General features: G+C 38.1%; 9 protein-coding genes, 1 long non-coding RNA gene, 1 other non-coding gene and 1 pseudogene across 21 annotated transcripts; 5 read left to right on the top strand and 7 right to left on the bottom strand.

Moving 5' to 3' along the window:
• Positions 1–2424: 2424 nt before the first annotated feature.
• On the top strand, positions 2425–27535 carry LOC103707035 (protein RRP6-like 2). The gene is made up of 14 exons (XM_008791365.4): positions 2425–3364; positions 4819–4974; positions 11387–11545; positions 11632–11715; positions 22957–23036; positions 23194–23244; positions 23398–23497; positions 23876–23958; positions 24116–24161; positions 24881–24968; positions 25074–25243; positions 25349–25684; positions 25763–25879; positions 26516–27535. Exons 1-14 carry the CDS (start codon positions 2675–2677, stop codon positions 27191–27193), a joined length of 2838 nt encoding a protein of 945 aa, XP_008789587.2. The 5' UTR covers positions 2425–2674; the 3' UTR covers positions 27194–27535.
• A 1706-nt stretch (positions 27536–29241) lies between these two features.
• On the bottom strand, positions 29242–37909 carry LOC103708224. 3 transcript variants are annotated; one of them, XR_003385813.2, is made up of 3 exons: positions 34315–37909; positions 29948–30165; positions 29242–29465 (listed from the first exon to the last, which is right to left on the bottom strand). XR_003385813.2 is itself a non-coding variant. In XM_008793049.3 (2 exons), the coding sequence occupies exons 1-2, from the start codon at positions 37080–37082 to the stop codon at positions 30144–30146; spliced, it is 2790 nt and encodes a 929-aa protein (XP_008791271.3). In that variant the 5' UTR covers positions 37083–37909; the 3' UTR covers positions 29242–30143. The 3 variants fall into 3 exon arrangements, 1 of the variants encoding a protein (XP_008791271.3); XR_003385812.2 differs by having other exon boundaries at positions 29242–29415; XM_008793049.3 differs by having other exon boundaries at positions 29242–30165.
• A 3426-nt stretch (positions 37910–41335) lies between these two features.
• On the bottom strand, positions 41336–45392 carry LOC103707028 (putative disease resistance protein RGA1). The gene is made up of 2 exons (XM_039129553.1): positions 41776–45392; positions 41336–41698 (listed from the first exon to the last, which is right to left on the bottom strand). Exon 1 carries the CDS (start codon positions 45051–45053, stop codon positions 42387–42389), a length of 2667 nt encoding a protein of 888 aa, XP_038985481.1. The 5' UTR covers positions 45054–45392; the 3' UTR covers positions 41336–41698; positions 41776–42386.
• Positions 45393–58287: 12895 nt separating this feature from the next.
• LOC103699076 lies at positions 58288–60400 on the bottom strand (annotated as a pseudogene).
• Positions 60401–61017: 617 nt separating this feature from the next.
• On the top strand, positions 61018–65650 carry LOC103706964 (putative disease resistance protein RGA4). Of its 7 annotated transcripts, XR_005513161.1 has the most exons (5): positions 61018–62774; positions 62860–62911; positions 63362–63532; positions 64425–64779; positions 65336–65650. XR_005513161.1 is itself a non-coding variant. In XM_026804826.2 (2 exons), the coding sequence occupies exon 1, from the start codon at positions 61478–61480 to the stop codon at positions 62732–62734; it is 1257 nt and encodes a 418-aa protein (XP_026660627.2). In that variant the 5' UTR covers positions 61018–61477; the 3' UTR covers position 62735; positions 63362–65650. The 7 variants fall into 7 exon arrangements, 1 of the variants encoding a protein (XP_026660627.2); XR_005513160.1 differs by having other exon boundaries at positions 64425–65650; XR_005513159.1 differs by having other exon boundaries at positions 63362–64549; positions 64663–65650.
• Positions 65651–69397: 3747 nt separating this feature from the next.
• Positions 69398–78019, bottom strand: LOC103706956 (coenzyme Q-binding protein COQ10 homolog, mitochondrial). The gene is made up of 4 exons (XM_008791246.4): positions 77202–78019; positions 76299–76494; positions 72761–72892; positions 69398–69868 (listed from the first exon to the last, which is right to left on the bottom strand). Exons 1-4 carry the CDS (start codon positions 77531–77533, stop codon positions 69746–69748), a joined length of 783 nt encoding a protein of 260 aa, XP_008789468.2. The 5' UTR covers positions 77534–78019; the 3' UTR covers positions 69398–69745.
• Positions 78020–83178: 5159 nt separating this feature from the next.
• LOC103706933 (BTB/POZ and MATH domain-containing protein 4-like) lies at positions 83179–94785 on the top strand. The gene is given in 6 exon segments (XM_039129552.1): positions 83179–83835; positions 85650–85995; positions 86104–86380; positions 93122–93206; positions 93208–93289; positions 94259–94785. Coding segments are annotated over 6 exon segments (1200 nt in total). The 5' UTR covers positions 83179–83434; the 3' UTR covers positions 94268–94785.
• A 1818-nt stretch (positions 94786–96603) lies between these two features.
• Positions 96604–100753, bottom strand: LOC120111702. Its single transcript, XR_005513157.1, has 3 exons — positions 100617–100753; positions 97089–97173; positions 96604–96986 (listed from the first exon to the last, which is right to left on the bottom strand). It is a non-coding gene; the product is annotated as an uncharacterized LOC120111702 (long non-coding RNA).
• A 69-nt stretch (positions 100754–100822) lies between these two features.
• LOC103706949 (DEAD-box ATP-dependent RNA helicase 38) lies at positions 100823–107860 on the bottom strand. Its single transcript, XM_039129654.1, is given in 9 exon segments — positions 100823–100883; positions 100885–101140; positions 101143–101194; positions 105274–105339; positions 106023–106250; positions 106331–106437; positions 106440–106623; positions 106989–107425; positions 107830–107860. Coding segments are annotated over 9 exon segments (1422 nt in total).
• Positions 107861–113742: 5882 nt separating this feature from the next.
• On the top strand, positions 113743–116422 carry LOC103708179 (cation/calcium exchanger 1-like). The gene has a single exon (XM_008792996.3). The coding sequence runs from the start codon at positions 114585–114587 to the stop codon at positions 116259–116261; it is 1677 nt and encodes a 558-aa protein (XP_008791218.2). The 5' UTR covers positions 113743–114584; the 3' UTR covers positions 116262–116422.
• Positions 116423–127516: 11094 nt separating this feature from the next.
• Positions 127517–127587, top strand: TRNAG-GCC. The gene has a single exon. It is a non-coding gene; the product is annotated as a tRNA-Gly (tRNA).
• Positions 127588–131816: 4229 nt separating this feature from the next.
• Positions 131817–141830, bottom strand: LOC103706914 (protein EMSY-LIKE 4-like). Of its 3 annotated transcripts, none has more exons than XM_008791190.4 (9): positions 141566–141830; positions 137195–137397; positions 136883–136992; positions 136589–136763; positions 133072–133308; positions 132742–132810; positions 132572–132626; positions 132361–132486; positions 131817–132233 (listed from the first exon to the last, which is right to left on the bottom strand). In XM_008791190.4, the coding sequence occupies exons 1-8, from the start codon at positions 141591–141593 to the stop codon at positions 132362–132364; spliced, it is 1002 nt and encodes a 333-aa protein (XP_008789412.1). In that variant the 5' UTR covers positions 141594–141830; the 3' UTR covers positions 131817–132233; position 132361. The 3 variants fall into 3 exon arrangements, with proteins under 3 accessions (XP_008789412.1, XP_008789421.1, XP_008789403.1); XM_008791199.4 differs by adding an exon at positions 137495–137605 and having other exon boundaries at positions 131817–132486; positions 141566–141816; XM_008791181.4 differs by having other exon boundaries at positions 131817–132486.
• Between the last annotated feature and the right edge of the window lie 2349 nt (positions 141831–144179).

Raw genomic sequence — 144179 nt, 5'->3', positions numbered from 1 at the left:
TGTAAAGCTTATAAGCTATTTACAAATTCATATATTTTGAGGTTAACAATGCAGTCAAGATTGCATTGGTTGGTAGGGGGTTCTAAAACTATACATAAATTGAAGTGGAATGGCAAGATTTGGCTCGATAGAATGGGGAGATCTAACTATTAGAGTAAGCCTACAATTCAGATCTAATAATTTTTGTAGGTAAGGCTCTTCAAATATCTATGTTGCAAAAATAATTGAGAAGAAAATGATTTGCTTTATCCTTTTGAAGGAAAGTATTTTCTTCATTTTTGTTAGAATGTTTAACCACTATTTACACCACATTCAGATCGATGATTGTGACTCGAAGATTGATACATCAAGGAAAATATAGACCGATACAATAAGGGTGTAGGCTGGTACACCAAAGGTATAGGTAGATATAGCAAAAGTGCAACCGAGTGACTCTAGTATAGACCGGAAGAGGCGAGAGCTATCATTCCAGGACAACATCTTTTTATGTAGTGGAACCTGAGGGGTAATTAATCGGCATTATTACTATTTAGTACATGGAGGAATGGTAGTATTGTTTAGAAAATAGAAGTAGCGGAAGAGAGGTGACTCTCATGCACAACAATAGTAGTTCACATAGCGCAAACCAATAAAATCAAGTGCCAAAACCAACAAGAACATGAGAGAAGTGGTGGCATTACTCAAAATATAATAGTGGAGGGAAGATCACTACCATGCATAACAATAGTAATACAAACCTGCAAAGACAAGTATCAAAAGTTATGTAGTGACACTTAACCCAGCTATTCATATGAGCCACTTAAAAATATCAAACTATAATACCAAGAAGGAAGACCCCATGACCAACCAAACACTTATCTTTGTCCTTATCATTACCTTTAATTTATCGTTGCATTTATCTTTAATTTTCTTACTTAAGTTACCCGGCTTATTCTAGTCTATTTGTGGCTGTAGTGTAGAATTGTAGTACAGGCTGTATCCCACTTTCTCTTTTTTCAGGTAGATGGTATCATGGTAGTGAAAATTTTTGAAGATCTAGGCACTAGGATCCGCACTACCAATCCTTCACCCTATATTCTTTTCAGTTAGCTACACTGATGGCATGCCTGTGCACTCGCATTATGAACCTGCCAAGAGATGGGCAAGCCGTTAATCCCTTAGTAGAGGATTTCACAACAAATATTTACAAAATTTGGATATTGATTATATAAGGGTAAATTATAGAATATATTCGATAAACATATGTTAGTTGGTTGCATTATATTAATATGATATATATATGTCTTCCTTATTGTATATCTTACATATAACATGTTCATATATAATGTATATTTTAAAGATATTTCTAGTTTTCCATTTGTTACTCTTTAATAGAGTATACAATGCTATTGATTTTGGAGAATTTTAAAAATTATGGATGTGAAAAAAGAGCTTATGCCTAAATAGATTTACTTTATTCTTGTCTTGGATGTCTAAAACATGATCAAGCAAACAATAATTTCATGATTTCATCCATACAGCATGGCAATTTCACTAAAGTCACACAACAAATCTTTATTATAATTTTTTGGATTACTAGTGTGTCTGTATATATATATATATATATCCAAAATAAGATTTATTATATATTTATTTTTTATTGATGTATACCTCCTACCATGTTTTTGGCTTGGACGTCCATCTAATTAAATAAACCATTTTGAATATTATTTGACTCTATCATCATTTTAGGTTAGTATTCTATAAAAAAAAAAACATTTGGTGAGCTATATTTTCAATTTTTTTTAAAATTATTAGTCTACAACGGTAATAAAGTTATTTTAAAACGGTCATTTATTAACATATCCAGCCAAAACTCTTTTTTTTTTTTTGGTAAATAAAAAGGGGTAGGGGGGAGGAAGGAACAAGCCCATCTCCGCGTAGCAGCCCCCACTGGGCCCCCGCCCCGCCAGGAGAATGTTCGATGCGGGCAGAAATGGCCGTGTGTTGGGCACCCCGACCGGTTTTACTCATACCCTCCCCACCCGTGGGCCCGGCTCAGCTACTCCTCTAAGCTCTGGCTCGAGTCCCACGTGTGAGTACGTCACACCCGGCACCACCCCGGCTACTAGCGGTTCAAGAACGGTCCTACACCACAAGTCCAAGCAGTGGCCAAAGTAGTGAGCTCCGGTCCACAATTTAATCGTCGCCGCAGCGATTCGAACTTGGGACCTTATAGTTAGAATTGCTGCCCAGTACCACTAGGCTACCACCTTGGTGGCGGCCAGCCAAAACTCTAATAATATCATATTTATACAAAAACAAAATAATTTAGTATATATATATATATATATATATATATATATGTATATATATTTATATAAATATAATATATATTTTTTTAAAGAAAGAAAACTTAGAAGCCAACAAAAGTTCATGCATACCAAACCATCCAAGGCAACACTTTCTCCCACCGCTTGAAAGGAAACCTCTCTCCGAGCTCTTCTCGCCCATAGCGGACTCAAAACCCTAACCCTAAACTCCCCAAGAAACCCAAGAATAAGAAAAGAGGAGGAAAGCCCTAGCTCTCCAAAATCCTCTCTTTTCTTCTCGTGTCGCTCCATTTCCAGGTTCTGAAATCCCTTCTCCAACCCTGGAAACTGGAGCCGAGGAGAACCGCCCGCCCCTCCTATCGATGGAAGAGGACTCCGCTCCCCCGGAATCGTCTCGGAAGCACAAGGCGGACGCCCTCCAGGCTCTCGTCTCCGGTCCCCTCGCCGCCGCCGCCGGCCGCCTCGCCGGCCGCTCCCGCGGCATTCCCTCTGGCAAGGACTTCCACTTTTACAACAACTTCGACGAGTTCAAGGCCCCGGCCAGGGAGATCGCGGCCAAATCCGAGTCCTCCCTGAAGGGCGTTGCCGCCTCGGGTCCTCTCTGGGGGAGCAAGAAGCCGCCACCATTCCCCGACGATCTTGACGACGCCTTCGACTCGCTCGTCAACCTGAACGACGAGTTTCTTGAGCGGTTCGGCATCTCGATGGATGAATTCAAGAGCTTGAGGGAGAAGGAGGAGGAGAAGGGCAGGAAGATTAGCTCAATGGACTTGGACGGTGGGTTTCAGATGGTTTATGGGAAGAAGAAAAAGGGGAGCAAGCAGGAATCGGAGAAAGATGTTGAGGATCTGGCTTTGAGGTCGGCGGCCGGGGTTAAGGCAGTGTCGAGAGACAAGAAGACTACAGCACCGCGCTCGAGGGTGCCTTTTCATATACCGTCCATTCCCAGGCCGCAAGCTAAGTACAATATCCTGGTAAACAACAAAAATCAGCCATTTGAGCATGTTTGGTTGGAGAAGAGCGAGGATGGGAGTCGGCTCATCCATCCACTGGTTAGTCCTGCAATTGCTTTCCTTCGTCTTCTGTTGGTTCATTTGTTTTTTTTATCACAGTAGTTTAGTCGTTGTATTTGATTTGCTGTGTTAAGAAAGAATCCTCTTGCTGATAACTTGGATGGAAACGTAATTATAAAGAAACCAAATCTTTAAGAACAGATTCCTTTTTGCAGACAAGATTTGTGGATTGTTTTCCTTTTACTCTTCTTTCTTGTTTGTGTGGATAGAGTCTTTCTTGTTTTTTGCGGATAGAGGTGGGTTTGATGAGGTTAACCTTGATCAACAGCAAGGGTCTCCTTCTGCAGATTGTGGGTGCTTGGGGGAGGGTAGGGGTGTCTTAGGGCATGTAAGAGATGAAAGGGTAATGAAAAGACTGAAAATATAGATTTGATTTATCGTGTTAAGAAAGAATCCTCTTGCTGATAACTTGGATGGAAATGTAATTATATAGAAACCAAATCTTTAAGAACAGATTCCTTTTTGCAGACAAGATTTGTGGATTCTTTTCCTCTTACTCTTCTTTCTTGTTTTTTGTGGATAGAGATCGGTTTGATGTGGTTAACCTTGATTGACAGCAAGCTACATGTCTAAAATCTTGGAATGACTTAAGTCAGTAAGATTTTATATCAATACATTGGTTCCATGTAATTGGGGATTATTTGGCAAAAAAACTTAATCGAAACACCAACCTGGTAGCTTCATATAATTGTTGAATCTTGGTTGTTGTGGTAATTTTAGAAGACATATGGTGTTAATTGTTAGCCTGTATCTGATGCAATCATGGTTATGATATTAGTATTCAGACTATGTGACTCAAAGTTGACCCCAATTTGACTCCCAACTTGGGCAAATGATATAAAATATATTGAAGGCAGTTTAAAGCATCATAATTAGTGGGAAAATGAAGTTAGAGGTCATCAGTCTTTTGGTTGATGGAGATCACACACTCTTTGGAATAAAGAGAGAAATCAGTCTTGACAGGGTTCAATGCAACCAAAATGCTCATCATCACCAATGTTACAGTAGGCAGATGTGCCACAGTTAATTTTCCCTTTAACAAAGCCATCTAAATTATGCTGGTATTGAAATAATTGAAGTAATGGTCCATGGACAAATACATTCTAGGTTATGCTGTTTATGGGGCAGTGGCTTCATAAACTTTGATAATTACTCTTAACAGGTTGCAAAATTATAGGTTATCCTCAACTCTTGCAATGATGATAGTTACTAATTTCTGCTTTTGTGGTTTGTATCTCTCAATAGTTTGACTATTTGTAGCTTATGAAAATATTGTCAATTATAGGGATTATTTATCTTCTAGATGTTTACTTGCGACTGCATTTCTGGACTCAAAACAAATAATCTCTAATATTCCTAGCCTTTTTTCCATCTCTCAGCCATCATTCATTGTTGTAGTTTTAAACTTATCAATAGAAATCTTGTATACACAGGAGAAGCTGTCCGTGTTGGACTTTCTTGATAGAAATGTTGGGGAAGGTGAGCCAGTTAAACCCCTCCCTGTAGAGGGTACCCCATTTAAGCTTGTGGAGGGGGTGAACGAGTTAAAGGAACTAGCTGCCAAGTTGTGGGATTTAAATGAATTTGCGGTTAGTTCTCAGCGAAATTATTTTGCTATTCTATCTGGTTACATTTACTGGCTCTAAGTATTACTCTATCTGCATACCTTGTTGGGGCTTCCTGCCAGTAACAGATAGTGGACATTATTGTGGATCTCATGCGATTTTATTATTTTATCCATTGTTGTTGTATCTATTATTCTCGTTGTGGCTTAAAGTTGTTTAGTTACATCATCTGCATACCTTTTTTTTTTAATTTATATGCCTTCATGCTTTTGATTTATTCTTTGCAGCATGTAATAAAGTGATTCCCTTATTTGTTTTTTCATGCACATAGTGCAAACAATATCAAACATGTGATGTGTCAGGCAAGATCAACAAACTTTGTTCTATTATGTGTATTAAATAATGCAGCTGTCGACTTATTTTGTTAGTTGTAGAACCTTGGATCATATACTTAACTGCATTCTGGTGCCTTGTTGATTAAAATATTTCATGTGACAGTTTATGGTTGTCATTAAATGGTCGTTATTGCTTAAGAATGAATTGCTGTGTAGCATACGGTCGTCTTAGGTGTGTTCATAGTCTTTGAAACCTTCTAATTCTTCTTCAGCCTGAAAGTATGCCTATAGTTGACCTGTAAACCGTTTGTACGCTTTCTTTCCTCTTGTGATATTGCTCGACTAAACAAGAACATTAATGATTACAGCAAAATTTTTTGTTGATATTCCATGATATGTATCCGTTCTTATTAGTGAGGATTTCTTGTTGGGAATTTTTGTATTAATGTTAACTTATTCTGATGTTTCGAGATGATATTTTTACTTGTTAATATTTGTGTTCAGATCTCTAACAGACTTAATTGTTGTCTGCAGAAAATTGTATTCTGAATGAATATTCATTATGTATTTTGAGAGATTGTGCCTTGATCTCTCTCTCTCTCTCTCATTTGTTTGTTTGTTTTTTGCCTGATGTTCATTTTGCAATTGTCCTGATCCTTTTAAAAAAAGGGGAATGTTCAGAATCCCAATGAATTTGGTATTCATGACATCGTTGATTATGTCCTTGAATGTCACATGTTGTTGTATAACATGAGGTGTGTTTTGAGTATTATGTGATCAATCCATATGTTGTCAAATGGAGAATATGGTATGCAGGATTCATTTGGTTCGCAGGAAGAATTTCCCTGCACTGGAATGTTTTTCCTAGGAAGTTCATGCTTGGGAAAGTAGCTTTGCATGTTTGGTTGGCCATGAGAAAGTGGTACATTCTAGAGTGGCTTATGTTTGGTTGAGCATCTACTTTCATGAGAAAGTTATGTAAAATACCTGTTATGCCCTTAATAAAGGGAAAGACCTGACGCCACTCTATCTAAAAGTTTAAGGACCTTTTTGGAAAAAAATTACCCCAAGTTCTAGCCCCTGCGAAAGTGACTTTCTCATGTCCTACTTGAATTTTTCTTTTCCATGAAATGTGGAATCTTGTTCGCATGGGAAATCCAATCTCTCTCCTTTGAAAACTCCAACCAAATATGAGGTCTTTCTCCATTTCTATTGACCACACTTCCGCCCCTCCTCTTCCTGCGAAACAAACAAGTCCGTGGTGTTTTATGTCTTGGAATGTTGGTTACGAGATGTGCCAAGAAAACAAGTTGAGTGCAGTGGAAATGAGAATATTAAAATGGATGTGTGGATGAGCAAGGAAGATTGAATGAGTTGTGAGTACATTAGAGGAGTTATAGGAGTTGCATAAATCCAAAATAGCCTGATGTAGAATTACTTGAGATGGTTTGTGTAGGTAAAATGATATGAGGGGTGTCCAACGAGCAATATTTTAATCATTGTTGAAAGATCTAGGAGAAAGAGGGGAAGTCCCAATGTGATATTGATTGAGGTTATTAGAAAGGATTTATTAAAACATTTATAAACATCAAAGGTAGCCCAAATAGGAATGCTTGGTCCATGATGATCCACAAAGTTGACCTCAAGTAACTGGGAGAAGGCAAGATATTCATCTTTATGGTAATATAGAGCAAGGTTTTAAATTCCATGGGATGGGGGCATCCTGGTCTTTAGATGGAGTGGGATGCCTGCATCCCGCCCCAACCGGCGGTTGTTTCGTTCGAGCATCTTGTTACTTGCTTGAGAGGCCTTTTTTTATATTTTTATTTTTTATTTATCTTAGAAGTTTTGTTCTTTTATTTATTTTTTAAGTATATTTGGACTTCAAAAGTATTGGTTTTTTGGGGTTCATAGGCCCTATTTAGTTTACTCTACGGTCATAAGCTACGTAGATACACGTGTATCTTTTTTTGTCTTTATTGATTTTTGTTAAATTTCAATAATAATCTTCAATAAACCTTATTAACTGTGGTAGCTATTAAGTTATATGCTAAATTAGAATGGTGCCTACATGATTGCTAGCCTTGTTCCTCCCTTTTTACATTTAATATATTTTTTAATAAGTTCTAAATAATTTTTGAGAATTAATTTCAAAATCGCAGAAATTCTGAATATAATTTCCTTAAGGTTTTTTTTAGTCACCCCCATGGGTAATTCATATGTTTTTCCTACCTGAACAATAGCATTTTGTTTAGGATAATTTAAAATAATTTTGATTTTGCATGTAGGTTTGGGTGTTATCCAACGGGCCTGAAATTTGTCCAAATCATACAAAAACTAAATAGCATGTGTATAATAATAATCTAAATTATAAAACATGCTACATTTTTTTCTTGCAGATTTTTTTATTATTCTAATAATTTTTTTTTAAACTATTACTATCTTATATAAAATAGTATATACATTGAAAAAATATCATTCTCGTAACTTGATCCTTACCTTGTAACATATTACAATTTCATGCTAGAAATAAATTAGGCATGATTTCCCCACTTTTTGTTACTTTGGCCAAATTAATGGCAAAAAAGAAGAGCTCACCTTTACTAAGAGTTGTCTGGGGTTGATCAATTGACCATGATCAATTGACCACAATTTTTGAGATCTCAAATCATGTGACCCTCCTTCCTTTCCTCCCTCTTTTCCTTTTCCTCATTCTCTCTTTCTTGGTCTACAATTGATGGGCATCATGGCTTGTGATGGCTCACAAGAGGTAGTGGGAGACAATGAATACCTCGGTGGGACCTAGTCCCACTTTTAATTTGAAAAGAAAAAATCGTATATGGATTTGGTTATTGATGGGCATCAATGAGCCTTAGTCATGCTTAAAAACCTAAAATGGGCTTAGACTGAGACATGCCTTGGGGCTTTGGCCCCGCTTAACTCTAATGGAAAATAAGAAATTCATGAGGGCAGAGGGGACACCCTCTTGGAAACAAGTAGACCTTGGACCAGACTTTGAATGGAAGCTGGGTGCCTTTGTCCTCAATTGACTCAATAAAATTGGATTTGCACTTCGGCAAGTTGCTTGTCCCTTTCCAAGCCTCTTCTGATCTTCCCCCCTTCTTTCATTTCTCTAGGATAGGTTTTCTTTGGACTTATAGAGGATGCAGCAAAGTCCCCTCCCAAAGAAACTTCCTCCATGGGATGGATGGGCAAATCAGCTAGTTTAGGCACCATCCGGTGTAGGTCCACCATGGGACAAGTGGGATGCCCCCTGTGTGAGTGTTTTGAGGTCTCGCCCCTGTTTAGATCCCGTTATCCCACAATTATAGGACAGGAATGGGACGGTACGATTGGGTCACCCTTCGTCCAGGCAGGATTTGAATCACTGATTTAGTGAGCTACAATGGTTTAACATTTTGCTTTCAGATTGTGCACATAAGTAATTAGTTATTAGGTTTTCAGAAGACCTATTGATACTTTGTGAAGTCATCCATGGTAACATGTTTAAATACATTAAGTAGGTTAGTTCATTATGTTGTCCAATCATGCCTGTTAGTGTTGAAAGGCATTACCTCAGCACACTAAACTCAACTCAACTCAAACTCAACTAAGCCTTAATCCCAAACTAGTTGGAGGTGGCTACGCGAATCCTTTTCCTCCATTTTGCTCGATTTAAGGCCATATCTTCCAAGAGATGTTGAGATATCTAGTCTTTTCTTACTGCTTCATTCTATGTGATTTTTTTGGTTTAAACCCTCTTTCCTTCTACATGTATCAAATCACTCTTTCGAATTGGTGCATCTTTTGGCCTACGTTGTACATGTCCAAGCCATCTAAGTTGTCCATGGTTGGTTAATCCTTGGCACACTAAACGTGGGTGAATTATAACTGTATATTAGGTTAAAAGATTTAGAACTTTTTTGAATCTATAATTTTGTTAGAAACTAAGATAGCCATCATGCTATGACATTGATTTTGAATATATGCCTATTAGATTGCCATTCTATCAATAAAACCACATGCCAGGGCATATTAACTCCAAAGTGCCAGATGCAAGAATTCACGGTGCTTAAAAGAATAATGCTAAAATCTCGAAATGTCTATTCATTGTTTCTGATATTTATACAGCATTTTTGTAACTTCAATTAGATGTTTACCACCTTTTTTAAACATTCAAACAATCAACTTACTATAACAGTAAGAAGATTTTCCTGCAGCTACAAGAATGTGGAAATAACCTTTTGGTTCTAGATCATCGGATGGTATTGTTTAATTGAAAAATGAAATTCTGCATGTTATTTGGGCAAGCTTGTTCGAAAATGATTAGCACTTTCCTATTGATATTTACCTTTATTCCCATCAGGAATCTGAAAATTGTACTTTTGTGTGCTTTCTAGGGATTTTTCTTTTCCTAGTTATGCAAAAGAAGCTTGCCTGTATGATTTCGTGCTTGAATTATGCTTTTCTAGAAATTTTGAGCTTCTTGCAACAAAACCGGGTTTTTATTTTGTAAGATTAGGAACTTGGCTCTAAATAAAGGAAATAAGCACCACAAGGACAAAAATCCACTGATTTTATGACCTTGTGTTGATAAGGAATTAACTGAAACCATTCCTTATACTTTTATAGATTGGAATGATCTCCAGGGAAAATTAGACCGGGCTTGTGAGAAAGCTGAAAAGGACACTTTTGTAGGTTTGAGGTGGCCCAAACTTGGAAGAGGAACAACCTTATTTTTCATGTTAGAAAACACCAAATTATTATTTTTAAAATTAATTTATACGAGGAAATTCTGAAAGCCTCTGTTTTTTTTTCATGGATCATGTAGCAACAATCTAAAATTGTTTAGATATTGAGAGTAGATGAAGAAGGCTAGGTTTGATATTACTGGGAGACATATCCTTTTGTGGAATGAACTACAAGGTAAACATTTAAGTCAGAATACAGTTCCAGTGTCAAACAATCAAGTAGTAAAAACAAAAAACTTATTTGCCCAGCTTGAAGGTTTTTTATGAACTAGTTTGCATCAGATTTCAAATCTCATTCTAAAAAATTCTTGTGAAAATGTCTTCTCCTAGTTGGGGAACAAATTAGTAATGAATATGCACTATAGAGAAAATTCTTCCATTTTCTGATTTTGTTTTTAGATGATAATGCACCTGTTACATTTTGATGCTGCAACATTTCCCCATTGTTCAAGTCTTTGATTATTGGGTCGTCTTTAGGGAGAAATAGTCCTTGAGTTTTTCATCACAAGTTTGATTCAAACAATGCTCATAGGTCATTGAAATCTCCATGCAACTAAGCAGAAAATTGTCCATTTGTAATCACTTATTTTTGTTAAAAATGTCTAAAGCCGAGTCTTCTTGTTAATCTCTTTATGCATTTACAACATAGTTTGCTCCTGTAGGTGCACCTTGACTATCTCCTCTCTAAATGATTGATTGAATCCATGCTTGTGCACTCTTTGTACTTAATGTTAGCATAGACTATCTTCACCATTCTCCTTGTAGAAATTTAATATTGATATTGCCTTCCTTTCGGCATTGGTAAAGCCCCCTCCAACCCCCTGACCGCTCTTGGACACAAATGATAGAGAAGAAATTCTTTTGTTCAAGAGCCACTCTGCTTGCACTTAAATATTAGGGCTGGAGAGCACAGAATTGTCTAGGAGCAATTTTAACTTCCACAACTCAGGAATTAACGCAAACAACATCTCAAAGAGTTAGGACTTCACAAGCAATGTATTTTCTTCATTACTTTGTGCATGACAAAAGATAAAGTAGTGAAGTATACCACTATTTCAAGAGAATTTTTGAGGTCTTATTAAATTTATCTAGTCCTTGTGGGAATGAATTTGAAGCAAGTGGTAGAATCACTGCATTTGCTTCCCATGTCTCTTTACTAGATATACTGCATGCCATTTCTATGCTTGCTTCATTCTTGAATTATGGTTGCGTTATACTTCTTTTGCTTTGTTGTTGGTAAGATGATTCAGGGTGCATTTTTTTACAAGTTAGCTCATGTGGATTTTGTTGCTAATCACTTTCGATGTTTATATATATGTATTCTCGTACTAATTATGAATCTTTTGCCAGGTTGATTTGGAGCACAACCAGTATAGGTCATTTCAAGGACTGACTTGCTTGATGCAAATTTCTACAAGAACGGAGGATTTTATAATAGACACCTTGAAATTGCGCATTCATGTTGGTCCATACCTAAAAGAAATCTTCAAAGACCCCTCAAAGAGAAAGGTGTGATTTTCTTTTTATTCTGTTATGCAGATCTTATTTGATAGCTTATCCATTTTGTTGTTTGTTCTCACATTTTCCTTCAATAGGTCATGCATGGGGCAGACCGTGACATATTATGGCTTCAACGGGACTTTGGCATATACTTGTGCAACCTCTTTGATACAGGGCAGGTACTACCTTGATCTTACTATTCAATACCTCCCCGTTCGTATGTGCCGTTAAGTGAATGCATGGTAGGCTATTAATCGCATCCTTTGTAACCTATTAGCGTTCTTACCACAAACTTTTTCTGTGAATGTTTCTATGTCAATTGATTTTCATTTTCTGGACCAAAAAACTTATTTTAGTGTTTTTTTGGGCTTTAAGAAGGATGTACATAAATGGTGCATTGAAATAATTAAGGACACACACACATACTGGGGCAGTCAAAAGTGTTAGGAGTTGTTGCGGTACGGCAAGTGTTTTTCCATGCACAATAGTTTTACATCAAGGATCAACACTAAGATGTACCATTATGGCTGAAATTCATAGCTAATATTCAAGAAGATGTACCATTATGCTATTAGTAGACGATATAGTATTGACTGATGAAAAAGAAACTAGATTAACTAGTAATCTAGACTTGCGGAGGATAAAGGCTAAAAATTAGGAGAACAAAGATAGAGTATGTTAACTGTTAATCCCATAAGAATAAAATGAAGATGAAATATCAATTAAGATTGATGGACAAGCGATACCATAGTGTGACCAATTTCATTATTTAGGATTTATTATACAAATAATGTTGAGATAGATCAAGATATATCGGATAGAATTAGAGTTGGTTGGATGAGGTGGAGAGGTGCATTTAAAATATTATGTAATAGACACATACCTTGGAAATTCAAAGAAATATTATGTGATAGGTGTATACCTTGGAAACTTGAAGGAAAATATTATGGTAGCAACCATAAGGCTTGGAATGTTCTATGGCACATAGTGTTAATAGAAAAAGGAAGTACAAGAAAATAAATCGAGTGTGATAGGAATGAGAATGTCAAGATGATGTATGGTAAAACTATGAAGGATAGATTGACATGTTAGAGAAGCTGTAGAAGTTGCAAAAATTAAGGACAAAATGATAGAAAATTGATTATGATGGTATGGACATGTACAACAAATATCTGAGGTGGTGAAAGGTACTTTAGCTTGTGTTGAAAGTTATAAGAAAAGAAGAGGAAGGCCTAAATTAACATGGATAGAGATTGTGAGAAATGATATAGAGAAACTTGGAATAACATCAAAGTTGTTCCTTGATAGGAATACCTAGCGAGAGAGGACCGATGAAGCCAAACCTAAATAGTTGAAAAAGGTTAGATGATTGTGATTGTGGTTTCTTTGTTACCCTTTCTTTTCATTCTAATGTTCTATATATTGGCGTTTGCAAATTCTCATCACCCAGGATGACCATGATTGCTGCTATACGATGGTCGATGTATGAGCTTATTTATCTATTACAACAGCAACTATGATTATCTATTTACATATTAATAGTTTAGGTTGTACCTTCAGTTGTTATATCTGTATTATTTTCTTTTGTTTGTCTTTTGTGATGTGTATATGATAAAACATGTTGCTGCAGTTACTTTCTTTATCTCCTTCCCTTCTCTTTGGCAACTGAAGGTGGAGTAGGTACCAAGTCTTTTCCATGAGAAAGACTAACCTGAAGGCTAGGATAATAATAGTTCTATGTCAGTTGTACTATTTGATCTATATTACTGTTTATCATAGGTTTATTTGGAATTGCTTCTTGCAAAGTCCAAACTTCTGGAAAGTGAATTTCTTCCCATTTAATCAACCTATTAGTTGCAACATTTGATGTTCTTAGATTTGTTTTAACTATTGTTGTATAATTATTTTTAGGTATTAATTTAACCCTAGGGGCCATTGTATTAAGCACCTTATACTGGATCCTATAGCTTACTGCTATTATCTTTGATCCTGGCATAAATTCATAACCACTTGTGCTTATTTTAAGCTGTAATGCCTCTAATAAGTTTTCATCTGTTAATGATGAACTTAGGTTTGGAGTACAATTAAAGTACACTTGTCCTCGGCATAAGTTGGTTTCTGCTACATCTGCCAAAGATGATTTGAAATCATTATTTCTTCCATCTCTTATTATGGACATAAGACTTGCATTAATTCCTAACAAAGTTAAAGGTTTAAATGCAACTTGAATCATACCTATATGTATAAATTTATACTTTCCACGGTATGGTTTTATGTCTTTTTCACTTAATAATTTAAGTGTCTGAGGTGATCCAGAGATCTGAATAGTCTATTCAATGGTTTTTATTGCTATTATTGAACTAAAATCAAGCCATCCTTTCTTATATATTTGGCTTGGAGGAACTATTGGAATTGTCCAGTCATTTAACTCATCCAAATATTTTGGATACACTACTAATTGAGCATTTTTAATTAAATTACTATCATTAGTATTAGGTTTCTGGCTTTTTATGGATATTTCCATAATGGGCTAAAACTGATGATGTTCTGTACATGATTTTATAATGTTATGGATGTTACTCTTTTCATTTTGATGACCATGCATATAGTCTAATTAAACTCAAAATTTTGAAGCTTCTGTCCTGTAGATATTTATATTGTCATCGGTGCTTTTCAAACAGCAACCAAGGCGTCGTATACAGCGGAGTCTGTTCTGTCCATTGCGAAGTCTAACTATGTTGGCGCTTTTGCGAAAGACGAAGAATTTTACCTTAATCCTTAAACTCTAGACACTAATTCCATCACGGATAAAGTCTTCAACCTATCAATCTTATTGATTACTACATCATTTATGAGTCAATCGTTAAGTCCCTCATGGATGCGGCCAAAATGCCCTAACTCGCCATCCTAGCATCTACGGGCCACTTGGCACTTTAGACTTTTCTTAGTCTTATCTGGTTTGCCACTTGGCAAAGCCATCCAGACGGACTCCACAATGAATTCGAATCCGATTTTAGTTCTTTGTCTATAAAAGGGAAGGCCCTCACCCTTATTGAGGCAGAATTCGAAAAACCTTAGAAGAAATAAACTAATTGTTTCTTCAACCTCCTCTCACTCCGCTCCCTCTCTTTCTTGATCTACTCCCTTATTGGTATCAAAGCCAAGTTAGTTCATTCAGCTTTGCTCAGTTCATCTAGGGCTCTTAGAAGGGGAGGCTATTAGTAGTACCCTCTGACAGTTTGGACCCAACTATACCATTGTGGGTTCATAGGCCAAGAAGACGTAAATCCTTCGGATATCCCTCGTTGAGCCAACCACAGTGGTATAGGGAACTGGCATAGCCAGAATAGTTGGCTAAGTCTCTGATGATGCTGTGCATGAAGGTATAATGTTCCGATCATACTCTTTTTATTCTATGTTTTTTACATAATCCATAGACTAAGGACATTAACTAAGGTCTTGTATACCGTCTCATATTGATATTATGTCATTCATGAGTGTAAATCATTGGAAAGGCTGTGTTTCCCCATAGATGCTAGGATGGCGAGTTAGGGCATTTTGGCTGCATCCGTGAGGGACTTAATGATTGACTCATAAATTATGTAGTAATCAATAAGATTGATAGGTTGAAGACTGTATCCGTGATGGAATTAGTGTCTAGAGCTTAAGGATTAAGGTAAATGGTCATCAGAATGAAAAGAGTAACATTCATAACATTATAAAATCATGTACAGAATATCATCAGTTTTAGCCTATTATGGAAATATCGATAGAAAGCCAGAACCCCAATACTAATGTTAGTAATTTAATTAGAAATGCTCAATTAGTAGTGTATCCAAAATATTTGGATGAGTTAAATGACTGGACAATTCCAATAGTTCCTCCAAGCCAAATATATGAGAAAGGATGGCTTGATTTTAGTTCAAAAATGGCAATAAAAACCATTGAACAGACTATTCAGATCTTTGGATCACCTCAGACACTTAAATTATTAAGTAAAAAAACATAAAACCAGACCGTGGAAAGTATAAATTTATACATATAGGTATGATTCATGTAGCATTTAAACCTAACTTTGTTAGGAATTAATGCAAGTCTTATGTCCATAATAAGAGATGGAAGAAATAATGATTTCAAATCATCTCTGGCAGCTGTAGTAGAAACCAGCTTATGCCGAGGACCAGTGTACTTTAATTGTACTCCAAACCTAAGTTTATCATTAATAGATGAAAACTTATTAGAGGCATTACAACTTAAAATAAGCACAAGTGGTTATGACTTTATGCCAGGATCAGAGATAATAGCAGTAAGCTACAGGATCCAATATAAGGTGGTTAATACAATGGCCCCTAGGGTTAAATTGAAACCTAAAAATAATTATACAATGATAGTTGAAACAAATCTAAACACATCAAATGTTGCAACTAATAGGTTGATTAAATGGGAAGAAATTCACTTTCCAGAAGTTTGGACTTTGCAAGAAGCAATTCCAAATAAACCTATGATAAACAGGAATATAGATCAAATAGTACAACTGACAAATGGTTCAGTTGAAATTATGTTCAATACTTCAAATAGAAAAATAAAAATACCAAATATTGCAAGATCTGTATCAAGTAGATCTTATGAACAGTATGAAACCCTTCCTCTTACTAGAGCTTCAACTTCTCGAATGAGAAATGAAGAAATAGAACGGTAGAAGGAATAAGAATTAGCAAAAATGATATTCCTTATGGAATATATTCAAAAGAAAAGGGTAAGGAATCACCTACCCCATCTGAAATGAGTTTTCATATTTATTGGTTGTTAAACCAAATAGTATAATCCGAAGAGCTCTTCATCAAGAGTTCCAGTTAGAAGAATATAGAGAATTTAGAAAATGGTATGCTAAAACATTCTCTGCAGCTGAGTTGGAATATTATAAAACTCAGTATTATACGGAATTAGAAGCCAAACAGGACATCAAAATGAAAAGAGTAACATCCATAACATTATAAAATCACGTACAGAACATCATCAGTTTTAGCCCATTATGGAAATATCCATAGAAAGCCAGAACCCCAATACTAATGATAGTAATTTAATTAAAAATGCTCAATTAGTAGCGTATCCAAAATATTTGGATGAGTTAAATGACTGGACAATTCCAATAGTTCCTCCAAGCCAAATATATAAGAAAGGATGGCTTGATTTTAGTTCAAAAATGGCAATAAAAACCATTGAACAGACTATTCAGATCTCTGGATCACCTAAGACACTTAAATTATTAAGTAAAAAGACGTAAAACCAGACCGTGGAAATTATAAATTTATACATATAGGTATGATTCGGGTTGCATTTAAACCTTTAACTTTGTTAGGAATTAATGCAAGTCTTATGTCCATAATAAGAGATGGAAAAAATAATGATTTCAAATCATCTCTGGCAGCTGTAGTAGAAACTAGCTTATGCCGAGGACCAATGTACTTAAATTGTACTCCAAACCTAAGTTTATCATTAACAGATGAAAACTTATTAGAGACATTACAACTTAAAATAAGCACAAGTGGTTACGACTTTATGCCTGGATCGGAGATAATAGCAGTAAGCTATAGGATCCAATATAAGGTGCTTAATACAATGCCCCTAGGTTTAAATTGAAACCTAAAAATAATTATACAATGATAGTTGAAACAAATCTAAGCACATCAAATGTTGCAACTAATAGGTTGATTAAATGGGAAGAAATTCACTTTCCAGAAGTTTGGACTTTGCAAGAAGCAATTCCAAATAAATCTATGATAAACAGCAATATAGATCAAATAGTACAACTGACAAATGGTTCAGTTGAAATTATGTTCAATACTTCAAGTAGAAAAATAAAAATACCAAGTATTGCAAGATCTGTATCAAGTAGATCTTATGAACAGTATGAAACCCTTCCTCTTACTAGAGCTTTAACTTCTCGAATGAGAAATGAAGAAATAGAAACGGTAGAAGGAATAAGAATTAGCAAAAATGATATTCCTTATGGAATATATTCAAAAGAAAAGGTTTAGGAATCACCTACCCCATCTCAAATGAGTTTTCATATTTATTGGATGTTAAACCAAATAGTATAATCCGAAGAGATCTTAATCAAGAGTTCCAGTTAGAAGAATATAGAGAATTTAGAAAAGGGTATGCTAAAACATTCTCTGCAGCTGAGTTGGAATATTACAAAACTCAGTATTATACGGAATTGGAAGCCAAACAGGACAGAGAATATTTTGTCCCATGGTTTGCCAAGTTCTATATAAAAGAACAAGAGAAAAAAATAGAAGTTATACAGAAAAATTGGATAACAATACAAGATGAAACAATAAATTCACCCTTTCCTCCACGACAGTCAATTAAAATACAATCAACCGAGGCAACAGCCTATTTAAATCTAAACAAAATAGAAAGTGCTCATGTAACAATAAGAGAACGTAATGCCTTAATAAAAGCACAAAATTATGCAAATGCATATTTAGTTTGTGTAGGAAACCATTTAATACAATTGGAAGAAAAAATCAGTCAAATGCATAGCTCTTTAAAGAAAGAAATCCAAAGTTTAACAAAACTTAAGGAAAAAACAAGAAGAAAAGCAGGAGATTAAAACTCCAATAATAAAACCTCCAATAGAAGTACAAAGTTTTATATTAGAAAAACGAAACTCTGAATTCATGGAGTTATTGGAAGAAAAACTGAGAAAATTACATCTCAGAGTAGTAGATAAACTTACAGAAAACTTTAATCAAAAGTTAAATTTAAATCCTAAGAATCAGGAACATAATCCTGAAGAAGAGTCAGACTTAGAAAAATTAGAGTCTGAATTAAATCAATATAAGTTTGAATTAAATAAATATGATTCTGATAAACTATCATAAATAAAGGAAACAAAATTTAATATAAACCAGGTTAGGTATGAACCCAAACCGTTGAAAAAATATTATTATAAAGACCAACTCGTCAAGATCTTTTATTTGAGGAAAAAGAACCATTCCAGAACTCTTATTCAGAAAAATACATCTATAAATGGAACATAGATGGAATGAATGATAAACAAATAGTAGATGTCATACATAGAATGATGATGTATGCTACTGTTTGTAAGCAAAATGGTAATTTAGACCATGATATTGCTAAGTTTATTACAACTGGATTTATAGGTCAATTAAAAGGCTGGTGGGAATTCTATCTCAATCCAAGCCAAAGAGAAGAAATTCTAAATCATATTAAAGTAGTAAAAATCGAACCTAATCATCCTAGTAGCAGTATGCTAGGACGAGAAGTTGCTGAACAAGATGCAGTTTATACACTGCCTTGCAATAGCACAAAATTTCATAGCATATGAAATTTCAGTAACAGAAAGAATTAAAGCACTTTTACAAAATTTAAAGTGTCCAACGTTAACACAATTCAGATGGTATAAAGATACCTTTCTGACAAGAGTAATGCAACTCACAAAACAAAATACTGAAATATGGAAATCTAAATTTATAGATGGATTACCATATTTATTTGCTGAAAAAATTAAAAATTTTAAGAGAAAAGAATGATGGAGTCACAATTGACTATCATAATTATACATATGGACAAATAATAAGTATATGTCAAGGAAGGATTAGCGTTATGTAATGATTTAAAGCTAAAAAGACAACTTAAAAAACAAAGAATTACAGAAAAACACCAATTAGGGGAATTCTGTGATCAATTTGCTTATGATATGGGAAAAATACCTATTGAATTACGGAAGAAGAAAAAATATAAAAAATATATTCATAAAACACCGTGTAAAAAGAAGCATAATGATAAATATTATGCTAAGAAGAGGCAACGAAAACAAGAAAAATATGCCCTTAAAAAATATAAGAGAACCTCCACCAGGAGAACCTAAATGTTTTAAGTGTGGAAGATTTGGCCATTATGCCAATAAATGTTCGGTAAGAAGAAAAATCAATGAATTAGAAATTGATGAAACATTAAAAAATCAATTAGCAAAATTAATGCTAAATTCTTCTTCTAAAGAAGAAACTGAGTGTGATGATATATCAGAAGAAGGAATTAATGAAATCATCCCTTCTAGTGATTCTTCGTCAGATTCTGACCAATGTCAATGCAATGAAATTCATTGTAAAAAAGACTATTGGAAATCCATAGTAAATATTCTGACAAATAGTCAGGAAGAAATATTTCAAGTATTAGAAAATAGTACTAATACTGATACAAAAAGACAATTATTAGAGTTCTTAATAGAAAGGAACCCTAATAAGCCAGAAATATCTAGACCAGTATTACCGAGTCAAGGATATCAGCTAAGTGAAGTCTTAAACAGATTTCATGCTGCCCAAAGAAAAGAAAAATCTGTTTCAATAAATGATTTAAAACAAAAAGTGGACCAGTTAGAAATAGAAATTATTCTATTAAAAAGAGAAAATAATCAGAATTGGTCTAGAATATTAGATCTAGAAAATCAAAAGATTAATTCAGAAATAGCACAATTAGAGGATCTAAGGAAGAATAAATCTGTTATTCTCTAAGAAACCGACAGTTTACCGGAATATTTAAACATATTAAATCAGGTAACAAAACATATAAACAAAACATATAAACAAAACATCATTATAAACAAAACATATGTTTTGAAGAACATAATTGCACTAACTGATAGTGGTGCAGATTTCAATTGTACCAAGGAAGGAATAATTCCAAAAATCTATCTGAAAAAGACTGCACAAATGGTAACAATTGCAGGAGGTAGCAAATTACCTATTTCAAATAGAATATCTGATGCATATATCAGTACAAAAGATGTTTATATCCAAGCATCCTTTGTAATAATTAAAAACTTAAACACAAAGTATTATTCTAGGAACTCCATTCTTAGATAATATAATGCCTATCAATAAGACAGACAAAGCAGGAATTTATATTGAAAAACAAGGAAAATGAATTGTATTTCCCTTTATCATTGATCCTCATACAAAAGTTATTAATGAAGTTAGAAATATTCTAATTAGAAAAGAAAGAGAAGAAAAACTCAATGGTATCAGAGCCAGGTGAGTGGGCTGCCGGTGGCCTCCATGTGCCCCACATAGTGCATGGTTGAGCCCTCCTCTGGCCTCGGGTAGGGTTCCTTGCGTCAGTTACCCTGGTTAGGGGATTGCGGTGGGAGGGATGGGGAGTTTAGTCCCACATCGGCTAGCCAAGGATGCCTACTCAGGCTTATAGGTGTCTTGGGCCCTTCTCTTCACAAAGTCTTTTGGAGGGAAGGAAAACTCAATGGGCCTGTTGGGGGAAGGATAACTATGGTATCAGAGCCAGCGGTGCCAAGGCCCATGGCTTTTGATGAGTGGGACCCAGGCCTTTCTCTTGCTCGTGGGGGGAATAGTACTCGTTAGCCGAGAGGGCGTGAGGGCAATAGTACCCATAGTGGGAGGAGCGGAGGTTTGGTCCCACATCGACTGGCTCAAGGATCGTGCACAAGCTTATATGGTGTCCTATATATATATATATATATATATATATATATATATATATATATATATATATATATATATATATATGAAGTGTTTTGTGAGGACTTCGAGATCAAATAGAGAATGTTTCTTTCCATTCCTCTTGAGCCACTTATTCCTCCGAAACAAGAGATCAAAGTGATCTTCCTCCTTTTCTCCAAATAGTCGATGGTCTTACACCATTGGAATACTTTGAATAAACTGGATTACATATAGGAAACACCAGTGCGAAAACCTTTTCTCGAGATATCTTCCAATGTTTTAGGATCGTTGCTCCTGATCTTATTCCCTCGGTGCAATATATCTATATATATATATATATACACATGCATACGAGAGGTGGACTGTACACTTTATATTAACTTCTTGAAAAAGGAGTTAATGATTCAAGATCAATGATGAACTATCCAAATTCAAGATTCAGACAGTTGAACATGAGCTACATTACAAAAAAAAAGTCTAGAATCAAAAATTCATGTATTTTAATGGTCTCTAACCTATCATATAGGTATTAAAATGAACAATTCTAATAGCATGTTGCTATATTTTACTATGATCTAATGATCAAAATCTATTGAATTTAAATATACTCATGTTTTAAGAAATGTAGATCATGATCTATAAGTTGGATTTTGAATCTATATGCCTGGTCGTGTATTTGGCTACACTAATGCAATTGGTACCGCTCATTTTTTATACCCATTTGATGCATAGGTTTCAGACTGCCAAAATATATGAGTTTTTGTTTCTAGGCATTTTTTGTAGCGCAGATCATATGCAATGATTTTGATCTTTAGTTTAGATGCTCTATCATTGATTTTAAAATTGTTAATCCCTTTTTCAAGAAGTTAACATAAAGTGTGTAGTCTATATATATAACATAAAATGGATATGATGATTTTTTGACAATAAGCAGTTTAGAGATAGTCGATCATATCCAATGGCTTGGATTATCAGTGTCGGGTCCTTGGTCATTCGGTCAAGATCAGCCTTATTAGGGCTATTGTGTGGGCATCCACATTTTGCTCTACTATATGTAATATATATATCTATGTATGTATATGTATATGTAGATGGACTATGCTTCACTCGAGAGGAATGTGTAATTACTCTTCTCAAGTCCAAAATCAATAATGAGACACCAAAATCGAAGATCAACACCATTTATCATGATCTATACCTCTAGAAATGGATAGAAACCAAAAATCTCATGTTTTCATGGTCTCTAATCTATGCATCAAGTAGGTGCAAAAATGTATGGTTAAAATGATAATTTGCTATGATCTAAGCATGAAAAGCTATTGATTTTCAATCTATGTTTTAACATAGATCATGGTCAATAAGGTATGATAATTTGCTTAGATGATGGTCAATAAGGTAGATTGTCAATTTAAATGCTTTATTATATATTTTAAACAAGGTTCGCCGTTTCGGTACCGGACTCTGTATTGGTGCCACACTACCATAGTGTTGGTATAGTACGGTATCGAACTGGTACGGTACGGTACGTTCGGTATCGAATCGGTACGGTATGGTACGTTATACCATGATTTTAGCACACTAGTACAATGGAAACCATCTATTTTTGTATTAGTTTGATGCAAGAAGGTTAGAGATTACTAAATACATGATTTTTGATTTATTGGCATTTTCAATGGTGTAGATCATTTTTAATGCATAGGTTAGAGATTACTACATTCATTCCTTCATTCATTCTTTTATTAGATTTTGTCTGCGTTTCTTGTTTAGCCTTTGAAAGGTTTAAATATTTGCACAATTTTTTCTTGGGTGATTGATTTTCTTTTTCTTTTTCCCCCTGTACAGGCATTAAGAATTTTGCTTTTGCACAATTTTTTTTTCTTGGGTGATTGATTTTTTTTTTCTTTCCCCTCTGTACAGGCATCAAGAATTTTGCGGTTGGAGAGAAATAGTCTGGAGTATCTCCTGCATTACTTTTGTGGAGTTAATGCAAATAAAGAGTAGTGTCTTTAACCTTGGATGCATTCTTTACAATTATATGTAATATATGTATCTTTTTATTAAGAGATGCGCTTATAGTTTTCTGGTAGTTGTTTCTTTAATTTCAAATTCAATACATTCAGTCAGAGGTTGATAAATTTACCTTGTTTCTTGCAGATATCAGAATGCAGATTGGAGATTGCGCCCACTTCCTGATGAAATGCTCAAGTAATATTGCATTGAAAAGAGAGGCCTATCTATTATAATGAAACTCAGCTGATCATTTTCATTATTTGTACTTTTTATCTGAAAAATGAATGTAATGCTAGCCCATGGAATGTGAACCAATGAGAAGTTCTATGTATGCTTTACCTTTTGCAGGTATGCCAGAGAAGACACACACTATCTCCTGCATATATATGATTTAATGAAAAGTAGGTTGATATCAGCATCTACAAATGAAAATGATCTTCTTTTAGAGGTAAAGCTCTTGGGGTTGATAGATTTTGTTTTATCCTTTTGGATATGTTAAAAGAAGCCTATGCAAGGTGGATGAAAAAATGGGTTACTTTTAAAACTGTGGAGAAGAAACTAGACACCGTCTTTTGTTGTCCACAACCTTTCTTTTAGGTCTTTTATTTAATACTATGAAATCCATAATCTTCCAATTTTTTGGTACTGCTGTTTTATGGACTGACTGCTTGAACAATATTAAATAGTTTGCATTTATTTGTATAATCTGATGTATGTTGTGTAACCATGTGGTCAAAACCTTACTTGATCATCTTCATAATCATTGGTAATTTGTTCTTTGATTTACCTGTACAAAAAACCAGTCATTTTTTCCTATTACTTGCAGGTCTACAAACGTAGCAGTGAAATTTGCATGCAGCTTTATGAAAAAGAACTCTTGACCGGCACATCATATCTCCATATATACGGGTTCGCAGTTTTGCATGCTTATTAGTTTTGTGTAGGGAATCATTTTTCTCAATATGACATTTTGTTGTGCTATTTTTCTTATTAAAATATTGCTTATACCATACTTTGCCATTTGATGCTTCTCTCCTGACCACATTTCTAACTGCATCATTGATAGGTTACAGGAAGCTGATTTCAACTCGAAGCAACTTGCTGTCGCTGCTGTAAGTACATCACAATCTACTTTGAATTGTATCTCACTTTCATTATTGTTTGATTTAGATTTATGATCACTTCTTTTTAGACATTGAGAACTGGAATTGTACTTATCTTCTTATGTTACTAATGATGTGAGGGTTGTGGATTTGGTATGATCAAGTCGATATTTCTTTGTCCAATCAAAATTTTCTTCCCCACTTTTCAGCTTCTCGGTGCCCTCTTTTTGATATCATTGAAAATGAAAAGTTCATACGGTTTTCTATCTGAGTTAGGCTTGTTTCTAGAACATATTTGAAGCTCATGGACTCACTATTGCCAGCTGTCCTGAAAGTTTGTATTCTCGAGAAGATTGCTTGCTGATTATGCTTAAAAGTCTTTTTGGCTGTCCACTGTTGTAACATAAAATTTCATTCATTTGATTTGCAACCCTTTTCAGAAAGAACATATCTAAAATTTTTGGTAGGAACAAGGTACGTTGTATTGGTCTGAATTGGGCGGTACGGGGTATACCATACCATACCGGTTCGATACTGGTATTCGATACGGGTGGCATACCGACGCTCGGTATGCGAAAAAAATTCGTACCGTACCATACCGATATTGTGCTAGTGTGGCACCGGTACGGGATCTGGTACCGAGACGGCGAACCTTGGGTAGAAACTTCTGAAATTTGTAAAACTATCTCTTGTGTATTCATTTGATTGTTCCCCTGCATTCGTAACAGGGGCTATTTCAATGGAGAGATAGTATTGCCCGTGCAGAGGATGAGAGCACTGGCTACATATTGCCAAACAAAACTCTACTTGAGATTGGTAATTTGAATTTTCAGCAGGAACTGCCATCTATTAATATTAATATTTAGGTGTTAGATATGGATTTATTTATTTTGACTCCTTTGATATTCTCCTATCTAAAAGCAAGGCAGATGCCCGTCACTTCTGTAAAAGTACGCCGCTTGGTGAAATCAAAGCACCCATTTGTCGAGCGCTATATTGACACTGTTATAAGCATTATTAGGAGTTCAATTGCAAATGCTGCTGCTTTTGAGAGAATTGCTGTGCAGCTGAAGAAAGGGCGACTGGAAGCTGTAACCTACAAATACCTTTCGGAATAGAGATTATGAAATTCTTAACTTTATTCTTATATATATGGACATGATATTGTGTGTTCTTTTTTTTTTTTTTGCTTGCAGTCGCCCGTGCAAGATATGGAAGCAGTCAGCTACAATTCTGACTTGGTCACCACCGTTGGTCAAGATGATCATACTGTTGGTACTAGGAACATCGATACCACTAAGAGTGCTGAATTGGCTGCAGGTTCCACAGCTACTGTAGATGATTGTGCCAAACTTGCAGATTCCGGACTTTTCAGTAGACCCATTTCTGCGGTGAGCAAATGTCATCAAGAGGAAAAATCAGATATTATGTCATTGTCAGAAGTTGGGTGTTCACTCAAGCTATCTGACACAGCTGGAACAATGCAGAAGATGGATAATGGAAGCACCGAGCATTTACAACGTGCTAGGAAAGTGCGTAGATGGTTCTGCTAATCGTTTTTAGTCACGTGGTCGAATTTGTTTTGATTCTAAGAACATTTTTTTTTTCAGGCTAGCATTGCTTCAGTCCAAATATTGAAAAAGCCAACTTGCGGTTTTGGAGCGCTGTTAGGAAATTCATCTTCCAGGAGAAAGTTTAATGCTGATAAAGGAGGGAATGCTGAACAGGTGTTTAAAGTATTTATTGTCTACAACTAGTTCTTTTTGAAGCTTTACTTTCCGTTAGTTCTCTTGGTGAAAATAATTATTTGGATTGGCAAAATGATCATGAATCTCCATTAGTCAAGTGCTTATATATGCAATTACTTTATATAATGATCTAGTCTTATTGATTAATTTGTTTGTTAGTGTCATGATCCCAAAGCACACTCCCAGCTACATGGTTGCAATAGAAGTTAAAGCTAACAAGAAAGAGACACTTTTTAGAAGCAGTGGCTGAAACTGAATTGCATTAGAATTGCATTAGGATGGTAATGTCTGGGAGCTGGAAATTAATGCATGAAACAAGTCAATGAGCTTTATTTCAGGATACAGGTTTCCCAGTAACTATGATATATCAGAAAAATGGTTAATTGTTTCACATTAATAATGTATATAAATATAATATGAAACAGAAAATAATATCATTCTATGTTTAAATTTTTTTTGTATGCTTGGTTTGGCTCTCCTTAGTTAAAAAAAAATCATATTCTGCAACTTGTGAACATGACTTTTGAAAAGTGGGAGTCCATTGTGGTTTGTGGATGCACAATTACAACGAACCATGCTATCATCTCTTGATCATTTTTCAGTTTACTTTTGCAGGTCAAGAATGAGAACAAAGTAGAGCAGATAAAATCGACAGTAGCCCTTCCATTCCATTATTTTGCAGGTGGAGAAAAACTTTCTGAGGCGAGTCCTGAGGTGAACCTCAACCATCGACAGGTGGAGAATCAGCAGCAGTGTACTGGCTATATCACCGAGACGATGAAATTGGAAGAAGTCATACCATTGGAGAATGAGCCAGACAATTCACTGTCTGCTGCAGATAGCCCGAAGGCTGATGATAGTGGGAAGCACTGGGAATGGTTCCCTCCTCTCCAAGAAAATGGCAGCGGTGGAGGTTTTCAACCAGAATCTGATAATACGGAAGGGCTGGCATCGCCCTTGGATCTTTCGTCCGGTTTTGAGAAATGCTTTCAGTCAATCAATGACAGGAGAAGCTCTCATCAGGACCATAGGCCATCTCCAGAGCCGGATGTTAACCATCAGTTGAAGCCATTCAACTATGCTGCTGCTAGGAAAAATATGAAGGTTGGAGAGGTCGGAGAAAAGGATAGAGCTGAAAGTGATGATCGGCTTCCAACTTTACCAGATTCAGGTGAGCTGCGTAAAGGCTCGATGTTTGGTCAGTCTCGAGGTGAAGAAGTGAAGGGCCTTCAGCATCCTCGGCGGCGCCAGGCTTTTCCACCTTCAGGCAACAGAAGCACAACATATCACTAGCACACTGCCAATGTCTGTACTCATGTATGTTAAAAGTGCCTATTTCAAGCAAAAGAAAAAAAGGTGCTACTTCTAATAGTTTGCAAAAGAAAAAAACAAAAGAATTAAGATGGTATCGGCGGCATCGCTTCCCAACATTTTTCTTGCAACGAGTGCACTTTTGTAAATCAGAAGTTTTATGTGGTGCAGGTGCAACGGCAGTGTATTGCCAATAGCCAGTAGTTATGCACTGTAGAACCTTGCATTGTGAAACAGCTTTGTTGCTGCCTCTGATTTTGTTGTTATCATCGGACTAATCTAAGGATGTTTTTCATTAACTGGATCATGAGAGTTTAGTTTTTTTGGGGCTTCTCCTGCTAGTTGCAGTGTAACTCGTTGCAGTCCTAGTTGATGCCCAGCTAATTTGGCTTGCGGGATCTATGCTGAAGAGCCATTAGAAACCAGTATGGTGCTCATCTAATCAACCTGTTACTGACTGCTGTATTTTCCTTTCTTCCTCTTCTTTTTTTCATTAAATTTTTTGCCACCCTGCAGTTTGCCGCCATCTCGTAGCTGTGCTTTCTTCCATTACTTGTTGACGCTCGGGAATTAAATCATATTTCTGAAAGTTTCCGAGTGGGTACTTGTTTTGCGAAAGGTCTTCAGTCTTTCTTTCTGCCTTGCATGATGGCACGTAATCAAATTTGGAATTGGAGAATCTCTCCATTCATCCTCAAATCTAGTGAGTTTAGCTGAAGTTTTGGCTAAAATTAGAGAAGCAGCGGGTTCCTTCTGATACTCTGAATGAACTGCTGTCTAGCTAGTTCCTCTGATGAGGTGCAACCGTGGCAGCTGAATTTGCGAACGAAAAGAAGCGAAAATGGCTTTCTATCCTCGTGTTTGCCTGCACATTAAAAAAAGGGGAAGTTTTTCACGCTCTGATCTGAAGGCCGAGCTAAGCATGTTGCAGTTAGCTGAACATTGTAAGGGACAAGTCCCACACAAGCTATACATTGGATAGATTTTATATATTTATATAGGGCTAAGAAATTCAAATTATATCTTCTGGGTAGTTTTTTAAAAAAGATTTTGTATTGTTACAAATGGTATCAGAGCAAATTTAGATCATAGTCTTCATGGATTAAGGGGTATTGCAATATGAGCCTATTTGAGCTGATTACGACTTAATCGTGATATTGTGATTGGATTTATGGTACTTTTGATAGAATTTAAATGGATTTGAATTTTTAGTCTGGCAAGAATGCCAGAATTTAAAATAAGGATAATGGAATTTAAATGGCAAGAATGCAGAATTTAAATGGATTTGACCGCTCCACCGCACCAGAGATGCTTAGCTCGCTGCAGTACCTCGGACCTTTTTTTTTGGTTTGTGGAAAAAGGGAGGAAAGCCCACCCTAGCTTCATATTATTGAGATAATGAGCACAAAAGAGACAAATAGTTGACAAAACCATGTCTCAAGCATTGAAGCCTTACGTGGATAACAAAATGGAAAAGAAGAAAGAAAAGATAGCATACCATGTATATACATGTCACTCTTTACAATTAATTTGAGATCCTGCTTTTCATGAAATAGAAATTTAGTCTATTTCATCTTTGACGAGCGTTTCCTTGTATCATCTAGCCTTTTTATTTATTTTTTTTACCTAGAACTATTGGGGCAAACTCATAAAGATATAGAGAGCAAACCATAAAGAGGAGTAACTAAAAAAGCTTTTATTAAGTTTGGCCACACTGTACAAATGAGAACCAAAAATATTTATAGCATTTGCTTTACAAATGATTAGACAAACTTAAAGATAAATATCTAAAAGATAGACTTCATCAACTAGATAAAGACATATTTCATCGACTAGATAAAGATAAGAGATAATGATAGACTTGATCTACTAAACAATCACCCAAGCTAATCCCAATAGATAGATAAACTAGAAATTTGGATTAAGTTCAACAGAACCGGCACCAACGCGCCTCTGAATCTCACATGTAGCGCCCCTTCCTCTCTCTCTCCCTCCCCTCCCTCTCCCTCCCTCCCTATTGATCTCCTTCTTTTTATCTCTCGATTTCCCTCTCATTTCCTCACAAAACACACACACACACCCCGCCAAAATGTAACCATTTGAACCGACAGCTTGTTCTGACCATAACCTGCATTGAAGATGCCAGTCCCACCATATGCAGAGTTCATGCCACATGGAAACAACTTGTTGCCAACCTTTCAATCCTTGTAAAGAACAGGGGATCCGATTCACAGAAATGAAGCTGCCACACCATCTGGAAACTACAGCTAGTAAAACGTTGTACTAGAATTGCACTTAGACATGCTTTTTGTTCATTAAAGGCATCCGACAGAGTTTTAAAGATACATACATTGGACGTAGAGATAAGAGAACAAACTATATCCTAACATAAGAAAGTTAATTTTGAAAATCTATGAATATAGTAGAGATGTATATAGAGTGATAGTGATAGACTGAGCCATGAGAAACAAGTTAGGTGAAAAGTAGAGATCTTTGCATGATGTAATCTTAGCACTGCCCAAGGGATTACATGAAGAGGAAAAGTGAAAATCATAAGATGGGAAAAGAGGTAGAAACTTTGCCGAGCCAAGAAATAGAACGTTATAAAAATATTTGCGAAGGATACCAATTTAAACTATACTATGATAAAGGAATGCAAATGTTTTTCTAGAAAGAAACAACTTTACTAGAAAAAGCTTAAGAAGGGGGCAAAAGAAAAAGATCAAAGATACTGACTAACATAATCAGTGGGGATTCTTCCGTCAGAGAATCTACCGGCTGGCCTCTTAGGGAACATAATGCCATATGGTTCACACATTGGTGTGCGATCTCCCTCTAAAGTTTCCCAATGTTCCTCATATCGGCATATGAATCACCAATAACAAAAAGCTTCCAATGGTGATGCCCATTGCTTCCACACTTTTCAGTCTGGCTACAACCATAAATCTCGGTTCCTACAATATAATAGACGAAAAAGAACCTAGAAATAAGGGAAGAAGGAAAGCAAATAAGTTTTGATAGAGGTATTTAATACCGAGACTTGCCCATTATGAGAATACCTCCATCAACAAAACACCTCTATCAAAAAAACTCTCCATGGCAAAGAGAGAATTAATCTAGAGAAAAGAGATGGCACTTGGCGGGTGTTTCGGTTGGAGTCTGAGGAGGGAGTATATATAGCCACAGGTACAGCAGGGAGTTAACTGACTCCATTTGAAATGCTTTGATGCTATCTTTGTTTATAAAGTGCTCCAAAGCTTCAATTCTTGTGTTATATCAGTGAAGAGATCCTGGGGATGCTTTTAAGATGTCATGCAAAAATGTGCTTTTATTTGAATGCCTAGTTCTGGCAATGATAAATTGATAATGGTTTTTGTACTCATCCCTTGCTATTATGTAAGAAGAAAGGACGAGAGTTGACTACTTTTAGCAGAAGCTCAGATAAACAGCAACTTTCTAACCAATTTCCTATTGAAGTGGTTCAAGAAATTTTTAAGTTCCATAATTAAAAGGCAATTGGCTTAATTTATTGCATAGGCGAAGAAATAAATCCAGGAAGATCACCTTGAAGGAAGCTTATAATCTCATTACTAAGCAGTCTGAAGGATATCAAAGCAATCATTTTTCACAAATTTGGAACTCTCTTACAGCGCATACAGTCAGATTCTTTTGGTCGAATGTGATTTGGCAAAGTAGACCATGTAAATGATGCTTGTTAACAAAAGTTTGCTGAACCAAAACGTGTCTTTCTGTGAGCTCAGTAATACTCAAAAAACAAAAAAAAACCATTGAGCATGTTCTTCTTAGCTTTCCTTTCGCATATTCTGTATGGACTGCAGCTGCAGAATAATATCAATTTGCCATTGGATTCTTTAGTTCTACTTCTTCACCAGTCAACATCTAAATTGAGAATCTACAGCTATTATGTTATACACTGGCTGATTGCTGTTTCTATCTAGAAATGTAGGGGTTTACGATCATATCTTTAATACGAAAACCGGTGCTGGCTTTCTACATAGGATCAGATGATGGAACCATATCTGTGATGCCTCAAGATCATTATCTTCCTGTACTGGTCCAGAGGTAGAGCTCAGAGCAGCTTCGGAGGGCTTTTGTGTATCCATGTTTACAAGGTTTCCCAGAATTGCATAATAGTTTCACGGCGATGCAATTGATCAATCAAACTCATGGAATGATCATGACTACTGCTTTCCTAACTCACATTATTCTACATTGCTGCCAAATCCTCCCCATAATATAAGTTCCTGAGTGATAGACATCCTTTAATAGAGCTTCTAGTAGAAGCTACTTAATTGCATATTTTCATCTTTTAACATGCTTCTACAATAGCTATGGAAATCTTCTTTAAACCAAGGGCATGTTTGGCTGGGGGAAGTTGGGCTCTGGAATGGTCATGGGAATGAGCGATTCTCATTCCAGACATTTAGTTGGGGGGATTCCCATTCCTATTCAGATTCTAGAGGGAAATGAGAATGCCCCTCCAAAACCGAATCCCGTCTCTCCCCTAGTATTCAAATCCCATTCCGATTCCAATTTCAAACACGAACTAAACGTGTCGTGGAGTTGGCTATTCCGATTCGAATTCCAATCCATTCCAATTTTGATTCCGACCGTGAACCAAACACATCCCAAATTCCATCCACCATTCTCGAGTAACTAGAAAAATATCAAGACAGCCATCAAATCATTCTTGTAAGGAATGTAAAGTATGCAAGTGCAAAATATTTTCTTTCAGCCTAAAATTATCCAAAGTATGCGAGTAATATTTAAATAACTTAATACAGTATAATAATATGAAATAACTTCCCGTGGTATCTGTTTTTATTTTTTGAATTTTTCTGAATTTTTTGACTAGAATTCCAAAGCTTAAAGCAAAAATTTCAAAACTCTTCCAAGGGGATCGGAACTGAAACCAAAATTTAAAACTATACTCAAAACAAATACAACAAAGTTATGCAAGTCCTACATAAAGGCAACCCACCTAAACTTGGACCTGAAATATCATGAACATTGATCTATTCTTATTTTTCTTTAATATCAGTCCTCTTACTTGAACTCACCATAAAGCAGCTGATTGGATGAGCTCCTAAGTCGAACGGCGATTAGTTGGACCATTGTTCATGTGACAAACATGGTATTGTGGATGATAAAATTCACTAGAAAAAAGTTTAAAAGGGAAAAAATTAAATGTACAAGTTCAGGTGTGATCAGTCATCAGTGGATATTAGATGCATTGGCAGTGGGCCCTAGGAAGAGCTAAGGAGGAGAACAAAATGATTTTAACAAGATTGAAGGGGAGCATTTTACCTGCTTGGTCACCCCCATATTGGGGTTTGGGGAGACTCACTTTTTCTTCATAGACCTCAACCAACCCGGATTTTTTTATAAATTATTTTGTATTCCAAGCTGTAATTTACACTTCTCAATAAAAGCCAGATGGTAAAACATGTCGTTCAATCAAAAAAAAAGGAAGGGGAGCATTTTATGTTACAGGCAAAATTGCAAACTATGCATGCATATCTGATACGTATATTGTCAAGAAGAATGTTAGACATCGAGCACGCGCGCGCCATTTGTGGAAGATGTATATCATTTATTTCTTACAATAAAGGCATGTGCCTGGAGGATACTTATCCACAGCTCCTGGACTGCTAAATGTGCATTGTTCTATTTAACAAATCATAATGTCTTCACATGCTTTGCACATAACTTTGTTTGCATTGTAGAAGAGGTAGATTAAGGATCAACTTGTAAATTCAAAATCTAGCAAAAATATGCTAAAATACAACTAAAGCGAACATGATGTCCTGATATAATTTAGAACATTCCGTGGGCTCAATGTCAGAGGACATTTTGGGAGCTGAGAATGATATATTAATAGCTCAAACAATGATTCGAGACCTGGTACTGGCATCGGTCCCGATTTGGGCAGTGCAGTATTGAGATGCTATGCCCCAATACACAATGGGCTGGCATCCCGATATGGCATTGAGACAACTCCATAACATATTTTTTTAATTTTGGTTTTTTAATTATCTAAGTTTTTTTATTCATTTTAAGATTTTTTAAATTCTTTTAGCCTCTTAAAATGGGCTTTTTGAGTTTCTTAAATAGTTAAGATACTGGGATGATCTTACTGGATGCATGGCAATTCCAAGATAGAGGAGGCAGAGTGCAAGCAAGAAGAGGCCATATTTAGTACCTCTTCTCCCTTCTTTCTGTCATTTTTCTTCTTTTCCTTCCTTCAAGTAATTCTCTCTTTATATCCTTTCCTAAGCTCCCTCTTGCAATAGAACCAAAGAGACAAAATAGAACCATCAGGGGCTCTCTTCTTCTGTAAGTGAGCCCAGCAGGTGCTGAGCAACCTGACTAGCAAACCAGCCTGTCTTGATCGGTACCAACTAGGACAACCGAGACATCTCACTTCATAAGCAAACCGGTGTCCTAAAAGACTCCTAAACGCGCACACACACACACATATATCTCAAAAAAGGTATGTTTTTATCGGTTTCTTTTTCTTTATTGCTTGAAGCGATGAGTGGTGCTGTAGCAACACCCTATGCAGCTTCATAAGGAGCTCTAGTTATATATAGTGATAACACATGTCCATAAAGAGAAGCCATTCAATATTGAATGCAAGACAGCTATTGCGATGCATGAATGACAAGTTGTGTTGTTGGCTTATTTTTGAATTGCTTTTTTTTTTCTTTTCACCCTTTTTTATCATATCTTATATAATTCAGAAAATTAAAATGTTTTAATTGTGAAAAGTTGTCCTCAGCCATGACATAAAATGCATAAAGTTGTGCATACATTCTTGATAATGACAAACATTTGATACTATTTCATGAAAAAAATAATTTAAATATTGCCGAATATAACTATAGAACAGGTAAAATTAGAACAAACATATGAACAAATCTCCTATTTACTTTAGGGGAATTTCAAATCTCCTTTTTGACATATAAAAGTGAGACTGCCAACTCATAGAGTCTAATTAAAAATCAAATAATGTATGCTAGAATACTGCATCAGATCAGAAAAATTATCATTGTTAAGAAATTACAAAGTTTGATTGAAACCTCATGAGCTGCTCCAATGTTTCACGAGTAGCCTGTGTCTCTGGATGGTCCCAACCGTAAATAACCTCTTTGATGCTAACAGCTGTCCTGCAAAGCTGCTCCCCTATGTCATACTGCCCACCTTTCAGCATAAACTTTGCTCTTGTCTCCAAAAGCATCGCTCTCAGATGTGCAAGATCCTGATAAAGTAGTGGATCTGAGTGTATAGATGATTGACCCTTAGGTCTCCTCATGGATGAAGAATTATTTCGAGTATTGTCGACTTCAACGAGGAAAGAGTCCTCCAGAGCTTCTAGTGTTTCAGTACACAGGCGCAGGAGCTCCATAACAGCACTGCTCCATGAATATCTTGTAAAAGTGTGGTAGGCAAGGGGAACAACAAACCGTCTGATAAATGATAACAGATCATGAGTTGAAAGATTGACAGCCACTGGATCTCTGCCAAATTTGAATAGCAGTAAGCATGCTGCCCAAATATGATCTGAGTGCTGCAGGAGAGACCCTTCAGTGCTGATTGCCTGGATCACAGATCTAGCAATTCCACCATCACCTTTTTTATGGGCATAGAGCTTAATAATGTCGTGGAAAGAGATATAACCATTTTTGGTACTTCTCCTTGCTAGTCGAAATCTTACCAGCATAGATGAGGCATCAGCCTTTGAGGTTTGTGCCTTTGACATCATCCAGTTGCAAGAGCTCACAGGTAGGCAGCTCCTCCAAAACTGGCTGCCATGATGCGATCTGGATGTCTCGCATGCAGCACGAACCAACATAGGAATTGGGATCACCGAAGGGGCAAACCAGTAACTGGCCTGCACCATCTTTGTTGCCAATTTGTCAGGCTTCTCTGCTTGATCTAACGTGGCAAAGCAAACATCTAGAAGTTGGACAAGGAAAGGGTTGTGTCTCAGAATAAGATCTTCTCCACTCCATGTATGTTCACCGAATGGTAATCTATTTATCGAGTCTAGAAGTTTGGATGGAGTGGTCGGAAGCTCGGAAAGAATTGCCCCAACTAGGGAGAGACCTAGAGGTAGTCTATCCAGTTTCTCTTCAAAGATCCTCAGAGCATCAGCTTCTTCAGTTTTAAGGTCTCTCAAGCTTCCCTTCATTAGAGACATTGCCTCTGAACCAGACAAGCATGGCAGTCTCAGAGGCTCGATGTTTAGTATCCGAGGCAGCCTGGTGGAGATTAAAACATGGGTCTCCCCACCGAAACGAGGGAGAAGCTCCATCACGTTCCTCCCATCCCACCAGTCTTTCTCGCGTTCCAAGTTATCAATCACTAGAAGGAAAGGTATGTCTCTCATGAGCTCTTTGCGCACTTTGCGGATAGCTTCCTCTTCTATATCCTCAAAGCTCCTTGGCCCGTTTCTTTCTGGAGAAAGCTCATTGTCCATGTGGACATCGACTCCAAGTAAAGGCAGTAATTTCATAAAATTCTGGCGGAGATATCTCGCTTCTCCACCAACCCATAATATCATTTTGTATCTCTGAGAGAATCTATATGCAAACTCGAGCAAGAGCTCAGTCTTCCCGATGCCAGAGTCACCAGATACACATGCAACACCCTTGCCATACAACAAGTGCGTTGCACTACACTTCCTTCCAAGCCTCAGAGGTCTCTCCCCACTCCCAATGCCTTCCATTTCTATATCATTCTCATTTTCTTTCCACATAGATGGTTCCTTACCTTTGCTCCGCGTCTCCTCATTCTCTTTTGCTATTCTATCTCTTCTGCTACTCCCCCCTGTCATCTTCCTTCTATGCCTAGTACGAGTACTTATCTCGATATAATCATCATGATGCTTGCCTTTGACATCTCCAAACAATAGCATCTCAAGTTCCATAAGCTCTCTCTTTCTTCCGACGAAATGAAGATTCCGACAGAAAGGGAGTTCCTTGGCTACCATCTCCCTCCATCTGTTCACCTTCTCTATCACAGACGTCCTTCCTAATCCCTTTCCTAGAAGAAGAAGCACATCCATGATACTGTCCCTATAGTTGCCAGCATTCACTTCCCACTTTAGCTCCGCCCGAGAAAGTCCATTCACCACCTCTTTCCATTCGTTCTCCAAGCCACCATATGCTGTCCAAAGATCACCACCAAACCTCTCCCACAACTCTCCCCTCCGATGAACTATATCCCTCGCTATGCAGTCACCTTGAGAAAGCCCAAAGAAGATTGGCACCAGCTTCTTTCTTTCTAAGAAAATTCTCATCTCCTCCATGCTATAAGCATTCGACAAGGACCTGCAGGTGATAACCACCACTCCGAAGGCCGCTGCCTCCATCGCCTCTCTAGCAATGCTATGCGCACAAGCATCCTTGCATCTGCGCCGGTCCGAGATGAAGCACATCACCCCTTGCATCTCCAGCTCGGCACGGAGCCACTTCACAAGACGAAAGAGCGACACCCTCCGACCGGTGAAGCTGAGATACACATCACAGCTCCGGACTCTAGCAGAGCCAGATAAGGGGTCAAGCTCCCCATCGGCAACATCCTCATCCAAGGCTTCATCGGAGGGGACCCCATGAGGGTCGATCGGCGAACCGCCCGGAAGCCCCTCGGCGAAAGGCCTCAAAGAAAGCGGATGGGAGAAAGAGGACGAACCCAAGGATGGTTGAATGGGCAAGAGAGAATTTCCTGATTGGGCAGGAGGCGGGGTCTCGGATACGGGGAATTCGCGGAATAATGACGACGATGGGGACTGGATGGCCGAGCCGGAGACCGATGGGGCGCGAGAAGGGTGTGCCGAGCGGTCCATGGAGCAGCGCGGCGGTGGCAAAGAGAATTTGGGGGAAGGAGAACAAAAATGGGGGAGGACCGGCCATTGCAGCAGAGTATCCAGAGAAAATCTAGTAGAGATTCTAGGTTCTCATTACTTACTATGTTTGGCTAGAGGGGGGAGAAGAAAAAAGGAAACTTGCAAGGGGCATAGGAGGCCATAGATAATGGAAGAAGATTAATGTGCACTGCTTGTTTCAAAACATCTGAATCATACTAACCACAAAAATCCTCCACTCTTGAGTGTTATCCTTCTTGTTAATTGTTCTGAGCATAGGGAATCCTTGAATGATCATACATGAGGAAGGAGGCATTAAAATTCTCTATACCTACGGTTGCTTTCGTGATCTAAGAAATTATTTTCCTCAACTTTCCTCACCCATACATACCATCTATTTCCCAAGTTACCAAAATTTTACGAGTGTATCAGAATCCAATACGGAAGGCACCAAAATAGTTAACATACCTGATTAGGGTTAGGAGAGAGATCTTGGCAGCTTGGACTCCTGAATCATTGTATCTCCTCTTGATGGCTTTTTATGAAATATAAGAAAACAGAAAAAGAAAAAAAAAAGGAAAGAGAAGATGGGAGGACAAGGACTTGGGAGCTGAGAAGACAGGAAGCAGCGCAACTGTGTGAAAAAGAAAAACATATATACATGCAATGGAAGAAGAGATGAAGATCTGCTACATTCTGGAGAGAGACTGGAAGCCATCAGTCTTCTCTCTCTTCTACTTACAGGCAACATCCCAGTTCCATTGGCCATTTTAGGTATATTTTAATATTTTTCAGATTCTTTTTTTTTAAAAAAAATTGTTAACCTCTCTCACGCACGTTTTTCTTAGGATTTTAGGTGTCTACATTGTAATGCGTTTATATAATCAAAACCATATCAAACATTGCCATAAGATTTACTCATCATTGCTTTTATAAATAGATGAAAAAAACCCGGTATGAACTCATGTTAAGAAATTTCCATGCATTATATAATTTACAGCCCAGTAGATGTTCGATTTGTTACCATAAGTAGAATAAAAATAAATTTTATTCTTGGATCGCCCATTGCCTTTCCTCTTGCAGTTGGCTTCAACAGTAGATATCGATTATGGCCTATTTATACGGAAAGATTTGCTCATATTTTAGCCTGGCAGCTTGGTATTAACTAATGAAGCGCCTAATCCAGTTTATTATGGATTGGTTGGATGTCTACCTCATCTTGGGACATGCTAGCTTAAATTACATTTATATATGATGTTAATATTAGCATTCTTATAGTTATTCATCCTACCCCTTAGTAGTCTCATGACACTTTTGATTTAAACTAATTATAATGCATGTGCTGATGAACATGGTTCCTAAAATTATTAAATTTGGAATAGTTTAACTAAATTTTATTCTTAAAAACTTGAAAAATAATATTTTATAATTAATATTTTCCAATATATTAGCTATCACTCTTCCTCTTGCATTGAAGGTTTTTTTAGTCCATATATATGGAAGTATCATTTTTAACAATTTTTAAATTTTTCTTGCTAAATTGGATGTTCTTGTATGTTGTTTTGGAAGTTAGCATGAGTGCCTTTCTTCCAGCAATATTCGGATCCTATCGTTTATAGAAGTCTAATATGGATTTTTAAGTAATAAATTTCTAGACTTTTAAGTAATAAATTTAATTAGAGTTATAAAAGTTTTTTTGAATTTCAATAATCATATGAAGGTTGTTTTTGAAATCCAAAAATTGAAACAATTAAACCACTTTTATACATTGTAAGGATATGGACCATTTAAAAACAAGTGTAGTTTCCAAAACATTTCAACTATAGGATACTTGAGCTGATCCTGCATGACTCTCATAAACTTCTTTGAAATTCGTTGAAAATATAGGCTTCTTCTAAACTAAGTGGGTTCCTTCCACGGACAAATTTTCTACGCATTTTTATGGTAAGCAAGTTGTTACTTTAGAGATATACAGAACTATGATTTGTATAAATAAATGGATTTTCATTATAGTCTTTCTCTTCCTATTTGATGTCCCAATGGTTGTCCAAGGTTTTGAGTTGGTATTGTTGGATGTAGATATTAATAAATCAGCAAAGCTAAAAATAATATGACAAAATTATGAATAAAATCCAAAAACCTGTGGAAAATAGTTCTTAGAAAATAATTTATAACCATGAAATTTGAAAACAAAAGGGGGAATCTAGATGGAGATATGCTAGACACTGGCTTAAGAACTTTATTGCCCTTCGTGTCTGGTTGGCAACTCTTAACATTCCGAAAGTAGAGCTGATCCTTAAGTCAACCTTGCTCCTCTTTGGTATAGTATAAACACGTGGAAGGCTTGACCTAATTGACTCCCTCAATTGCCCGACATCAATACATTTGAATATATATGAATAGTAGGAAAAACAAATATATAAAAAGAGTACTAAAAGTAGTGAAAAAAGTTGGCAATTGAACAAAGGAAGAGAGAGCAAAAGATGGCTATCACATACAGAGGGGACAATTTATATCCTACGCTACACTGGGCCAATTCTTTTGAGCGCACCACGCCCCCCCCCCCCCCCCCCCCCCAAGCCTGAATATCCAAGTAGAGCCTACTAGTTTAGGAAGTATCAAATGCACCTTGACTTACAAAAGACCTTCAAATGCGGGACTAAAATTTATCAAACTAGTTGAGAATAAAGTTTTTAACAATTGAACTTTTTCGAACAAAATAGAAAAGTAATAAATAACTAAATATTGTCTAATAGGTGCCCTATAACATAAATAGAGGATGGTTCTAAGAGGTAACTCTGCTCTATTTTTGCAGCATAAAGCAATACTAAATCATTTTGGGTTTTACCATATACTACATCAGCTTTGGGTTAACCTTAGTAGGAGTTCGGTTGACTAAGGCGAAGTTCATGAGTCAAGCCAAGGTATTTTAGAAGGGCAGTCTCTTTTTACATAAATTTATCTAATCATGCCTAATGTTAATGTATGGTGGATTAAGTGGATTGTCTTTGTATATTGTGGTTTCAAGTTCAGTAGAGATTTCATTCATTGATTGTTAATGCTAGAATCATCAGGCATTGGTCGAAAATAACCCAGATGAATAGAAGTTAAAGTTAATTGGATTAGGCCATGGTCAAAAATATGATCATTTAGAATGTAGAACATGAATACCTTGATCTGAACTCAATACAACCCAAAACAAGCCAAAACCATTACACTATATATTGCATATACATCCTCACGTTTAATAAAATAATTTACTCCAAATAACAGTTTTAGTACCAAGTCATCAATTTATGTTGTACATTATAAATTATGTGCTGTTGTGAATCAATTGTTGCGCAAAAAAGATTGTTCATAAAGTTCATTTGTTGTTTAATTAGTATTATTTTGCATAATATATTTATGATGTAAAAAAATGACCAATTTATACATATTTCTATGTTTTGAATTTGAATTTTTCATGATCTGAAAATTTATCAATAAAATAAATCTTAAACACAATCTAGTCTAATCCAAATAGAAGCTTCATTTTTGTCACCCTATCCAAATGGGGACTAGATTTGGCATCTGCTAATCTTTGAATCAAATCGGTCTCACCCATAACTTTAATTGAAATACTTCATGCAATAATCTTAGATAGTCTAATAAAAACAATCTTATCCTATTCATAGTCGTTGATGATGTCTATGTCTCTCCTCCACCATTGCAGCCTGCATCCAAACCAAAGTTCGATCACTAATACCTTTATTCTCAACTAGTTTAATAAATTTTCCACAAAAACTTTAAATTTCATGAAGATAACAAATACATCAGACTTGTATCTCATAGGATACATCCATGTAAATCTAGCGAAATCGTCAACAAAAAGAACATAAAATCGACAACCACCAACTGAAGTTATTAGGGATGTCCAAACATCGGAATAGACAAGTTCAAAGGGAGAGGTGCTTTGTCATGTGGATACTCTAAAGAGAAGCTGTTTTGCTTTTCCTAGTTGACACAAGGGGCAAAAAGCTAATGGCAGGTAATATGGGCCAACCAGTTTGTGTATGATAGGTTGTGATACAGGTTTGGTAGTTCTGTGGAGGTGTACATGTTCGAATCAGGTGAAAGCATTCTAGTTAATTTTTGGATATTGTGTTTGCGGAAGCTTGGAAAAGATCTGGCGCATGCCTTATGTGGCTCTGATACCATATAAAATTACACAGTATCCACGAAAGAAAGCCCGAGAGTTTGAAATGTTTGGCTTATTTACCAAACAGTTTGTATTGCATCAATATTTATAGAATTATACAAGAACTGAATCTCAGAAAGAGCAGGAGCTCAATCACAACTCTAAGGTATATTTCTCACGTTACACAAAAATATACATTCAAATATTTAAATATGCGAGAGACTTCTTTAGAGACAGTTGTGGAACTCTCAACTTCACCAGATTTGACTCTAACAGCGAAAGCAGTCATCCGAAAATGCTGCAGCAGTAAAAACGAGCGAGCCGGGGAGGTGATACTCCTGCAATTCATCCTTGACCTGCATCGAGCAAACTGCTGCTGCCCCAATTTATTGCTGTCCACCAACGAACCAAGTGTCCAAGCCTAGCAGAAGCAACGGTAAATGCATAATTGGAAGAAAGAAATGGTACAGATGGACAGCAAAGGGAAAGAAGACGCACCAACGAAGGTAGCATTTCACCGGATGGTGCTGTTGCCACATCAGCCATGGCCCATGCAGCTCGTTAATCTTAACTTTCTGATTAATCTAGTAATAGATCTTTGGCTATTTTCTTCTGTGTCTTCTTCCCTTGCTTCGGCTGGCCAGATATTGATGCGTGGGATGCGAGCGATCTTGGGCCAGTCCTTGCCTCTCTCCCGCTCGCATTGCCTCGCCAGCAGCTGGGGGCAGCCCAAGATCGACAGCTTCTGAAGCACTGTGAGGCTCCCTAGCCACTCCGGCAGAGCGGTCAAATTCTCGGGGAAATTTATATCCAGCTGTTGGATGGTCATGAAGAAGGTGGGAGGCTGTTGTTGCTTATCCCTTTCTTCCCCCGATATGGACTCGAGGTTTCTGCACGACAATAGAAACTCTTGGAGGGAGGGCATGCGCAGCTGCAAAATGCCCTCGGGCAAACACATCAGCTTATCGTCGTTGATACACAATCTAGTAAGAGCAGTGAGATCCTGCATCCACTCCCACCGGGACGGCGATGATAGTGCTTCACAGTTCTCAATACGGAGACTTCTCAGTCTGTACAAGCCTCCTGTGGTCACTGCTAATAATAGCCGATCACCCTCGATAGAAACCCTCCACGACTGACGGTGGGACACGTGGTGCTACCCTCAATTTGGGGCATCCGAGTAGAGTAAACTTTTCAAGACGGGGGAATGCCATCACCGATTTACCCGCTGCCGTTGCCTCTGCAGACCATTCCTCCAAATTAGGCAACCAGTACATAGAGAGGTCTCGTAACGAGGGAAATATACCTCCATCCCTATAAAACTCCACTCCGATTCCCTCCATATGGAGTATTTCAAGAAGAGGCAAGCGACCAAGCGCTGGAAGATACTCACATCTGTGGATATGCAGCAGCGTGATGTTAACTACATTGCGGATCGGTGACGTTGCTAGCTCCATTCTTGTCATCCAAGTTGGGAACTTGATACCTGGATACCAAGAAATATATAGGCTCTTTAGATTAGAGTGAGGCTGGAGCCTCTCAAGTACTTCCTCCACCTCTGACACAGGGGATGCTGCCGATTCCATATATGAGTCAATGTTCCACGTCAGAACCAACGATTGCAGGTTTGTCTTCGATGCCAGGTCTGCTTTCGTGGCTTCCAATGGATCCTGCACATTGTCAAGGTTCGTGATTTCAAGGTCACCACCGACCAAATTTAGGTGCTCCAACTCGGAAATAGTACGTCCACGCTCTTTGCCAGCGATAAACTTGGCCATTGTTTGGAGGTTAGTCAACCGGCCCAACCAACGGGGCATGCAAATCAATCTCCTACATCCATGGATGTCTAGGTGTCTGAGGCTGCTCATACTACTCATTCCCTCGGGCAAACTTTTTAGTGCATCACAATATGCGAGGTTCAAAGCCCGCAAGTTGTGAAGCTCGGTAATCGAGCCAGGTAAAGCTTCAATAGAAGTCCATGACAAATCAAGGTGCCTGAGATGTTTTAATTTGCTGATTGTGCAGGGCAACTCTTTGATGTTAGCTCCAGATAGATCTAATGCACGGAGATGAGTAAGGGATGACATCGTATGGATGGCAAATTCTTGATGAATACCAATCCACGGCCGATTCAATGAAATAAGTGATCTAAGTTTCTTTGCTTCAAAAGCTGCCTTTAAAGCCGTCGACGACATGGAATAGTGATAAAGAATTGATGAGTACCGACATCCATGCGGAATGCTTCTCTTCATGCCCACCTTTGTGATCGAGGACTCATCTCCTGCGATAGAACACGCAAGATCATGCACCAAGTCATGCATCTTACATGTAGTTATGTTGTTACGGTCATCTTTTTCCGCATCCTGAAAAAAGGATCTCCACAACAAGCTATTGAAGTATCGGTTGCCAACTTCCTCTTCAAGCATATCACCATCCGATGTTTGGATGAAACCTTCAACAATCCACAGCTGAATCAGTTTCTTCCTTTCAATTTCATAATCTTTTGGAAATACCGAACAATAAGCAAAACATTGCTTTAAATTAGAAGGCAAATGATCATAACTCAATTGAAGTGCTGGTAATATACTATTCTCGTTTACAGGCAATCTCCATAGTTCGCTATCTCTGACATGCAACCACTCCTCCTCCCCTCTTCCAGAGCTCATTAGACTTCCGAGAGCCTTTGCAGCCAAGGGCAAGCCCTTACATTTTTCAACGATCTCCTTTCCAATATCAACCAACCTTGGAGTCTCTTCCTCTCTTCCTGGCCCAAATGCTCTGTGCTTGAACAGAGTCCAGCAGTCAGCGGATGTCAAGCTTTGCAATCTGTGCGGAGCCACCGTTCCCATGATCCTGGCAACCACATCGCTTCGTGTTGTAGTTATGATCTTGCTTCCATGCTTGCCACATCTCAGTAAGGTCTTCAGTCTCTCCCACTCTGCTTCATCCTCATTCCAGACATCGTCCAGAACAAGCAAGAATCTCCTCCCACCCAGTTTCGTCTGCAGCTGGCGCTGTGCAGCTTCCAAGTTTGATGCTTCACACTCAATAATATTTTTAATAATTGCCTTGATGCTAAAATCATCAGAAACACATACCCACGATGTAAGATCAAAGTGCTCTTTTATGCGCTGATCATTATAAGCTAGCTGGGCAAGTGTGGTCTTCCCAATTCCGCCCAATCCAACTATTGGAAGCACCAAGACATCGCTTTTATCATCTGCACTGACCAAGAAATTTACGATCTTCTCTCTGTCTTCACCTCGTCCATAAACCTCGGACTCAATCACAACTGAGAAGGTCTCTCGATCGAGAGTCCTTCTTGAGGTGGATCCCTCTGCCAGATGGAATTTTGACCTCTCTTCCGCGATCTCGCCCAATCTCTTATTGATCCTTTTTATCTTGTGAGCCATCTTTCGGCGAAAAGCAATTTGGTTGTCAGGAGAGAAGAAGTCGCTTACCTTTCCGACCAGCTGGCTGCGTCTCTGGATCCTTCGTCGCAGGGCTTCGTACCGGAACTCATCCACCACGTCGTCGGCATCGAAAGCTGCATCCTTGAGCTTCCTCAGCCAACCATTCAGAGCTTTGTCGCCGATGGATCTCCTCTCGGCATCATCGAGTACATCGCCGATCGTCGTCAGCACGCTCTGCAGCCTCTCGATGTCAGTGTTGACGCTCCGCGCCAATCCCAGCTCTTCCCAGAATCTAGAACCCAGCTTCTCGATCACGAGTTTCAGAATGGGAGAGGCAACTGCTATTGCTGCTGCTTCTGCCATCGCTAAACCCTTCACGGATAGATTTGCGCAAGAGATTGTAATCGGTGAGCGGAGGATGCTTGGGGATGCGGGTTTCCTGACCACCCCAAACACTGATAAAGAAGTCTTGAGTTGAGAGTTGATGACCTGCTCCGATTTGCCTAAAGGAAGAGGGCTTTCGGCAAGTGGACATATCTTTCGATATTCTTTTGCATCAGTGGGTGGGAGGTAAGGAATCTTTTTCTTTTTTTATCTTTGAGAAAAGCATCTTTGATTAAAGCAAAAAAGAAGACAGGGACGCCCCATGCACCAACCCCGCTCAAAATTATATTCTTAATCCAATAACTATAAATTGTTGACAGGATCATCTAATCACCGATACACTTCCCTGATCATTCTTTCTAATTTTCCATATGCCACCAGTTTTTCATCTCATAGTCTCAATATAAAACAGGACAAAAGGATCCAAGGAGAGGATAGTCCAATCAAAAGGCCTCTTAGTTGAACAGGATGATGACTTGGGACATGTTTGCTTGAGGCTGAAAGATATTGTGACATGTTAATCCATCAAAGATCAATGTCGATTGAAACCTTGGACCAATGTTCCTTGCATTCCTTCTTCCTCTCCATTCATAAGCCAGTTTCTTTAATTCATCATCTTTCATGAATTACTGCAGCAATTGACTGGCTTTCCCTCGTTGCTCCCGAGCCTGCAAGGGAAAGTGTGATACAGCAAAAGATTTCTTCCCTTAGTTGGCCAGAAAACCAACTCAAAGTTGTAAAAGCCAAAATGCCCACAAAAATCATGTATAATATGTGGTTTCCATCAGGCTTGGTGTAATCAAACCCATGCTACTCATTCGTGTACATATACTTCAGTATTCTTCCTGAAATGGCTACATAATTATTTAAAAAGATATGGAGATAATATGATTGAATGGTATTTGACTGGTTTCAGCCAATGGAATGGGCAACTTCTAATACTCAGCCTATCTTCTACTTCAATTCTTTCATAAAATCCCAATGCGCCATGCCGGTGCCAAGCTTCAATTACAGTGCTTAGGACATGCAACCTATGTATAATGGAAATTTCTAAGACAAACTCCAGGATATTGTGTTGGGTTTCTGTCCATCGATAGACAAAGCACAAAATTTACTTGATACATACCTCATAATGGTCGAGAACAACACCGACAAATATATACAAGATTGAAGAAAGGTGGATAGCTAAGTTGGAAGGTGAAAAGGGGAAGCTTGCATGTGATGCCCAGAAGTACTGTTGGATTTCTTGTGGTAGGAATACATACAAGAACATTTTTTTTCTTCTTGAGAAATACAGTGCCAATGCCACCTGCTGCGTTTGAATTTGGAACCTCTTCGCAACTCGAGCAAAGGAGAAAGAGGTGCCAGCCTGGACGATTTGAAGCCATCCTCTCAGTTCGAAGCCTCCCGGTTCGGTCCAACTGATGCCATGCAAAAGGACGTGTTTGCTTCGCATTGTTCCACTCCTGAAACTAAAAGATGGCTTTAAGGGCAAATGCGGCAGACATTGTAGCTGCAATGTAACTTCCATGCACACACATCTAAGAGACACCACCATCCTAGAATGCCAAATATTGCAATTAAGTTATCACAACAAACATTAAGTTACATTAAAAAATAATAGTATATTAAGCCTTACCTGCAATTCAGGCTTTACATGATGTGACCTAAATTTTCCAATATTCAGATGACGAAGTTGCAGTAGCTTTGTAGCATGGCACAATCTGCAGCACCATGAAGTCAATATCCAGAAGGGCGATTATTTGTACTCCAGTCAAAAGATCCAACTTATTAAAATGCAGTATTTCTATTGTTTCTAGGGCTGAAAGTGGGCCGGGCTGGGCCATGCTTCTATTCGAACTCCGTCCAAATTTTTGTTTTTAGGCTTAGGCCCAAATTTTTTGAATAATCTAGGCCCGAGCCCGGCCCGATTACCTGTTGAGCCAAAAATAGTTTCGGCCTGAATCTAATTGAAGTTTAATATTTTATAACATTGCTCCACAAGTAAATGAACCTGTTAAAAATTAGGCTCTCTCCTATAACACAAGTACCTGATACATGAAGCATTCTAAATCTATTTAAATTTATTTTTTATTTTCTCTTTTTTTCTTCTGAATAATAATGTACCAAATAAATTGATTCGGACCTAAATATGGGCTCCATTTTAGGGCCTTATTCGGGCTAGGGCTGATCCCAGGCCAAGCCAACAACATACCCAACTTGGCCCAAAAACAAATAACCAACATTTAAGTCCAAATCTGATTTGAATTTTTTCAGGCCTAGCTCCAAGCTCGGCCTGAAGTCGGCACGAGCCTATTTCCAGCTCTAATATTTGTTATACTCTGGGTTTAGGAGCTATATAAAGAGCTTACTGAGGAGAAAGTTTCAAGAATGAAAGATATAGCCTCCTAGCCACAGAACCCAAAGTATGACTATTGATGATCCTCCATTTGTTGAGGGGCTCATGGTTTCTGGGTAGATAAAGAACGCACATCACTGGAAAAAAAACCCAAGTATTTCCAAAGCGCCAAATCAATCTATCCTGCACCATATTGATCATGAGGAGCGGCCAAAGGAGCATGGACGAGGAGTTCATGGAGGAGGAGGGCGAAGCGGTCGGCATGGAGGACGAGATTGTAGAGGAGCGAATGGAGGAAGAGGGCAAAGAGGAGTGGCAAAAGGAGCAGGGTCGCGAAGCGGGATTAGAAGGCCAGGAAGGAAGTGGAAATCGAAATGGAAACAGGCGGTGGAACAGCTCACCCATCTAAACGGTAACATGCTGATTGGTTTTCACCATCGCTTTCTGTTTGGTACCTACAAGCTGATCGGTCCAAAAATTTACGGTGCCGCTTCCATTCCAAGTGCAAGATGACCGAATGCACGTGTAACAACCCAGGACCTTACCCAAAATGACTAGCCGGAAGGTATTATTTGAGTTCCTTGATCGTGTATAAGTACCCAAGATCTACCCAGCGAATAATCGATGTAGGACTAAACACACGCCCGCACGGGTTCTTACATACTCCCCCCGTTCAAGCCCTGACGTTCTCGTCAGGCTAAGGGTTCAAATCCATTCAAATCTAATCACAAACACCACGATTGGCCTGTGGTCAGCCCCAATGGATCCGTGCTGCAGTGTCCCATAGTCCACATAAGTTATGAGCCGGGTCTGCTCTGATATCATTTGTAACAACCCAGAACCTCACCCAAAATGGCTAGCCGAAAGGTATTATTTGAGTTCCTTGATCCTGTATAAGTATCCAAGATCTACCCAGCGAATAACCAATGTGGGACTAAACACACGCCCGCACGGGTTCTCATAGCATGGCCACGAGTGAATTTTATTCTATCATGTCCCTGGTTTGCTATTATTTGATGTGCAATAAGAAGATAACGTTGTCTCATAGAAAAAAAAAGCATATAAGTTAATGGACATAGAAGTCCAGATCGAGACAAAAGGGATAATTTTATTTTATATTATCATAATTTAATAGAAGGAAATTAATGTTCTTAGAACGTACAGTAGAAAATTAAGCAAAATAATTCCAAGATCAAATAACAGAAACGAGAAAAAGAAAACAATATATATTTTTATATGGAACGAAACATGAGGAAACAAAAAGTTCCTTTTTCACATAAAATGCTAGTCATTTCTTTAACATTGTTTTGGAAAAAGGACTATTATTTTTAAAAACTATACAAGAGTTTTGTTGCTGGAAATTGGACCCGGGGGCCGCCGCGAAGCCGGGGAAGGAGGAGCTCCGCTGCTGCAGGGGGCGGACGGCGGTGCGCCGGCCGGCTGCGTCCTCCACCGTGGGGCGTGGGTGCGTGGGGGCAAGTATGTGGAGAGAGCAGAGGAGAGAGTATGTGGAGAAGACAAAGAGAATCTTGTGTTCAATTGTGTCTGTGCTGTTTTCTTCCTTTTTCCCCCAGTCTAGGAGGGTTCTCTCCAGCTCCGGGTTTTTTCTCTTGTTTTTGGTCCTCTCTCCCTTTTCCCCCCAGGTTTCCTTTTATAGGAGGATTTTTGTTACCTGGGAGGTGACAGGAGGTTTGTCCTGTTTTGTAATAATTGGGCACGATTTGGCCCATTAATGGCGTAATGGAGAACGGGACCGGATCAGACCGGAATCAGGGAGTTGTCACGGTCGATCGGACCTATTGGAGTGGTTGAACCGCCGGCTGTGGTGGGCCTGGGGTCCGTGGATGGTAAGTGCATTTATTACCGAATGAACCGGCGGTCAGGGAGAGCCATACGTTCTGATGGTTCAGTGATCCGGAGATCGTCTTGGGCCGTGTTCATTAAATGACTGAGTGCATCGGAGACTTGAGAGAGTCTCGTGCATTAATGGCAGGTCGTGCCGAATACCTGCGAAGATCTTATGCCTTGATGGCTTGGAGATAGTGGCAGGTTATAGTGGAGTTGTCAGGTCCCTTAGAGGGTTAGGTGGAAATTGGATATTTGGCTAAGGCATGGGCTCGGCCTGCTGTGCTCGGCCTTCTGGTCTCGGCCTTCTGGTCTCGGCTCTCTGGTCTCGGCCTTCTGGTCTCGGCCTTCTGGTCTCGGCTCTCTGGTCTCGGCCTGCTGTGCTCGGCCTTCTGGTCTCGGCCTTCTGGTCTCGGCTCTCTGGTCTCGGCCTTCTGGTCTCGGCCTTCTGGTCTCGGCTCTCTGGTCTCGGCTCTCTGGTCTCGGCCTTCTGGTCTCGGCCTTCTGGTCTCGGCTCTCTGGTCTCGGCTCTCTGGTCTCGGCCTTCTGGTCTCGGCCCTCTGGTCTCGGCTCTCTGGTCTCGGCTCTCTGGTCTATGAGCTCGAGAGCGGAAGAGCCCGATCACTTAGGATGAGCTCGAGAGCGGAAGAGCCCGATCACTTAGGATGAGCTCGAGAGCGGAAGAGCCCGATCACTTAGGATGAGCTCGAGAGCGAAAGAGCCCGATCACTTAGGATGAGCTCGAGAGCGGAAGAGCCCGATCACTTAGGATGAGCTCGAGAGCGGAAGAGCTCCATCACTTAGGATGAGCTCGAGCTTGCTGATGGATTTGGGTGCTATAATTACATTTGTGGGGTGGTCCATTTTTCCACCAACACTACCCCCCGACTTCCGAGTCCGAGCTGCTTTTTGGCTCGGGCGAAGGAAGTAGTTCAGTCATCGATCGTCCTGGTGCTGTGAGCGTTCTTACACCAAGGCGACTGAAGACGCTTTTTCTGCTCGGAGTCCGTTCTTTGGGGACGTCGGCAGAGAAGAATCCAAGTAAAGATAAATGAGAATGTAAAGACATTAAATGAATGGGTACCTTGTACCGTGTGCGTCCTTGCGCCGAGGCGACTGAAGACGCTTCTCTGCTCGGACTCCGTTCTTTGGGGACGTCGGCAGAGAAAAGTCCAAGAATAAAATAATGTAAAGACATTAAATGGATGGGTACCTTGTACCGTGTGCGTCCTTACGCCGAAGCGACTGAAGACGCTTCTCTGCTCGGACTCCGTTCTTTGGGGACGTCGGCAGAGAAATCCAAAAATAGAAGAGCGGGCTGAGCTCGTTGGCTGAAGACGATGGAGCACGAGCCGAGCTCGTCCGGTCAGAGAGGACCGCTAACTCATAGCCGATGGAGCACGAGCCGAGCTCGTCCGGTCAGAGAGGACCGCTAACTCATATTCGGGGAGCACGAGCCGAGCTCGACGGTGGAAGTCGATGGAGCACGAGCCGAGCTCGTCCGGTCAGAGAGGACCGCTAACTCATAGCCGATGGAGCACGAGCCGAGCTCGTCCGGTCAGAGAGGACCGCTAACTCATAGCCGATGGAGCACGAGCCGAGCTCGTCCGGTCAGAGAGGACCGCTAACTCATAGCCGATGGAGCACGAGTCGAGCTCGTCCGGTCAGAGAGGACCGCTAACTCATATCCCGACGTCTCGGGCGTCCCTATAGCCGGGGCATCCCGACGTCTCGGGCCATCCCGACGAGTCGGAGCATCCCGCTGTGGCAGGGCATCCTGACCGTGGTCAGGGTAGGAGAACGAGCCGAACTCGTTGGCTAACCTGAAAATAGATAAAATATTGAATTTATTTGAAGCCAAAGTGGCGTTCTGTACCTTTTGGAGATATTTTGATAGCTCTCGAGCTTCGAAGTCCCTCAGGACTTGGTTCGGCACCGGCCTTCTTTGGCTTGATTTTTTAGGTGTTTTGCACTCGGGTTTCTGAGCTCGGTCTGCATGAGCTCGGCGGGGGCTTCAATGATGGCGACGCTCTGAAAGGGGAGCAATGTCGCGGGCGCCGTCCCAAGGACTTACGCCCGTAAGGAGGGAGTACATGCTGGTTTCTTGCTTGCTGCCGGAAGACAGAAGACTTGGAAGGATAATGGGATTTAATGGGGCTGTACCCTTTGTCACAGAGGCTTACAATCCCATTTTAAAGCTCCATAACTTTCCTTCTCCAGACCTCAGCTTTTATTTCTCTTTCCCCCCAACTCGTTGACGTGAGACTTGGACTACTACTTCTCACTGGTTGCCCCCACATACGTCGTTGCAGCGGGAGCCATGCCTGATTCGAGATGGCTCGGGAGTCAGGAGAAAGTTTCTTCCTCTACTTCACATGATTCCGTGGAGGCGGCACAGGAGGGGCCTCCACTTGTTGCAGGCTTTGGGCTGCAAATAGCTAGCGCTTGAACTTGCTGCACAAGCGCATCGAAGTGCTCGAGTTGGACTTGTGGAACTTGATCTACCGGAGATCTTGATGGTGAATTTTGGACTGAGCGTTTGGGACTTGGAGCATGATACTCGAAGGGGAAACCCGCTTGTAGGGGGCTCCGGTTGAACTGGAGCCGGAGGAGGCGGTGCCGTTGGGATGCCCCTGGGTTGCAAGCTTTGGACAGCGGTAGCCAAGGCTTGCACTTGTTGTACCAGGGCATCGAACTGCTCCGGCCGAACTTGATGAACTGACTCGGTCGGAGGTGATGAGTTTCGGACGGAACGCTCCGGGCTAGGTGGAGGACGTTGAGAGGCATTGGAAGCCCCTTTGCTTCTTAGCTTCATGGCAGCGAACTCGGGCCCTTCCTCTAACGCCAACTGTTGCTGGAAATTGGACCCGGGGGCCGCCGCGAAGCCGGGGAAGGAGGAGCTCCGCTGCTGCAGGGGGCGGACGGCGGTGCGCCGGCCGGCTGCGTCCTCCACCGTGGGGCGTGGGTGCGTGGGGGCAAGTATGTGGAGAGAGCAGGGGAGAGAGTATGTGGAGAAGACAAAGAGAATCTTGTGTTCAATTGTGTCTGTGCTGTTTTCTTCCTTTTTCCCCCGGTCTAGGAGGGTTCTCTCCAGCTCCGGGTTTTTTCTCTTGTTTTTGGTCCTCTCTCCCTTTTCCCCCCAGGTTTCCTTTTATAGGAGGATTTTTGTTACCTGGGAGGTGACAGGAGGTTTGTCCTGTTTTGTAATAATTGGGCACGATTTGGCCCATTAATGGCGTAATGGAGAACGGGACCGGATCAGACCGAAATCAGGAAGTTGTCACGGTCGATCGGACCTGTTGGAGTGGTTGAACCGCCGGCTGTGGTGGGCCTAGGGTCCGTGGATGGTAAGTGCATTTATTACCGAATGAACCGGCGGTCAGGGAGAGCCATACGTTCTGATGGTTCAGTGATCCGGAGATCGTCTTGGGCCGTGTTCATTAAATGACTGAGTGCATCGGAGACTTGAGAGAGTCTCGTGCATTAATGGCAGGTCGTGCCGAATACCTGCGAAGATCTTATGCCTTGATGGCTTGGAGATAGTGGCAGGTTATAGTGGAGTTGTCAGGTCCCTTAGAGGGTTAGGTGGAAATTGGATATTTGGCTAAGGCATGGGCTCGGCCTGCTGTGCTCGGCCTTCTGGTCTCGGCCTTCTGGTCTCGGCTCTCTGGTCTCGGCCTTCTGGTCTCGGCTCTCTGGTCTCGGCTCTCTGGTCTCGGCTCTCTTCTGGTCTCGGCCTTCTGGTCTCGGCCCTATGGTCTCGGCTCTCTGGTCTATGAGCTCGAGAGCGGAAGAGCCCGATCACTTAGGATGAGCTCGAGAGCGGAAGAGCCCGATCACTTAGGATGAGCTCGAGAGCGGAAGAGCTCCATCACTTAGGATGAGCTCGAGCTTGCTGATGGATTTGGGTGCTATAATTACATTTGTGGGGTGGTCCATTTTTCCACCAACAAGTTTAATACTCTGCTTCCCACAAATTAATTACGCAATATATTCATCCACATCCACTGATCTCCCTTCATGTATACATCTATTATTATGAAAAGAGATTTTTTGGAGTCAGGCACATGAAGTTGGATTCAAAAGTGAAACCTTTCTCTATAGGATTCACATTTTAAATATATATGAGCATGCAACAAATAGCTATGGAGCATGAAAAACTGAATCCTATGATGCTTTATTTTTCAAGAAAGATATCCCAGAAATTTGGAGTCCGCAAAGCCACATGTGCGTAGCATTGGATCCTGCATTGTAGTTCAAGCCATCGAGAATGATAGATATGGGTTGAGCCACCTTTTTGGTGTTGGACAGATTTTGGGCCATGATTTCGTCCATGACCAATAATGGCAAAGCTGTAAATATGCAGTATTTTTTTTTTGCGAGAAAACAAGAATAGGACACCACGGGGTCGGCAACAAGGTGTAGTGTGACCACAGAGGAGCCATACCTGGTCCAGACGGATATAAATATGTGAACGAGATCGGCAACAGGGAGGAACAGGAGACCGTGCACCAGCGTCACCACTAAGGCAATAAAGAGAAACAGGAGACCGTGCACCAGCATCACCACTAAGGCGCATCACGATGGAGACCATGCCCCCAAGGTGAAGCGCCATGGATCGAGATGGTAGAGGCTCTACTTATATTGTGGGATGCTTGTGGTGACGCCCCTGCTGCTACTATTGTGGGACGCTTCAGGTGAAGTGCCACTGTGTCGGATTGGAGCCGAGTGGGATTCTCCAAGGTGAACTTTGGGTGGGGAGAGCCATCCATGTTTCCCCTTTGAATAAGTTACAATGTGCTGATCAATTGTGTTTGATCTCCTATTTGATTTTGATGAGCCCAAAACACTAAGTATATTCTTTATTGTACTAACATTCTTAAGTGAGTGTTTCAGGAGAAATTACATAAAAACTTGAGAAGAATTCATTAGAAAAAGGTTCAAAGGATTTAAGATAAGTTGAACACTTAAAATGGATCTTAGTTGCCGATGAACAGTCCACGAAACGTCTCTCACTGTGGACGAGACGTCTCTGGCACATAGAAATTGAACTAGCACATCTTCGAGTCGACTCATGACTGAGACGAGCTAACTTCCACTGTAGAACAGAAGATTATATTAAACGTGCCAGAGCGCGAGACGTCTCCAGCTAAGCATGAGTCATCTCGTGAAGTAAGGAACAAGAGCGCGAGTCGACTTCAATATGTTACGAGCCGACTCGTCATAGAAAGATAGAAGAGCAGAACTAGAGCATGAGTCAACTCCAGTATGTTACGAGCTGACTCATCATAGAAAGACAGAAATACAATTTCAAGGAACAAGAGCACAAGTCGACTCCAGTATGTTACGAGCCGACTCGTCACAGAAAGACAAAAATGCAGTTTCAAGGAACAAGAGCACGAGTCGACTCCAATATGTTACGAGCCGACTCGTCACAGAAAGACAGAAGAACAATTTCAAGGAATCAGAGCGCGAGTCGACTCGAGTCTATTACGAGTCAACTCTTCACAGAAAGACAGAGACTTAGTTTCAAAGAGCCAAAACGCGAGTCGACTCAAGTCTGATACGAGCTGACTAGTCACAGAAAGACAGAAGAGAAGTTTCAAAGAACCAGAGCACGAGTCAACTCGAGTCTATTACAAGTCGACTCTTCATAGAAAGACAGAAACTTATTTTCAAAGAGCCAGAACGCGAGTCGACTGAAGTCTGATACGAGCCGACTCCTCGCAGAAAGACAGAAAGTTAGGCAAAAGCGTGAGTCGACTCCAAGGTGTCGCGAACTGTCTCCTGCAAAGAGGACAGAAGGCTACTTTTGAAGAGGCCGACCAAGAGCCGACTCCCCACAGGAGCGAGATATCTCCTACCTTAGACAAGCCGACTCCTAGAATGCTCGAGTCGACTCCAAATCTACTGGGGCACCAATGGCTATATTATCAAAAATTCAGAAAGGGGACAACGGCTAGTTTTCAGTCTCTAACGGCTAGTTTTATGAAAATAGGGTATAAGAAGGCACTCTTTACTATTCCTCAACAACCAAGCAAGTCAGCATTAAAGTGCATTAAAAGAGAAAGAATCATTCTTGAGCTTTGTAGTGTGTTTTCAAAGCAAAAGAGAAGAAGTGCTTCTAAGAGAAATCTCAGCGTTCTTCTCAACTTTCAAGGCATTAGATCCTCAAGCTTTTCGACCCATCTGAGGAGGATCAAGGAAGAAAGAAGCAAGCTCTACAGCTGCCTTCATTCCAGGCTTTTTCCTCTCATCTCATATTTATAATTGCCACATTTGCTTAGTCTAAGAAGCTTGTAACTGTTCTTAAACATTCTTTCATTATCTTGTAACTTGATTCAGTCAGGGGATTGAATCAAGGGGTTAAGGCCTTGTCCAAGCCCGTGAATTGGACTGTGTACAACCAAGGTTGGTTGGAGTTGGTTCTAGTTGGTGATCCAAGGAAAACCATCTGGGTTCATTGTGATACCGGACAAAATAACGAGTTAGGTTGTGATCTCGTAAAACAACTGGGCTGTAATCTGAGGATTATAGTAAATTCCCAAGTGAAGCTTGGGGAGTGGATAAATCCTATTGAGAATAAATCCTAATGAAGCTCTATTTTTTGGTTTCTAGCCGCATACCATATATTTTATTTGAGAATAAATCCTATTGTATATTTTTATTATATTCATGATAAAGAAACATTCTCTCATCATAGAACCAAATGCATTTCCTAATAAATACAAGATTATAAATGATATCATATTAATTAATATATCTAAATTCTTTTCATCTACTAAGATTTTTTTTTACGTATATACTCTTCTAAATATAGAAAATTGTATGAATATCCTTGTAAAGTTACTATTTGCTTGTATACTCTTATAAAAATTTCTATTTATATACCTACCCATGAAGGATATTTTAGTCATTTTAATTTGAAACCGTTAATTTTTTTACGGTATTAGATGGCATGGGTACAAATACAAAAATAAGAATAAAAAATGATAGAATAGCAAAATAATTATTTTACAAGGGTATACATGCAAATATCAATTTGGAAGGGTATTCATGCAAAATCCGATATTTAGAAGGGTATTCATGCAAAAAAATCCAATATTATTTATAGTTTAAATTTTAAATATTTAGATAATTATTCAAGCATGGGTACGAATCTAAGCAATGCAAAATTTTAAATCAATTTATATAGCATGTTTGGTAAAAATACTAGAGGTAGAGGTACTTACAGCTCAACTTATATAGTACTAAAGAATCTCACCAATTAGGTTATGCAAGATCCATATAGAACATATTAAAAATTTGGTTTCTTCCTAAAGCAAATATAGATATCATTTTAAAATCTTGGGCTTATGAATGACTTACAGTTCACCGACGTTCCACAACTTAGGACCCTTCCAAATTAGGAGTTGTGACCTAGATCTGTCGACTAGAAGCCAAGATCTAGGTCCGTACTTTGGATATAATTTGGCTCCCAGGGCTACCATCTATCTCCTAATCTAAGAACAAAGGAGGAGGGGGTTTTCAATTACCTTGGTTGTGACATCTGTCCCTAGAGACAGTTGTGGCTCCAAGATCAAGTGCTCTGCACTTTCCTTAGTCTGTGAGAGTGACAATGCTAAGATTAGAGAGAGATAGAGGGACAGATTGAGAGAGGAATGGGGGTTGGCAAATAAAGATAGAGATAGACAAAGGGAGAGATGGAAAAATGAAAGGAGCCATGACCCTCGACCCTTTTTCCGAGTGGGGTTGAGTGGAAAAATGAAGGAGAGAGCAGTATTCAATAACACTCTCGACAGGCTCGTTTGAAGAAAAATCCCTAGCCAAGATTGGTTGGTAGCTTGAGGTCGTCGAACCTCCTTGGCTGGCTGCCAGAGATGGAAAAATTGATGGAGAAAAGGAAGGAAAGCAGAGGAGAAAACATCTTTCTTTTCTTTCGGTTGTCACAGAAGGTCATTAAAAGACTAAATCATGGTTCCTATCTCTGTGAAGGTGGTACCTGATAGCGAAAATGCTTCAGGATCAAGGTAAAAATTCTTGAAGGTCCTTGAGATCAAATACTTTTTGGCCTACAAAATTAAAAGAAAAAACTTAAATGCAAGAAACGAAATCATATTCACATACTACCAAGTGTGCAATAGGACAAACTTTTTCCCATTTTCCTTCCAACTCCTTAAATTTTAAAAAAACTAGAAAGATATATCTAGATACGACGAATTGAAACATTCCCTTGTAAACATTTTTAATACATGACCCTTAGATAATTGTTTGTTAAATGGGTCACTCCATTTAACTGAGTTGATATTAAAAGAGAACAGGAGAAATGAACAACTAACTTGTAGATACTCTACTATTCAAAATCTCAAGTCCTTAGTTTCACAACTATGTTTATGTGATATAAAACAAAACTAAAAAGCATATGAAATAAAATGGATCCATTGTCACCTCCTAACTCGAAGAAATGAAAGCACCAACTTTTCATTATTTTTTAATAAGGAAAAAAATATAAAATCTACCTAAATCTGGCCTAATTTATGTCCAAATCCAGACTTAAACTGAACATAACCAAGATCCAGAACCACTTATACTATTATTTTTTGCTAATTAACTTAAACTAGAAGATGCTTGCCAAGCATACAAAATAGTGTTTTTCATTTAATTAATTATGTAAACATATTCTCCGAGAGCTATGTAATAGCTTGTTAAAATTTCAAGCGTATCATAAAATAGTACACTCTTATGCTTCTCATAAATAACACATAATTCTGATATAGAAAATAAATTCTAAAACCAAATATATAGAAAATACTCTCAACTAAACATCTCTTGCAAAAGATACTAATTACCCCTTAAAGACGTACATCATTGACACAAAATTTGTTGGAGGAAAGAACAATGAATCAATATGTCATGGTACAATTTCCCCCAAATCAAAGATGTAATAAGAGCTCAGATTGCTATGGATTATAATGAAGCGCGCACACCTTCAATCACCAGAAGCAACAATTCAATTTTAACGAAAGGGGAAATAACTATAAATAAATACCACTAGATGTGGCAAAGCAGTTAACTCAGTACACTCAATTCATCAAATTGCACACCGTTCACCAATACTCGTAAGAAAGGAGTAGGAACCCAAAAGCACCCAACAAACATTATCATCAGCAAGATGATTTGCCTTCAGCCAATCCCCCTTTCCTCTACGCATCCGCCTCCTTCAAAAACTTGGTACAAAATCCATAATCAAATAAAAATAAAAAATAATAACTCAGAATCCAACCCAGTTGTTGAACAACCCAGTCATGTTAAAGCTGCCTTTGGCTCATCGAGCAGTTTCTTAATTTGCAGGAGGATGCAACGCAATAGCTCCATATCGAGGGCTCGAATTAATACTTCTTATAAACCACCTTCAGCTCACTCTCTACTGCTAAGGAATGAAATATCACTAGATGTTGTGCACAATCCCTATGTCCGGACATGTTGAATTGGTTCAGTTATCGTGCTCAATGCTTTAGATAAAGTCATATTCACATAAAGTTCTGTAAATGTGTTGAAGGTAGTGAATACTTACAGCAACTCTGGCTCTGAGAAACCTGTGTGATGCTTGAGCGTTTCACTCCAAAAGGGAGTCTTCTTAAGAGTGTGCCGTGCAAACATAGCCAATACGTGATCATTGAGTAATGCATCAAAGCCAACTCAGCAAAGAAGAAGACCATATGCTCCATCTATAACAACCACCAAATGAATCATACTATTTATTGTACTACGATTGGCACCACTTTAAGACTACGTAAGTAAAACTGTTCTCACCTCTTTATCGCACATGGCTGCTTTCTGAAAATGCACGAGGAATGGATAGGGTGTGGGCACAGTTAGGTTCCATTCATGCTTGTCCAAAATTCTTTTCTCCATGGTCAATATCTGCTCTCTGCTATATGCCCACTCTAATATGCATATGAAGTCCTTGACCTGCTCTCAGCCAATTTCAACTACTCAGTAATCAATACATGAAAACAAAAGCATTAAAAAAATAATCTTTAACTAATGAACATTTTAATTACTATCTCTGGAGCCTCCACGATCATCTCCTCATACTTGCAGGCGATGAGCATGGCGCTCATACCCACAAGCTGCAACTCTTTCCTTGAGACTGTTTCCCTAAAAAGGTACAGGTCAATTATGTAAAATGTTTGGTAGAGAGTTTCAGGCCTCAGCTTGAACTTATGGTGTTCTTCAAACCAATCAGCCATAATTTCTCTCTTCTTTGCGTTGATCTCCATGTGCTTTTCGGTTCTTTCCATTACCTCCAATGCCAAAAATTGTGCATTTGTCCAAGACCAAAAGTTTTTCATCATAGTTTTTGAGCCATTTACACTATGAGTTATATTTGGTTCATAAAGTGGGTTATATTCATCTCTTGGACACAAGATATAAGCCAAAGAGCCAAATATAAGCTTAATTGGTGAACCAAACCAATACAAAAAAGATATACTTCAATAGGTCACTGCTAAATGTCATGTATGCATGTAACATTAGATAGACCTGTGACGCCACTGGATATAATGAGGTCCCGTATATGGGGTGGCAAAGTTAACGAACCCATCATGGAAAATATTTTCTTGCGAGTGATTGGTTTCCAAATATTAAAAACATTCAATTGTTAAGCACAAAAACCCAAAGCAGTCTGACACCATTAGGTATCAAGTAGTAGTTTGACAAAAAAAAAAGACACTACCAATAGAAAAAAAAAGGGTGGCAGAAGGGTATTGATTCCTATAGTGATTTAAACTTTGTGAAGTCCTTCATGCCCTCCTTCATGATCGAGGACTCATCTCCTGTGATAGAACACGCAAGATCATGCACCAAGTCATGCATCTTACATGTAGCTATGTTGTTACTGTGATAACCGTCCATGTTTCTGAGAGGAATGGGGAGAGGCCATCACACCAAAGGGCGGGCGTTTGTAATCGCCTGATGGTGGGCGGTTACAATAACGCCCTTACTCCTAGATTATTCTTTGTAGATCTAATTTAGCAACTAAATCGCACACAAAAAAAAAAAAGAAGGAAGATGGCAGCGGGCGCCGGCTGCGGTGGCCGCAAGCCACGGCGGCCGCAAGCCGCGGCAGCAAGAGAGGCCGTAAGCCGGCCGGGGAGCCGCCGGCTGCGGCTCGGGCCCTCCCCGAGCCAGATCTCCCGTCCGCGAGAGAAGAAAAAAAAAAAAAAAAAAGGACTTACCAGTGGGTGATCCGCAACCGCAACCGCGAGCGCCGGCCTCGGCCGCGGGTCGTCGGCCATGGGACGCGGGTCGCCGGCAGCGGGACGCAGACGCGACCGTGGGCCGCCGAAGCGGCCTTGGGCATCGCCACGGGCACGACCGCAGGCGCGGCCGCGGGCGCGACCGTGGGCACCGCAGGCCGGCCGCTGGGCGCCGTCGGCCGCTACCCACTCCTCCCAAGCCGCCCGAGCTCGTCCTCCTCCCTCCATGGGAGAAGAAATGGGAAGAAAGGGGGAAGGAGAAATCGGGAGAAGAGAAGAGGAGGAGAAGAAAAAGAAAGAAAAAAAAAAAATGGGAGAAGAAGGTTCGGGAAGGAAGAAGGAAGAAAAGAAAAAGAAGAAAAGAAGAAAAAGAAAAGAAAAGGGAAAAAAAAAAAAACAAAAAAGAGAGACCCTTAACGGGTCCGACCTAACGGGTCTGATCCGAGTACGGGTCCGAACCTGTTAGGCCCAAATAAAAGAAAAGAAAAAATGGATTTAGCCAAATTTGACTAAAACCGAGCCCAATCAGATTGGGCTAAGTCCAGACGAACCCAAACTATAAATTGAATATGAATCAAGCCCAATTCAAAACCAGTTTAACTAAATTGAGACCGAATTGACTTTGAGCTGACCCTGACTCAAGCCTAGATGAGCCCAATAACATAATCAGAAGACCAAATTGACCCGATAGGGCTAGACCCAATCAAAAACCGAGCTCAATTCTTTAATTAAAGACCCAATTGACCTATCCAACCTCATCATAATCTAAAGGAGTTGGATGTAAGTCATTATATGGGCATCAGTTTACCCAATTGGATATCAAGGGAGAAGTGGTGGTATCTTCTCTTCCAAATCTTGTTAGGCTCACATTGCAGGGACTCGAGAGGTGTGAATGCCTTCCACCACTTGGTCAATTGCCCTATTTAAAGATTCTCACTATGTCTGAAATGGTTGTTGTGAAGAGAATCGGAGAGGAGTTTTATGGGGATGATGGCAGCAGTGCATTCCCATCGCTACAGGAGTTGTATTTAACTGACATGCCCAATTTGGAGGAATGGCAAATAGAACCAATGTCAGCAGGAAGAAAGATGGCATCCTTCCCTTGCCTTATTGAATTGAGTATAGATTCATGCCCCATATTAATGGTGCATCCAGGTATCCCATGCTTTGTGGAGGATCTTACAATAGTGGAGAGCAATGAGATGCTCTTATCAGCAGGGAACCTTGCAGGGTTGTCCCAACTTAAAATGCTCGAAATTCAGAACTGTGAAGTATCATCATCTTCTGGGTGGTGGGATGGGCTGCAATACCTCACCGCCCTTGAGGAGCTACGAATTTCGGAATGTGATGAGCTCACTTGTCTGCCTGAGGGTATTATGTACCTGCCCTCACTCCATACCCTTGATTTAGACGAAAACAAAAATTTGATGAGTCTAGAGGGGGGAGGAAGGAAGCCACAGCAGCCCACCCCCTTCTTCCCTGCACTACAAGATCTAGAAATACAAGGAACCGACACGTTAGCTGCTTTGCCAGAGTGGGTAGGAGGCCTCACATCCCTCCAAAATCTATTAATTACGGAATGTCCCTACCTTGCAATGCTGCCAGATGGCCTGCAACACCTCACCGCACTCCAAAAGCTGGATATCTCTGACTTGCCCCAGCTGACAATGCTGCCAGATGGCCTGCAACACCTAACCGCACTCCAGAAGCTGGAAATCTCCGACTTGCCCCAGCTGACAATGCTGCCAGATGGCCTGCGACACCTCACCGCACTCCAAGTACTGCATATCTACGACTGCCCCCAGCTGGCAATGCTGCCAGATGGCCTGCGACACCTCACCGCACTCCAAGAGCTGCATATCGCCTCCTGCCCCCAACTGGCAATGCTGCCAGATGGCTTGCAACACCTCTCCGCACTCCGAGATTTGTGTATCACTTCCTGCCCCCAGCTAGTAATGTTGCCAGATGGCCTACAACACCTAACTGCACTCCAATACTTGAGGATTGGAGAATGTCCCCAGCTGGCAAGGCGTTGCAAGAGGGAGATAGGTGAGGACTGGCACAAGATTGCTCATATCCCAAATGTCAAGTTCTGGCCGCTGAAAGAAGATGGAGAAGAAAGCGGTAAACGACGCACCTTCGTTGCGAAATTTCTCAGTCAATTGGGGTGTGCACGCTGCATGGGTCATAGCTAAGGTGCCAACAGCTCCATCTAGAAGTGTACTGCCTTTATTGGTGCATCACCTTCCCTTTTGCCTCTCCTTTCTTTGTTTTTTTTATTTTTTTTCTTTTTTAGATTTTTTTTTTACAATTTTTGCAGTTATTGTTTATTCTCAAACATTGTTATCCAACATGGAGGAGAGAAGTGACAGGTATTCTCCCTTTTGATTATATTAGTTTTCTCTCTCCCTAAAAAAGAATGTCAGGATTTGTCCATTGACTTTTCTCTCATATATTGACTTAATAATTTATTAAATTTCTCTATCTATCCTTTAGATTCTCATAATCCACTCTGAGACACTCATTGTGCAGAGTCTTTTCATAATCATAATTAAATTGAGTTCGACCCTATTTGTTACTTCTTGTTCCTTTTGTTTTCAATTTTTATATGCACATTTAACTTAAAATCCAATATGACCATTGGCAAGTTGTTGGAAAATTGTTTGATTCATCCAAATATATACCAGCTGGATTGCTTTCTTATTCTCATATATTTCACCATTCTATATGAAATCTGCGTGAGTGATTAGAAAGATTCATATACCTTTACTAAATTATGGAATCTCTAATTTGATTTCTCCTTTTGTTTGGTTCATGGACAGATCTTCCTAGACTGCACTTTGGTTCAAGGAGCTCAGCTGTCATCACCTTTAAGGAGCTTGGTGACCATGCCAATCAATCTTTAAAGCCTCACAGAGCTCTAGAGCTTGCAAATCTTTTGTTACTTCTGGAGAGATGATGCCAAAAGGGAGGAGTCAAAAATTAGCACCGGTGTACTTGCTTTCAATCCATAAACAAAAGATATCCATGTTTGCTTCTGTTTTTATTTATTTGGTCTTCTGTCTTGTGCTGCTTATTGTCATTACTATGAATAATGTCACATTTTCTTTTTTTTTCTCCTCTACTTTTTATTTTTAAAATGCAGCAGGGTTCTATTTGTATATCACTCAAATTATATTGTCAGAACGCCATCTAAGATTTTTGATGTCCCCTTGTTTTTTGCTTTGTTGTTTATCATTTTCTCAAACGGGAATTCCCGCTGTTCCTTTGGATTGTATTCCAAGAACAAAGGGATTCCATAGATTGTTGTCCTTTTACTATTATTGGTGTATTGTTTCATGAACAGCATCACACTCAATTTGCCTTTGTATATATTTATTACATAAATCTGGATTACACCATATCACCTTCAAACCATGTTACGTTAGTAGTTGTTATCATTTCCAAAAATGAATACTTAAAGTTACTTCATTTTCATACTCAGTCACATCTCTTCCAACTTAAGCCCTCTACCTTGCACATTTGCCTTCTTTTCTTGGTGTACAGTCTTTATGAATTATTAGTTAATTTGTGCTAATCATATACAACTTGATCTTGTCACAAAAGGCCAACCACTTCGGTGAATCTAAGACAATTTCTGCGAACAATGGATTCTCTGAAGATTTTTCTCTGCTAGATTCAACTTTGGTCTTTTACTAATCTATCTAATTGGGTCTTGACCCTATGTTAGAATCGACAAATATGATAAATTAAACACTATTCTCCAGTGCAGTTAAAAAAAAAGGCAGAATTTATAAATGAATGAAGAATTATTTGAAGGGGGTTATATTCATTTGTGATTAGTTATTGTGAGAAACTGACTAGTTAGCTTGAGGTATTATGCAGGATAATGAGCCTTCACTATGAAACGCCAATAGATGGCTCGTGACACCTCACAACTCCCCAAGAACTTATGATCAGGCTGCTATCCCAAGTTGGTGAGATGATAAGAGGGAGAGAAGAGAAGACTGGTACATGATTGTTCACAACCCAGATGTTGGAATCATTCCAAAAGAAATTTGCCCATCAGTAGAAGAGGAAAGAAATATAGACGTTGTAAAACCATCCAAAAACTGTTCTACAGGAATCAAACAGAGAAGAGAGGAGCAGAAGATCTACTGCTGCTTAACCTATCAGACGCTTGGGATTGGCAACCTGCATGTTTGGGTCATGGCTGAAGCAAAAGAACATAACTATCTTTGTTGGTTCTTCATCTTCCCCCTTCCTTTTCTTTCTGCTTTCCCCCTTAAGAAAATGCCAAAACATTTACACTTAGTTATTGCCAAACTTTATGCTTATCTGTTTCATCAATAATCTTATTATCTTGCTTGGCATGCTTGTTTTCAAATTCCAAGAATATTGCCTCTTACTTGATAGATGTATCCTATATTTTTTTTTCTTGGAATCTGCTATCATCTCTTCGCTAATTAACTCTCTTTTTTTGCATACTGTAAGAATTTGTAAAAAGTCTACATTTTCTACCCCTTGCAATCTCAATACCCACTCTAAATCTTGTCGTGCAGTTTTTATTTCCTAAACAAAACCTCAACTTGAATGCTGTTTACATGCTCTTTCCTAATATTTAAAATCAGTAGCTACAAGCTGATGCCTAGCGAGGCACCACCATGTATGGCCCTTCTATTTCTCTCTGAAAGTATGTTTCTTGTAATCAGCATCCTGCTGAAAGACTGTCAAATTTCTTAGAGTCTGCATGAATGTTTTTAGAGTCACTAAATTGTCTTATTCTTTCTCTGCAGACATTCTAAGACTAAATTCACTTTGCAACATGCCACCGGTGTTCCAAAGGACTTGCCAACCACGCTTGAAAGCCTTGCATAACTCTGGAATTTGTCAGATTTCGAATTTCTCTTTTCTTCCGGGAAACAATACCAAAAAGGAGAGATGCAATTGTCAGCAACAGAAAACTCACTTCCATTTCCACCAATAAAATATCTATTTATTTTTCTGTCAGATTTATGTTTTTCTGAAATATGTTGCAGAGATGTTCTTATGTAAATCATTTATGTTATACCTGGACAAATCATTCCGAAGATTTTCCCTTATTCTTAGAATCAGTACCATTTGTGATGATTAGTTACATTTTATTTATGCCTACATCCTCCTCCAAAAGAAAGTTAATCTACTATGGAAGCATGAAAATGATAAAGCTTAATCAGCTTCTATCCGTATGTTATCATTTCATGTGTTGCTATCATTTTTTGTATGTGAGCATTATGTGTGTATTGATATTTATAATGAACAATGTTCCGTTTCTAAAAAATAATGAATAATGTTGTAATGTCCGACCCTTTAGTGAACTAGGTCAGGTCCATTTGACCGGCCTAGTTGAAAAGTATTTCTCAGATTCGCACATGCCGTGCACTTGTTAGGAGAGAAGAGGACTCCTGATGAAAGTCTTCTTCCTTCCGAGTTCGTCAGATTCCGGTCATGAGCGAGCTCTATTTAGAGCTTCTCCTGTTGCCCTTCCACACCACCGGAGATCCAACCTTGATTGGGGCTCACCATCGGAGTATTTCTTCAGTTTTTCTCTCTGAATGTCGGCCACCGCTAGTGTCGTTGCAGCTACAAATCATCGCTGAAAGCTAAGTAAAAACTTGGCAACCTTTGATTAACTCTTCCATCCCTCTTTCAAGACCCTTGGAAGCTCAATTTCGGCCGAAGATTGTCGGAATTTTAGCAAAAATGGGGATGCTCTACTTCCCCTGTTTTGGTAGACCGACTACATTTTTTTCTTGATGACGACATATTTTGCCACCGGCACTCGTTGTCGGGGTATCTCTCTGATTCCCCACGAAGGCTTATGGCCTTAGCCGAAGTTCGAACAGTTGAGATGTCTCAGTTCTATGATTTAAGATGTTGGAACCTCTGGTTTTTATCGATTTTACCACTGCCTGCTGCCACCAACCGCTTGTTGGTCGACCGTGGGTCCCCTGACCCGGGCACCGCCCACAACCATCCTCTTCCTTGGTTCGAGAGAGAAGTTTGTTCTCTCTCTTTCTCTTTCTTCTCCATTCTTTTTCTCTTATTTTTGTCTCTATCTAGACTTTCTCTTTCTACTCTTTCTAGGATTATTTGGATCCAGCAAAGGGCCCTTCTTTATGATTTTAGATTGACTGTGGTTAAAGAGGTCCTGAACCATGACTATTAGGTGGTGTGCCGGTCCCCACCTTAGCCCTTGCCGGACATTGTTAGATTTTTTCACCTCTGATTTCTACCGAACCATTTGCATCCTATTGTAGCCTTGGTTAGATGAAATCACCTTGATTGGACCGACCGGAGTGTCGGGCATTTCCGCTTGATCAGCCTTATGAGGGTATCAAGACTTAGGATTTTTATTTTTAATCATGATTAAATTTTAATAAAAATGCAATTTTGGATATTAGGTTTTGAAGGAGAATTTAGGATTAGTTGAATTGTCTGCTCGTCATTCGTGCAAGATAAGTAATGATCTGCTTTTTCTAGATTTTTTGTTTATATAATATTATTTTTATATCAAATTGATTGTTAATCAATTTATATGTGATTTATGAATTTTATGAGATGGTGTTTTGAATGAAAAATAGATATGTAATTCGGATTAATATTTTTTGGACTATTGTTATACTATTTACTGATCTTATATCGTATATGTATATTTTGATTGGATTAAGATATATATATATATATTATATTTTATAAAAAGAATTTTGATATGTATCAGATTTGAACTCTCGACCTAACTATGTACTCGATCCTGCCAATTGGGAGTTATGCATTGGTACTCTAACTATTATTGAACTTATTGTTTCTACTTGTAACCTCGCCATAGCGTATAAATATGAAATTTTGGCTCACTCCGCTGGATATAATTATGGTATTCCAGCTCACTCCATAAGGTATAAATACAGTTCTATTTTTGACCTAACCACAAGATATAAAGTGTAGCCATAGTTAAAGTTGTTAAGTTGAATGTGATTTATTTCAAATCAAAATTATGATTATATATATGAATATTTTAAAGATATTAGTTTTACTGAACTTATGCTTGAAACAGAATTGATTAAATAAATTATCTAATTAAGGTATTCATTATTTACTAAGTTGTCGAGCTTATTATCTTTTCTTTTCTTTACTGATTCAGAAATTTTGATGACGGACACTGCAAGGGAGGAGGAGAAGGAGGAAGAAGAAGGGAAGGGGAAGGAAGAAGAGGTGGAGGAAGAAGAAGGGAAGGGAAGGGAAAGGAAGAAGAGGTTATAGAGACGCGGAAAAAAGAGAGGAGAAGAGAAGAAGGAGAGGGAAGAGGGAGGAGAGAAGGAACGTAGGGGGGAGAAATCTTAATTCACTTTCATTGAAACCCTAATCATGATGAGAGTCCCCTATATATAGGGCCCAAACAAGAACAATAAACATAAAACCTCTTACACAAAAAAATAATTCTCAATAAAGCCCAAAATAACACAAATAAAGCCCTACAACAATAAACTAAAATAATTTGTAAATAAGATGGTAGACTAGATGGATAGATGATCAGCTCTGATGTCCCCATCAAATTTAGTTCTGGATGCGAATCCTACTATGGAAGTGAGATTAGAAATGAGATTTGACAATATTTACATAATTTAAATTTAGTGCTATTATAATCTTTTTTATCGGGTTATTATTTGAAGTTTAATTGTTATCAGACTTTTAAACTTTATTTGTCAAATTGATTTGGTATAATTAAATTATAGTTTTCAGTTATTTAAATTTATTTTGCTATGTTTATGATATCGAGATGCCTTGCATGCTCGTAGAAAAGTTATCTATAAATATGCGGCAGTTGCCGCGAATCTGATTCGTGATCTCGGATTGGAGGTAAGACAAATGTTCCTTAATCGTTTGGTAATCCCGATAAACAAAGCATCAACGGCAGCTCCCACCATGATTTACGACCAATCAGATGGGACAATTAGAACAGGGCATTGGGGTTGAATATCAAGAAAGATCGAAGACCATGCTTGTTTTCCATGTCGATTTTCATGTCTGTGCTCCAATTGAAATTACATGGCATTCCTCAGAAAACTGAAAAATTGCAGACCAATTTTCGTTTGAAAAAAAAAAAACTGCATTCTGATCAAAAGTCTCACTAAAAAAATCTCTCGTTTTTTAGCATAAGAAGCACATGCAAAGAACAAGAATTCCGCCGTGCATGCAAAGGCTCACTGATCACAAGAGCATACGGAGTAAGGAAAATATGGCGGGAGCATGTGTAGAGAAGCAGCCAGGCTTCATAGAATCACTACGCTACCAGGTGTTAGAGGAGGCTGGAAAAGATCATTACTCAAAGTCCATTCAATTTGATGAAGCCCAGACCTCCAGGGTTTTCATTCATCTGATGCACAATCCAAACAATCTTAAATGATTCTTGTGCAAATATCTCTCCAAACATTGCTCCGAAGTCTGCTAAAACAATTGTAAGAACAATATTAAATGTTTCTGCTACACCATTTCTAACTCATCCTGACATAATAATCGTCCAAGTAGTATTCCACCAGCATAAGCTTTGTTTGACATCTGCAGACCTTTTCTTTTCTACTCAAGCAGGTGTAAAAGCTTTAACGACCCAATGTACTTCAGCTCAGCCACTTGTAGCGCACAACTTCTAAATCAACCCTGTGCTACAAGAGTGGCATATTATTCAAAAATATTCCATGAATATGAGCATAAAGCTGCTGAACATGATGGTATTTTTTTTCTAAGCAAAAGGTGGAGAAGGTTTCAGATGTAACCTGATAAAATATTATTGAGACATCCAGACAAAGGGCAAAAATACCAAGTGTCATCAACTGCTGCCATATATAAGACATGAGAATAATAGAACTATGTTGTAAGAGAACATGTTCTTAAAAAAACATCAGAGATTTGGACATAAAAAATGAATAGGTTACACATGAATGTATCCTTGGTACAATAAAATGGCTGTGAGAGCACAGATAAATGGGGATCAATTAAAGCCTGAGGCCAGAACAAAATCAGATGGTGCAAATGTATCCTGCTTGTGATCACAAGGCTACTTCTTGTCTGCTATTATACTGGAAAATATTGGCAATCATTTGGAGTGCCTTTGACAGTCATTCTCTGTTACCAATTATGCTTATAAAAAAACTAGAAGAGAACTAGAAAAACTATATGCCCTGTCCATAAGGTCTTTCAGAAACTCGGACACCAGGACCATAAATTCTACGACAGCGATCGCTGAATGAATCGACCAATCGGGAAACAACCTCCTTGAAGAACATGGATGCCACCTGTCAGTGTAAAACAGTGTGAGATGTAGCCAAAAAATTTGAAAACAGGAGCATAAAACAGCTAATATGACTAAACACTGGAACTTCTTGCTAAATATGGACCACAAAAATGAAATCATGAAACTTCTTTAGGTCGGCCAATTAAGCAAGCATGCCCCTCATCCTTGTTTGAATCATAGCAATGAGATTCTTGGCACATCAAAGAGTAGTAATTCTCACATCAACTTTATTAGATAGAATTGCTGCTTCCATATCAAAATAAAACCCTTGCTCAGCTGCAAAGGCAATCCAAAACAATTTTCAAATTGCTGCTCAGTTCCTTCTAAATGCCTGTAACCCCTTTTAGTCCAGACATACACACAGACATATTAGAAAGAGACATAGACAGATAGCCGGGTTCTAATAATCTTTTAAATGACTGCTCCTGCTAATCAAGCCAGAAGAGACTAGAGAACAGGGAATCTAGACCCATCTTTAGATGGAGAATTTTACACTTTGTTTCAGTTACCTTCTTGCTTTTTTCTCTGATATCTGATGCATCTTGCCCTTTCTTGCCAAACTCTACATTGACAAATACAAGCTAATCTTTGAGTTCGAATACAAAAGCCTAGTCCCTTCTATATGAGATATAGTTTGTCAATTAAGGTATAAACCAACACAATCCAGGGTATTCTGGATGATATATTGCCACAATTTAATTCACATGGAAGCCAGAGTTCATCCAGCAAGATGTTTATACAAATCCCATGAGCGGGAAATTATCCACTCTATAGTCCTCGTTTTGATTAAATTTTTTCCCTGCTTTTCTTTTTCTTCTCCCTCCAGTTGAACTCAAAGAAAGGAGCGGTCATAGTGATGATACGGTAGCAGAGAGCACATATGAGTAATAGCAGAGGGAGGAGGTGGTGGCGGTCCAGCAGCCAAGATGGTAGAAGGAGGCAGCGGCAGTGCTGGCCTCAAGGTGGGAAAGCATGGGGGAAGATAAGGGGGGTGGTTGATTGCACAACAGCTGAGGTGGGATAGGGAGAGGGAGAGGAATAGGGGGTGGGCAATCATAGTGATTGGGCACTGGTCAAGCAATGGGCCAAGGTGGAATAAGGATGGGTAGGAGAAGGTCGAGGTGAAGGGATGGGAGGTGGTAGTCAGTGGGAGGAAGAGGGAGGGGAGAGGCAGATTAGAGAGCAAGGTTTGCCGTACCAGTCCATACCAGTACCGAACTGGTACGCAATCTCATACCGTATTGACACTCGGTATACCTCACCGTCTCGTATCATACCACGTACCGACACTGCAATAGGATGGTACCAGTACGAGGTCCGGTACCGAGATAGCGAGCCTTGTGACAAAGAGATAGAGAGAGAAAGGTTAGGAATATGGTTGTTTTCAGTGGAATGTCAACATCAAGGGTGGGCACCTTGGCGGAAAGGTGCAAGTAGGCTTATGACAGCAAAGAGAATAACCCGAGGTTGGGCAGCACTACAAGAATAGAGCAAGATGAGAAAGAGGGGAAAGAAACAGAGGCATCCAACCAAACAAACCCAATAATCACGAGAAAAAAAGACTTTCTTAGAAAAACTTTTGTTTCTCCCGCAGGATTTGGGCTCACCCACAGTTTGTTGATCTTGTTGATTTATTGTCCAAACTGAGGTTTGCAATCTCGGTAGTAAAACTTGTACCAGTATCATATTCATATAGTATCAGCGTGCCCGGTATGAGGATTGGTCCGATATAGGTACAGTACGGTACCAACCAGTACAGGTTGCTATGAACCAGTTCGACAAACCTTGGTCCAAACAACTTATCCTAACCCCCTAAGGATGTTTAAACCAAAGATAAGACAGCATGACTTTTGTAAACCCTATCATTCACAAACAGGACCTTACGTATGTTTGCAGACCCACATTCAACCAGTTTTCAATTCTCCATGAATTGGTCCAAAACCTAGCAAAACAACTTTGGGACATAGATAGTCCTATCATGAAAATTTTTTTACTAGAAAAAGGAGGGTAACCCGCCAAGATGGTGAGGGTAACTCAGTTTATTAAGGATATCATGAAACTTAGAACATGTGTTGGCAAGTAGGAAGACTACCAAGTTGCTTATGACTACCAGATTAGTTACAAAATGTAAAATCATAAAATCTGGGAGCAACTCTATAGAATTATCCTGGACTAGGATAGACACAAATGAGAAGGTTTCATAAAGTGAGTTATATTCATCTCTTGGACACAAGATATAAGCCAAAGAGCCAAATATAAGCTTAATTGGTGAACCAAACCAATGCAAAAAAGATATACTTCAATAGGTCACTACTAAATGTCATGTATGCATGTAACATTAGATAGACCTGTGATGCCACTGGATATAATGAGGTCTCGTATATGGGGTGGCAAAGTTGACGAACCCAACATGGAAAATATTTTCTTAGCGAGTGATTGGTTTCCAAATATTAAAAACATTCAACTGTTAAGCACAAAAACCCAAAGCAGTCTGACACCATTAGGTATCAAGTAGAAGATTCACAAAAAAAAAAAGGACACTAGAAAAGAAAAAAAAGGGTGGCAGAAGGGTATTTATTCCTATAGTGATTTAAACTTTGTGAAGTCCAGACCATGTATAAGCAAACACTTGAAATACATAACATTGTTGAAAACAATTTCAGTTGAGTCTCGTGCTTTTCTTTGGTTTGATGTTTACAGAATTTCAAATATGGAGAATTTCTTGGCCTTGTTTGGTTGGAAAAAAAATAGGGATCAAATTCAGCACCAATGCATCTCTTTGGCATACTTAACACAAGAAAGAGGTTTTTGCACAATCGAATGAAATATCAATAATAGCCAACTTACCAAAGAAACAAAATAAAAAAAATGTGACAATAGAATGTAACACTACCTGCCGATATAGAGGCGACCGAAACTTGAAGTCCACCAAGAAGTAAAGGTCACAACTTCCCGGAACAGGACCAGGATTAAATTCCCAAATGTTAATCAAATATTCAAAAAGGCCACTTTCTGACGCAGTTGTCTGCAAACAGCACCAAATGTGCCCATGAGTCCAGTGACAGCATAGAAAATAATAAAAGTAAACTCAAGTATATACTTAATTAAAATTGGCCCCACAGCTCAATTACTTGGTTTTGAATTTTTTAATATGAAAGCCATGAAACTAGCCGTAGCTTGTGCAATAAATACAAGGGCTGGGGGAAAAAAAGCAAAAATGAGAGTAATTAGAAGTTGCATATAAAGACCAAAAACCTCAATAACTTACAGTTTGTGGCATATTTCTGGAAACCACAGATGCAAACAATTCGTGTAAGGACATATTACCTTAATACAAATTTTGCCTTCATCATGACTTAATAGCATGAAAATGGCATCGACATCAAACTGACTAGTGTAAACTCTAACAAACATGACTGAAGATAATAATAAAAAGGAAAATAAACATGCCACTACAAGTTCTGGAGTCCAGGAGATCATTATTTAACAAGCTCGAATTGAGTTTGTTCAATGCTCCAGCACCAACATCAGCAGAGCAATGAGATGACCAAAGCTTGGTTGCACCTTGTCAAACAAACCATGTGTGGCAAGTAGAGCAGAAGGCATTATGGGTGGGCACTAGATCTACAACTTACCTTCACATTTATGAAGGGAACTGATCAGGTTTAACCAATAATTCCATGTGGACTCTTTCATCCTTCAGGTGAACAACGATATAGTAGAGGCGGTAAATCATGGTCAGTTTCTAGTACAGCTCAAATACAAAAATTGGTTTCTTGTTCTTATCACTGTTTGATTGCTTCCAAGGAGAAGGGTATCCATTGTATCTAGCAGATCGTATGAATAAAGTGGATCATAAAACTACATCCCAGCCCCCAGCCCAGCTTTTAAAGAAAACATACCAATTAAAACAGCTAGTCTAACGCTGAGCTCATTGAACCATTTAAAGACCTGTATTTAAGCTTATTTACCATCATATGGCCTCCATTCCAAGGTGTACCAGGAAGGTCTGAGGTCTAAAGTTGCTTTACTTTAATAGTTTGCCAATGGAACAAAGTTCAACATGCATAGAAAGGAAACAATGGTCGGTGCACTTCTGATGTCATGCATTGATCTTGTTCTTCAAACTATTTAAACCATCATTAAGTGTTTAATCATTAGCATGATATTGAAAGTACAATCATTTTTCCTTCTCCAAATATATACATCTCTCTGTGTATGTATATAGGCCTTTTTAATTGCTTGAATGCTTTAGTGCGCATGTCTTTTATTTATTTAGGGATGTTGACAGAGCAAGGTAAAGCAAAAACAATAAGAAAGTGGTTGCCAAATTGTTGAACATCTACTAAAAAATTGGCAAGCTGCTCGAAGATTCACCAAAAGAGAATCCTTTGGCAAGCTAGTTGACAAAGCATATAGAAACGTAAGATGGATACTGAGATATAATTAGAAGCTGGCAACAATAAGGAAACATATGAATGGAACTTAATCACGAGAATTTGCCAACAGCCCACCAGCATCAAATAGAGCATGTATTTTTCACTTTCAAAGATCAAAAACGATGCATAGAAGATTAGCCACATTTCCCAAGGGGGATACAGCTTTATTGTGGTTACATTTTTTAGATGGCTGTGGAGAACTAAAAGAAGGTAATAAAGAAGGGATGTCATAGACTGCGGCAAAGATGAAAAAGGAACAACAAGGGAAACATAGCGAGGCTCAACAACAATCGACAGTTGCAACTCATAAACTTAAAAATATTGTAAAATCACACCATGTATCAGTCATGTTTCCCTCAAAAGGAATCTTTTAATCATCAAAATGGAAGTCTTACTGTAAAAGGTCGCATTCTCAAAGATGGAAGAAGCAGATACCTGCCCATCAACACTGAACAATAGAAAAGCCATCTTCGCAGAGCAACCTTTATGTTAAAGTCAATTTAAGTGGTACAACTGATAGTGGCTAAGAACAAAATAGATAAGCAGAATATCAGTTTTCCTAACAAATTCTAAGATAAGTTCTACTACTATTCAGAAAATATCCTGTCATACTAGGACTTTCTTTCCCCTCTCTTTTATCTTCTACAGTATATCACTTTACTGGTTGGTTCATCACTATAATGTGAGCAATGCACTGTAATACTAGTATATTATTAAAATATAACAAACATTATTTCTAATCACCAACCAAATAATGTCAAATTCTAGTTTTGGACCATCTATTCACATCAAAGTACTGACTAGGCTACACACAAGGCCATGGAAACAAGAATAATCCGCAATAATGACCACTTCTTAGAATAATGAGGCAAGCAAGTGAGTTAAAAGAAGATTAGATCCTAAAAGAAGTAGAAATTTAAAGCAAGTCCTAAAAGTTGGAGAAATTAAAAGCTAAACTTATTAGCACCAAACACTGAGGTATTGTTCAAGCCAGAAAAAATGTGATCAGGTCATCACAAGATTTTGATAGCACCATAATACTGCCTTTTACATTGATAAATAGGATTTCCGTTCATAACAGAACCTCCATGAAATTTAATATCTAGCAGAGCATAAAAATTAACTTACTTGTACATGTTTGTCATTACAAGGAATATAAAAGTGCATTTTTAGCAAAATCAGAAGAAAATCTTGAAGCTTATACAAAATGCAAATCAGAAAGGTTGATTTTTTTAAACTATGGTTTAAAGGTTAGCTCTAGTTCACAATGAAAATATCTCTGATGTTAAATATTAAAGACATGGTCAGGTTATGCATAAACTGTAATTTTAAGTTTCAGCCATCAAATATAGAGATAAGCTGACCATCCAACTTGCTGGCGTGTTAGAGCAAAAAAAAAAAAACCTTTTGTTCATCCACAGATTTTGAGATAATTAAGGTTAGATACGTTTTCTTTTAATAGTCTTTATGATAATTAAGGTTATGCATGAAATTGTAGTTATAAGGTTTAACCCACAAAGATAAATTCAGCAACCAACTCACTCCTATGGTAGAGCACGAAGCGAGCTATTGATCATCCATATCTTTTATGATAATTAAGGTTAGAGTCATACTCTGTTAGAGTTGATCTGATATTTGGGATATCAATGTTCAGTAATTCAGCTTTTATCTGAATTATGATTCCCCATAGATCTTGGTCATGCAATCAGTTGCCCTCCTGGTCCTCCTAATGCTCCCTTCCTCTATCTCATCTCCTCATCTAATTCCAACTCATGTTGGAAATGTCACATACATACAGTAGTGGGCATCTACAAAACGATTTATCATATCTATTCATGTTTTAATTCTTAGCTAATCCAAATATCAAGGTAGAAAATAACAAGAAAAAAACAAATATTTAGAATATGAAACTAATCCAAGTACCAATTTACAATACCCAACTTTAGTAAAATATTTAAAGGTCAATGTACATAAATAAGCAACAGTAATGACCTTAATAGATTTTGGCTTCTCCAGTTCTACATGAGAGACATAGCTCTCAACCAAAAACTTGAAACCAATCTCCAGCTCAGCATCAAAGGACCTGTCATTATTCCGTCTAACAATCCTAGAACGCTGACACCACGGAACAAAATCTTCATACAAGTCAACAGCTGCCACCACTCCAAACAACTGTTCTGGTGAGTACCTGATTATTGAATAATGTGTTAAAATATAAGGTACAGAATACAATGATCCTATGTAACTTAGACAGGATCAGCAACTGCGAAAGCAACAAAATGCTTCATACTCATGTGAAAATATAAGTCAGATATGTTGGTTTGTGATAAGATTATCTCAAACTGGATAAGTTTAGGATGACTCTAAACAATGGTGAATTTTAGTGTTTAAAGATAACAGAAAGATTTTGATGATCATGTAGACATCAATTCAAAACAGCTTGGCACAAAAAGTTGTGTGCACTAATAACTACAATTGAATAAGATAGTTTTCCATGAGTGAACCTTATAGCTGCATAGACCACCTGAGGTTGCAAATCCACACCATCCTCTAAGTTATGTGTTGAAGGAAAGTTAGCAACTATTAACACCAGAGGTTGCAAATTCACACCATCCTCTAACTTATATGTTGAAGGAAACTTAGCATCTATTAACACAACTAAACAGCAATTTTACTCTTTTCTATAAAATTTGAAAAGAATTACATCAATTGCCTCTTCAAATATTAAGCAGAAAAAGACGATGAAAAGAAATACTGCAGACTTATTAAACGAGGACGTAAGCCTCATTGTTCTGAATAAAACAAAACTGAGCAAATCATGATAGGAACATGTAAATTAGCATTTTGGCTATTGGAAAGCTAATCAAAAGAGGCACAATAAAGCACAAAACATACCCCACCACACGCCTCTCTTCGTGAGTTTTTGAAAGGACATTTCCTTCTTCCCCATCTCCACATCCAAGAAACCACCTGGTCTGAGTGCCATTGTAAGAATCCCGGAAAGAATTGTGAAACTCTTTATCAGCATCGACCAATTTATCGATGCATGGATTACCCAATCGACCCACACTTCTCAGGCTTCGAGTTTGAGCAAATCGCTCCAACTTCCTCCCACTCTCCGGGCATCTCTTCCACGATGACAATTCATATTTCGTAAGCCCCAAACCACGCTGTCCACGCGATTGTAACCTTGCCAAAGCCTTCAAAGGCGAAAGAACCGGCGGCATCGTGTTTTAACCAGAGACCGATTCAGAACAAGAGGAAGATTTCAAGAATCAATCGAAAACCTTAACAACAGATAGTAAAATTCAGTCTTTCTTCGATTTTGAGCTCCAAGCCCTAGTTTTCTAAGGGAGTGACGATCTCTCTGGAAGAAACGGGCATGAGAGGAGCCTTTAATGATCTTGAAGCCCTACGATCGGCATAATACGGCAAAAGAGCACCTGCTCGGAATTCAAACCCGGAAGGCACTCAGAAATCAATATGGAAACGTCGCCCTTGGACCAAGTTTGGAAAAGCCACGCGTTTGGACGATTTGAGACCAAGCAATCGCTATCGGAGATGGGGAAACGAGCGATCAATCCCGCGATTCTGCAAACCCTAATAAATCCGCCATCAGAGAATTGGGGGTTGGCGACATTGGCGTAATTTGAGAGGGCGACAGCGGTTGGAGACCCTGAATTGGATCGTTCGGCCTGCGTCCCTAAATATCTCTGCCGAGGCGAAGAGAAGAAATAGAATAATGTTTCATGTACCCGGCCTGGAACCGGTCAAGTCCTTGGGGTGGGAAAAACCTGAGCCGGTCTGCCCTCGGGATTGGATCGGGTCATGTTGAGCCGGGTCGGTATCTCCTCGCAAGAATTTTTAACAAACTTTAGCCTCTTTTTAATAAGAAAGTATACTTTGCACTGCATGCACCTCATGGCCATGCTGGCAAACAATCACAACCGCTCAATATTCTAAAATTCATTTATTAAACACTCATCTCAGTGCACGACCATAGAAATGAGCTATTATGTTTGGCTGCATACACAGCCATATGGTGTACGAAATGTAGGGTATCAATTCTTATTTTTAATGTCGGTAAATTAACTTGTATTAGAAACAAGTCTCGGCATCATATAGTTGGTCAACCAGGATAGGATAGGTTAGGTTAGGTCAATGAGGCATTCGGTCATGCAATAACAAATTAAACAAGTATAGTCTGGTTTTGGAGGCTGATAATATCATATGGTTGGTCAATCAGGATAGGTTAGGTCAATGAGGCATTTGGTCATGCAATAACAGATTAAACAAGTGTGGTCTGATTTTGGAGGTTGATAATTTATTTAGTTTAGGTATGCATACGGTAAGAATAGATCATGTATATAGCTTAAATTATATTCTCTACTAATTAAACTTTATTTCCAACTTTTTCTCCAATCAAATTTGGATCTTTCTTGATCTAGTTAATGAGAGAATCCTCAATTTCAATCTAATCCCAAGCGAATAGATGACATATGGCACATGCTAGATGTAAACGGCATCTTCTCAAGTAGGCAACACTAACGCTAAATAGAAATTATGAATAAAAAACTTTCTCTATCCCCTTGAAATTTTGTTTAAATATTTGTACTTTTAAAGTTTGAATTTTAAGAGGGAGAAAGGATTGGAATAACATATCTCAACATTTTTCTTCTTCATATTTTACAGTGAATTCATGTAGGGCTGACCTCCTATTTTCTAAAAAAGGGTTATGTATATGAATTTAATTGACTCGTATATGATGAGGGGTGAAAACATAATTACAATTTTAAATTTACAAAAGGATAAAAATAAGAAGCTTCTCAATGGTGAGGACATCCTCTGAAGTTAGAAAGGTTATAGAGGGAAAAGTATATGAATAAAGAGATGTTCCAAAGACAGATAACATGTCCCAAATAAAGGTTATACCAATAGATCATGACATCAAGGTGTATGACTAAAATTTAATGATCTTGAAATGAAAAAAAAAAGTAATGAAGTGATGTAGGTTTTCTAGATTGACTAAAGCTTTAAAAGACTAAGTAAATAGTGTTGATGAGAGTGGTACAAGATCAAATAGGTAAAAGGTGGCATAGCAAAAAATTGAAGCAAGGTCAAATAGAAGTATGATAAAGTAATACAAAGGTGGTTGGTACCATGCTAAATGGAAATGATAAGCTATCATTTTGCTCACATGAGAGAGAAAGTGAGAATTTAAGGAGCCAATGTAACTTTTTAAGTTTTAGTAAGCAATATATATTCTCATCTTCCATCTTTTATTTTTTTCCTTAAAAAATTCAAAGCTTCTAACATGTGCTAAAACATGAGCTTTATTAATCAAATTGCATTCAGCCTAAATTCATTTTAAACCGACTTCACGTGTGCAATTTTTTAAAGAAACATGGTGGTTATATGCCGCCACTCAAGTTTCAAATATGTAATTTGACTTTGCAATCCAACCTAACTATGTCATTATATTAGTACTCTTATGTTAAATGTCTGAAGCATTTTACTGGAAATCTAATATGTAATTATGTTTTAGATTTCGATTAGGACTCGTTTGGTCCACAAGGTTATGAGATGCAAGATCCAAGGCTTTGGTTAGGGATAGATCTAAGTTGGATTTAGCATAGGCATGCCCAAAGCTCAGCTGAACTCACTCACACTTTTATCAAATGGACTTTGAATCTTCATCAATGCTCTCTCTAGCTAGTACTTCTTATCAAATCACCTATCATTATACGTCAACAAACTGAAAAATGGGATGCATCCAATTCATATAATGACATATTAAATTAACAACCATTAATTATTAGGATATGCTAGAATGTATAGGACTAACTTATCTAGAAAATTTGCAAGAAACACAAAGCAGAGAGGATATAATTTCAGCTAAAATTATTGTTTAACTATATCCTGGAAGGATTTATTGCTAACATTAGGCATGTACAAGTTAAAAATAATGAATAGCACATTACACACTTAAGCTATTCTTTTGTCTATTTATTTCTTCTAGAGCCATGAGATATTTTTAGGACCTCATGTGGACCTCGTACTTGACTGATGATTTGGGACTTTGTTCATGAATCAAGGAACTGTTAAGGATATTACGATCTATTAGATATGCTATCATTCCTAATACATAATCAAATTTATATATTTTATGAGTGTACATGTTTTAAACACATTTTTATTATGTTAGAGAAATTGTGTAAATTTGTTGGCAGTGCTTTGCACAAGGAGGGAAGATTCATTGGCTCACAGATTTTTCAGTAAAATTTTGTCTATATTATTTAGTTGTATATGTAATTATAAATGAGTAGAGCTTGTAGATTTGTTCCTTCTCATATACTTTTTCTAAAATTGAAATTCTATAATAAAATTCTATCTATTTTTTAAAATTAGATAAAATGCTAAATTTAAATCTTTTTCAACATAACCTCTTCTTACCATCAAATGGCTTGTTTGTCTTGCCATCTTGAAGTCTCTTCGGTCCATTTTGAGTTATCAAAATTTTGGTTAAATTCTATTGTCAACTTGCTTGCCATCTTGAATTCTCTTCGGTCCATTTCGAGTTATCAAACTTTGGTTAAATTCTATTGTCAACTTGAAATAAGTATCAATCTAGCAAACCATACTAGTCAAGTAAATAATTAACTTGGCAAGATAGGATAGCCCCACCATCTAAAAATAAACTTAAAATATTGAAATCAGGCCAGAAAAAAATAACAGAGTTGGGTTCGTCCAACCAGAGTCTTCAAACCATATCAGATGGGGTTTGTTGCTCTTCAAAATGATTGATATATTTACAGTCATTCTCTCTTAATTACCTATCTTCTATAAGTAAAATATCAGTAGTATTTTGGAAAAAATATAGTCACACCCCTTCAAGTTTGGGTGAGAAATATATTGGCCCTTAAAGGTCATAGTTTTCAATTAACCCCTAAGACTTATTTTTGGTGTCAATGTGGCTCAGTCATCCATCTCCTTTAGGAAGCATTATCACATGATCATCATGTGACAACTTCATACTCCTAAAATGCCTTTCTCTCTAATTACGACTAGACTTGCATTTTGATGCAAAGTTCGCTGTTCCAGAAGCGTTTCAAGACACAATTGATGAGGGTGGGGGGCCAAGCATTGGAGGAGATGTGGGAGAGGGATCTAGTGAGTGTTTGGAGGTCGTCATCACCGGAGTGGCTGAGGACGATACCGACGATGAGGACAAAGAGGCCATCTTCTTAGGGTGGTGAGGATTGGGTGATGGGATCAATTGAGGAGTGTTTTCTAAAAGGAGAGATTTGAGGAGGCAGTAGGGTTTGGAATTTGGAGGAGGAGAAAAAGTTTGGAGATTGGAGGCATGACATTGTTGACAAAGCCTGAAACTGCATAGTACTCTATTTTCTAGTAGATTATTTTTTTCTTTTTAGATTAAGAGGAGCTGCACCAAACTTCAATTCTAATGGCATCAGTCTTTCTCATAAGCTAGACAAGTAGCTTTCAACCCTTTTTAGCCGTACAAGTCAAAATGAGGATTAATCTGTTACAGAGTCAAACCCCTAACCTTATCTAACGCGACAAGAATTCATACCTTCTAAATTAAAATTTAATCAATTTTCTAATAAGAAATCAACAAAAATATATTATTTTGTATAAGCAACACAACACAAGAACTACCAATTGATGCTATAATAATTGGGGGTGTTGGATTGCTCGCAAATTGTTGCAAGTGTAGGAGTACACATATTAATTTACATATGGATTTATTTCTTCAAAGAAAACGTATGTGCATGTCTGCAAAAAATTCTATCTTAGGTAATCATCCTATACCCATATTTATTTGCATGTGAATTTAGCATGGCAAAGCCCCTTGCTTTCCAAAAAGTTGAACAGAACCACACCCACTAGTCCACCATAGTCTGCATCAATAACCTTGCTCCCACATTAATCTAGCATTTCCATGCCAACCTAGATCATGGAGATGCAAGCCAAGAAGCAATGTTGATTGCTAAAGGATCAACAAGAGAGCATTAAAGGAGAGTTTTGCAAACACCTATAGCTACTTCATCAAACATTTGGGCATAGGTGCCTTTGAGGATGATGATGCTAAGATCCATGGGAGGTAGAATGGCATTTTCAGAGAGCTTTTTGATCCTTAAAAAAAAAAAGGGAGGCAGGATATCTTTTGCCCCATGTAAGGGTGTCATTTTGATTGAGATTCTGGAGCTTAGGAGACAGCTCTTGGATACCCATGCTGCCACCTTGCGTTGCGTCTAAATTTGCTATTCTTTTAATAATTTTTTATTTAAGAAGAAGGTAGGAAATTAAGGATTGAGAGATTTTAATTTGTAGAAAATGAGCATGTGATGTTGCAATGAGTGACGACGAGGTCTACGAAATTGCCCATGAGACGCTCAAGCCGACAAGCTGTTGAGTCGGAGCCTTCTTTCTCTCTTCCTTCCTTTGACCCGGTCGCGGAAGAGTTCAAAGGGAGGAGGGAAACCAGAGTAAGATAAATATATAAATTTTAGAGTCAATTAAAAGTTTCTAAATTTTCTTGCCTCAAAATGGTATGTCACGATCAGGTTACGCGGCCTAAAAATACCAGTAATTTTCATACTTCTTGTTTCTCTCGTAGAAAAATGCGAGGCCCAAATCTTTACCAATTTCTCGGAGAACTACTTTCGACGTGGCAGTGGATTGGTTTCCTGTTTTACAAATCATCCGAGCAGCAAACTTCGCCGTTTGCATTACGCTACGTGTCACTAAAAATCGAAGGTCTGGTTAAGAAAATATTTGGGCCTCGTAGCGTTTACTTATTTTATCCTCTTCTTTTCGTCCGTTTAAGTTTAAAATAAAACCGTTGCCATAAAAAAATCTGCCCCACTCTACAACCAGAGCGAATTCGAAAACGAGTGAGGCCGAGAACAAGAAAGGGCGAGAACCCTAACCCCAATTCCCTCGATCGAATCGATACCCAAGGGGATCTCCTCTGGTCCGTCAGATCCCTGCCGGATTCTCCCCTCCCCTCCTCCGATCCCATTCCGCCGCCGCCCCCAAGCGCCGTCGTCGGGCATCGCCTTTGCCGCTCCGGATCCTTTCATGAGAAGCAATTCGTGGTCGGAATGATGCCGGAGATCGTTGTTCCGCCGGAGAAGGACATCTTTATCCCGCCGACGAGCTCCCGTTCGGTGACGGAGACCGTGAACGGCTCCCACAAGTTCGTGATCCAGGGGTACTCCCTCGCCAAGGGGATGGGGGTCGGGAAGCACATAGCGAGCGATACCTTCACGGTGGGAGGGTTCCAGTGGGCGATCTACTTCTACCCAGATGGGAAGAACCCGGAGGACAATTCGACCTATGTCTCGGTCTTCATCGCTCTGGCGAGCGAGGGCACCGACGTGAGGGCCCTCTTCGAGCTGACCCTCATGGATCAGAGCGGGAAGGAGAAGCACAAGGTCCATAGCCACTTTGATCGGTCTCTGGAGAGCGGGCCGTATACGCTCAAGTACCGGGGGAGCATGTGGTAAGGGTTGCAGAAAATTTTCTCGTTCGTTCTTTCAAAGAATTTAGGTTTTCTTAAACATTAGTATGATTCAATTTTTGGTATCTTTAATTGATTGCTGAGAGCGTATGGTGAGGGATTCTGATTTAGATCCCGACTTGACTACAATTTTGTGAATTGCTGTTGATGTTTAGCATTGATCTCTTTGCATTTCATGGCCATGCTCTTTATTCTTGGAATCTATGTGGCATTTGAGCACTTTTCTTTTTTTTTAACGAAATATTTATTTTTGTTTAAGCTTTGATGAATTGATGAATAAATAGCGAGTTCTTTCAGTTCTGGTGAAATGAACTTAGTTCTGATTTTGAACTTTCTGATGACCTGTTGTCAAAGTAGGAAAATATTCAAGATACCATAAGAGCATGAGCTCCTTCCTGATGGAATTGCGTTGTGTTGGCTAAGTGTAGATACTGAACTCATTTGAATGCTGATTTTTGGAGGATTTTAGATATTTGGCTGAGAACCTCGAGCACTCTTGGTCTTACAAAGAAGGATGCAACGATTTCTCCTACTTCAAGGAAAATGGGATAGATTTTAATGTCACTGAGAACCTTCCTCTAATAATGTTTGATAATTCAACAAGATTCAAGCCTTCGTCTGATAATGGTTATAATTTAGTAGCTTCGCATGCATTGGCATGGGTGCTTATCTCTCAAGTCACAAATTCGAATTATAGGAGGCTAAATGGAAGAACATCCATACCCTATTTTATACTGTAAAAGTTTTTGATTAGTTTCTAATAATATATTATTTTTAACACTTAGAAATTATGATAGTTTAGTTGGATTAAAGGCATAGTTGTACAATAGTAGTAGAGAAATGCATGTGCTCATTAGACTAAGTTTTGATCGATTAGTTACAGATTTGACAATGACTAATTCTTTGTCCCAAGAGGAAAGAAAGTGAGAGGTTTGCATCATGCTGACTGTCCTCTTGTCCTCTAGTATCCTCTGTGGTTAAGGAAACTTTTTGTATGTTTGCCACATGTAAAATGTAAAGATTTCATTTGCTACATACTTTATATAGCTCTAAGCTTTCAAGCAGTAAAGATATATTGTTATCATGCCTTATCATGTGGCTACTAAGAAATTGTATCTTAACTGGATACAAGACAGATGGGAAATATAAAACATTATGAGTAAAATGCACACTTTCATAGGTGAAAATTTGATTCATTAGTTGCATGGTACGCTGCACCGTCCTGAACTGGGCGGTACGGGATGTACTATATCATAATGGTTTGGTATCGGTATCCGGTACGGGTGGGTGTACCGACACTTAATATGTCAAAAAAAACTCCGTACTGTAACGTACTGATACTATGCTAGCATGACAACGGTACGGAGTCTGGTACGGAGACAACGAACCTTGATTAGTTGTAGCTTTAACAATCATGACTCCCACCCCCAGAGAGAGAGAAAGAAAATTGAATTGCTGTCAAGCTGACTGCATCTAGACATCTGGCATCCTCCATGGTCAATGGAACATTTTTGTTCTTTTGTTATTTTTACGTGAACAGTGTCAATATCTCATTTTTTATAACTTTTGGTAATTTGAATATTATACGACTAAGAGGAGTATGATTTGATATTGGTAACCTGGATTTTTTTTGGAAAAATCTTGTCAAGATGAACATGCATGGATCATGTGTGCATCTTAGCATCCGTTTAACCTGCTATTCTAATAGATTTTTATTAAGATCTTGGCAATGCATTTGTATTTCCCTTCCTGATAAATACATGCTTTGATGATGTTGGTTTACATGTTCTCTCCAGGGGTTATAAGCGCTTTTTCAGACGAACTGCACTTGAGACATCAGATTACCTCAAGGATGATTGCTTGAAAATCAATTGCACTGTTGGTGTTGTGTTGTCAGTTATGGATTCGCCCAGATTACACTCGATACAGGTTCCAGAATCTGATATAGGAATGCATTTTGGTATGCTTCTGGATAAGCAGGAAGGATCTGATGTTGTTTTTGATGTTGCGGGTGAGAAATTTCATGCTCATAAGTTGGTGTTAGCTGCTCGATCCCCTGTGTTTAGAGCTCAGTTTTTTGATGAATTGGATTGTGAAAAGAATGAGATCGTTGTTACAGATATGGAGCCTAAGGTATTTGAGGTAGGGAGTTTCTATCCTCTTCTTTTGTTTTGACTTGTTGCAGCTAATAGTTGTTGTACATTCCTTGATTTTTCAAACAATAATTCATTTTGCTCTCTGCCCTGCCAGGCAATGCTCCACTTCATATATAGAGATACATTTGTTGAAGATGATGCATTGATGGCTTCAAGTTCTCCTGCATCTTCTGTGTCTGACACTTTACCTGGAAAATTATTAGCTGCAGCAGATAAGTATGGCTTGGAAAGGCTTCAATTGATGTGCGAGTCTTATCTGTGCAAAGATATATCTGTGAATTCAGTTGCTAGCACCCTTGCATTGGCTGATCAACATCATGCTATGGAACTTAAGGCTGCTTGTCTTAAATTTGCAGCAGAAAACCTTGCAGGTACTCCCCTTATCTTCCTTCCTGCTCATGTATCCATTTTTTTTTAAAGGAATTGTCGAATAATGCTTTCTTCAGGTTTCGTTTTCCCCCGCATAGAGCAATTCTACCTTACACCATGCTTATGTCTCATGTAAACATATAAGCATGAACCCCCACTCCCTCCACGCCACCAAAATATTCTATTGGCTAGCTGTACCTTTTCCTCTTGTCATTGCATAGGTTTGGCTGTGGTCGAACTGCATCTCTGAGGATCAGCCAAATGGGACTAATTTCAGTTTTGAGCGTTTGTTGTCCTATATTCAGGGCTATGTCTATAAGACTCCATGTTTTAGGCATCTGTTCAACCTGTATCTGACAAGGACCCAGATTTTTGCCATGCCTAAGTGGGAATCGGGTAGTACCTATGCCTCAGTGGGAATTGGTTAGTACCCTGCATGCCTAATGTGATAATCAGAATGTTGGTTACAGTAAGAGGACAGAATGGTGATGCAAAGAACACAGGAACTTTACACAAAAGAAGAGACTTCAGCCTGTTTAATTAAATCATTTGCATTAATTATGTCTGACATGGGTTGGAGATCAAGATCATTTAGATGTAGAATTTGTCTGAACTCTTTATTTTAGGCAATTTACCACTTAACTTGCTGGCAAAGCTTGTTAGAAGAAACATCAGATCCCTGGCCAAACCTGATCCATTGTTTATTGACACTTTAAGTTGAAGATGATGAACTTGGCTAGGAATTATATTAATCTTATTTTTTTAATTATTCCTCCAATTATGAAAATGAAAATTTTGTCTTCATATTAAAAGTAATTGACCTAAGGGAACCCTGATGTTTACCATCATATTGGATAGAAGCTAGAAAGGTTTCTTACATTTCTAAGATTGGATAAATATACCATCTTGAGTTTGATCCTTGGTAGCATGAACGTCTATATAGAATCTCATTGGAAACTTACTCCAACCCCTTTATACACATTCCCATATTCTTTTTTTTTTCCAGGAGAAATCTGCTTCCCTACACCAGCACCTGAATGTGCTCTCACTCCCATTCTTGCAGTTGCACCTACTTCTAATTAAAATTGTCAAAAGCAAAAGGCACACTTAAGGTGACAGGACCCCCATATTACTCGAGGTTCTAGGCACAAAGATGGGCGCTCACCTAAAGAAAGCAAGACACAAATTTATGAGAAGTTTAATATTTGTTTCAAAAATAGATATAATTTATATCTGAAAATAATATAAATATTATAAGATTAATTATTCAATTTCCAACATCTTGAACATTAGATACCATGTTTCAAATATTTTAAAATATCACATCAAAATACCACTTCCTGTAATATATTTTTAAAAAATCTTTAAAATGCAATCATGACCGCAAAGTATCACTTCCTAAAATATGTTTAAGTTTCTAAATAACACATAATGCAAAAGACTAAATCACAGAACATCCTTGAGTAGGCCTTATTTATAAGGGCTCAAAACAAAAGCTGACAAAGCTTTTAAAGAATGGCCAAAAAAGGACAAGAAGATTAATGCTAGACATTAGAGAGGTGCTCACCCAAATAGTTCTTGCTTTCTTCCAGGCACTTAAGTAGGCATCGTCTTAGTTAAGATTCGCAGAACCAATATTAGGTGCAGAACCGGTATCAGGTGTTGTACCGGTCACCAACGAGTAAGGTATGATACCTATTTGGTACTATACTGACACATGGTGCATGGTGGCGTACCAATCATTTGACTGGTGCTGCATTTTCTTTATTTTCGTTATTTTTTATTTTTTATTTTTTTGTTTTTCAATCTATTTTTGCTTTTAGCTATTATTTTAATAGTTATGATTGTTTAGTTGATGATTTTGATGTTGTTTTGGCATATTCTTGGTCATGAAGTGGACTTGAAGTACAATTAAAATACTTATATTTGTGTGTATATATATATAGATAACAAGTGGAGTCCATTTAATGCATTTAAAGTACAAAATTCGTACTGACTTCTAAAATTTTGTGGAGTGTCTATGTCCGTCATAGATGTCGGGATTGTGATCATAGTCCATCTAGGATATTACCCCCAAATTTCTAGAAAATTTGCCTCATTCTTGCATCCCACAATGTACGCCTGCTGGATAGTTGCCTGCTACTGATCCCTCTATCTGATATTGCACTGGCTATGCGAAAATTATGGCAGCAAAATCCGACCTATAAGAAGCTTGAGGCTGTGGTGGTAGTACCCACTAGCACAATGCTTTAGATGAAGGATATTCATGTGGGTCATAGATTGTTTATATGGAATAGGACCTAATGTACGACTCGGATCTAAATACATCTAGGGACCCTACTCCACATGCGAGGCCATCTGCAGCAGTAGCACCTATTTTCTACTGATCTCGAGGGGTCTATCTCTTGTAGAAAATGATATTCTCATGGGCTCTACTAGGTTGTGTACTCTAGTCCATATGACGTGAGTGTATTGAGACTCACAAGTGAGTCAAAGACCATGGGTCTGAGTCATGCAGTGTATCATATCCACTGCTACCTTCCTAGCCATCAAATGCATTGCCGGTTGAATTGTTGTTGTCTTTCAGGGTTTTACTGGTCTCTGAATTAGAGTGAACAAACTCTTTATCGACTCTCTCCCATGGAATTATAGTTTTCTTTTTTGCTGAGAATTCTTTATTGGATGCTCCTGTTTGCCTAACTTTGTTGGGTGGTTCGACTGCAGCCACCACCCTGAGTAGACCGGATTTCGTGGTTGCCTCTTCTCTACATCTCTCTATCAAATCTCTAGGAGGATGTCTTGCATGTAAAGTCCTGCGATGATCAGCTCCCTTGACCTTTGTGGCTACTCGATTTGATGTGAGCACAGCATGTGTCCATTATTTTGCATTTACCTTTAGCCTTCCGTGCTAAAAAACTGGCCGGTGAAGTGATCCTGGCTCATCTAGCTTTGGCTATTGTTGCTAGTCCTTAAGTTATTGAATCATCGGATCCTCTTCATTATATACAAAGTTATTGTGAAATAGATCATCGTACTTTAGCTCCACTTTCTCTTCAATACACTTCAATTTGAGGTGCAGATTGTAATGGACATACATGAGATTGTTCCAGCACTTCTGCGTGAGACTATTCCTTTGTTTGTATTGAATAAAGGCGAAGGTAGACCAGTTTAGGCTTACAAGCATTAAAGGAGACCGCTTGTATGAGGAACCGGATCTCCAACCTTCTTAGGTTTCTAGATGACTGTTCATAGTGGAACCACCAATTAGCTGCAAATGCAATCAAGAAAATTGCATATCAAACACTACTAATCATAAAACATTAAACCAGTTATAGTCAGTGCCTGAAAATACCTGGATTCATATTTTTTTGTTTGCCACAGTTAAATTAAGGCAGGTTTTCTTCTAGCCCTAAAGAATATCTTAATGTTATTTTTTGGGGGGCTTCTCCTGGTTATGTCCCTTAAAGACATATCCAAGCCCTTTTGTTGAAGTAAGGCCACCTTTATTCCTCTTTGCATATGCTCAAATGATCTTTAATTTGTATGCCAATCGCTCATTCATATCCCCTATCACTTTCTCTTCTCTAACTCAAAGCTCAATTTTTCTAGATGCATACCTCATTTTCATTTCTTGTGAAAGTCATCACATGCATTTGGATATTTTTGGTTAACTATCGACAAAACATGTTGTGTCATCTTTTTGTCATACAAAGGGTTACTTAATAGCGACATAACGGTAATAGTACTTCTCAACTGTAACTGTATTAGACATGTTCCTCTCCTTTCTTTTGTGAATATTCATGAGAGCAAAATGAGTCACGGTTGCACTTTGGTCTTGGCCACCTTGTTTGAATGAAGTTAATTCATTTATTACATGCCAAAACTATACAAGTTTATAGATCATTTTTTTTAGTTTCTCCCCATTCCAACTTGATTCTCAAATTTATCCTAGTTCCACTTATTCCAACAAATAATTTGCACCACATACCCTGGTTTGCTCACCAATTTTTATTGACGAGCTAGAAGATAAGGGCTTAGGGTTGACCCTTGGTCTAGGCTCATCACAATCTAGATCTTAGTACCTCTTAGAGAAGAAATTGTAGCTTGCAAAATCATGTTTGTAATTATTGCAGGAGTCCATAACTCTTTTGTGCATTTTATATGCCAAACTTTAGCAATCTTTAATGCATCCTTCGGCCATTGGTGTTATTTTTCATTCTTAGCTACACTGGACCAGTAGGGAAAGTATAAAAGCTTGATGAAATTTATGTTCCCCACTTGATCTTTTACCTTTTGCTTAATAATTTTGATTCAATACATAGAAAAGGGGAGCAAAAGTTGTAGTCATATAGAGATTGTAAGCTCGAAGGACTTCAAGGAAGAGTATTTTTTAATTTATTTGGATTTGAAGGCTAACAATTTTACTTGATGCAAAACTAGCAAGTGAAAAATAAGAATATGAGAGAGATTTGAAGATGTTTCCGTGGATGCTCATTCTTATGCTTACTTTTTGAAACTCCAACTATTTGACATATTAAGCTTCTCCTCACATTGTACCTCAATTCTAGTGCAGAAAGCCTTGATCTTTGATACCAAATAATGTAAAGAATGATAGAAAAGAAGCAAAAGAAGAGAAGAGGTTGTGGAACTAGGGAGGGTGCGGGACTCTTCAACAATGAAGATGTAAAGAAAATCCACCAAAACCACCAATCTTTGTAATCTCAAATCTTAATAATGCAATTCTACTCTAGAGACTAAATACAAGGATATTTCTGAAAAAACAAGCAAATCCTATGGTAACTCTATGAGCTATTGTAAAATTTCCATTTTCAAGATTTTGTTAACCACAAATCACCTGCATGAACCTTATCCCTTGTTAGGGACATGGACTCAGAAACGCTAAAAATAACAGTAGCAGTCAGTCTAGAACTCCAATCTTAGCGGAATAGAAACTGATTGTACTAAAATTAGCACCAATGGTACTACTACTCAGGTGGCATCTATAAACATACACTTGAAAAAGACTGACCAAAATGGGTTTACTAGGGTTGAGAGTACCTTGTGGAGTATAATGGCAGAACCATAAGTTTCTGCTGAATTGATGGTCTCTCAGAGAAATACTGTATCTCCTTCATCTAGGTTTTGATTTCTGTGATTCCTGATGTATCAGAAAAGGCTTTTTAATGTTCCCCATGAACAAATATGGATTTTATTTGTTAAGGGAATCTTTCAGGGGCCTTGGTGGAGGATGGCCTGCATCTTGTTTTCTTGTCTGTCTTCTCACATGCCATTTTCATTTTCATAATGCCTTCGCTGATGTGTGCGCTAATTTGCATCTTATAATTCTGCAATAAATTAAGAGCTGAATATGTTTTAGTTGGATTTGACAATTCTTAATGGAGATAGAGGACATAAAATAGGTAGTGATATATGCTTGAAATAGCTTCCAGGATCAGATGATGAAGATAAATAAGGGTCTGAACAAGCTGAAGGAAGTTTAAAAGAATTTAACATTACCCCTTGTTGGGGGAGGGGGGGAATTGTGCGCGGGGGAGAACTTAAAAGCCTCACCCAGGGGTTATATGTGGTCACAGAATACCATGAGTTCAGGATTTGAGGGAAAAGAAATCATTCTAGAAGAGAAGAGTTGGTGACCTGCAGGAGATTTTCTACTACTGATCCTTTAAAAGTTTTGGATTTGAAATGCAGAATCATGCGGAATAGATTGTGTCATGTCATATGGTATTAGTTTTCATTGAACAATCATATGCTTGTTAAAAAAATCTCTACTGGAATAATGGAGCTGCAGAGGACCACAGAGAAGAACGATTGGAAAGTTTCAATGTCCTCCAATAAAGAAGCTCGCATTGGAATTTTGTTTGAGGACCCTCCCAACTGTAGACTTGCAAATTGTTGATTAGGTGAAAAGGATTTTTGAACACATCTATCTTGAATCAAATATACCAATAAGCTTGTTTATTTATCTGTTTCTTTATTTATCCTTTAATAATACTTGCGTGTTGCTGAAAATTAATTCATGATATTGAGCAGGTAGATATGATGGGATGGAAATAATCTTTTTGGGAGGGGCAGGTCGTTTGGGAGTATCAGGTCCTATTGTGGAGGGATGGGGCAAATCACCATAGAAGGCCGACTTGGAGGTGCTATGTTACTAACACAGGCAGTTTCAGAGTGCAAAGACATAGTTTTTGACAGCTAGATGCCTTCATTATTAGATGTTTTTGAGAGCCTCCATGTGTAAGTGGAAGCTTGCTGTGGCAGGATTGTTGTGTCATGTGGGATTGTCTTTTATTCCCCTTATTGGAAATAACATAAATGCCGAGCAATATAAGCATCGTTTCAAAAATCTAAAATCATAATTCCAAATTGAAATGTGAGACTTGCCAATGAGCGCATTATTTGCTGCCGCAAACTTTACATCCTCACTCAATTCTAACTCTACTGATTTCCTTCGAGCTATCATAGTTTGATATTTTCTAAATTTGGTTATAGGAGATGTTATGGCACTGGAGGTAGTCACTTACTGGAGTTATTGACAAGGAAGTTTCTTCTTCTTGTTAGCTTTATTCTTAGTTTTATTAGTTGATGCCAATTTCATTTTTTTCTGCCAAAAAAATTCAAATAGTTGGGAATTCTAAACCAATGTTTTGAATCCCAAGGAATCTGTGTTTTCTTCCAGCGCCTATCATTTGTTTGACGACTGCTATTATCTGTACATGCAGCTGTGATGCGCTCAAATGGATTCCAGTATCTTCAGGACAATTGCCCATCACTGCAGTCCGAACTTCTGAAGATTATTGGCAGGTTGTGAAGAGGAATGCAGCAGCGGTGGAAAGAGCCGGAGTGTGTGGGCCCAGCTCTCGGATGGTGGGGATTCCAATGGCCGGAGGGTAAGGCCTAGGACTTGATCCCGAATAAATGCTCAGCTAGTGATTTGTAAATGACAGCAATATGTGTCGAGAAAAGGGGATAGAAATGACATCAGCTCTGTCGTATCTCTTTTAGTATGTTGCATGGATAATTGTTTAATGGCATGAATTGTAGGTCTTTTAGTGGCAGGAGGACATTTAAAGATAGAATTATTCGGGTAGTGCATTACCGAACAGAGGCGTGCCGTCTATCTGACAAGAAGCAAGGTAAACCAAAGGAAACTCTCCTGAGCGTGACCCGCACTCATTTATTTGACGTTTTCTTTGCTTGTTTCTTTGGAGCAAAGTTGGCCGTGGTCTTCTCATGAATTTGGCAACCCCCTCCCCACTCCCCACCCTCCCCCCCCGCGGCGCCGCGCTTATATATATCTTGCAAATTTCCTGTCCTGCTTATTGTTTTATGCTTGAATCTTCCAGGAACTTGATTAATTTGTAAAAACCTTTTACTGACGGGAGATTACCTGAAGAAAGGTGGATTTATGTATATCTGAAGAAAGCCGGCCGCTGTCTTGTAGTTCCTGCATGGTCTAATATATATATATAAAGAGAGAATTAGATTTGGTTATACTTGAATGTAGCCAAGCTTGGAAACCGGCCGCCACCAAACTACCGTTAATGGTAGCTAGGTTTTTTGGGTCCAAAAAATAGGGAAGCATTAACTAATAGAAGGGGATGTCCTTCCCAGGCTCATGTCCGTCCCGAGTCCTTTGGGATCCGCTGCTTCGATGTACAGTGGCAATGCACAGAAATGGTGCTTCATGTACACGTTAGACTTGTAGGTTTGACCCTTATTTATGGGATTTGTAAAAAAAAGCAATGAATCTGAATCAAACTGCCTATACAGCCAGATTTCAGTCTACTATTTAGAGTTCTTGGTTTGCTGAAATCAATATATGATGACTTTTGTTTTTCTTTATTTGTTTTATTCAGACATGGTAGGATGCACGAGGCTGGAGGAAGAAGTGTTGAGATCTCTTGATGCTCAAAAAGAATTCACTGTCACTCTCTAAGATCATTTGGTCGCTGATATTACAAAGCATTAACGGCTTATGTTTTGCATGTTTGTAGGATTGTATCATTATTTTTTATTGTCAGATGTCTTTGGATAAAATTATAATGAAACTTTCATGTCTGTTTCTTGCAATAAGACTGCAGAAATGGAACTGCAAGAATGCAAATGAGCACATATGAGATCAGCAACTACCTAGTTTTTTGCTGCTCGCAGTTTTGCCATCGCCCTGCTTGTCTGGGCTGGAGACACCTAAAAGTATGCCAACTCTTCATACGATCCTTTGAAGACATCTAAAGGCCATAAGCACTCCAACAAAAAGCAACGACGGAGTAGAAATGGAAGATGATTTATAATGTATATTGGATGACGTGGATCAACTGATGTAAATCATAGACTGTGATGTATATGGATGATAATTAATTTACAATGGGATGTTTTGTTATTTACATTTGGTATTTGTTTTAATTTTGTTTTGGATAAGATGGAGGGGATATTTTTATCTTCATAACTTCGATGAAAGGCTTCTATTTTTCAACTCAAATTGTTCAGTAGTTCATTGTGTGAAATGAAATTAATTTTTCTTTTTTTATAATGAGAAAATGAAAATAATTTTCTTACACCACCAAAAAGATGTCTTTTGAACAATATCAGATCTTGATCTTAAACTTAGTAGAGAGCAACCTTACAAACCTGGTAGAGAGTCATGATCTCAGTGTTTATGCCATGAGCACTCAGTGTTTATTCCCTCTTGACTTTCTATTTATCCTTCTCGGTTGCTTACCACAATGCAACCCCTCATTTGACGGAGTGTGGTTAGAACTTTTTCATATATTTCTACGATATTTATGTTCATTCATGCAGACTAGGTGTTTATCATCTGGTGTTAAGTATTTATTGGTAGATATGCTAGTGTTTGTTCCTGTAATATTAGTATTTACCATCATGGGGAAGGCAGAAGATAAAGAGCAATCTCAAAGTTTTCTATTTATCGTTTACACATTTTATGTTTACTCCTGACCATTTAGTGTTTATTCTTGAGCACTTAGTATTATTCACTTTGGACTTTCCAGTTTATCTTTCTATGTTATTGCTCACAACAAGGCAACCTCCTCCTGACAGAGCATGGAAAAACTTTTTCTATTTATTTCTACAATGTTTATATTTATTTCCACAGACTAGGTGTGTATGATACAAGGTTAGTGTTCATCCTAAATATGTTAATGTCTATTCTTGTAGTATTAATATTTAGCATCAAGGGGAAGGCAGGAAGGCATAGAGCAATCATATAGTTTTCTATTTATCGTTTACAAAGTTTGTATTTACTCCCAGTCCGTCAGTGTTTATTTTTGAGTTTTTAGTGTTTATTTTCTCCAAACATCCTGCATCCTTCTCCATTGTTGTTTACTATGAGGCAGGCCTTAATCAACCAAGTGTGGTCAAAATTTTTCTATTTATTCCTATGATATTTTTATTTATTGCCGTATACTAAGTGTTTACATTTGGAGTTGAATGTTTATTGTTTTTAGTTTTTCTCATCGTGGGGAATGTAGGAAAGCAGATAGCAGAAATCAATTTTCTATTTATCGCTTATACTATTAATATTGATTCCAAGCCTATTAGAATTTATTCATGAGTATTTAGCATTTATTTTCTTTGAATTATCTCCTAATATTTTTCCATTGCACTACTACATGCTAAATACTTACCTAGTAGTGGTAATCAACAAGACAACAAATGAATTCATAACTTAAGAAGAAACATCATGCGTGGACTATCCAAGATGAGACCTAACAAAATTACATTATACCGATTGCTATACAAGATCCAAAAATATTAGGACAAGATTTAGAATTACAAAGTGTCGAAGTGGATAATATCCAAATAAATTATATGCATTTCATCGTATATAACTCTTATAGGCTTATGATTCAAATCAAGATTTTAAGGCGTCGGCTCTGGGCTTGCCTTTCCAAGCCCCGAGGGATGAACAACAGTTTGATGACTTCACAAATATGTGCCAATCGAATGGTGGTAGATCAGGAGGAAGTCCATAACAAACCCTTTGTACGGGTCCGTCACATAAAGTGGCGTGTAGCCACTCAAGCTCAATTGAGCCCCATCTAAATCAAAAATGCCATTCATGCTGCATTGTAAGACACCTCTCAACCAAAGCTCTTCAACCACCCATCAACTAGATATAAGTCCAAGCACTGAGGGAATACCCCATGAACTAAGCATGGTCAGGACGCGTTTAACAGCTAACAAGGACCAAAGCTCATTTATCTTGCCTTTTTTAGTTTCCAATAACCACCCAACAATGTTCATTTTGAGTTTTTTCCAGGAAGCTAGTTTCAGGTTTGAAATTGTCGAGACTGATTTCTCACTTCCCAGGAATATCAACAGAAACCCCCACCCCTGATGCAAGAAAAGCTGTAGCAAAACTACAAATCAAATTCAACATATTAAGTTACAAATCCACTGCTAGTAGTGCTTTACAAACACCACGGCACAGTCCCTAAACTGTAGTGTAACCATGTGGCAGGACGCATCATCCCAGAAATCTTCCTGTCTATAGCTGAAGAAACCATAGCAAACCCGCATCCTTCAGTGCAGATTCGAAGTCCTCTTCACTCCTCCAGTTGGCACCTGAAAAGCAGAACGCACATTTGTCCCACCAGCGGTTGAGTTAATGCATAGAGCGATTATGAATTGGGAAAAAAAAAAGAGGGATAACCTCCACATCATTACCTCAGGAATGTAGTGGTTGAAGTGACGCTCAATCTTCTCATCAGTAATCTATCCCTGTCAGTACATAATAAGTTGAATACAGCACCTGTAGCCAGACAGACGGCCAACACAAAATTAGATGATTGCAAAAACCTGGACATTTTAATCAGTGGTAGCAAACGAAATAAAATCTTAGCAAATGTCAGACTTGTAGAAACCACCTGATTAGATGTGAATAGGTAACAGTTGCAGCTAAAAAATCAAGTTAACAAGGGAAGCCAGATCAGACATTTAAAAATTTGAGTGCTAAAAGATGTTGGACAATCAAGCAACAAACGGAGCATGTGACATGATTGCAAAAATACAGATTTATCCCTTCTTATAATTCCATTTTCTGCTAATAATCTTTCCCCCTTTTAGTTACAAACATCTGGTGCTGTAAAAAATAATATAAAGTGATTCTGTCAATCTGAATTTCGATTGCACAAACTATGTTGACAAGCGCAGACTCTGTGGCATTCAATGCATAACTGAATCGCAGTTAGGGCATATCAACTTCTAGTTCCCAAACACAGCGAACCATGGATTCACGATGAAGATATCATTTAACAAAATTGGACAAATTGCACAATATAAAAGATTTCATGGCCAGACTTAAGAAAACTATGACAGCATTCAAAGACTGACATATTTTCATCATTTAGAAGGACAATCGGAAGCATTCACAAGTCCAATATAGAAAATGAAACCCTCTCAGTTGATACTAAAGAATATGCGCAAAAAGATGAGGGATAAAAATAATATAGTCCTCAAAAGATAGAAATAAGCGATATATCCAGTTGGAGCAAACTTCCAGTACAGCCACTACTTTTTCATTGGCTAATGATCCACCAATCCCTCCTTCTTTGACCAATCATAACCAATGGCAAGATTTCCAAGCGGTGGACGAAAATCCAACAGGGAGCAAAATAGGTGACTGAAGTTTCTGGCCTCGGGTGAACCATATCATTCGTTGCCAAGAAAAACTTCTTGACATTAGTGCAGTCGCCAACAGAAGAGCAGGACACTATCTGCTTCTCTCTTCTTCCTGGTCTCCTCTCTTTACTTAAAGCTAATGGCCCCTCTCAGTGAACTTGACAAAGGATGAAGCATGAAAATAACACAAAACGGAGAAGCTTCTCTTTATTTCCTGTCTCCTCTCTTTACTAAAGCTACGGGCCCCTCATGAACCTCACAAAGATGATACATGAAAACTAACACAACGGAGAAGGTCCTCCTTATCACATCCCTACATTAGTCCCCACAGCCCCATTAATTAAACAGCAACCTGAAGTCAGGATAAAACTTTCCGTTTCCACTTCAGCATTCTACTTGAATAAAAATTGAACTCGAATATGATTGCAATGGCAATCAGCTAAGAAATTCCAAAAATCCCCCTCAACTTGTGCTCTGCCCTACCGTCTTGATATCTCTTCAGTAGTCTTCATGGCATCAAAACCAAACCAACTACCTTCCACCCCCCACAAAGAAAAAGATAAAGATAAAAGCCCTGGCGCATGTTAAAAACCAACTTTATGCCTTCCAAACATTAAAAAGTTCCGCCTCTCATTCCACCATAATAGAACATTCCCATTCTGTCATGGCGGCATGCCGTCAATAATTTCCATCACTTGACAACAATAACTATCTACACAAACCCAACACTCAAACATGACACAATCAGTTCAGATAAACACCTGTTACTTGTGCTACTCTCCTTAAGGGGAAGACTCACTACTTTAGCAATTACCAAGCTTGGCTGTATCACTAGTTTCATTCTTATAATGTCAAACAGACAAATCAAAATAGCATCAAACAATGCTTACAACTAGCTGAGCTATTCCATGGTATAGAGACACTAACAAATCCACCATACTCAAAAAAAATAAATTTGATACCTTATGATCCATTTTAAAAAGAAGTCTCTACTGAATAGTGTCCAACATCACAAAAGGCTGTCACACATATAGCAAGAAGAAGCCACCATGAAGCTAAAAGAAAAGACGGTAGACCAACCCATTGGCCATTCATTTTAATCTTATAACTATATACACAAAAGAATATAAGAGTAATAATTTGGTTGGCTTCCAAGTGTGCACAAGCAGTACCCAGAGGGTGTCAACTACCAAAGGCAATAAGAACAGTTATAAAATGTGAGAAAAATAAGAAGATAAGAGATGATCTAGAATCCGAAACCTCTCTCTCTCTCTCTCTCTCTCTCACCTCCTCATGCACTCGGTCTTCCCTTCAAGATCAAGATATCTCTAGCTTGTCTCTGCCAAATTAATGAACGAGAATAATCCTACAATATGGAGAAATCCTTTTCTCACTTTATTCCAGAACTGGAAAAGCTCTATTGCTTGCAGAAGCAACAATATGCTAACTAGAGAAGCAAATAACATTCAGGATTATATAAAACAAGATTCCTTGGCAATAATTTTCAGTCAATCTGCTCTAAAAGTGATATGGACCTTTTTCATTTGAAACCAAGAATATGATTGACCACATTGAGGTACTAAATGACAGGTTGGTTAGAGCTCTTGGGCATCAGCCGTAATCTGCACATACATTCGATGCTGCAAGTAGGCAGCTATTTGCATGAAGAGTTTGATGACATATAAACAAAGTTGGAGTTGTAGGCCAGTGGTTCAAAGGTGCTTCTTGCAGAGAAGCATTTCTTGGCCATTGAATCAGCTAGCAGCTGGTACAATAGATTTCGCTATTGCACTTCCCACAAGCCCCTCTAGATGCCACGAGGAAAGAAGATTCCTATATTGTTACTAGTCAACTGGGCTCAAAGAGACTAGCCATTTCACAGCAGTATAATGAGACAGCCTGACGAGCATAACAGTACAAACGTAATTATAAAACTTCACAGAATTCAATTCCTCAATAGAGTATATACTATTTTTTCTTGATTTATTTATAGTTTGTGTATGCCATAACCTTCATCCAATACCAATAAGCACCACTTTGTAAGAGCACTGAGAACAGCTGAGAATGAATGAACAATGCCTTGAAAATGTTTAACAGCAAAATTCTACGCAACTGCATGTAAGAATGTAACTGCAAGTACAGATCTAGAAAATTTGGTGCTGTTTACGGTGAAAAAAAATCCTCATTTACATAGTTCACCAGAAAATGCATAAAGAGATCAATGTATTCAAGTTATTGCAGCTGTAATTCTTACTTTTGCTGAGCAGCACTAGATAATCATTTATGATCCTGAATAATACTAAAATTTCTTGAACTTGCGTGTAATAGGACTACGAACAAATAATTTACATTCAGCAAATCTAGGAAAAAGAAATAAGCACCAGTAACATAGTCATTGCAACAAGTATGATGAATATAGCTCTTTACAAGCTGAATTATTCGAGAAAAGAAATCCCAGAACTTCCAATCATTTATTTGCAGACAAAATGAATGTGAAGAAAACAATAATGCATTATGAATTTGAACAAAGGTTATTGGAAGCAGATCCAAGGGTCAAAATGTTGTTAGAAATACCCTGCGACCAAAACGTCCAGCTCTACCAATCCTATGCAGGTAGACTTCATAATCAGGTTCCCATGTCTCATATTTTACAGGAGAGATCGAAGTTGATAACCAGATTAACCTTAAAGTAATAATAACAACAAAATGCATTAGAACTTAAAAACCATAGTATGATAGGACTAAGGAAAAAAAACACGATATGAATTAGTACCTGTTGATCAAAACTCGAGCAAGAAGATCAGAGTAGTTATAAGGACACGGGTTAGTCCAACTTTAAATCCTGTATAATTTGTCCCTATCTTCTGCTTGAGTGCACCTGAATTGATGTGCATCATAACCATCCTTAAGTAATGACGTATGTAACATGTGCACTGTTCCTTGTCCGGACAAATATAATAGTCTGCCACCCTTGTCAAATTCAAAAATTTTATCCCTTAATCACTTCCAATTTGCAATCATCTGGACATGAACCTTGTATGCTTACTTTTTCCAATGTGAGCTCTTCTTCTTCACGAAGATCTGATGCAATCCTAACCACCTGATACAAATGACTTGACAGTTTCATTAAAGGTAGCAGAGAAGAGTAGCACCTGGTGCCAATAAGCAAGAAAGAACAACATTCAGCTTTATAAACTTGGACATTTTTATATATCTTTAAGCAGATAATAAATAAAAAGAAACAATTTCAGAAAGAAGTAAAGGAAGTCTTCAATGTCCTAAGCCATTAAATAAAACACTCAATTGATACCGTACCAATCATATGCTTGTTGCATCTAAAGCAACAAATCAGGTTCAAAAGCTACTTTCACTGCAACAAGAACTAATAAAAGTTTGCGATGACAATTATTATTGACAGCACTCTGAGGAAAAGCACAGGCAAGAGCTTGAATAAAAGGAAAAACACACTTTGGGCACACAGATATGACATACTCATTGGGCTGAGAACCTGCTTGCAATCCCACCTCATTTTGTGGCCATTCAATATATTCATTAATAGGTTCAAAGATTAAAAAAAGGAATAAAAGACTCGGAAAACATCAGCTGCTTCAATATGCCTTCTTTGCTTCCTTCGAATAGTCAATGAAGAAAAGAAGAAGAGAGGTGCAGCTTACACATGAATAAAGAAAAGCCCCAATACAGTGACATAATGAAACTCTCTCTTAAGAATAAATGACTTCCAAGGAGAGAACCAAGATAATTGACCCTACCTTGAATTGCTTTTATGCAGCAGATATCATTGCACAGACCCCCCCCCCCCCTCACCCCTTATCCTATATTTCAGTCCCCCCCCCCCAAACAGGCTAAGCAATGCTTTCTTACTCTTTAAGGAATAGTAGGAAAAGTGAAAGAGCCAATCAGGAAAAGAGACTATGAAAAGATATAGAGCTTATCAGGAGAAGAGCTCTAAATAAACTGTAAAGATTGTACAGATATTCCAAAAAACATTGACAATTATGCACCAAGTTATCGAATTATATGCAATGGAAGCAAGACTACACTGAATCAATATATTGGTGTTCACAAAAACCTCTGAAGTTCAGAATCTTTAACAAAAGTAAGGGGAAAAGGGGAAGGAGAAAAAGGGAAACAATGAAGACCGACCCAGACAAATCACCTGACCTAAAAGAATCACACAAAGAACTCAACCAGAGATCCAGACCACCAGCACTTATAGCATCATTTCCAAGAACAGATGGAATAGATCCCTGCATATTCATGCAACCGGTGCTTTCATTTAAGAACATGTAAAGCACAACTAGATCAGTTGCAATCACAACACTACTCTGGTTCAAGATAGCATAGTAATATCAACATCAAGGGAATATATCTTGGTGCTGATGATATTCTTGAAGTATGCTTACGTCTATGACTATTATAACTAAAAACACATAAGAAATATTTAAGAGGTCATAAATTGTTTAACATGCACATGGTGCCATCCATCTATAACAGATATTCCGCCTATTTTGGCTTGATTCTATTAATTAGCCATTGATCACTAGAATTATTTATCAACAGCCAAATCCTGAGTCATTATCAGAGTTGTTCCAATATGTTCTATTAAAATTTTATTTTGTTCTCTCACCCTGGCTCTTACATGTTCTTATCTCAATGAAGTAGTCGTGTCTGAGATGGGACAATGGTGGCATTTTGCCTTTGTTTCTTAACTTCAACTGCAGAGAAACTTCTAGATTAGGACAGGCATCAGCCCCCACCTTCACTGGAAAATTCAGTATCACAGCATGAGTTCAAGTTATTTTAATAGGAAGGAGTCGAACTTCTTCCATATGGCTAGATTTTTGTAGCAAAACAATGCAAACAAACTTACCACAACCAAGACTTCAAGACTCAGCCAAAATCTTTTGCTTCGGTTCTGGCACTAAATTCATCCTGAAACCAGTCTAATTTCAGGTTCCAGCCTGCTTCAGTTGATTAGGTCCAGTATGCTCACAACTGATTGGAACAAATCATTGATGCAATGTCAATTCATTACATGGCTTCGAGTCACTAATCACATGATTCTGTATCGTTAATTAGAGCCCGTTTCGTGTCCTTTTTATAGTTAAATGAAAAGGTCCCAGATATAAAATTATTTTATTTGCAGGCATATCCAAGGAAATAAATGAAAAGATATGTACCCTCCTAAGAATGTAAAAAAAGACAACTACTACTTCAACACATTCTAGGGCCAATTCATTGGACACACCAACACGATACAAAGAAAAAAAATCGATCTCTCCATATAATTCATTCTTCAGAATTCTCTGAACAAATTAATTTACCTTTTTATTCATCATTTGCACAATAAATCACAAGCAGTGATAACATGCCTACTCATAATCAATAAGCAAGAAAATTTTTACAATGGTACTATCTCAAGTAAATATTCATAATTTTGCAGTTGTATACCTACTGTAAAAGATATGTGCATATTTATGTACTATAGAGCTATGTTATATTGGACAACTAGATCAATAATATAAAAATAACATTTTAAGTTGAGGCATAGCATGATGGTGTAACATTTTCTAGCAGGCTACAAATACGATCTTTTTTGTACTTTTAAGAATTTCAATCCAGGGAATTGAGGCTAAATATTTAGGTATGTTTGGAAATCAAATTTCCATCGTATTTCACAGGAACTAGGCTCTTTATAGGAACCATTAACCGCAAACGAAAATTTTTTGAATGAGTTTTTGCAAGTGTAATACCACAAAATTTCGTTGGTTCCATGGGGAAAAAAATGAGCCATACTTGATTTTTTTTCTCATGTGCGCAAAATAGTGCCTCACTCCGATTGTTCAACATCCCAATGCTAAGAGTTATCCCATTGCTACAAGTTCCTCTCTCTCTCTAACTCTACTACACATTACCAAATCCCAACCCCACCACCATCTCTACAGTAGACAAAAAATGCCCCATCAATGTTTCATCTCCATGCGCCCCTCGCACCATATCTTCTCTTCTCTTCCACTTCTACATTCCACTTTTTCTCTCCTAGACAATTCCCTTCCTCCTTTTCTCTTCCCCTTCCTCCTTTTCCCCAGTTGTGATACAAGTAGAAAAAGGATGGGGCAACAGGGAGTAACAACTCCAAAGTGATCTACATGTAGTGGAAGAGATGGAGGAAAGGGAGGGTTTGCTTTTGGAAAAGACGGATAGTTGTAGATAGCTGTGTAAAATCATCATGTTGTCTCTCTTATAATTTTTTTCTACTATTGTCCAAACAGTACACAGTGTAAAGAAACCAGAATAATTTTTTTGGGTGGAATTCCGTTATTGCCTGTGCATCCAAACAGGTCCTTAATGATTCCAAAAAACATGTATCAAAATTTTATATATATATGTTCTTTTAGCTTATTTTGGTTCTCAATTATTTTTATTTTTCAGGTTTTTTGGGACAAGAGTAATGAAAGATGGAAAAAAACTATCAAAACTTGGCAGGCCCAACCAAAGAGAAGAAATCGAGCACTTTGAATCTTGAACATAACCCGACTCTCCAAGGATTCGTAAATGTGGTAATATTTTAAAGAACAAGCCTAAAGGCATTCAGTCTTTACCGGAAACCTAATAGATACGGAAATGTTGGCCATCATAAATGACAAAATGAACATCAAATAAGGATCTGAAGGCCAAACTGAAACAAGAACACCAGGTCTCTCTATCTCTCAAATATAGATGCACACACGCACGCACTCAAATGCGTACAACCAAATGTTGGTCCTAAGTTGTGCAACCAAGCCAATCCCAGTTTGTCGTGAAACGACATTGACTATCAAAATCAAAAACGGCCCTGTAAGTGATGGATCTAAGTTGAATATTCAAACAAAGAAAACGGAAGGAAGGACATACAGAAGTAATGAGAAGGCAAATGTGACGATCTGACCTTAGGTAGGCAAAAGTTTCAAAGTAGGATTGACAGTACTAACCTACACGTATAAGGATGAGCCTAGCATAGGATTGACAGTACTAACCTACATGTATAAGGATGAGCCTAGCTGCTCTTTTTTATACTAATACATTTGTTTCATGGTGTTGATGGCTAATTTTGTTTTAGTGATATACATTTATGCTGTTCCAAAAAACTGTCATGATATATAACTAAAGGTTATCTAAAAGTTAAAACATCCAAGCGTGAACTGATAACAACACAATACTGAAAACAGACCTGGCAGCTGCCACTGCTCCTTCGAATCTCCTTCATGATTCTCTCAGAATCATCTTTAAAGCCATCCTGCACCAAAATAATATTTAATCTTAATGTTACAGATCCACTCAATTCAACCTGCAAAGTGTTGATATGTCTATAATATGAAGTGAACATATTGACATAACAAACTAAAGTTAAAAAATCCTTCGCCAGGAAACGGAAACCATATGTCCAATGTCATAACCTTCTTCGTAGATGATAACAGTTGGTGAGCGCACACCAATATCTCCATGAGCACCACTACATGTTAAGTTCTTCTGGATATTTTAACATGAAACTTGGTTTTACAGAAGGTATCTTGAAATCATACATACCAAATCTTAAAAAGAATTGCCCCTTGTACATACATATTCTGATGTTACAGAATAACAAATTAGTAAAACAAGCTTGAGAGGCACAGACAAAGATTCACTAACATTAGTTAAAAGACACTATACCTTCATCAACTTATTGTCCTCATAGATATATTGCAAAAGGAGCAATTGCATCTACAAAACATTCTTTATCCATAGCTGAGGTTTGTAATTTTTGGCATAATTAAATAACCAATGTCGCATCGGTTCATATGCAATTTGTTAGTGATAAAAATGCATTGATAAATGCAAATATGAATCACTTTATGTTATAAAGTAACAACAAATGTTACACATGCTGGTGAATAGATCATGTCACTAACCATTTAAACTAAGAAGATAGAGAAAACCCACCTCAGCTAGCATGTGGTCAGCCTCATCAAAGACAAGGATCATCACATCCCGCGTGGCCAACTTCCTTGCTGAGGTCCACTTTTTAATTGTACCAGGAGTGCCGATCACTACTTGATCGGTTACTGGCGGACGTCTTGAGATCGGGATATAATTTGCCGAATCTGATGGTATAGCACACATTGAAGTTATGCCAGTATACTTTCCCATCTTCAAAAGCACATTCTGATTCTGTAAAACCGTACATCAAGTCAGAAGATGCAATGACATAATAAATGTCGGGCATGATAAAATGCAACAAGTTAACAAACCTGGATCGCCAGCTCTCTGGTAGGGCATATGCAGATTGCTTGTGGTATCTTTTTACTCGGATCGACTCGGCTGAGCATGCCAAGCACGAAACACGTAGTTTTTCCGGACCATTGTGGGCTTGAGCCACCAGATCTTTGAAGGGGGGAGTAAGAATCATCGGTAGGGTTACTGCCTGAATCTTGCTAGGCCTGCTAAACTTCATCTCGAGTTTCAAACCCTTAAGAAGCTCCTGTGACAGGGGTAGGTCCTCAAATTTAACAGCCGATTCATAAACTGTCTCCCCCGACGTCACCTGCGCAAATCATGATGAATCATATCAAGAAAGAATGGGTAGCCAGGTAGACTGAACTATCGAATCAAATTTTCTTGGAGAAACAGGAAGACAAACAAAGATTCGCATATTGGCATCCCAAATAGCAAAAGTGATCAAAAAGGTTTTCTTAATTTAAAAAAACATGAAAAAAGAGAAAACCCAATGGCCCGAACTAATATCAATAAGAACAAAATAGAAAGAAATTTATGATTTCGAGTCCAATCAACATCCGTGAGAGCCAGTAATTCCAACGGGAAAACCAAAATCTAAACCCTAGACTAGGTCGTAAAGAAAGGATCAAACTAAAGACGTTAAACCCTTAGAAGAGGCAAGAAACTCCTTACGGTCTTTATATCTAATTCATCCGGATCCTCGAGGCCCTCTGAAATGCTGAGCTCCTCGATCTTCTTGAGCTCAGCGGTCTCAGCCTCCGCTCCGCTGCTACTGGTGGTGGGCGGCGGAGGGGGGGCGGTCGCCTCCTCCTCGGGCTCTTCATCGCCCAGGATCTCTTCTCCTCGACCTTTTTCTCCACCGCCGCCGCCGGCGCCCGCTCCGCCGCCGGCGCCCGCTCCGCCGCCTCCGCGGCCGGGGAGGGCGTGCCGTTCTCCGCCATGAGAGAGAAGGACAGAGTGATGGTAGGTCGCCGAGAAGAGAGAGATGCAGATGATAAGCGAAGAGTTTCGGTCGGGCTTCGAGCCTTGGACCGAGCGTCGACCGCTTTGTATTATTATATAATATATAGCAAACTCGGTGCGTAGTCTTGACGCGAGCCGCCTCAAGCCTTTTACTTGTACAAATTATATTGGGAATTTATGACTGATTTATTTTAATTTTAATTTTTATTTTTATTTTTATTAAAAATATTTATTTTTAAAAATATGTTTTTAGAATCTAAAGCTTCGTATATTTGAGTTTCTTTCCCGATTGAAATAGAAAACTATCCTAAAAAAGTAGAAATAATAAAGATTGGTTCCATAAATAATAACCTATCAAGAAAAAGACCAAAAACTATACTCAATTCATTTATGATCAACCTGATCTTAGCAAATTCAAGCACAATTTGATTTAGTCTCTCACGCTAACTCGTTTATTTTGGACTAATCTTTTTTGATACATCCAGCTACGATGAATTCTTAATTGGTGAAAAACAATCCAAAAGTAGCGGACACAAACAGAACAAAAAACCGTCATTGCTGATAACCAATGCCATACCCATCTACTTGTGAAATTGGGATCAAATCGGAATGGAGTGCATCACCCGGTTGCAGCAAGAAATCACCCTTAAGCACTTGGCCAGCCAACTAACCCGCTGCTTTGCTGCTAGTTAAGGGGCCTTGGAGAGTATAGGTCAAAAATGCCCACCCTTGTTGAACCAACTAGATAATTATAATTGAATATTGAAATATAGTACAAACGAAGAAGATCTCATTTAAGGTTCGCTATCTCGATATCGGATTCTATACTGGTGCCATGCTAGCACAATGTCAGTACGATATCGTAGAGATTTTTTTAGCATACCGAGTGTCGATATACCATTCATATTAAGTACCGATACCGAACTGGTATGATATGGTACATCCTACACTGTCCGATTTGGACCGATATGGCATACAATGATCTCATTCATTTCTTTATTTTGTAAGAAGTTCAGTGTATATACAACACCATTAGCTTATAGAGTTACTAATTGATATAACTATATAGGGTTGTAGTTGTATGATAATATTGAATGTCTTTAGGATCATTTGTCACTGGCACGTTACCTTTATTGTGCACCATAATAAAAAAAAAAGGAAAAAGAAAAACACATACATATTGCCCAACCTTTTGATTTTATCATGTACACCAATAGATGGTGGGATCAAAATTGTTGAGTTTCAACATCCTAGATTTTATCATATTACATGCAACTTGGTTGCGATACATAGAAAGCATTGGATCTTGTTTCACCGCTCCTATCTAACCATCCAACTCAAAATACAATCACAACAGGGTTGTCTCTTTCACGCGAAAGAATAATTGATCTTCCTCACGAAATCAATTGTTGGATGCTACCTGCACAAGTCAAGCATTCCAAACTATTCTATTCATCCGCATGCACAGATCTAGAGTAGCAATTGCACGATCAAAGAAGGTGAATCCTTCTTTCACACCAAAGATACTGCAAGCCAAGTCTCTTTTTCCTTTGAAACACAAGTGATTTGCCTTCCTTGTCTTTGTTGCAAGGAAATGAGGCATGTCATAACTCTGGCTTTAATAGAATATCTATGGAGGGAAACTCAATATGACTTATGTCTACCCATGACGTATGTATTTTATGAAAGACATAAAATCTCTATCAAGGGAAATAGAATACCTATCTCTTATTCCAAGAGAAAGGCTTCGATTATGGCCCAAAGCTTGCTTTTGAAGAGGCAATGGGCTTTATGGTCTTGTTTTATGTTTGTGATGAGGTCTCCTATTAATCCTTTTGCAAGATGTTATTGGCTATTTCCTTCATGGATCATGGTAGGTTAGCAAGTGTAGGGAATGTCTGCAAAATTCGAATTCTTAGCCTCTTTTGTATTTGAGCCCAAGCTTTGCATGCTTCCTCATCCCCTCAGTATGCAGATTCGGCAGGCGTTGCTGGCTAACCACTGCAAAGTCATGGAGTATATTGTCATCCGAAAAATTCTCAGCTCTCATCGCCTAAAATATCCTTGTAAAGGGAGTTTAGTCATAACATAGACATTAGTAAAGTGACCATGAGATCGAAGCTTTGAAGCTGATTTTTATCACCCTCACCTCTAGTTGTAAGCTTCTTAAGCTCGAGACCAGATTTCTAAAACCATAATTGCTTATGTTGGGTGAACATGGGACAGGGTAGGGGGAGAGGGGTTGTATAGATGCAGGATAATTAACATGCTCTTAGCTATGGATGTAAACAACACTTATATCATTGTTTGGTGGAATGTATTTTGACCTTAAATATCAAAAGAAAAACCTCCCTTTCTTCTTTTTTTTTTGCAAAAGAAAAAGGGCTCTAAAAAGTAGCAAGAGCAACAATAAACATGGAAAGCCCTAAGGAACCACTTGGATCCTGGTATTAATTGTACTAAATCATATTTTTTTGTTGCTGTAAAAATATTGTTATACAAAGAAGTGATTTTGCATTTTATGGATTTGAATGCTTACAGGAGATAAGAAGTGTTGCTTGGATGTTATTTGAGGATAGGTGGATGAAAAAAAATATTTTTTCATAAATAGAACATGTTTCCATTTTCAAAACCCAATTATTGTGTAACTAAAAAATATATCATATAATACAATAACAACATGATAAATTATACAATATATTATATAATATCATATTATGATATTATATATTATGCTATGATATGATAATAATAATATATAATTATTATATAATATTATATTATATACTATATTGTATAATAGGATTATATAACATTTAATAGTATGCTAATATGGTGTTTTTTATTGTCTAGTAGAGTTACAATTATATTTATATTATATATATTATATTAAAATAATATTGTTTTCTAGATTAATTATTGTTGTTACCCTACATTAATTCCATGTCTTGATATTGTGATCTTTGACTTGGCCAAGAAGAGAAAACAACCTTTTAATCCTGTTATTTCTTGGAGCTGGTAGAAGATTCATCTGGACTCAGTCCCTTGGTATATCGCCATTGAGGTTTTCACATAAAAATCTTGGCCTCTAATAATTTTGTTGCACTGCAGTATTTGTTGCTGCTTTATCTTTTGTGATCCTATTGTTCTCTCACTGAGGGAAAGAGATTTTCTTCTGTTTGTTGCCGGTTTTGGGTATACAATGCACCAGTATGCTGTAGTATGATGCATACTGTTATTTGCTTCTGTCGGTTTTTCCAAATATAGTATTATCTTTAAAACGATTGAGCCAATTAATCCCAAACCAGATGGTATTAGATTCTATCCAGATGACCGAAAAGATGCGACTGTTCCGTCTCTGTGATATAAGGAACTTCCATGAAGAACTATAACATGTGTCAGCATTCTAATAATTGACTGGCCAAACATATGCAATCATAATTACACTATGAAATATAACAAGTAAATTTATGATTTTTGCATGGTTTTTCAAAACATCATCAATAGGAATTTAAAACAACTAATAATATGCAAAATTTTTAAAGCATCAGTAATTTTTGCATAATTTTTAAAGATGTAGAAAATTTCTGCATAGATTTTTAAAGATGCAGAAAATCAAATTGAAGAGAATTTAAAGCTGTGGAAAACTTCTGTATGAATTAAAGGTGCAGTAACTTTCTGCACAGATTTTTTTAATCTGTAAAAATTTCTGCGTAGATTTTGAAGATGCAGAAAATTTTCTGCACAGATTTCAAAGATGGCAAAAAATCAATTTATGTAGAATTTAAAACTGTAGAAAACTTGCAGAAATTTAAAGCTATAGAATTTTTGCATGGACTTTAAAGTTACAGAAAAAAAAATCTGTAAATATTTTAATTTTGCAGAAAATTTCTGCACTATTTTTAAAGTTGCAAAAAATATGTTTGCACAATTTTCAGAGCAATATGACTTTCTAAAAAAACTGATTTTTCTTAAAAAAAAATTAAAGCTTTCTAATTCTGACAATTAGACCAAAATTAGTCCTATGCAACTGAATTAAATTTGATAAACAATCAAATAACAATTTCTAGTATAATCAAGATACACGTTCTTAGACTATTAGAAAATCAAAGTATCATACACCTAGAAAGTTCTATTTGTAATATGAAATAATAAATCCAAATTAAAACTTAATATCTATAAGGAATAAGAAAAAAAATTAAATCTTTTTTAAAATTTAAAACTCCAACCCCTTAATCCCCTGGTCTCCTTCAACCACCTGCTCCTTCTTCATCCCGCAAAACTGGATAACAAAAGTAATTCCCATGCACCGAGCACTGGCCAGCAAGGTCACCAACCGTTGGAGATTGGACTGTCAGCATATGACACCATGATAGTGAAACTGTGCTGGGATTCTCTACTCCATATCTTGTATCGCATCTCTTCAAAAAAAATTTAGCTGTAGTTTCTTGTGGTATAATAATATGTTAATTAATTCTACAAGTCTGAATCTAACACCCTACCAAATGCCAACACAATGTTTGAAAAAAAAAATCCTGATTAGATTTTATAGTGAAGTTAATTTACTAATATTTAAATGGGTTTTAGTCCTATGTGGGAGCTTTCTGATAAGAGAACTTGAAGCCTTCTAGCTCTCAACAACCCTTTCTCTAACAAGTGGTAGGAACGCAAGGTCACCCACAGGTCCATGACCTAATACAGAGAGCAAAATGGGAGAAATAGATCCTCACAATAATAAATCAAATCACAACGAGCAAATACTTCATTTAAGTCCAACTAAATAGAGACGACAAGAATAGGGCAAAATAAAGAGCTTCATAGGCCATAAACCACCACCACCTGATGCAGCTTAAGAGGAACAATTTTTTTATTTTTTATTTTGATGAAAAGGGAGGGAGGACAAGCATTGCTAATATTGTGGTTCTAGTTCTCAAAAAACTTTAATTTCAGTTTTATTATCAAAATGTGGTGGACAAATATGCGTGTGCCTATGCATGCATGCATGTACAAGACAACATTACACATACAGAAGGAAGGAGGAAGAGAGAGAGAACAAAGAAGATAGACCTAGGCAAGATTGTTCAACTTCATTGAGCTATCATAGTTTGGATTTTGTTAAGCTTGTATTTCCTATGTCAAGTTGGGTTTGTGTAGACAAACCTCATTAATCCAATTTAGAATTAGGTTTGACTTGAGTTACAACTCTCGTCATATTTATTCCAACTCTAATAAACACTACATCTTAACTTGATGCACCAAAGGATAGAGGTAATAAAAGAAAAGAGGATTATGACTAGAGTTTCACAAACACTTGGATCCAATAGTCCATGGTTTATGTAGTAGAAGAGATGTCAATCCTAAAGAGATGTTTACTAGCCCCTCAAGACAAAGCCATAATTCCAAGAAATGATGCCAAGCACAAAAATCTTGCACGAAAAGTAGCACGGCTTATGTAGCTGTCTTGTTGCCCCAATTTTTTTAGTTAGATTTCATGTAGAGTGTAGAGAAAGAAGCATGGGGATGGTTAGACAACAGCCTCTTAACTGTTTTGTATGATATCTCCATTTTCCTGCACTAAAGTAGAAATATCGTCAATTCTAATACAAGCAAGGTTAGTATATATATCGTACATATACTAAATAAAATGAATGTGTGCTTGCAAATTGCCTTGCAAAGATTGACAGGAATCAACTTTCTAGCGTCTGTTGGGAGGAGAAAATTAGCCACATATGCTACATAATTTAGTAGCATGTAATACAACTATCAGGTTGCATGCTTGCAACGTTTTTAAAAAAAAAAAAAATAAGAAATAGGTTTCATGCAACTTGTTCCTTTCTACGGTCTGTATACTGAATGTAGTATTTCTAAGGGACTTTCTTATATGTATATGTCTTAGCTATATGCTGACCTAACCAAAAGAGAAATCAGAAAACGAAAGGTATGTGATTTAGGCTTCAAGCATCTTGGAATGAGGCCGAAGTCCATTGCCAATTCAATAGAAGAACTTCTTTTGCAAGAATAATTGTTTGGGTCTTTTCATTCCAATGCTCATTGGTTCCTTAATATAGTGGTCACCATTTTCTCTTGTGCATTTCAGGTAGAAGTGCTTGAATCTGGTAGATATGAAAACCACCCATTCCCAACTAGATTTGCACATAATCCAGCTCAAGAATAATAGTCTCATAACTAGAGTGCGTCTTGGATGAAGTATCAACTTTTTTATAGCATATACTAGCTCACAAGCCAAAATGTTCAGTTTGGCCTATAATATCCAAAACTAAGGCTAACGTACCTAAAGACGACAGTTGTCGTTGTCTAAGGTCCAAATCCCAAACTCGACCGTTGGAATTGCATCCAAATCCTGCCCAATCCGCATAAATAATTTCACCAAAAATTTATGGGCAAGAAAGCTAGCTAGTCCATGACTTTCTATAAAGAACAAGAAGGTAAAAACAAAAAGGGAAAAAGATGAAAGCTAGGCTAACGAATTTGAGGTCTTGAGCGGCATGGCCAGCACAGTGACCCCTCTATGGAGCCTAGGATTAGAATATCCTTGTCCCAGACTCCTTGTTACAATCCATGTGCCCTAAAGGAAGTTTCAATCCGGCTTCCAATCCCTATCCCTCCCACTGACTCTTTTCTTCCTTCATTACAAATTTCTTCCTCCAATTTAATTTCAGGTGTCCCATACCCCCATATCCTCTTCACGAGACTCAGAACGTTTTATAAAAGTGCCGCATGGGACATGACCATCAGGACTGCTCAGACTCACCCAAGCTATGGAAGACCATTCTCTCTACTAACCCTATACCGGAAACACCATCACCCTCAAACCGTAGACTAACACATGTCCTCTCTTCTTGTATTTTCCGGATCCCGATGTGAAGTATGGTTTGCACTAGGAGAGGTTTGCTGTTTCAGTGTACCATGGGGAACTGGTGAGCCCAATGCACTCATTTACCCCAAATATATTACCCAGAGCATTTTGCATTTATCACAGTCCAAGGCTAAACGGCCCTATTCCCAAGGGCCATCCGATCGACCACTAAGGCGTTATAAGCCTCATAGAATCCAAGGAACACCACCACCAAAAGCCCTATCATGGTGATATACCCTCTCTCCCTCTCTTTATCCACACTCCTCTCGATTACCTCTCTCTTCACCTCCATTCAACAAACAAATATCTTTTGAGTCAATTCACCACTACCAAACTCTCTCTGTTCTATTCATGTCTTTTTGAACATTCCTGTCTCTCTTTGTTGGTTGGTTCTAACAAGAGTGTGTGAGAGAGAGAGCGCTTTTGATATGGCTTTTGTGTTCTCCAGCAAGTTCAAGGCCATGATAAACACTACATTCCTTCTATTATTGTGTTTCTTCTTCACCACCCACATAAGGTCTCCTTCACCCTCTTTCAACCTCACAACCCTTAAGGCTCCTAAGGGAGATGGCTGCGTAGGCCTCCAAAAGCATAAAGATCATCACTCCAGGTGCCTATACCTCAAGACCCACATCCCATGCGTCTCTCAAGGTTATGTCAACTATCTCAATATCTTCTATTGTATTTGTGGGCGATACCCTCCTTTAGGATATACCCTCCTGGCCCTTTGGCTACTGGTCTTGTTCTACCTCTTAGGAAACACAGCTTCTCACTACTTCTGCACCTCTGTGGAGAGCCTGTCGAGGGAGCTGAGACTATCACCAACGATAGCTGGGGTTACGCTCCTGTCGCTGGGTAATGGCTCGCCTGACGTGTTTGCGAGCATCATCTCGTTCCGGTCAGGCTCGGGGGAGGTGGGCCTGAGCAGTGTCCTCGGTGGTGCTTTCTTCGTGTCATGCGTGGTGGTAGGCATCATCCATGTTTGCGCCGCGAGCTCGGGCTCGAGGGCGGCGCGCATCGACCGGCCGTGCTTCGTGCGCGACGTCTGCTTCTTCGTGCTCGTGCTCTCCTCCCTCCTTGCCATCCTCCTCGTCGGCCGCGTCAACATATGGGGAGCCATGGCCTTCACCTCCCTTTACTTTGTCTACGTCTCCATCGTGTCCGCCACCCACTTCTGCCGCGAGAAGTATGAGGACCTCGTCGTCCCGATCCTCGACCACGAGGAGCTCCATGAGCCCGTATCGATCACCAAAGAGTCTCATCCAGATGCCAACCAGCAACAGAATCCATCAGGGTACTCCAAGTTTAGAGAATCTGCGTCCTACTACGTGGGTTGGTTTCTGTACCTCATCGACATGCCCTTATACCTTCCAAGGAGGCTGACGATACCCGATGTCTCCGAGGAGAGGTGGTGCAGGCCATTTGCAGTGGCCTCAGCCACATTTGCACCACTTCTAGTGGCAGCACTCTGGAATTCAAAGAGAGGAGGAATGGGCACGAAGGAAGGGCTGACCATATACCTGTATGCTGGACTGGTGGGCTTGGTGTTGGGGATCATTGCACTCCACACAACAAAGAAGAGTTGCCCACCAAAGAAGGTATTATTCCCATGGTTAGCAGGAGGGTTCCTGATGAGTGTGTTATGGACTTACATCATAGCTGAGGAGTTGGTGGGGCTTCTGGTCTCTTTGGGATACATCTTTGGGATAAGTCCTGCCATACTGGGGCTAACGGTGCTTGCATGGGGGAACTCCATAGGGGACCTGATAGCAAATGTGGCCATGGCCATGAATGGGGGACAGGATGGGGCCCAGATTGCCATCACTGGGTGCTATGCAGGACCCATCTTCAATACTTTGGCCGGGCTAGGGCTGTCGCTTGTGGTCTCGGCCTGGACAGTGCACCCTGAGCCATTTGTGATTCCCCTGGGGCCAGCACTGTTTGAGATTTTAGGGTTTATGATAGGGGGGCTGCTGTGGGCTCTGGTCATACTGCCAAGGAAGGACATGAAGCTGGACAGTGTGTTGGGCGTTGGGCTCTTGGCTATCTACTTGTGCTTTCTGTGTTTGAGGCTGTCTCAGAGCCTAGGGCTGGTGCAAGTTTGAGGACCACTTTATCTCTTTTTCTTTTCTTTTTTTTTATCTTTCCTCTTTCGGTTATGATCTTAAGAAGAGTTTTGTATGTCCTTGAGAGGGAATTTTACTCAACTCTCTTGGATATATAAATAACTGCATGCATATATCCCTGTTTTCAATTTGCACTACCATATTTTTGGATCTTGTTGCCAATTCCAAGCAAAGTGCATGACGGGCTTAACTTTTTTCTCAGGAGTCAAAGCTTTATTAAACATACAATGCTTCCAGCTATTCAGCACCTTTTCTTTTCTTGACGTAAATCCAAATACTAAGCAACTTGAGCAAAAGTCCACAATATATTTAAGTTGAAGCATTTCATACAAACTCTTTAAATGAGCTTATATTCTTTTGAGCAAACTTGGCCTGTGTCATGGAGGGGGATTCTTTTCTTTACTCCCTGGGTGTATATAGATAATTCCATATAGCCTTCTCTTTCTACCGCAGATTACTTGGTTCTTGCTGCAAATCCCAAGCAAAGAGTCAAATAAGTAATTAAATTGCAATGGTTTCATATGTTAAGCACCATGCCTTGAGTATGAAAAGTTCAAAGTTCATACTTTTAGTTAAACTACAAATTTACAGTCAGAGGTTGATTCAGCAATAACTGGCATCAGGCTATTGTAGTTCCACCGATGGAGATGAAACTTCCCATGGTACTGAGCATTGGGTTCTTGGTCATATAACTTTATGCCTTTTGCCTTCGAGGCTTTCCCAGGAACTCAAGCTAGTGCAATATTAAACTTATTATTTATTCTTTATCATGGAGGTCCTCGTGGTTTTATAAGTTATTGAGAGGATGAACTCGTACATCCGCGGATATCAACGTAAATAATTATAGACTATCCCCTCATTTTACATGCATCTTCATAAGAATTCTTCTCCTTGCACACCCAACCAAATTGCATGACAGAAGTTGTTTTCTCTGAAGAATTAATTCAACAACATACTACAATAATTTTAAATAATTAATGTCCTTTGCACATGTTGATCTAAAATGCGAACTGCATGATGCAATTTGTTCATCTATTAGATAGATTCATGCACTACATAGCTTGTGCTCTATTCCTTACAAACTGTAATTTCAAAACTACATACTAATCTATAGTTAATGATAGACAAGATATGCAACATAATTGCACCACATGTTACAAATTGGATGACTTGCAACTGAAAGGATATAACTCAATTCAAGTATTGTGGGACATAATTGATCCATCACCATCACAATATTTCATGCAGTTCAATTAATAATTCAGAGGATTTTGCACTAGCCTGGTGTAAACTAAGAATGCATGATATATAAGATTGGCGTACTATACAACAAAGGATTTGATCTTGCACTCACATGAGAATTGCCTATAGGCATTGAACTAAGCAGGCATACATTCTATGAACTAAAGTTGATTTTATATGTTAACATATATAAAACATTACTCACTTAGAAATGAAACCTCTGGAGTGTTGGATATGAATTTCGACTTTTTGGGTTGTGAGCATATACGATGGGTGTCACCTACATATAATAATTTGATATTACATGAGGTACTAATTAGTAAGGATTTATTGTTTTAGCATTTGCCTATATTGGAGCAATGACTGTTATTGGGACAAACTATCTTGCACCCCAAAAAATGGGACAAATTAACTATAAGATACAAATTCATGTAAGGTTCTTGTTTGTTTTACCACTGATGCCAAGATCATGCCGGTAATCATCAGCTGCAATCTTGGAATATATGTCATTGGAAAGAAAAATAAGAAGGTGAAAATCCAAAGAATGAAGGGAAAGCATACATAATGACAAATTGCTTTGTTTTTATCTCCCTCCAATTTCGCCTGTTATTGTGAAATTATAACTTTTTTCTCTCTCTTTTTTTTTGTGCCGCTAAGGATAAGTTAAATAACTAGCAGTACTGGACTGTTGATGGCAGTTCTCGTCTTTTACCTCAACCAAAAAAACGAAACTATTAGTGCCAGTTGTAATCTAGAATTGTACATTAACTTTTCTTATTTTTCTTGCTTATTTGTATTTCTTTTCATCCAGCTAAAAAGAAAATCAAGACATAATTTCTGATAGGTTCCAAAAACTTAGATGCTTAATGTGAAGAAAGGAAATTACATAATAATCGTAGAAGTGTATTACAAGTTTGATTTTTATTTCGTCAATAGTATTGTTTACAGATCAAAGTGCAAATGCATGTTCAAATTAATAATCAACTTAAAAGTATCAATTCACAAGTTAGTATGTCTACGAGAGCCACTTTTTGACATGTCAATTGTCTACCCAAATGTTCTTATCAACAAATTACTTTTAGGAGTATTGTAGCTAGAAGAGCAACCAAGTAGCCATATATAGTTACTCCTACATCTAAACAAAAGGTATGATAATTAACAATTATGTGACCAAAGTTCTTTATATGATTTTTAAGCTACTGCTGCTACCTAATGAAAGAGCTTACTTTGCCTGAAAAAACAAAAAAAATACTTAAATATTTATGCAATTTCATTAAATTAGTTTCACATCAATTGATTTCAATGAGACTTTAAATAGCATGCCAATGTATATGTCATTATATCGGAGTAATTCATAATAGAAGAATCAAACCTAGACACATAAAGAGAGCTCAAACTTATCATACTAAGTATCAATCTTACCCAAACTTTTGTTGGTCAAAGCTTAGCTGCACAAGCCGATAAAACATGCTGTCCAAATTTTTTTTGGAGCTGCTCACTTATCCAAAGCCAAGATATTGGGGGCATTAAAAACTTTGGCTCCATCTCTTTGATATTTTATTGCCATACTTATAATCTATCACTAACTTTGCCCACCAACAACCATTTTTGGCAGATGAAGGACTGTGCAAGCAAAAACAATAGCAAAAATTCTTGCACCTTTTCCATTCGGGCAGATAGAGGTAGTTAGCCCAAGGACAGGAGTCCCAAACTTAGGGTAAGGATGTGATCTTGGGGTAGGGCCCCACTGCTCATGTGAACCGGTTGCCTTGGTTGGGCCGCCTAATAGGACACCTAAAAATTGAGTTCGTCGACCGTGATGCTTTGGACCGGCTTGGCCCGTGTCAGACCGGACCTGACCCCAATTCCATGCAGTCAGGGATTAGTCGTACGGCAACTTTGGAGTCATCCCAAGTGTGGGCAGTTCCCACGCACTGTTTGTCCTGTGGTTGGTCCAAAAAATTTAAACAAACAAAGTGGGAATGTAGAAGTTCTGAGAAAATAGTTCAAAGTCACATGACTAGTCTTAGCTTCTACTTTCTAGCAGTTGGAGCGCATGACATAATTCATTGGTTAGTTCTAAGTGGCTACAAGTCCAAATGATAGAAATGATTTATAAAGAAAAGATCCATTGGATTCTTAAACCAAATCTATGGAAGAACCAATGAGAATTTATAAGAGAACAAATAGAGTTGGTTGGTTCTTCTTTTTGAGATCAGTAGATTTGGTTACTTGTATAGAAATCCTCGTGATAGGAAGGAGTTCTGTTGCTACCGATTTCCATATATCAAAGTGGATCATCTCTATTGATCTGCAAAATAATAGGTAGAGAGTGAAAGGCTCGCCGAATTGACTCTGACCAAACTTTCCGATGTTTAAGTCGGTAAAGATTTTATGAATAAAAAATGAATGAGAAAAAAAAATAGAGAGATGAGAGATAGAGTCTCGCGTAGCCAAGTTAATTTTTTGTTCTCTCTTTTAGAAAACCATTCGAATCTATTTATAGCTGGAGTCCGAATCTTATGGAATTTCAAACTAACAAACTTGAAGTACTTCGATGGATTGTTGATGTGGTGTAATAATTCTAAGGATGTGCTGCAAAAACGTAGCGAGTGGTGAGATCAGACACGCTATTGGAAAGGTGGAAGCCGAATTGCCCTCCCACAAAGAAGTTTTGCTCTACACGAGTAAACAATCAAGCTCCACCCAACCCAAATTCTGTGGGAAGAATAAAAGATCTCCATGGTTCTTTTTTCTTTTCTTCCTGCAGCCCAAAAGATAAGATCTAGGTTGGATTTAGACAGGCTGTTAAAAAATATAAACTAGATAGGCCAATATGTCCGATTTCTATAAAATTTTCAGCTCAAATCTAGAGAAATATCCAAATAAGCCTTAAATAAAATAATAAAATTATGGATATCAAGTTCAAAATTCTACATCATAAACCAATTCAGATATCAGACGAGCTCGAAGCATCTGGACCAATTGAGGAAAGGGATGTTGGTTTGGACCATTAGGATCAAGGACTATATCCAGAGACAAGCCAATAAAAAACCATTCTTTAGGTATGGGACCACCCATCGGTCTGATTGGAGAGGAGCAAGCCGATTCCTTGGGCCTGTTATTCGGGGTCCTAAGCTTATCTTCGGTCGCCATCGAGAACACGAAAACATGTCATCAAAGATAGCTTTTCTTCGGTTGGATAGGACATTCAGCTTTTCTTCAGTGACACGTGGAAAAACTTAAGAATGATTTCCTATTAGCCAATCCACATAATTTCTACTAATTACATGGCTAAAAAGTGGATTGTGTATTTGCGTAGAATTAAAGGAAACAGTGGAAAAAAAAAAATAGCTGCCATTAGCCACTCACAACTTTTCTTAACTTGTTTTTCTAAAAAAAACTCCATATATTTTTGTTACGAAAAGCAGCATGGGATAACAAATCAAGTTTGTTTCTAAGATTTCAAATAGCTATCCGAAATTCAAGTTGATTATATTTTCCTTCTTTCTCGAAGAACAATAGAACAATTCTCAATCATGATCCTTGCGGATCAGATTATCTGTATAGGATTAAAAAAAAGGAACCCTAGATATTTGCTATCTTTCTTTTTTAAATGAGACCTCCATTTCAGCTACGATTTTATTAGATATCTTACAACTGGAATATCTCATTTTTTTAATTCGGTTCTTCCACCACCATAAACTCTGATCAGATTCAGGCACATTATATTTTTTATTTATTGGGAGAACTCATGTACTCTCTTGAGGATCCATAAAACAACTCTCACAAGTCTTTCTCTTTTGGAAGATATAGGAGCAAAATAATTAACCTATTGAAATGGAAGATCAAAAAGATACTTCCAATGTCTTATATCTGGATTGATGTTTTTCTTTAGTTAAATTGACCATTACATTTCTTTTAATAGTGTTTGAGAAAAAACGTGGAAGACTCACAGTCACTCTAACTAGTCGTTAGTTGGGAATTCATGCCTAGGTTTAAACTCAGAATCTCTAGTTGGTGAATAGAGAGCTAAGATTGCTAAAACAAATATTAATATAACGGTATTTTGAAAGGAAAAAACTGGTTCAATCACAAATATGAATTGGGTATAGTTCATATGACTCCAGAACCAACAACATGGATTTTCTCTTCTTTTTAGATGCTTTTGAAATTTAAGATATTTGATGTGTTATTAGTGATATTTTTGTGTAATTAAGTATTAATTATGTTGGTAGTGATAGCTTATATCTATTTGTTAATTGATCTTTTACGGCCATAGAGTATGTTGTTGTTGATAAAGTTTTTCTTTGTAAGAAAATAGTGGATGCACCACCTAGTAAATTTAGGTGGTCACATACTTGGAAAACAACATCACCTCCTCACTTGCGAAGGAAAGGTGCAACCACTAGGTTTATCCCAAATTCTGTTTGGCATCAATTCTAGTTCCAGTTTTTTATTTTTTATTTTCAAAACATAAAAATCGAGATAGAAATGGAATTTGGTAACGTAGTTTTTGTTTTTAGTTTTTTGAAAATTCTGTTAGCTTCTAGAAATTATGAAACTAAAAAGGTCAGATTCCTCAAATTTTTGAAAGCAAAAAATACAACCATCCTACCTTTGGCCCACCGTCAACTCTATTATTGACAACAACCACCATCGGCCACAACCGCTCTACCATTAAATACAATCCAAATGACTATCTTGCGGGTTTGAAATTTTAGTTGAAAAAATAGAAACTAATTTTTATTTTATATAAAAATTGGAAATTGGAAATAATGCTAAACACTGTCCTAGTTAATATTTAATTAACCAAATACATAGATGTTCCTTGTTTTGCTCATCATCTAAGTTCAATTTGGACCTAAAGCGCGGAAGCAAGTAATTCTATTAAAAAAACTAGGTTGAGCTAGATCAAATAAACAAAAAAACTGAAAGGTTTCTATTACGGAGTATTTATATTTTTGTTTATCTTTATATGAACTATTGCTATCTAATCCATCAACAAGTAGATGACTTAGATGTTGTCACGCCCCGAACCCGGGGCCCGGGGTGCGAGCAGACGCCGCGCACCTGCAGGGCGAACCCCGCAGGCACGCAAGGCAGATGAATCAGATTCCACATCAATAGCTAAACAAAGATAAATTCCAACTTTCAATTCAAATGTCCATATATACATAAGTCAAAAGAAAAAGTCAATATCTACTAGCTAACTACATCATGATCACTCCACCCCGTAATCCCCATAGTCACATATCATCACCTGTAAAAAATGTAAATAGTAGGAATGAGCTAACAGCTCAGTAGGCAACATCATGCAATAAAGTCATCATATAACATGTCATAATGCATATAAAAGCAGCTAAACTCATAAATCCAAAAATCCACACAATAATCTGTAAACCCGATCCGAGACTCAAAATATCTCAACCGCATGACTACGGCCACATCACCCAGTGGCATGGTTACACCGAAGTGCCAATACAACTATCCGAAGAGCCGCTCCACTGAGCCAACGCACCACTGTGCCGCACCCCCTGGTGCCAAACTCACGCTCCACTGAGCCGCTCCGAAGAGCAAAACGCACCCCTGTGCTGCCACTATTCTATCACCGGTGGTCGCGGTGTCGGAACTAGTTCCTCAGTACAAGTCGACAGGGCCAACGTATCATTCCATTGGCGGGGCCTAGACTATAATCACGCGGATTTTAAAAATCAATAAATCAACTTTCCAAATCAAAGTCATAATCATACTCCCAACAGTAAAGCACATAATAATTTATGAAATTAAATATTTAATTCTAATTCTAACACATATTGCCAATAATAAATTAATAAATCAACATATGCAAGATACATGTTAAAATTCTACTTTAAAGCAACGGTCACCTACCTGGGATCGCTTAAAAAAATTCCTGCCACAGATATCACGAACCCCTGGTTAAACATAAATATTAATTATTTAATTAATTTAGAAACATAATTTAAACTAATTCCAACCCCTTAAATTCCTAAGTTCAAAGATCCAAGAATGGGCCCCTAAGATCAAACATAGACCCTAAAATCAGAACCCTTTAAACCCAAGTCAATTGTGGCCCAACACAGATTAGGCCCAATTGAACCAAACCAGATAACAGGTTCAGATCAGATTTCGGGCCCAACCCAAACCAGCCCACAGATCCAATCAGGCCCAACTCAGCCCACAAACAGGTCCCTAGCCCAACCCAAACCAGGTCTGATCAGACCAGATGAGACTCAAGTCAGACTAACCTAAATTTCTGACTCAGATCCAAACCATAACCCAAATCCATTCACTCAAATCCAGATCAAACCAAATACAAGGATTAGGTGGAACCGGTTCATAATCTAAACCGATTCATGGTTTGATCCCCACTTGAGGCACGGATCTCAAAGCCAGGAAAAACCCAGGCCGAATGAAGAAGAAGAAGAAGAAAGAGAAGAAGAAGAAGGAAGAGAAGAAGAAGAAGAAGAAGAAGAGGGAAAGGAAGAAAAAGGGGGGGGGTGGCGGCCGGTGGTTCCGGTCGGCCCTCGGCGGTCGACCGTGGCCCTCGGCGGCGGCGCTCGGCCAGCCGCCGTCGGCCATCCCCCTTCACAGGCGGCGCCGGACGGGAAGAAGAAGAGAAGAAGAAGGAGAAGAAGAAAGGGAGGAAATAGAGGGAGGAAAGAGAGGGACCGGGGCTGGGAAGCCCGGCCCCCGTTCGCCCACCTCCGGCCGAACCCGTTTCGGCCGGATTGACCCCGGCCGGCCACCGTCGGCCGGCTGCATCTCACAAATCTTCCCCGAAACAGGGGAAGTGCAACCGGTAACATCACTCAATCCTCCCCCCCCCCCCTTAAATCTAAAAAAAGAAACAAATAGGTGATTGTCTTCCTCACCTCCGGTCGTCGACGATGAACCCCGACGGCGTTGGCGGCTCCGGCGATAGTCTCAAGAAGAGGAAAAAATGAAGGGAAAGCTTCAAAATTTCAGAGGAATAGGGGAGGGATCGGGCTGCTCTGAGGGTTTCCTAACCCTCTTCACGAAGAGAGAGAGAGGAAGAGAGGGGGCTTGCGGGGGATTCGCTGGCCGTTCGGCCGGCGTGGTCATCGTGGGGAGACCACGATGACCCAACTGAAGTCGGCACTCCTTGCCGACTTCAGTTCGTTGGGCCCTAGGATGGGCCCAATTCGGGTCTTCACAATGTTTTCCAACTTGACCAGGCAATCAACAGTTTCATGCTCTCATTCCAATGACAAGTATGGTATAAATGTCAAGATGAGCTTAAAAAAAAAGAAAGAATGAAAGCCTAAATTGAAAGCGAACTTAAACCTGACTTGAGAAACCACTGAATAATTCTTAACCTCTAAATCAAAAAACCTAGAGCTGGCCACTATAAAGTTCGAGGGTAAGTCTTGCTGGACGATGACGTGAGATGATCAATTTGGAGTACTTTCATGCATAGAGTTCACCAAATCCAACAGAGAACTAATCCAAATCCAATTCTGGATCCAGGTGTCCTCTCAAAATCTTGACTCCCGATTCTCTTATACAGTAAGGTAGTGGTGTAGCAAAACTTATGCCTTATATATCTAAACCAATCAACAGTAATTTAAATAGTAAATTACAAAAATTCTTATGAAATTAAGGGTAAAGACTTATACCCAATAGTTTGAAAAATCAATATATAGTTACCCTCTTGATGTTTATTTTTATCTAACACTTTAAATCATAACTTAACAGAATGTTGGTAAAACAGTTAACCTTAAATAAGATCCAAATGTCATATCATACAAATTTCAAAAATGACCAAAATAATTTTGAAGTGACATAATAGCCATCTAAGGATACAAAAAAAATGTGTATATCATCATCTCTATTCAAGAGCATTTTTGATCTTTTATATGAGATAAACACAAACCTCAGGACAATTTTTATAATTTACTCTAACTTAAAACATCAATCCAACTGAAAAAAAAATTTCTCTTTTTTTTGGAGGAAACAATCCAACTCAAAATCAACCATAAGTTTGGTCATGCTCATGCTAAACCTAACAAACTAATGGATCGCCGGCCATATGCTATATTCGAATCATGCAGCTCTAGAAACACCTCCTTAATCTCTAGAACAACCATGCTCAAAGAAACATGATCATCTCAGATTTCTTCTGTAATGCACCTTGGACTGTCACGACTGCAAAGCTATTTATCTTTCTACATTTGCTATTAAGCATTAGTAATTTTTTTGCAGTACAGTTCCATGCCAGTTGCCAGAACCCAGCTTTTCTATTTGAAAGGAAACTGTGTTAAACTGTTTTCTAAAGACTGTTGGATAGATTTTGTCTGCTTACATCATTCCAAAAACCTCAAAACTGCTCTTAAAGCATCAAAACATTTCCACATAAGATGCATGTCACCCAGATCTGTAGGCTGTTGTTTGCGTACATAGGGTCCAGTCCAAAGCTTGCAGAAAGTTCATGGATGGTGCAAAACACGCGGTTTTGTGCATGATCTGCTACTGATGGATTCTGTGCACCCATCCATCTGCAGAATGAGTACAAAATTCCACTGTTGCCTGTCTGTACACTTGAAAGAAGTGAGATATGATGCCAACTTGATATCGTACACGCCTCAGAAGGGACACCTTATTCCTTCCTACAAATAATTTTTTATCAACTCTGTTTTCTCTTTTCTAGAAAGCTGATATCTTTCACTTATTCACTCATTTGTTCTTAAGTTATTCATTGGGTTCACCCATTTCTATATCATCCTTCATGCAGTAGCTTTCCTTGATATTAGATGCTAATGTTTGATTTTATTATTCTTACAAACCACCTCCCGAGGGATGCTTATGTCCTGAGTTTCAAGCACATATAAGAATATTTTCTTTTTAAATTATCAAATCCCTTATACATTTTGATTTATAGAACGTGTGGATTTTATATGAAATTAGACCTCAACGTTATGCTTTTGTAGCTTCCACGCTCCATGCAGTGGTGAAACAACTTATCACCAAGGGCTAATGGTACGTACAAAGAATTTTATGGTGTGTTCATTTTTGTTGTTGGCCTCGCATGAAGAACACCGAGCTAATAATGGCTGCAGAGCCATGTAAATGTAACATTCCTCCGAATAGAATCCAATCAAAGCCATAGCCAATTGAACCTTTAAGGAATAGAAAGTAGTTAGGTCGATGATGTATATCAAGCTTTAATGTTCTCTATATGCAGCTTAGCCTATCACATTAGCTAACCATTGATTCCAAAATCTTAAGCCATTAGAGAATGACCAATCTAAATTAAAGATAAACCATAAAATCAAGTAAAATATTTAAGTTTTCAAAAAAAGTTATACTAATTAAACTCTAAAAACATTTAAACATCGGCATAGAACTACTCTACCAGGCAATTAATTAGCCACAGCCAAGCAAAGACGCACCTTGTTATAGGGTTTGCGCATTGTTACAAATCTTGGGCTAGCACAAACATATTCATTTTCTAGATACCAACTATAGACCAATTAATATCGGATACTTGTCAGCAAGGCTACATTTAATTCTTCTGTGATATATTTGACACGCATCCTTATGGTTTTTCACTTTCATTCTTAGTCAAGACATGACTCACTTTGGTGATCTTTGCTAAAGAAAATGCACTCAATCCAATTTACACTAACATGGCATCTTGTGGATTGTCCATGTATCTGCAAATTATTCTTGTCGAAGAAAAATACTACGTATCCATTATGACACCCATGAGTCGCCCAAACATCTGCTAATTAATCTATCCTCTCCTGAATCACATCACCATCTTTTTACCATGCCTGAAAAAGTAATTGACCGAGTAATATGTAAGCAGTATGCAGCATTGTGCTTCATCTAACAACAATGGTGTGATAAGCTCAGCAAATCCCCATTGAAGCAGCATCTTGTGGTTGAAATGAGGTGCAACTATTACGCAGTTAAATTATGAGTTATCAAACATCAAAACAATTACGGCACCAGTGGTCTAGTGGTAGAATAGTACCCTGCCACGGTACAGACCCGGGTTCGATTCCCGGCTGGTGCAATCATAATGCGATATTATTATTTTTTTGCCCTTTTTGTTCAAACTTTCTTTTTTTTTTTTTCAATCAATTCCATTTTGTTTACAACTTTTTGATGCCTGCTTAATGTACACTACAGGCATTTTGTCTTGCCCATTCCCATTCCATGCTAATGTTCCTTGAACATTTGGGGGCTCACAATTCTCATCAAAAGGACCTCTATAGATCATTCATCAACTTCCATTTACTTGTAGAATTGACATTGTATTCACACTTACGAACTTAGTTTTCATCCTCCATATCATGAAAAGCCCACACAAAGTATCTTAGTTGGCTAGAGGCCACCTTTGGTACCCGTATGGATCATTATTTTAGTAAAATCCACATCCCATAAAGACATTTTTTGATTAAGTTGGAGTGGTGGTGCCACCCAATTCATCGAGATAATGTATCAGAAGCTACAACTTCCCATAAAAGACATGTTCTTCATTGCCATATCCTGTTCCAAATCTCCAATCTCCTTTGCCTCTTTGTTTTGGAGACCTACAAGTTTTGTGGAGATCCCACTAATTTGGCCTGAGACCACAATTGCTTGGAGTTAGTGGGGACACATTAGATCCTACTGCCCTCCTGCAAAATAGTTTGAAAAAAATGTAAGAGTGGCGAAACTATCAGCAAAATTGATATTACTCCAACACTACAGACTACCAATTATTTCCGCTTCCTAAAACTGGTACAGAGCTTGGGCTACTAATCCGGGTTTTGTTTGTTTTCTAGCTCTTGGTTGATTCAGGTTGAGGAATCTATACCAGGCTAGAAATTCGCTTGTTGCTTTCAAAGATATCGGGTCCTGGTTTTATCTTTCGGGCAGAAGAAGAATTCACTTTTCTTCACACAAATCTGTATTGGATCCTAGATCTCAAAGCACTCTAAACTCTGCCATTCGCTGTCTGCACTGCTCTCAAAGTGACCGGTAGATCATTCAACAATGGATTCATGCAAAAGGAAGGTGATGCTTCCTAGAAGATATTGGACATGCAAGATGGAAAATGTCATCTATATGGTACTCGCATCATAGTCAAATGTTCATGCCTTTCCAAGTCAATGGTGTTCATCGTTTGATATAGTACTATACAACTAGCTAGATCAGTAGCTTGTTGCTATACTTTTTTTTTTGGCAAATTAAATAGTTTTATAAAAGCAACATTTTGTTTGAAAATTTGTCATCATGAATGACAAAATGGGCCCAATAACTGATGATGCTATAGTGTCATACATTTCATAGCCATTTGACTTATATAAAAATTACGTCACTTCTATCAAAATTATTCGTATTTTTGTAAGCCACAAGCTAAATTTCTGGTAGTCAGTTTCTCGCTAACAACTTAAAATCTCTATAATACTTAATAACTGAGCTCGGTCCACTTGACCGGCCCGGAGGATTCGGTCCAAAAGAAAGAAAAAAATTGCACACATGCCGCACACGTGTGAGGAGAGAAGAGGACTCCCAATGGAAGTCTTGTTCCTCTCGAGTTCATCGGACGAAATCTGGCTCCGTGCCAAATTCCGATCATGGCCGGGTTATATTTAGAGCACCCCCCATCCCTCTTCTACCACTTCGGAGAACCCAGGCTCCGATCAAAGCTCGTCATCGGATTTCTTCGATTTTCGCTCCGAACGCTAGTTGCCATTCGCACTGTCACACGGCCAATCGCCGCTGAAAACTAGCTAAGGATTCAGCCTTCCTCAAGCTACTCTTTTTCTCTTTCTTCTGGGTCTTTAGAGCTCCAATTTCAATTGATGATCACCAGATTTTTGGTGGAAAGGACAACGCCCTATTTCCCTATTTCAGTAGGCCGACACTATTTATACTTATTTCTGGCATATTTTGCCATCGGTGTTTGTCACCAGGGTCTTCCTCCGATCCTGCACGATGGCTAGTGGCCATGACCGGAGCTCCGACCGCCGGAATGCCCTGATTTTCATCGTTTAAGGGGTTGAAACCTTTGTTTTGAGGCTGGTTTGGCATTGTCAACCGCTTGTTGGCCAACTATGGGTCCCTTGAACCTAGGCACGACCTGCAACCATTCTCTCTCCCCCCTTCTTCCTTGGTTAGAGAGAAAAGCTTATTTTCTCTCTTTCTTGATCTTTACTCTCTCTACTCCATTCTTTTTCTCTTTTGTTTTTCTGTCTACCTTGACTTTTTCTCTCTACTCTCTCTTTAGAGTTGTTAGATCCAGTAAGGGACTCCTCGCAGTGATTTTGGATCAACCCTGATGAAGGGCTTTGATCCATAGTAGTCGAACAGCATGCCAGCCCCCACCTTGGCTCTTCTCAGACATTGTTAGATTTGATCACTCTCAATCTTTATTGAACCACCTATATACTAGTCCAAGAATGATCATATAAAGTTTGCCTTGATCGGACCGATCAGGTATCAGACACTCCTGCTTAGTCAGCCTTATTAGGATGCTGGAATTAAAGTTTTATTTTTAAGTAATTATGATGAAATTTTAATAAAAATATAATTTTTGAATATTAAGCTTTGGGAGGGATCTTTAGAATTAATTGAATCTCTTAATTGGATTACTCTTGCAAAATAAGTAATGTAACTCTTTTTCTAGATTTATCGGCAAATTATAAATATTTTCTGAATCAAATTATTCCTAATTTATAAACTTGATACACTGTGTTTTATTATTATATATGTATTTTCTAAAATATTATATAATTCTTGATCAAACATATTGACTATGCTCGATTGATTTCAATGTCGTATGGTTTTATATATATTGCAATTTGGAACACTAAAGATGTTTTTGAGAAAAAGAGTTTTAATTCAAAACAGATTTGAATTCGCAGCCAGACTATAACCTACCGGTAGGGTTGTATATTAGTACTTCGATACCTTGCCAGTAGAGATTGTATATTGGCACTTCGATATACTGCCAATGAGGATTGTACGTTGGCACTTTGATATCCCAGTAAGGATTGTACGCTAGCACTTAGATATCCTATCGGTGGGAGTTGTGTGTTGGCATTTCGATACCCTGCTAGTGAGGATTATTGCATTGGCACTTTGATACCCTGCTATTGGGGGTTATGCGGTGGCACTTTGATGCTATCATAGTTTTTGGTTGTCAAAATAAACTTGATATTTGAAAAATATAATTTATGAATAAAATAAAATTCTACTTTTTGGTTTTATATTGATATGCTTTGCATGTTGAGTTTCAACATATTATTATTATTATATTGAATGAATTATCTAGCTAAAATATTCATTGCTTACTAAGTTGTCTAGCTCATTATTCTATATTCTACTACTTTTACAGGTTCAGAGAATTAGTTTAATTCAGAGATTTATTATAAGAGAGAGATTAGAGACAAGATTTATCTAGACTAAATTTTTGTTAAAATTGATGCAAAATTTTAAAACATTATTAATTTTATAAGACATTCAATTTTTGATTTAATTATTTAATTAAATTTAAATATCAATTGTTTAAATTTATTTTATTGCTTGATTATGTCTTGCATGCTCATAGAAATAGTTTTCTATAAATGCGCAAGCTGGTGTCTTTTTTCTATAAATGCGCAAGCTGGTAGACACGCCCTAGCTCGTAATTTTAAGTGTGCAAGTAGAAAGTGGAATCTGCCATTTCTGAAAATAAAAATAGACCAACGGTGATTATAATTTTAGCATCCATTTAAAACATTCAAGATTATAGTTTTAGCTTCCATTCAAAATAGGTAAAATGGATAAAGATATAAACTATTTATTATTCTTTACTTTTCCAACATACGATTACGTTGAGTCCTTTTAAACTACGAAGCCGCCCGCAGTAACCTTCAATGTTGTAATGGCTTTAAAATTTATGCTCCACTTAAAGCAGTCAACTAAGATAAAACTCATAAAATGCAAGAACCCTAGTATGGGAAATTGCACATAGATGGAGCGAATAATCATGCAGCTTACTGCTGCGAGAGGTCTTCACCTGCCGAACAGACCCCTCTAGGGTATGTACTTAATTACGACGGAGGTGAACAACAATACAACAGAAGAGAAGCTGACACAACTTCCCATCGTCATCTCTGGTGCTCTTACGCCTTTATCTATAGCACACGAAAATTTTTGTTTCCCATTCACATGAAAACAAGACTTCCTAAAACCTGAATAATTCTTCGACGCACCTTACAAAATTCATGATGCGATCCACCCTTTCAGTTCAGCGAAATTAGGCACTACAAATTGAATAAAACAGACACTGTTGATCATGTACTGAAACTATTTATCAATATACAAATGTTTCGTACAAGTACCTAGAACAACCCTCACTATGCAAAAGTATATTACATTAACTGCAATGAAGTGCCCCGAGACAACCAGAATATCTGTTAATACTATGATAAGTCTAACTACACAAAAAGAAGGCTCCATTCATTCTCCAGCCCTTCAGAGAAGAGAAACAAACTCCAAAATAGGGATCAGGAGAAGACATCAACTTGGAAGCAAAACGCCATATAAGAGAATATGGACAGAGTGCAACAATTTTATCATATACAAATGGTGTTAGTAGAAGAAAGAAGACAGCTAACGCTTACCACCATTCCCTGAGAGCAGGCAAATGAGACAAGTTCAAATGCAGAGATGGATATCCATGTCAATCTGGCATCATTTAAACCCAACAAAACAAGGATGAAGCCCCATGTTATGGTATTTCAGTAACCCTGGTTATACTCATCATCTTGCAGATCAATGCACGGGATTCCCATTCTTCTAGTGTGGTCCTTACCTTATCCTTCACTGTAGTAGCTTCTTGTCCTATCAAACTGCTTGTGAACAGCATTATAAAGTCCATGTCCATTCCTCTTCGGCTCCCTGCTAGAGTACTGATGCTGTCTTCGATTTGGTGAGTCATCTGGGTGCAAAAACCTTCACTTGTAAATGTGATCACCAAAGATTTTAGTAACATAACAAGGTTATATTAGTTATTGGTTCATCACCATCTGATACATCTGCAAGCTTTCCGATTGCTTCCAGAAGCGCTCTTTCTTGATCCTACTCCAGAATTACATAATGAAGTATTATTAGGATCCGAAAGCCGAGTCTGAATTGAACATGCAGGCCAGTAAGGAAAATACGAAATGACATGTTGGAATTGTTTTCAACTTACTCTGAGCATTACTTTTGCCTTCTCTACCTGAGCTGGATCAGGGTTCTCTACTCCACAAACCCTCTCAACCTATGAAACAAAAAGGTAGAATGAAAGAAAACACCAGCACTTTCAAACAAGTTAATACAACATGCTTGGAAGCATTTTCACACATACTGCATATATGCAGTCACTAAATTAAAGTGCAGAATCCATTTTGGAAAATGTAAATGATACCCCTAACGCAAGTACGCCCTCTTCCCCAGGAAAACACCTAATCCTTCAAACTCTATTCATGCTGGAAAACTTTCCATGTTAAGTTCACTATTATGTTGGATATCATTCACTCACCTCATGTATAAGCTTGTCCGTTGCACGAATCTCGATTGTCTCTGATCCAGGTTTTAAATTTTCAGCCCCTGAGTGAACAAAACCCTTCTTGGATGTCTGAACGATCAGAGACCCTCTTGCTTTCCCAGTGTTTGGAGCATGCTTGTTTTGATGAACAGGCATTGGAGGTTGTCCGGCATGCCCTTGAGAGGAAAAAACGGATGCTTTGTTGCTCCACTGATCTTCTCTAGCATGTGTCTGGTCATAAAGATGTAGGAGTTCAGCACGCAATATTTTCTAAAACATCACTCTAGAATTTCTAAAAACATTTTAAAGATATATGAGAATATGAATACAAAAGATAATAAAGAGAACTTATTCATCGCAATTGCATAACTGAAACATGAAGTATTTTTTAAAAAATATCACTCTTTAATTTCTCAAAACATTTTAGAAGATATACGAGAATATGAATACAAAAGATAATAACGAGAACTCGTTCATCGCAACTGCATAACTGTCCCAAGACATAAAAGACAATTTCAAACACCTCACTTGGTGCTTCTATTAAATAGAACTTCCTATGAAGCCAAAAATTTAACTAAATGAGTTCAGACAACAGAACAGCACAGGTAAATCCTGAAAATGATATGTTGAAACTGCATTTAGATCTAAAAGATACTGAATTTGTTAGGAAGTTTCCCAGTCCACTTAAAAAACAAGTATGGTGGGATATATTACTGTAGACTCCAGGTTTAGGCAAATATGAAGATAGAAAACAAACCCGAACAAAGAATTTTCGACAAAATATCTCTTTGGATAACACAATTTTTTTATCCTACTCTAATATAGTTTTTTTTAGAGCAGAAAAGTTACACAGGCCAAGAACAGACACAACCAGAGGAATCTGAGAACAAATTATCACGGAGAGGCATAGGTATGGAAGCAAAAGAGTTCCAAGTCACATCACCTGAATGGGTTGGCCACAATGATGCCACGCAATCTGCCATGCTATTTGATTCCCAAAAGATATGTTTAACTTCGAAGGTCACCAAGGATGTGATAATCTTCTGAATATCCGCTAAGCGTAGAAGAGTACCAACAGACCGAGCAGTACAGCCCATGATCCAACTAACAAACGGTCTTAAATTCTCCCTCGAGAATAGCCTTCCTTGCCCCTAGGGCAGATGTGGCATAGACAAGCCCTTCCTATGCTCCTCTCAACTCAGCCAATGGTACGGAGATGTCAAATAGCTGCGACACTCCCATGGCAATCAATAGAGTTTGGCCCTTTGATGACAAAACCTACACTCCCACTGACACCCTCACTCACCACACTACCGTCAAAGTTGGTCTTAATGAAACAAGGGGGTGGGGGCTCCCAAGTGAAATGAAACACTCTATAAGGTGCTGAAGCAGCAAGGATAGGAGCCCCAGATTTCCCCTACCATCACAAATCCCCCAGGTGACTGTGCACGAGTGAGTTCATCTGCTTGTGTAGATGCTTTCAAAAGGATCATCACTGGACCAAGCCTAATAGAGTTCACTATAGTCACTAAATCCAAGCACAGTACAAGCACAGGACAATAAACTTCACAATGTTCTTTTCTTTTCTCTGAAAATATCTTCCATACACTCAAGTGAAAATGCCTTGGCTTACACTGCTACTTCTGTAAGCACGCCCTTAAATATATTAGTAAAAAATCAACTGATAATCTTATCACAACTCTCTAGAGTCAGCGACTAAACCATATGGAGCTTTCATGCCTTACTCCTGATATGGCAGCCTCAGTCCATAATCTGATGTCGTATCCTTTCACAGCTTTTTCATGAAGTTTCCATGTAAATTAAATCTTCCCCTCCTCACCTCCTCTGTCCCAACCCGCCAGACACAAAGCCCCTTTCCCTAATAAGCCACCTCAAATATTTGGTGCATGCAACCCCACCCTCCAGACACAAAGCCCCTTTCCCTAACAAGCCACCTCAAATATTTGGTGCATGCAACCCCACCATCCATGCTAGCCCTATGTTCATAAGATAAACGTTGACACTACAAGTGCATGATATAAAATTTAAGTTCAAGAAACATCACAAGAATTCAAAGGCATTTTGCTGCAACGATCAGAAACAAGCATCAGCATATTCAATACAAGCTTAACATACTGATGCAGGAAACATAGAACCCAATAGATAAAACATAAAGGCACTGAGAAAAGGTCATTTCACAAGATGATTGAAACACATATAGCAAGTTCTAGTAGATTCTGATCATGACATTAGATGGATTTCTGCAATCAGAATACATGAAAGTCAAACAAGATTTTAAAATTTCCAACTTACACATTGAAACAGAGAGATCATATATAAAAGAGTGTCTCCCAAAGTAGGATTTAAACTTCAACTTCACCTCTGCTATGTATTTTTGATAACAACGCATGCAAAACCTGAATGCATAATCACCAAACCCCAAAGGAGGAACTAAAATCAATATACATTGAATTTTTGGGGAAGGGGATCCTCAGCTATGAAATCATGTGAATGAATCAAATAGACTAGAATTAAGCCCATGAAATGCATGTGCCAGGGTGGAATAAGATAGAAAAAATGAAATGGGATGGAGTCTCTTGGAAAAACAATAACATAATTATAAAAAAAAGGGTTGTAGGTGTGGAGGGGCGGCGTGCATCTATAACAGCATTATGAAACATAAAAACAACCTCTTTGCATGTGAGAATAAGGCTGCATACATCTAACTTTGGACCCCACAATGGCAGAAGCCTTGTGCACTGGGTCACCCTTATTTTAGGTGTGGAAGGGCTAGAGCCCGGAGTTGAGTATTCTGGTAAAAAAATTGACAGAAACTTAAAGGTTTGAAATTTATAAACACAAACACACATAAATAAATAAATAAATAAAAGCTAGAGCTGACAAGAGTGTTGGCCCATGTGAAGTGGTACTTGATAGGATGGGATGCAACCCCAGAAGCTCCATTAATAGTAGATAAAAGGTATAAAAAAATTCAAATTTCCTTGGATGACAATAAACCATGACTTTTTTTCAAAATAATTCACAAACAGGAAGCAAAAAAGCAATCTATTTGACTTAGCCTTGGTGGTTCTTCTCTGCCTTTGATTTCATACATGATTTCTACCAAAGTCTCCATAGGAATACCCTTGTATGTTTATGTTCTAAACATACATACATCTATGCATGATTGCATGCATACACATGAACATACAACATCCGAACACACTTACGTACATATAATCTTGTATTTGCATCTAATTCTAATCTGTTGTAAACATGACTACAACTCTGCCATTCCAAATTTCACCAGGAATCCTGCTCAGTATTTGATTGCTGTTAATGAAATAAAAAATACAAAGGATTAACATCTTGCACATATTATACAAGGTATATAAAATTTTATACTTTATCAGAAAATTGCACTCAACTAAGAATCAAGGTAAAATAGACATAAAGAGAATCATAAAGTCTAAAAACAATTCAGAAGTCTAACAAATGCACTAGTACTCACCAGTGAAGGAATAGCTGTTGGCGAGGGTTGAGCGCGGGGTGGGTATTTTGGGGATAGTGAAACAGCCATATGCCCAGGTTTCAACTTTTTACGAGATACATGACTGATGGAATTCGGATCAAAACCAGAAGGATTCATTGCTGTCATTTCAGCATCAGTATTCTTATGCCATTCCCTGGTTCAGTTCAATTGAAAATTTCAACCAATAAACCAACATGGAGAAGCCATCATTACTCAGAAGTCCATAAATCAGTCATATAGATGGAACAATGAAACATAATAAAAATAACCCACCTTATGGACTTAATTGAATCATCTGAATTGATTTTCCCCAAAATTTCTCTGTGCTCAGCATCAGAAACCCTAAGTTCCTTCCTTAGATCTGATATTAGTCCTTCCTTACCCTACAAAGAGATATGCAGGAAATAAATCGAGAAAGAAAAACAATAATGGGAAAATCATACAGAAACCATAATCAAACATTTAACTGAAACGTAAGGAAGAGATTTTAGCAACAATCATGTAAATATCTCTATTTATGTATAAGGATTAAGGAACTTTTAAAAGTATGATGTTAAAGAAGCATATCAAGGTGGTGGGAAGTACCCATGACAGAACATCAGATTGAGCAATAAAGGCTCTTAAAACAGCATCATATGCCTCAGTTTCTATGCAGTGAATTTGAACTTCCATGTCTGCTAGATCTGTCTCATGAGATACTGGTCCAGAAGAAGTCCTCATAGGTCCTGAATAAACAACCCCCCTAGAATCCCGAATGATGCAGTGATTGGGAAGATCATCATCAGTTCCTGTTACATATATGGAAAAAATGATGAGGTTGTGCACATAAGTTGTCTTTAATATGGTGGCACTGGAAACCAAAAGGATCACAAGATAGAATCTGACCGTAAACATCCAAACTTCAAATGCATACAAAAGGTTGAACTGATGAGAGTTGAAGATGCAAGAATTTTATAATAACATAGAAGGTCATCCACAAATCCCAAGGCATGATGTCTGATAAATGGGTAACCACATAGTCATTGCTTGAGAAGACTCCACACTGATAATTTTCAAAACAAGGCATATGCATAGCCACTATTGCAACCATCAGAACATGTTTAAACATAAAAACAACTCAACATGTAAATGGCATCCCAGAATTGCAATTAAATTTCTTTATCACTTAACATAAAGAACAATGATCTTTTTTTCCATGAACATGTTGCAACAAATTGGAGCATACCACTGCAAGAAGATTTCCTAAAAATTCAAGTAACAATTTGAAAAACCAAACTATTGCGAGCAAGTTTCCAGAGAAACCTTATTTTGCACGAGGTTTTTAAGTGTCACAAAGAAGTTATTATGAAGTCAGCCACCTGTCTGACATGCTAATGGAAAGCAAGGTTCCCCACAAGAAGAAAAGGCCAACTCAGGTAGTTAGCGAGCAAGTTTCCAGAGAAACCTTATTTTGCACGAGGTTTTTTAAGCGTCACAAAGAAGTTATTATGAAGTCAGCCATCTATCTGACATGCTAATGGAAAGCAAGGTTCCCCACAAGAAGAAAAAGCCAACTCAGGTAGTTCTCCACAAGCTCTATTGGCAATCCAATAAGTAGCCTTTGCACTACTAACAATAGTCAATAACTCAAAACAAATTAAGCATCTTATGTTAGAAATATTCTTTTGTTATCCAAATTCTCTTAAATGCTATCAAGAGAGAGTCAACCCGAGCGGTGGGGGGATGACATGAACGAGCGCTTCCTCGATATACGCACCTTTTATGTGGAAATAGCAAAGGAATTCTCCTAATAGAACATGTAGAAATAGTAAGACCCATTGTTTGTTACCTTTCTTTCATAAGCAAAAGATGTCATCCAAACTTTTGCTAAATTTGCAAGATATTTTCCCAACTCCAAATGTTTCCCACCAGCCAAATTTTCGGGAGCACCAATCTTGTGAGTACAGTCAACCTTGACTATGTTACTCCTTGGACTGCCCAGTGAAGAATTTATAATTAGTTAAAATCAACATGTTCCACAAAAGCCTTCCCATCGAGGCGATGACAAGTTATCAAATGAAGAAGCCTAAATCCTAATCCTTAGGTGGCTACAATAAAAAATTTCAGTTTTTCAAGGCTTTACATAAACAAGCTGGTAGGCTCATAAGAATATTCAGTATGAGTAAACACAGTTTATATCTTTAATAGCATGAAATCTTTTTGGCTTATGAAATGAAAAATGAGTGAAAAATGTTCAAGCCCCAGCTCAAAATTGTAGGATGAAATTAATCCAATTTCAATGGGAAGACATGGTTTCAGAAATCAATTTACTAATTGTGAGTTAATTTTAATTTACTACCACCATATTTACAAATCCGTGTATCGATGATCAGCAATTAACTGGATTTTAACTTCTTTAAATTAAGATTGAATTTCAATATACACATGTCAAGTATTTCATCAAGACCCATTTTTCAAAATTTTAGGGTATATATAACTTGATAGACATAACTAAAGCAACTTATTTTTGCAGATCATTTTTAAGATATATTTAGTATGTTATAATCTAATGTTGAGTCACTGATGTGGCTTTTCATAATCATGTGAACAGCAAGTGAGCCATGCACGTACTTTAGCTCCAATACGGTTACAGTTTTTCTTTTAAGTAGGAAATTCCAGAGGAAGATTAGTTTAATAACTAAGTTTATATTTATTGTAAGAGACTGTATCAATATATAAATATATGCAAACACAATCAGGGTGATGGATTTGTTTCAGATTTGCAATCGAACTTTTAAATATTAGACCCTCTGTCTCTCGATGGTGTGGCGTCATAACTTAGGTGCTGGTTCCATCAACACCAGGGATGATTTCTTAGGCCCTTTATGGCCCACAAATATAACCTACTTTACACTTTCACACATTATATGCTGTTAAGTTCTTTTCCGTCCCCTCCTTCCCCTCAAAACTAGATTCATACAAAATCCTAGCTAACCATCAATCTAGATTCTAGGATCACCTTACCTGACTCATTGACTAAAATTACAAACAACTTCCTGCAAACTACTTGCTTGTCACACATTTAAACAGAATTTCAGCTTTCCCAGAAAACAGAATCAAAAACCCCCTCTGCACATCAATAAGATAAGAAGGACCCTTTTCTAAATAAAAGAAGGACTAAAATGCCCCGCCATATTTTGATAGACTTCACCTTTATCATTATCATTATAAAAGAAGAGATAGGGCTTTAGACAAATTTCTGGTTCTTTTTATTTTTTTCACTTAATGCAAAGGTAGACTCTACACCTCATATTTCGGAACTCAAGCTTAAGGATCTGCCATCATGATCACTTATTTTGACCCCGATCTGCGCTAGTTCTTTTCTCCAAACCTGACATGATAGCAGATTTTTCCACTTAACATTCAGTCATTAAGATCACAACTCAATACTTAACTTATTTGCAATTTACTTTTATCTATGAGAAATGTGCCGTTGATCAGATGTAATATATTAGTCTGTCTGTTTCCACTATCATAACTTTACAACACAAACATTATCACTTAACATTCTTAACTATCAATAAAATTCAAAACTACATTCAGTCATGAAGATCATATCTCAATAGTCAACTTATTAATCATTTACCTTTATCTATGGCAAATGTGCCATTGACCATATGTAGTATATCAGTCTGTTTCCACTACCATAACTTTACAACACAAACATCGTCACTTAACATTCCCAATGAAAACTCAAAACTACATACATACAGGTCAATACACATCCAGACATAAATGAAAAAGTCAGACAATCCTAGGTTTAGGAACTCAATTAATATAACACCACTTACCATATTTGAGATAACAACTCATACCATGCCAAATCAAAATATGTCTGCTCCCCCCCATATGGATTTCCATGTGTCAATATCACTATTACAATTTACATGCAAGAAACATACCATCAAAACGTGAATCTACCACTTATGAATTACTTGTATCTCCACAAGTTCACTACATAATTATCAGGAGTTCATGAAAGGAAAGACGATCCATCTCAAACCATAAATTATGAAGTAAACACCATCATGAAAGATCTTTGCAGAAATGGGCGGTAAGCTAGGGGGAGAAAAGAAAATAATTACACTGGAAATCTTTGGATGAGAAAAACAAAGAATGTTTGCTGAAAAAATATTACACAATGTCCATGAAGGTACCAATAAGAGTCCAAGTCAAAAATACAAACATAAACTGGTATCCATACACATATATGGGAATAATTAACAACCCCGAACAACCTTTGAATAGTGAAAAAAACAAAATACAATCATAGTGCAATATAGCATATGGATGAACTATCGTCTTAAAATAATTTGATCAAGCTTTTGAGGACTGGTCTAGATAAAACCATCAATCCAGTCAAACTTGCATTTGGTGCATGAGTTGCGCTAAGGTCCAACTTCATGAAGATATATTATCCATCGAAATGATATGATTGCTACTCTGATGATTAATTTTAACAGAAAAACTAAATAGAACGTAGCTACAAAGTCCAGTTCGATGCATCCAAACCTTCAGTTTCGATTTATTCACACTTTTGTATAAATCACGAAAACCAGTACCACATCTTCCAAACCCTAGAACTCCTGTATCAAGATATAATAAAATGCAAACATAATGACATTCTCATCCTTTCCAGCTCGCTTACGATTCAAGAAACCCAAAGATACCTCCAAATCTTGATAACCATATCTCGAACCCTCCTCCATCATTAAAACCCTAACCCTTCAATCCCATCGAGAATGCATCAAAAAATCCTACTTCGACTTTAAAGGATCCCAAAACCGAAAAACCCTAAAAACAAACAAAATCATGCAAAAACCCCAAAAAAGACAAATGAGTCCAACAAAAGACGAAGAAATCCACGGAAAAAAGGATAAAAAAGAAAAATCCTCAAGACTTGAAGACGAGAGATACCGCTGCTGTCGTCCTTCAAATACTCCATCAAGCGAAGAAAGACGAAGAGCGACCGGAAATCCGATCATGAAGGAAGGCTCCAACCGGAGGAGACGTCAGAAATCTCGTTCCGGCGAGATTCTCCGCCCGTCAGTCCCCGGAAAAGTAGAACGGAAATCGAAAAGAAAACCCTAATGCCGTCGCCGTTGCGCCAGAGGAAGATACCGTCGTCGAGAAGAAATGAACCGAACCGAAAGAAGATGGTATGTTGCCCCTCGGCCTTCATTTAAGATAACATAGCTTCCTACAAAGTAGTTTGACGGCGTTTCTCTCGTTTTCTTTTTTTTTCTCGTTTCCCCACAACTCGTTTCTCGGACACTGGGCTGGACCGACGAAGGCCCAAGCCACCAAGGTTGGGCTTCGGGTAAAGAGTTGGTCCTTAGCCCAGGTTGTATTTAACTCGGAGTCTTGGCTTAATTTACTTTAACACGTGATAAAACGAGGCTGGACGGTTGTGATTGCTAGGTTCAAGATCATTTATTTTACGGTGGATGATAAATCTACCCTTCTTGTTTGTGTTTTTTTGTATGAATAGTTTCCTAAATATCAAATTTTATATAGATATTCTTCTAAAATTAATATTTGCATGTATACCCTCGTAAAATATTTGTTTTGCTATTCTACCTTTTTTATCCTAATTTTTGCATATATACCCACTTTATGTAATGTCGTTACAAAAATAACGGTTTCAAATTAAAATGACTAAAATATTTTTAATGGGTAGATGCACAAAAATAAATATTTATAAAATGGGGGATAAAATTGTAATTTCAAAATTTTATTTTATTTTTAATTAAAATAAATATGGTTTTTATTAATAGTGTTAGAAGAACCATTATATTAGGGGCATTTATTAAAAAATAGTATTTTATGATAATACAGAAATAAATATATATTTGAAGAGGGTATTTACGTAAATTTAAATTTTTAGAAGAGTATTCATGCAAAAAAAAAACTCTTTTCGGATTCGTATGCAAATATATTTGTTCGTGGTCTTTTAAGCAATAGGATGAGATACAGCAAACACATATTTATTCAGAGCTTTAATCTAACTTGGATATGAATAAAGTTTTATGTGGGCTGAAATAATGGAGATCGAGTATCTTGAGCTGTTGATCTTTTTTTCTTGATTTTAGTTGTTATATTATTTTGAAAACAAATTGTAACAATTGTAAGGATTAGAGTTGATACGTTTGATTAGATCTATAAAGAATTGAGTTTTGCAAAATATATTACGTTAGGGTCAAATAGCTAACTCAAAATAACTCATGGATGGGTATGGATTGAGAGGTGTTGACCTGATGTTGGGTTAGCTCAAAGTGCTAGCTTGATTAATTTTGGACTCATGATGGAAAACTGAGAATTGGCCTGCCTACTCCTAGCAAAGAAGATTTTTTTTTCTTTATAGAAGAAAATATTGTTTTTTTTCTTTTTGAAAACAATATCCCAATTTGAATTCTAGATCTTTGAAGGAAAGCTGTTAAGGGAGAGATGTCGACCAACAAGAGTGCTAATCCTGTACTCTAATTGGGCTAAAAATGGATATGATACAAATTATATATTGGTATATTCATATCCATATCTATATTTTTTTAGGAGTAAGATTGTGAATATTAATTCGATCTCAAATTTAAGATCCATGTTTAACTTAAAAGATACGAATCAAATGTTAACCATGTCCATATTTGTATTAAATGAAAATAGATACAAATTAGATATTAGTCATATCCATATTTTCTCTATTCAAATATGAATATAAGTGGATATTATTCATATATAAATCAGACTTTCTTAGCAAATTTCAATAATAAAAATCTAAATAAATAATATAGGCATAAAGAATGGAAATAAAATCCGCTATCAAAATTGCATATGACATCTAAATAATTAAAGGGTCTAAATTTATAATTATTCAACTCATATAGAGATCGACCCAATCAAGAGTTGGGCCAACAGTCCAACTAGATTTGTATTAATTTTAAAAATATATAATATAAAAATAATCAAGAATTATCTATGTTATAAAGAATTTATAAATTCTAAATCAAACAACGTAGTTTTGAAATGTCATAAAGAATAAACTAAGACATTTCATTTTTTTATTAGTGAAAAGATTGATTTTTGTAATAAAATAATCAATAAATAACGTATGCAATATGTTATTTTTATGAGATAAATAAGTTTTAAATAAGTGTGATAAAATATGACTAAAGAATAGAAATTAATATTGTCAATGGGTGGTAGGTTGGTAACTTGATGGACAAAATTTGTTTAATATGCATTGGGATAAGGATCGGATCAAATTCAAAAATTTCTATCCAAATCTAATCCAAACCAAATATGGATGCGGATACAACTCGATATTATTCGACCTATTTTTCAACCCTAACTTTGTAGCATTTAGATGCCACACTATCTCGACTTCCTTCATCACCCTCACATGGCCATACTTAAACACCATCCACTTCCAGATTAACTTTCTTGAGCGAGTGATAAGTAACAATGGTGAGAGGCTTGTGGTATTGTCATATGCAGCACAAAGTCATGGGAGTCAATAGTAGGAGCCACCAAAGAT

This window comes from Phoenix dactylifera, chromosome 8, assembly GCF_009389715.1.
Source record: "Phoenix dactylifera cultivar Barhee BC4 chromosome 8, palm_55x_up_171113_PBpolish2nd_filt_p, whole genome shotgun sequence".
NCBI classification, from domain to species: Eukaryota; Viridiplantae; Streptophyta; class Magnoliopsida; order Arecales; family Arecaceae; genus Phoenix; species Phoenix dactylifera.
Note: the sequence above shows the minus strand (reverse complement) of the source record. Positions and strands in the feature narration are given on the sequence as shown.

Excerpts from the sequence above, each read along its gene's own strand:
- LOC103707035 (XM_008791365.4), top strand. The coding sequence starts at position 2,675 with ATGGAAGAGGACTCCGCTCCCCCGGAATCGTCTCGGAAGCACAAGGCG. Across the intron at positions 11,716-22,956 it reads ACCTCTTTGATACAGGGCAG|GCATCAAGAATTTTGCGGTT; the intron begins GTACTACCTTGA and ends CCCTCTGTACAG. Across the intron at positions 25,244-25,348 it reads AGAAAGGGCGACTGGAAGCT|TCGCCCGTGCAAGATATGGA; the intron begins GTAACCTACAAA and ends TTTTGCTTGCAG.
- LOC103706914 (XM_008791181.4), bottom strand. The coding sequence starts at position 141,593 with ATGGAGTATTTGAAGGACGACAGCAGCG. Across the intron at positions 133,309-136,588 it reads CAACAGCTATTCCTTCACTG|ACACATGCTAGAGAAGATCA; the intron begins GTGAGTACTAGT and ends CTTTATGACCAG. Across the intron at positions 132,487-132,571 it reads GCTTGCAGATGTATCAGATG|ATGACTCACCAAATCGAAGA; the intron begins GTGATGAACCAA and ends TTTTGCACCCAG.
- LOC103707028 (XM_039129553.1), bottom strand. The coding sequence starts at position 45,053 with ATGGCAGAAGCAGCAGCAATAGCAGTTGCCTCTCCCATTCTGAAACTC.
- LOC103706956 (XM_008791246.4), bottom strand. The coding sequence starts at position 77,533 with ATGCCGCCGGTTCTTTCGCCTTTGAAGGCTTTGGCAAGGTTACAATCG. Across the intron at positions 76,495-77,201 it reads GAAGAGAGGCGTGTGGTGGG|GTACTCACCAGAACAGTTGT; the intron begins GTATGTTTTGTG and ends TTCAATAATCAG. Across the intron at positions 72,893-76,298 it reads AGAAGCCAAAATCTATTAAG|ACAACTGCGTCAGAAAGTGG; the intron begins GTCATTACTGTT and ends TGCTGTTTGCAG.
- LOC103708179 (XM_008792996.3), top strand. The coding sequence starts at position 114,585 with ATGGCTTTTGTGTTCTCCAGCAAGTTCAAGGCCATGATAAACACTACA.
- LOC103706964 (XM_026804826.2), top strand. The coding sequence starts at position 61,478 with ATGTCTGAAATGGTTGTTGTGAAGAGAATCGGAGAGGAGTTTTATGGG.
- LOC103708224 (XM_008793049.3), bottom strand. The coding sequence starts at position 37,082 with ATGGACCGCTCGGCACACCCTTCTCGCGCCCCATCGGTCTCCGGCTCG. Across the intron at positions 30,166-34,314 it reads ACATTGGAGCAGCTCATGAG|GAACCGAGATTTATGGTTGT; the intron begins GTTTCAATCAAA and ends ATTATATTGTAG.